The 144,179-nt window shown below is 39.0% G+C and overlaps 2 protein-coding genes across 6 annotated transcripts; one reads left to right on the forward strand and one right to left on the reverse strand.

Annotated features, from left to right (window-relative positions):
- Positions 1–5,089: 5,089 nt before the first annotated feature.
- APOB (apolipoprotein B) lies at positions 5,090–59,413 on the reverse strand. Its single transcript, XM_089477639.1, is given in 30 exon segments — positions 5,090–5,486; positions 5,488–7,073; positions 8,752–8,935; positions 10,818–10,932; positions 11,630–19,102; positions 21,238–21,611; positions 22,646–22,785; positions 23,913–24,100; positions 25,378–25,553; positions 26,597–26,807; positions 27,642–27,763; positions 28,937–29,119; positions 29,933–30,144; positions 31,704–31,871; positions 33,249–33,440; positions 34,147–34,323; positions 35,348–35,588; positions 37,055–37,266; positions 37,678–37,821; positions 38,041–38,158; positions 41,894–42,121; positions 43,525–43,747; positions 44,917–44,999; positions 45,116–45,240; positions 46,497–46,658; positions 46,855–47,008; positions 47,563–47,708; positions 49,321–49,436; positions 56,735–56,773; positions 59,324–59,413. Coding segments are annotated over 30 exon segments (13,725 nt in total). The 5' UTR covers positions 59,379–59,413; the 3' UTR covers positions 5,090–5,308.
- Positions 59,414–87,457: 28,044 nt separating this feature from the next.
- On the forward strand, positions 87,458–122,716 carry TDRD15 (tudor domain containing 15). 5 transcript variants are annotated; one of them, XM_089477907.1, is made up of 3 exons: positions 87,458–87,578; positions 113,696–119,880; positions 121,075–122,716. In XM_089477907.1, the coding sequence occupies exon 2, from the start codon at positions 113,701–113,703 to the stop codon at positions 119,866–119,868; it is 6,168 nt and encodes a 2,055-aa protein (XP_089334033.1). In that variant the 5' UTR covers positions 87,458–87,578; positions 113,696–113,700; the 3' UTR covers positions 119,869–119,880; positions 121,075–122,716. The 5 variants fall into 5 exon arrangements, with proteins under 5 accessions (XP_089334033.1, XP_089334038.1, XP_089334037.1 ...); XM_089477912.1 differs by lacking the exon at positions 121,075–122,716 and having other exon boundaries at positions 113,696–119,122; positions 119,256–119,466; XM_089477908.1 differs by lacking the exon at positions 87,458–87,578 and adding an exon at positions 109,460–109,541.
- The last annotated feature ends 21,463 nt before the right edge of the window (positions 122,717–144,179 follow it).

Consider the following 144,179-nt stretch of genomic DNA (forward strand, 5'->3'; position numbering starts at 1 on the left):
GGGCTTATATGGGAGGAGGCAGTTTTCAGATATCTTGGCCCCCAAATCATTTATAGCTTTGTATGTCAACACCAGTACTGTGTATTGAACTCAGAAATAAATTGGAAGCCAGTGCAGTTCTTGCAGGATTGGTGTTACATAGTTTCTGACATGAACATCTGACACCCATCTGGCTTCACACAGGGGACATTATTGACCCTTTGGAACTTCACAATGGCAAAAGACCAAACAGTCCCTCAGCACCACCCTTGACGATTCAGCCAAGAAAGCCTGGAACTATTGCAAGGTAATCCCCACTCCACCCACTGTTAAGATCCATATCAGCCAAACAACTCAGAAAGATACCATGGGCAATGGCATCAAATGCTTCTGAAAGATCCAGAAGGACCAACAGGGACCAACACATGCCCAATTTTTAGTAGAGGTCATCCACCAAGGTGACCAAGCTTAGTTTTTTGTGGGTTTTTTGGGCTATGTGGCCATGTTCTAGAAGAGTTTCTTCCTGACGTTTCGCCAGCATCTGTGGCTGGCATCTTCAGAGAATGCTTTCCTGAAAAGGAGTTGGGTGTATATATATGTACTGTGTGACCTGCAGGAGTGATTTGCATGTGTACTGTTCTGTTGCTAATGGCAGGCCTCAGGATAGGAGGGTCTACAAAAGAGGACTAGTGTCTGCTTGATTTGTGCTCATTGTCTGCTGGAGAAACCCCTGACCCTGGGAGATTTCTCATTTGCATTTGTTGAGTCTTGATCTTGCTATCTTTCAGGAGTGGTAGCCAAACCTTGTTTACTTTAAGGGTTTCCTCTTTCCTGTTGAAATTGTCCAGGTGCTTGTGGATTTCAATGGCTTTCCTGTGCATCTTGACATGGTAGTTGTTGGCATGGTTCAGAACTTCAGTGTTTGTTAATAAGTGCAAACCACTACTTTTCAGCTGAACTAGAATAGGTTGCATGCCTGTTACTCAGTATTGCTTATGTGTGCTGACTTAGTTTGAGCAATGGGAGGAGGGAAAGGATAAGGTTCACATGACTTTTGATCTAGCTGGGAAGGTTTGCTTTGTGGTGTAATCTGTGAGACTAGCACAAATTGGGAAAAAGTCCTTCTGAGAATGGAAGCACTCTGCCATGACCAGAAGGGTGTCTTTGGATCTGAGGAATGACATGGAAAAGCAGACTTATTTCATTATTTGTGATTGATTTTGTTGGGACCATGTGTATAAAATACCATTTATTACAAATATAATTTAATGATCTTACATAGCTCTTAATTCCATATCTGAAGCTTGTATAATGTTTGGATAAAAATACAAATTAACATTCTTTTAAAAATGGTTACATTTTGTCATGCAGAAGGGTACTATTCTGGTTCCCTGATCATTATACTTGCTTCCCATTCTCATCTTACTAAAAACAAAATGAGAGGGTTAATAAATTAAAGGATTCAGAATGATAAAAATTCAGTGTGAAGTTGAAAGCTTTCATGTCCGGCATCCATAGTTTTTTGTGGGTTTTTCAGGCTATATGGCCATGTTCTAGAAGAGTTTATTGCTGACGTTTTGCCTGCATTTGTGGCTGGCATCTTCAGAGAATGCTGGCATGGAAGAGAGTGGGGTATATATATACTGTGTGACCCTGGGTAGGGAGGAGTGATCTCCATGTTAATCTGTGTATTGTTCTGTTGTTGATGGCCAGGCCTCAAGGTGGGAGGATATGCAAAGAGGATTAGTGTCTATTTAATTAGTGATCATTATCAGCTGGGACTCTGGGTGCATTAAAAGCTTATCCAGCATGAGACTCAGCACATGGGTCTTCTAGAACATGGCCACGTAGCCCGAAAAACCCACAAAAATAAATAAGAATTCAGATGCTTCTATGGTGCTTTAACTTCTGGATCCAATAATCATGCACTGAAATAGCATGCAATGTTTTGAAAGCCTGGCTTGCTGTTGCACTTTTAAGCACAGCAAGACCAGCACTAGAAGCAATAATATCTAGGAGGCTTGAGGAAAAAGTCTTCATGGGTATCATCTCTTATTTGCTTCTATGAGTGCCTCTTTGGAAATTTGTTTAAAGACCTCCAAGGAGTGTAGTGGAGTCTCCTTCCTTGGAGGTCTTTAAACAGGCTGGATGGCCACCTGTCAGGGATACTTTGATTGAGATTTCCTGCATGGCAGGAAGTTGGACTGGATGGCCCTTGTGATCTCTTCCAACTCTATGATTCTAGAGAAGGAAGTCTGGACAGGGTGACCAGATGTCCTCCTTTTCCATGACATGTCCGTCATTTCAACCTTCTGTCCGGGGGAATATCAGAATGTTCTCCATTTTGACCATGACTAAGAAGCATGGATTTACATTTATATGAGTGTTTTGAGCTTTTATTTTGTAATGTCCTACATTTTCTGATGTTTTGACTTCTTTTGTGGTTAGAACATCTGGTCACTCTGAATCTGCAAAAAGAATCTAGCCAGATAAGAAGACCTCAACCTGAAAGATCCCAGACTGTAATTAGAAACTAGCTGTTATGACCTTCAATGCACTGCAAGAATAGAGGTATAACTGCTCCTTTCATTAATGGAAAAACGCCTTCCGTTTCTGGAAGGGAACGAGGTCTAGTAGGTTCCTACAGGACAAAGTGGGTATAGAGGACATTTTTTCTTTTTCTTTGATTCCTCCTTCCCATCCAGCCCTCTGGCTGTCCTGTTTCCCCAGTTATTCTGGGGCAGCATCAGAGCAATGTTTACAGAGGATAGGAGAAATCAGACAAAAATAACTTCCCTTCTATTTTCCAATGGGAGCATTCTCATAGCAGAATTTGTTTTGAGTAGAACTCGGGATCTATTTCTCAAAAACAGAGTTAAGAAGTGCTAATCTGTTTGGATGTTGTTGGGCTTCTTTTGGCTATTCTGACAAACTTTTCGCTGTAATCAAATATTTTCCAAAAATTGAGTCATTTGTGATCCAATGGGACCCAAGAATCCAGTCTGTAGGCAAATACCAATTCCTTTAAAAAGGGTCTCAGAAAAGACCAAAATGGATTGATTTACAGATAGCTGCAATGGAGAACAATAATATTGCCTCACTTCAGTTATATGCTAACATGGCTTTGTTTGGGCTAACTTAGAAAAAAAAAACACGTATTAGGGAGTTTCCTCCAGGAAAACAAGATGACACAGTGAAGCTTACACTTAGCATATTTAGTTCTTCTATTACTCATATGTATGGAGTTTTTCTGATAGTAAGGAATGATAAATGGGTTGTTTACATAGAAGCCCAGTTTAGACACCCAATCTGGAAAGATAACCAAAACATCTGCTAAAAATTTTGGTTGGGTGGAAAGTTACTTCAACACATGAGTGTTGTATGAGTGACCTGGCAAATTTTAAATTTTAATGAGTATATGAGTGCTAATCTCAGGGCTACCATTCTGTTCAGATTCTGGCCCATAAGGGTATGGGACAAAAATGCATTTCTTTCAATAAAGTTGGATCCTTGATTCGTCAGCACTACTTTCTAATTTTTTCCCCCTAAAGTTACTGAGGGAAGCAATTTCCCTTCACAGCCCTTAGTGTTACTTGTATGTATAGTATCATCATGAAGTTCTGGGTTTGAGCTTCTCCCCGTACTTTGTGGATAGGAGGAGAAAGGAGAATTTAATTTCATTTTAGCAGATTTTTGGCATGCCCTTACATGCAGTCCAGAAATAGTATTTTAAAAGATGTTTTAACTAATTGCTAAACAAACCAGTCTAAGATCTTGTATTGCTTGTTTGGGTTTGTTCAGCAAAGCACAATTCTTAGTTCATACATAGTCCTAAATAAGAATCAGTAAAGTGAATGATGTGTGTGTGTGTGTGTGTGTGTGTGTGTGTGTGTGTGTGTAGATTTATCTTGTTGTAAGCTTATTTTGGAAGAAAGGTGGGATATAAATAAAATAAAGAAATAAATTGTGGTTTACTTCTTCTCCTGGTAGCATGCTAGGAGAACATAGTAGTGGGAATATATAGTTTACACACATGCAGACCAGCCCCCCAGAAAGATTAGGGGGAACATTTTTTAAAAGAGAAAAATTACAAACTCTCACCATTTAATTAAAAGACGCATACAATGTTTCTACTAACAGTGCAAAAATGAGTTTATTCTGATAGAAGCAAGAAGGGAAGGGGAAAGGGAGGGAAACCCATTACTTTGAGCTCTATTATATACACAGTAGTCTAACAGCAAAATATAATACCACACAAATGATTTTGTCCAGATGCTTTGCTTGCAGAATATTGACATTTCTATCTTAGAAATAATTTTGATGGGGCCTCCTGCAGGGCTGCTCAAAGAGGGCTCCTGACTCTTAAAAAGCTGAGCAGCAGAAGGTACTCAACTCCTGAAATACTGCATTGGTTAAATCTTTTCTTAGCTGTGTAGCATTGTCATTGTAAAGAACAGCCAGTAAAATATGCCCCAGAACAAGGAACAGCCAAGTCTGGATTAATCTGAAGCATGGCTGAACAACAGCTGACCTTGACTTGAATCAAAAATGAAATATTTCACAACCAGAAATATAAAAACAATACCTACAAAGTGCAGAAAATAGTAACATATTTGATAAGGAAAAAAGAAATTGTTTTTACAGCTATATTGGTTGGCAAAAGGGATATTTAGGGCAGAAAAAAACAAGGACTATTTTACTTGCAGACAGATTGATTTGACCATACCTTCTTGCATAATCTCAATATCCTCTCTTTACTTTTTTCTGTTTTGTGCAGAATGTACAGATTCTAACCCAAAACATACCACCTAGCCTATTTTACCTCCTGCTTCCTTGTATAAGTATGTACACCTATGCTGGTTTGTCTTGCCAGTTAAAAGTTATTTATAATTTATGTTCTCTAGCTTATTCTGACCATCACCATATAAGATGTTTCTCATTCCATAGTTTGGCATGTTAATTCGTTTAGGTCATTTGCAAACTGTATTGCACCATGTGGAGGTGGCCCTATAATCTTTTAAGCAAAGCCACCGTCAGGACTTCCACTGACAAAAACTGGATTGTAAACTATATCCCACAAGGAAACTGGTTTTAATAAAGGACACTGACATGTCATAAAGAATTCATTTATTGGCTTTTGCAGAGCATTAAACTAACTTGCAGATTATTCATTTTTCTTTTTCTTTTCTTTTTCACAAATACCAAATTCAAATGAATAACCTCCTGATATCCCCAAAACAATAGCTGCTGGATTGCTGGCTTTAAATAGGGTGCTTGCTTGCTTGTTTTTTTAAAAAAATTGTTCAAATCTTTCCTTCTGCTTGCCCATTCAAGATTGTACAGGGTTCTGTACATCTTGTTTGATCTGTTGCAAGGTCAGTTGCCCAGAATGAATCTGCAGATCAATGAAACTCAGGCACTCTTCCCATTTTTTTGTGTGTGAGTTTGGATCAATGCCTTGCTGAATCAGTTCATTTCTTGTGGAGATCATCCTCTCTAAACTGGGGAGGCTGATAAAGGAAGTTAACAGAGGGCAAGTCAAATGGTTTTGGTATGTCTATTCTGAGCTCTCCTTGGCGAACAATTATATAAGGCCTCAGGGTATCAGCTGCTGCTTCCTCAAACTGATTCAGAACTTGCTGGAAATATTGGAAGAATGCAACATAATTTTCTATTGCCAGGTCAATCAATCTTTTGGTCGCAGTTATGAGCCTCTCATAGGAATCAGAAAGGTGTTCATATGCCTCCTGCAGCTTTTCCTTGACTTGCTTGTTTTGTTCAGCAGCACTCTTCTTTGCAGTTTCAGACCAATACAGGATATTTTCATGAGCAGACTTAGAGAGCTCAGTGATCTGTCCATGGTTATCTACAAATGCTTTTGCTTGATCGGCCAGACGTGCAATCATGTCAGCTGAATCACTAACATATTTTGTGTGCCACTCTATCACAGCATTGATAAAACTTTTCAGCCAAGCCAATACTTTCTCTTCCACTTCATAATATTTAACAGACCATCCGACTATGCTTGGGTCAAAATATTCCTCCCGCAGGTCTTTCATACTTTGCAGAAGTTCTTCTCCCTTACTGAAACAAGGCTGCACAACATTTTGGATGAAGTTTTCAACACGAGGAGCCAAATACTTTCCATCTTCTGCTAAGCTTTTCACTCCTTGTAGAACCTTTGTGAACAGTTGTTTTATCTGGACATTTACATATTCATAGTTTTGTGCTTGTAGATTTCTAATTAGTTCTTCCATTTTTTGGAAGACTTGCTGAACTACCTCTTTTAGATCTCTTAGATGTTGTGCAAAGTCAATCTCTTGGAGCCCTACAAATAACTGACTGACTTTCTTTTGCACATGTGTTAAAAATTCTCTGATTTCATCAAGTATAAAACTACCTTTAATGATCTGGCTAGAAGCTGGAATTTTAACCTCCAGCTCATTGACAAATGCAATGAAAGCATCAAAATATTCTTGTATTCTTGTAATACAGACATCTACAGCTTCTCTTAACTTTTCAGTGGCCATCACAAAAAGTTCTTCACCAGTATGCTTCTCAGCCACTCCCGGTACTTGGAATCTTGTTACCTTCAAGAATTCAATGGCAGAGTCAATAAGATGCTTTACTCTTTTATTGTATTCTGCTACTGTCTCCATTGTAGCATCAAAAATTCTGGCTCTGATTTGTTCGTAGTCCATCTGGTGGGCTTGATCTGCAGCATCATAATATAACTTTTTGGCTCTTTTCCTCATAATTTCATATTTCCCTGTGGCCTGGTTAGTTGCTAGATGAAGCTGTTGCTCCAGTTCATTGATGCCATTAAAAGTGTTTTTATAAGCTGTATCTACATTATGTCTCATGTTGTCCTTGAGCTTTAAGGCTGCAGCACGGATCTCCATTCCTGTATGCTCCTGGTGGTACTTGTCAACAGCAAGGTACAAAGCATTGGCCATTTTAGGGACTCTCTCTTTCAAACCTTGGAGCAAGTCATTCACACCATCCTCCTTCCAGTTGGCCTTGATTTGGATCAGTTCAGGATTTTTGAATGATATCTCACTTTTTAAGATATCAATGTCGTTCTTGGGGTTTGACTATAAATGGAAAGCACATTTTTAAAAAGAGTCATTTTCTATTTTGTTATAAAAACAAGACACTCATTTACTATTACACTACATTATTTGCCCTGATTTCTCAGTCTGCCAGAAGACCACGGCATTAAAAAGTAGTGTTAATTAAGGTGCAGGGATGGTATGGCCTAGGCACTCTTCTCCCAGCAATTGTTTGTACAATATTGTGGACTGTTTTTACTACTGTTATTTCATTGTTTTACAAATGACATTAAGCACTAGGCAGAGGTGATACTGATGAGTATCAAAACTGTAGCAGATGGAGAGGAGGAATTTAACCTGTTCTCCTCCTGCTGAGATCCTACAAAAATTAATTGAAAATCTAGAGTAGGGATGGAGTGATCAGTTTAAATTTGCTCCATAAGATTGAAAATAGATCAAACAATTTAACAAGTTACAGCAACAGTTTAAAACCAGTTAAAATCGATTAGGAAAAACTGTATCAGCTAAATCCATTTGTTGACTCCCCAATAGAGTAGGCCCATTGAATCTACAGAGCTTACATAAACATTGATTTGACAAGTCTGACTAATTCAGTAGGGCTATAATTGGGATGAACAATCAGAGTTCAACCTACACATATACATACTCTTAAACAGTGTATACAGGTTTGCCTCAGTTAACAAAGCCCCTGATAAAGAAGCGCCTGTTTTTCAAAATGTTTTTATACCACCAGCCCCTGTTTTTCCTCCTTTTCCTTTGTCTAGCTGGAAGTGTTTTTAGCAGCATTGGCTTTGAGAGGATGGTAAAGGAAGGCTGGAGACACACAGACTTTCTGTGTCAGTTTGTGAGAGTGTGTCCACAGTAAACAATACAATGCATGAGTTGGGAAGAATGGGATTCTGCTCTAGCCAGTCTCACTGTTTCTGTTTATGCCTATGCACAACAGGAAAAATAAACAGCAGGTGTTTCAGAATCCTTTACTGTGTGAACAGCAAAACAGAGAGAAAAGGAGAAAACAGATAAGCAGCTTCATTAAATAAACATAGCTCTGTAAATGTGGAAATCATTATGAAATTTTAGACATCACTCTTAGATGCATTTTGGAAGAAGCTTTCATTTCAAGTGGATTCTAGAAGGGTCAAAATGTTTTTGTTTACTTTTGCAAGGATTACCTAATTAGGCTGTTCATTTCATCTGTACATATTGCTAGTTGGAAGGAAAACTTTGCCAAAACAAGTTAAAGTGCCCTTCTTTTTTGTGATGTAAAAACATGTGACTGTTCCTTCTGTGTTGTTTATGCCTTAGGTATCATATTTTCGGTTAAAGAAATAATGCTCAGGAACACATCTACTTTGTTAACTGAGGTTTACCTATATTTGCTTCTTCGCATCCAGCTAAACTTTTTGAATAGAGTATGTATTTCAAATAATTCATTAACTGACTGAATATGTGGGAGTTGCTTTATGTTGTTGTTGTTTGCCTTTAAGTCATTTCCAACTTTTAGCAACCCTAAAGCAAGGTTTTCATGGAGTTTTCTTGGCAAGATTTGTTCAGAGGGGGTTTGCCTTTGCCTTCCTCTGGGGCTGAGAGAGTGTGACTTGCCAGGGTAACTCAATGGATTTCCACAGCTGATCTGATTTCCACACATGATAACACATGATAATTTAAGCAAAGGGGCACAGATTTGAGCCTCACTTACCTGAGATTGATAGAAAATCTTGCTCCTTAGAATATCGCTGTCCTGATCAATAAGGAGGCCAAGGGTGCCAGCTGATGAAGAAGATACTGATGTAGCAATTTTTGATTCACCTCCCTGGTAACGCACTTGAAGATCAGTGAATGTTGGACTGGTGATATCCAGAGATGCTTTGTGTTCTAGGATTCTAAAGAAGTCACAGATTGATCAGATTATAGATATGTATGATGAAAGCCTTAATGAAACAAATTTTCTTTGGAAAGCCCTCAGTAATGATGGCATGGACTTTTATGTCATTTTGGCAATAAAAAGACATTTTTATTTACCCAGGACATTTCACTGCCGATTTAATATCATTTAAATTTGTGTGTATAAGTTGCTGGTTTTACTCTGTTGCTTTAACATTCAGTGGATGTCCTGGCATTTTTAATATTCTTGGGATGTACCCAATAATGACTTTGCATTAGTGAGAAGGAATTCCACTCACACTATTTGGAGTACCAAATTTTCACTAATTCCTTCTACCAAGTGCAACCTCCTGTGGCAAATCTTGTATACTCCCAACATCCAAGAGTGGCTTTTCAGGGAGCACAGCAATTTCAGTAGGAAGACTAGATGGGTAAAAACTGGGTGTCTGTTGTTTGCCTTTACCTTTTTTGTTTAATTCCAGTTAATTTGCTTTAATTATTATTGTTAGTTGTATGGGGAAATGTTCTGGAAGAAGAGCAGGATGGAAAACCTCTGAAGGCCAAATAAAATTTCAGATTTTATTTCTTAGGGATCCCATTCCAGCATTAGAAGGGTAAAAGGCAAAAAAGTGGAATTAAAAATACCACCATATTTTTGTATAAAAGCTAGACCACGCCTGTAAATAAGCTGGGAAAACACTAAACACTACTGTCATGAGAGGGGATATGGCCATAAAGCTGCAGTGGGACCCAGGATGTTCTCCCCAGTAATCTCTGCCTCTGTTCTAAGTGATGTATACATTTATAAACAAACAGGGGGGATACTTTTCACAAACATTAAATGGAAGACTGAAGCAAATATCTTCCCATTGATTTGGAGTTGTGAAAAAAGAACGGAAACAAACATTCTGCATTTAATCAGAAATAATGATGAATAATGAAACATTATAATTAACTAATATGAACTGGAACTAATATGAATCTCACTAATGTTTCCTTTCTGCAGCAAGAGGCATGGGCTGTTCCCAGGCAATTCTGCAGCTTTTATTCATGCAGTGCTTGAACTTTAAGCACTCCATGAGTAAAAGTATTTTATATATTTTATATATTTATTCTATTTATTATTAGATTTATAACTCACTTTGTCACTGAAGTCTCTAATGAACTCTCGACAAAGATATCTTTGCTACATTAACTTTTGAAGTTTAACATTTAAAATGAAGTCAATGTGAGGAAAAAGTCTGCACAGGAAATAAGTCCCCCCCCCCCCCAAGTATATTGACCTACAATCAAAATGCTTTTTCAGAAAAAAAAAATTTGGACAGTTAGCATAGACAAATGCCACCCCAGTCCACCTTGATACCAGAAACCGGCTTGGTCCAGAGGCCCATTCAGCTTCCAACTGGGGTGAAAGGAAGATGATGTTTCCACTCCCCTTCTGGTAGCAAGTGAGCCTGCCACAATCAGAATCAGGACCTCTATTGAAAGTCTTTGTTGCAGCCTCACTCACTGGTAGGAGGATGGTGGAAATGTCATCCTTCTTACATCCCTATTAGAAGTTGAACAGACTTCCTTTGTGTAACCCTTGTTCTTTACATTAGCTGGGTTGGGGTTGGTCTGAGGGAGGGTTATGTAGATGTAACTATGATGCTGGTAATGGAACCCACATATTGGCCTCATTTATGTCTCAAAGTACAGAGAGGAAGAAGACACCCCTCCCCTTATGCTCATTTGTTTTGTGTCGGCTATTAGGAATACATTAGGTGGCTGAGCAAAACTGAGCACTCACTTCATAGCATAGTTAGTTAAACAGGGTTCCCTGTATGTAGCACATAGCTTGTCATCAGATGTGTACTTATGCTGACAAAAGAAAATATTTACCTGTATCCTTTTGCAATTAGCACTTCGTTATATTCTGCACTCAGATCACGATGAGCAAAGGTGCTTTTAGTATTTCCTTTAAAGATATTTCCTTTATAGAAGCAGGTAAACAAAACTAGAAAGGGAAGATTTCACACAGGTGGCATTAGAAAATAAGGAAATACTGTCTTTCTCTAACAAAAATCTACTGATGTTCTTCCTTTGTACTATGCTGTATGGATCAAATCTTGCCATAGGTTTCTCAAATTTTAAAACATCTGCAGCTGCTGCTACAATGACTACTACTATTAATAATAGAGGGATAGTGTAATGTAAAGACCAAAGTGTAAACCAGCAGATTCCAGTTCAAATTTCATAGACTAATAAGCTGCTTGCTTTTTCATCCTTGACCCTTTTCTTTTTGTAATATAACTATTTTTTCTCATTGGTATACTATGTTCCATTGGTTTGATATCCTGTATTCCATTTTATTATAGTACAGTGGTATGGATCCTTAGGTGAATAAATGGAAGAAAGTTCATAGAAAGAAAATACCCCATCTCCTACTTTCTTATAACTGCCTGTATTCTCTTGAGAGTTGTGAAGGAGATATTGAACAATCTGTGATTTGATGTAAGAATAATCGCAGAAGAAGAAAAAATATATGAATTAGGCAGAAACAACTTCATTTCATGGGAAAGAGTTAGGAAGTGGCTGTCAGGAGGGAGGAACTGAAGGCATGAACTTCCTTCCATTAATTTACTTTAGGATCCAAGCTATAATTCAACATCAAAATAACATAATAAAATTGAGGGAACAAATAATGATCTTACCATCTAGATCATACTCCAGAAATTGCAGTGGTGAATTTGCAGTAAAATCAACGGAATGTTCAAAAGAGTTCTTTTGGTTCTTGAAATCCATTTTCCAGGCAGTACTGTATAATGGAGACGCAAGCTCCAAAGAGCCAGCTAAAGCTCCAAATTTGGGGATGTAAATTCCAGCAGGCAAAGCGACTTTGAAGGATGGGATTTCAATCTGCTGCTCAGGAATTGTAATTGTAGGCAGGTCAAAGTCAGCTATCTTATTGGCTACAGCATTAAGGTCCACAGTGATATCGCCAAAGGACAATGACTTTGGAAGAGTAGATTGGGACACTTTCAATAAGTACTCTGGTACATTTAACTCAAAGTAGGGAATTTTATAATCTTCTAAGTTAACATAGTTTGTTATGATATCTAATTGAGGAAACTGTATTTTTGGCAGAGAAGGTAATCTGATGTCAAATGGCATGGTGAACAGTGTTTCGGGGACTTCAATTTTACGTAGGTCAATGGTGTAAGATGGAATTTGCAGAGTTGGCAATTGGTTCACATTTATGGGGATAAAATACCCATCTTCATTTTTTGTATATACTACAGCTGTTGATACATTGAGGTACTGCCTACCTTCAGCACTAGTGGTGAGGTCTAATTTCAAGATGTGCCATAAGCTTCTGTCATAAACTGGCAACATAATGTGTTTGAGGAAATCCATGTGTCCTCCCAAAGACCCTGATGTGGTGAATTGGGCAACTGTGTTGTTATTTGTTAACTGTAAGTCATGCCCAAGGAACAGAGAGTGGAATTGGTTTTCACTTGTCCAGCTAATCCTCTGATTTCCATTATTGAGGGTCATCAAAAAGGCTTGATTAGCTGAAGTTGCACCAAATAAATCATTTGGTTGGGCAGCTTGTATCTGAACAACTGCTGACACACCTGCTGAACCTAATTCAAAAGTTACTTTGCAATTCTGATTTCCTTTAGTTGAAAAAAATGGATGGTAGCGTAGATTATTTTCTCCATTGTGGTCCCATAATGCATAAAGACGATGGTTAGATGCTTCAATGGCAACATTTTCTCTCATATCAAAATTCCACATTCCATCAACTTTAGAATTAGTCTCAAACCTGACTGAGGATCGAACAGCTTTAGCATTTAGGTAGGCATTTGCCTCATGAACCAGGTTTCCAGAAAATGGAGTCCCTGTATAAAATGCTCCATTGATGAAGCCATTGGTTGAAGTATCCACAGATATGTAAGATATAATACTTTCTAGAGTGACCTTGTGGACAACTGCTCCTTTAGCACTGGCACCAACAGTATCAAAATCATAATTTAAATTAATAGCTGATGTAACTATTGGTTTTGATTTAGCGTTTCCCTTAAGTTCCTGTCCAAAATTTACTTTTAAGCCAGGCATATCAATTTTTGCTGTGGTTATCACTGATGCTTCTATGTTTCTCTTTGTGAGGCTGATGGTGCTGTCATGGTTGCCTTCTATGAATTTATGATTCAGGGATAATGCAGTCGCTAGCTTCAACCCTCTCTTCCTTGTAAGACTGGTTGTTCCATCCAATTTATACTGCAGGGCATCAATTACAGAGGTAGAAGATGAGCTCAAGCGAGCAACAATATCGGATTGGTTAAAAAACCCTGCATTTGTGTTCAGGGTAATCACACTAGATTTAAATGAAAATTCGTAAGTAATATTTCCTAAGGCTGGAATGTAGATCCTGTTGGATGGTGTGTGTGTTCGATAGCTGGGAAGCTTAAGTGTCTTCAGACCTTGGGGAACACGAAGGACTGGCAGCTCCAATGATGGAAGGACTAATGTATATGATGGCACTGAAAAGCCAACAAGTGGGACAGTGAAACTTGGGGTGCTCATTTCTTTGGGGATCACATAGCCAAAGGCTGGGAGCTCAGCTGTGAAAGGAGAGACCTCAATATTGACTACTGGAATAGTATACCCTGGAATCCTGAAGATCTGTGGGACTTGACTCACTGAATTATCCACTTTGTATTTGTCAAACTTGGTCTTGGCTTGGTTATATGATTCTGTCAGGAAAGATAAGGTGTTGTCCCGACCGCTCTCAAAATGCTTGTTGAAGATCACAATGTAGTCGTTGATAGCTCTATGCACTCCATCTAAAGGAATTTGAAATGAGTGTGTATCTTTGTTTTTCTTGTACTGAGCTTTTACATTTAAGTCAAATGATTGTTTTGTGGTTTTCAGTAAATTCTTCAGCCCTGTTTCCTCCCACAGAGAATATTCTTGCACTTGAGGTGTTCGGATGCCAACATAGGGGACAGATTGTTCAGGAAATGAGATGGGAATTTTTAGGAATTCCAAGTTAGCATCACCATTCATAGACAGAAAAGCTCCAATGATATCTTCATTGTTGTTAGCAGACATGTTGTGGGCATACCTGTATTGGTTAAATCTGCCCTCAGCTATCCAGCTGACTTGTTGAGTGGAGGGACTCAGCATCAAGCCATAGTTATTCAGAAACTCAATCTTGCCAACAATTTTCAGTGGGAAACTAACTTTTACATTTGCATCATTATTTGTTGATGCACTCATTTCAAAGGGCTTTACCAGGAAAGCCACATCATTATTCAGAGTCCCGGAGATGTATCCATTCATCTTAGCATTGTGTGTGCCAGTTACTTCCATTTTCATATCTGCAAGATTCCCTGTGCCTTGTATGTTTAGGGCACTACGTCCGACTTGTGGAGATTCCACTGCAGACTCAACCTGCAACCTCACAGAACTAGGTAAATTATATTCATATTCCAGTCTTTGCTTTGCTTTCAAGTACTTATCATTTATCCTGCTTTCTGCCACTAATGCTGCTACAGATCCCCCTACTGTGAAACTGACACTTGATTCATGAGTTCCTTCATCGGAATAATCATAAGTAGCCCATTTCCAGTTTCCTTCACCAATGGAAGTAAGTGATATGCGACCTGCTTCCAAGGCTGTTTTTATCTCGTTGCTTAATTCAGCTTGGCTGGTGAACAGGATATGTGGGAAATTTAGTCTGTGTGTGTATGTTGTCTTGCTCTCCATGGAAATTTTCTTCTGCACATTGAGTGTCAACTTGTTGTGAAGAACTACAGCATTTCGTGCACTGCGGAGGTTTGCTGTTGTTTCGGCATTACCATCCACAGAAGTTCCTGAAAATATTATTTCACCTGTATGATCAGCTTTAAGGTAGACGTGGGAGAATTTGAAATTGTCTCTTAGGATTAACCGCTGCATTTCAGGAGCCAAGAGGTGTGTATCTGCAGTTATGGTGAAAGCAAGGGAGTTGATTTTGGATGTTGCTATCGCTGAGACAGAAGCCACAAATTCTGGGCTGTGGTCAAAAGCTGTTACATTCTGGAAAGCAGCATTAGTGGTCAACGTGAATAAAGGAGAAGCAATTCTGAAGGCACCAGATAGTTTTCCAAAAGTAGGAGCAGTCACAGAGTGTGGAATACGTGGCAACTGGAATTCTGGAATCTGCACATCTGGAAATTGGAATTCATTCAAATTCAGCTTTGGGATCACAAATTCAGGTATCTGCAGCTCAGGCAAATTCATCTCTGGGAAAGAAAAGTCAGAAAAATACATATCTTGCATCTTCAGATCATGGAAATATACATCAATTGGTGGCAGCCGAAAGTCACTTGTTATTATTTGGTCTATTGTCTTCACAAGCTTCAGTTTGAGTTCATTCAAATCAACTGTATAGGAGGGAATCATAAAAGTATTTAGAATGGTAAATTCAGGGGTTTTAAATCTTGTTGGAATTCTGATTTCCTTTAATTTCTTGAGGTTTATATGATAAGAAGGAACACGTAGGTCAGTTAATGGAATAATAAAATCTGGAGTTTGAAATGTTGCTTCTCGTAGGGCACGAAGGCTGACTTCAAAAGCAGGTATGTTGATTACACCTGTCCTGATTTCAGGAACTTTAAAACCAGTTTCAACAAATTGGTTCAGACTGTCAGCCATATTTTTGATATTGTACTGCTCAGCTAAATGAGTAATCTTCTTTGAGGCAGTATGCCACTGATCAGCTAGGTAGGTAATTATGGTATTGTACAACTGACTTGCTTTTTCAAGGTATCTCTGACATTCCATTGCAATGTCCATTTGATAAATTCGGTCACGTGCATCTTTCAGATAATCACAGACCTTAATCCTCAGTTCATTTATTACAGTAGAGCTAAGGAGATTGTTGAACCAGTTAACAATTACAGAAAGTCTAGTCTCTTTTAATTCTTCAATATACTGAGAAACCATAGCACTGACCTCTCTAACGTAGCGTTTTGTAGCTTCCATTTTCTGTGGTAACTCTAACGCCCTGATTTCATCATTTATTTTCTGGGATGCTTCTCGTATTTTAATGTTTGCTTCATCAACAAATCTATTGTAGTCAAAGACCCTCAGCTTATTTATGAGAACCTCAAGACGATTGTTGATATCATTTAATAGAAAATCGTAATTATATGTTTGGAGCTGCTTAACTATGCCATCAATGAATTTCAGTACTTGACTGAAGATGGATTTAATGTCTATTTTTCTCAGTGAGAGGGTTAATTTCTGGATGGTTTCTTTGATTTTCTGTTGGTTAGAGAAATCAATAAACTTCTCCATTAAAGCTTTCAATCGTTGATCAACTTTGTAATTTACCATAAGTTCATGCATTTTGGCTCGAATGACATTTATCTTCTCAGACACTTCATAATCCTCCAAAAAATTAAGAATCATATCTTTGATTTGTTCAAGAACATCATTAATTCTTTCAAGTGGCAAGGACACTTTCAGCTTCTCTACAAGGTTTCTGATGTCAATTGCCTCCACCTGTTGCTTCAAACTTTCTGCAATACTTTGGGCATCTATACTTTGAATCTGTCTTTTCAGTTGGTTTAGTATCTCCTGCAGTTGAGCTTTGATCTCGTACTCAGTGTCTATATTTTGAATCCAAGCTGCAGCACTGCTTCCTATTTGACTAGGGTCATACTGAGAGAGAGCAGATTGTAGTTGTTGAATAGTGTCAATTATTTGTGTGCTGATTTGGTATTGTTGGTCTATAACTTTCATTTTTTCAATAATTTGTTCAATAAGTTGTACAATAGCTGCCTTTAAGTCATAATTCTCCATAATATAGTTGTCAACTTTTGTCAGAAATGTTTGCAACTGAGACAAAGCTTCCTGAAGACTCCTTTTAGCACTTTCCAAAGCCAGTTGAAGGTCATCTACTGTTATGCTATAATCCTTTGTGAAAGCATCCAATTTCTCTTGTAGGTTATTCACTGTGCTTTCCAAATTTACATTATTCACATAGTCATTCACTTGCTGGGAAAGCTTATCTAATGTTGCTCTGTATTTTCTCATGTACTGGTCCATATTTATGTTTCTCAGGTTCATATTAATGGATTTCAGTGCAGCTAGGATGGCATTCCTCCACTGTTCATAATAAGCTGGCAAATTTTCCAAGAAGGGTAGACTGATGACATGGACATTCTTATCATACTTCACAGAAAGAGAGAGGCCAAATTCTTGAGGCTGTGCTATATTTTCTCTTAAATCAAAAACGTCAATCAGGTTGATTCCTTCATTAGCTGTGAATAGTGTATTTATAGGGAAGTCCAGTACAGAGAGGTCTGCTAAAGTTTGTCCACTCAATTCCACCCCAATTTTTTCAGCATTGTTAAAAGCATTAAGTTCTTGGGTGTACACGTTATTGTTCAGCTGGCTCTTCATTGTCCAAGAGCTACTTTGCTCTGATGGTGTAAAAAGGACAACAACTTTGTTATCAAGTAATGTGTTGTATCTCTTCCCAGAACCTAAGTTGTGGTCAGTGGATCCTTTATAAAAGTGGGAAAAGGTGAAAGCAAGAGGTTCTGCTTTTAGTAGGAATTTGCTGTACAGCTGCCCTGACTGCTCACCAAAGACCAAGAGTCTTCCATCCCCATTAGTATGTATGTCAACAGTGATAGTAAACGGAGCCACAACAGATCGCATTTCATTAGAAAATGTTAAGAATTTTGAATTACAGTTACTATTGACAGTAATTGAAGAGGAGAGTCCTGCAACATCTACATTAACTCTGTGCATAAGAGCTGCCCCTTGAATGTTTGCTACTGTGTCAGTCTTCAGATGCGATGCCAAATCTGCATAGGTGAAGGTGTAGGAATGTTTCACTTCATCACCACCATAACCAGCTTTCACATTGCCATCCAGATTTACCTTTAGAGGCTCAAGTTGCAGACGGGCTTTGTTGTTTGCATTAGCACCACCATATTTCAGGTCATTGTTCAGATTGGCTGTGATAGAAAAGGGCTGAAGCTGCACATCCAAATGGTGTTTGTGGGACTTGTCTGGGCTGATGGTATGGTCTAAATTTGAAGTGTAAGTCAAAGTCAAGCCCACAATGTTTAGGTCATGGGTGTGTTCAAGCTTCATTTCTTTGTAAGATCCTATCAAGTTATTTGAGAACTTCAGCCCTCCTTTATTCACTCTGAAGTTAAAAGTATTCTTGCTGTCTGCATCTGAAATGCTGCCCTGGCAGACACTTACAATCCCTATTTCTGTGAGAGATGCTTTTCCATCCAAATCAAATTTTGCATGGTGTTTCCCAAAGCGTCCATTAGTATTGATCTTCATGGTGGCCCCAGAGGTGGCAATACGGGCATTCATTTCATTCTCTAGTATCAGTGGGCTAAACTGCAGTGTTGTTGTTGCGCTGCTGGCTAGTCCATCTTGGTTGATACTCAATGTAGACTTGTGCTCTGCTTTGTTTCTTTCCCCTCTTGCCAACATGTGGCTTATCAATTCAGCTCCTCGGTTATTAACAGAGCCAGAAATCAGAGCATAGCCTTGGCCTTGTGTACAACCAGCTCGATACTCAGAGCTTAGTGCAATCCCCTGCTTCTGTAGAGTCAAGTCAAATTTATTGAAAGCTGTATAGTCCCTGTGTTTTCCTGCTGTCTCAGATGACAACATCAACTGGCTGTTTTGATACTTTAAGGAAGCAGTGTTAGTCAAAAACCCATTCTGTATATTAGAGACTGAGGTCATTGTCCACTCATCTTCAGTATATCTCCCAGTCATCTGATTAGTAGCCTGAAGGAATGAAGAATCAAACTTGAGGCTGTATTCCCCTGCTGCCACATGGCTATTTACATCATAGGTCATTGACTCTGTGTAGCTGGCTTTTGCAAAGGCTGAACCAACATTCAGTTGGCTTTCCAGGTTTCCTTCTCCAGTAAGCAACATGTTGTTGTATTTGATATCTGCATTGTAAGACGTAGAAAACTGAGCACCAAGTGGGCTGGAAGCCCTAAATGCAATGATATATTTGGAAGAGGGACTGAGTCCATTTTTGTCTGTTTTGCTGAATTTAAAATTTGAATTGAGGAGTCTGTGTTCCAATAGGTTTTCATAATCACAGGTGAACAAATCCTTGTCATATATGACTTCTCCCTGACCTGAAATAAAAAGAATAAGAGAAGAAACATTAGAACATTTTTGTGTGGGGGAAAAAGTTAGATAATTGGAGCAGCTGTTTCTTTGGGATAACTATCCACACATTCCTTTAGTTTCAGATGCAGTAAGCCAAAGGGTTTGGATTTCAAGAAACATACAGTTCGAATCTCTGTGCAGTTTCATGAAACTTGGTCTCATTTGGAACTTTCTCCCAAATAAGCACCCATAAGATGGACTTGAATGGGACTGAAAGCTCACTGCATCTAGACGCCAAGGGTTCAAATTTTAGAGAACTGAGACTGAAGTCAATAAAACTACCTGAGGAGTGAAACAGATGGGTGGGAAGTGGTAGCCTGAAGCTGCTCCTGGCCTGATCACGCTGGGCTGTGGCAACCACATGCCATAGCCCAAGGGCACCTGTTATGGTCCCAAATGGACCGTGGCAAGAAGCGGAAAAGATCTCTGCCTTTTGGGGCCATCTTAGGCGGCCCCGGTGCAGCTTCAGGGTGGCTTCTATGTTGGTTGGGGCATGCATCATGTAATTGCCATGTCCCTGAACTGTGCAGAAGCCAGCTTTTTAAGACCATCTGTTTTGGGCCAATGTCTCATTGAACATAATGGAGTTTATGGTTGAGGAAATCTAGTGGATTTCACTAGAAACCCCTTGAAGCCTAAAAAGTACAATTACTACACCAGTTAAAAATTAACCATAATGTAACTCAGTGTACACTCAACTCTGTCACCTTGTTTCAAACTGTAGCAAGATCCTTGCAAGATCAGAGTTCTTGTTTTAATAATGGACGGCGCTTTCAGATCTAGGTTATACATGATTGTGGAACAGACATGCTTATGCCATTTACATGAAGCATTGTCATGGGAATATTTGTTATGAAGGTGTTTTATCATAAAGAAAGAAGGAAACAATCAAAAGCATGATGGACAGCAGGAGTGAGGGGACAGTAGGAGTACATTTCATTTGGAGAACCTAACCTCTGATGTACAGTGGATAATGAAGAGGAGGTGAATCCTGCTGCTGATTCTATTTGGTCCTTCAAAACGCTCCTGCCGAACCCAAATTGGGTCTGTGGCAAACACACGCCATGGCTCCAATTTGCCTTGAAGATGGCCAAAAAAGGAGCAGCAAAGATCCGCTCCTTTTTTGGCTGGCTTTTACAGCCCTGTAGCAGCAAGGTATTCCAGTGGTGTGCAGTGTAAAAATGCCACACCGCCCGAGCAATTTCAAGCTGCCTATATCTAAATAGTTGAGTGGCTTCAAGATGTCTTGGGGTCTGTGGCATGTAAATGCCAAACCCCCACGCTTCCCAGAAGGCAGCTTTACTGGACCATTTTTTTAGCTGTTAGTTAATCATTAATACACTTTAGAAATGTAACTCAACTGCATTTACATTAGAAGGTAAAAAAATAACTATTAGGTTTCTGTTATTTTGCCATTTAAATTTATATTAAATGTATGCAATAAAACCCTTAACAGATTGCAGCTGAGATATTCCACCTATTATTTTATTCACTCCCTCCTCCCCATCCTTGTTTTAAGCTTGGGAGACTATAAATGAAAAATACAACAACAATGAAGTTGTTATGTAAATATTACAATTGTTGTTCAATGGTCTGTACACTAAAAGGAACAAGTCTGTGGATATGTGAGAATATGACCAGGTTGCCACAATATCTTGCATAAAATGAGAACACATTCTGAGCAAGTTCCTAGAATAATATACTCACATGGGGTTCTGTAATTATGGATGCATCTACACTGTAGAAATTAGCTGCCATGTCTCCATCCTATAGAATCCTGGGATTTGTAGTTTTGTGAGGCATCAGAACTCATTGGCAGAGAAGGCTAAAGACCTTGTAAAACTACAAATCCCAGGATTAACGTAGTGCCAAACTGCACTACTTCTACAGCGTAAATGCACCCTATTACCAAAGTCAAGGAAAGCTGTGCAAGATTAGATTTTGGGCAAACATGAAATCATGTAAACTTTCTTACATAATTTGACGGATAAAGGGAAGAGATTGTAAGCAACATTTTTCTAAATTAAAACACTGAATAGATAGCATTTAGTTACATAATATACTCTGACATGACTGGTTTCCCAATCAATCACTTTCTTACCATGTGTATTATATGAAAGTAGATCCATGAGAGAATCAGTTCTCATGAAGTAGTTTGTTTTCAGGCTATAGACATCCTTTGTGGTGTTAGCCAAAGAGTAGGAGCCTGACCAGTTGTAGTAATTGCTGTACACATTAGAAGAGATCTCAAAAGTGCCTAGTAAAGGGACCCGCATTGTGTAGTATTCTGGGATGGTGAATGGTGGAACCCTGTACTCTTGTGAAGGCATCTTCATTCCCAATGATTCCATCACCAATGGAGGTGTTCTTACAGTCTGGGGCATTCTTAGGTCATAGGATGATCGGCCACCAAAAGGCACTGGGATGGTGAAAACAGCACTTTCCTTGTTCCAAGTGTACTTAATCTGGCCATCACTGCAAGACAAAGTAAACCAGAGTGAGAATATAATGTAAGAAATTGTGCACGTCGCTTGAGAAGCAGATGTATAACAATTCAGATTATTTATATTATTTTATTTATTTATTTCAAGGATTTATATCCCTCGTTTCTCCCACAATGGGATTCAAGGCAGGATTCAAGGGATTCAGGTTCATTCATTTAGCCCAGACTGGTTTATTCAAGGTGGGAAAGTTTAAAGGATTAGGTATAACTACTCTCTAGGATCTCTGTCAGAGAAGGGTGTTTCCCATCAGTGGTTATACAAAATCCTTTAAACTGTACTACAGACTGACACAGATTGGGCTTTAGTTATGTTTTTAACTTTTGTATATTTTATGTGAATTTAAATTGTGTGTAGATGTTTTTGTTTTGAACTTACTAAGATTTTAAGTGTTTTGTCTGTGAGCCACCTTGGGTCCCTTTGGAGAGAAAGGCGGCATACAAATGAAATAAATAAATAAATAAATGAACAAACAAACTTGGGACCTTATGTCAAGTTTGCTGTTGTTATGTGCCTTCAAGTCATTTCTGTTTTACAACAACTCTAAGGTATCAGTCATATCATAGAGTTTAGCAGCATGCATTTCTTTCCCTCTAACAATACACCATGCTCCAGAAAACTCTTTATTGTGGTATTTGTCTCATTAAGGCAGGTTTATGTTGTGAATTTGTAGTCTTCCTTCATTTTCCCATTAGTTCTTCTGTCCCTTTTCCTATTACACACACACACACATGCTCTCTCTCTCTCTCTCTCTCTCGCACACACACACACACACACACACACCTGTTAAGGAGGAGAAAATAGAATAATTCCACAATGTCTTTTTTTGTACTGCTAAGACTCATATGTCTTGAAGCACATGTGATTAAGAACCAGCTGGTTTCCACTTCTATTAAATTAAAATTTGCACCAGTACAATGAGTAGTGCCATTTACCTCCAAGAAAACAAAAGGCTCCCAGAAACATTGAATAAAATATATTATAAAGACTTCTCATATTTTCCTTTACCTTCTCCAGAAAAGTTGTTCAGGAATGCTGATGATGTCCATGTTCTGAAGATTTAGCTCCTGAAGTCCACTTAATTTATTCTTTAAATGTTGGGCATAAGGGACATCTCTGGATGCTTGATGTAGCCAAGTATTAGTTGCCTACAAGTGCAGAGTAAGGTATCACAGTACAAGAAGTTTATGATTTATGGTTTACACACATGCACACAGATGCCATGCCATCTGTGTAGAGTAAACCTCTAAAGAAGATAGGAAGTAGGCCTAATCAATTTAATTCATATTCACCCATTTTTGGCTCAGTGGCCTTGTTAAGTAGAATAGCATTAACCCCCATCCCTCCCCACACAAGGGCCATTTCAGAAACCTCAGACTATATGTAGGAGGACCCTTCATTGCAGATCTCCCCACACAGGAATTTTTAGAAAAGAGAGTTTCTATTAGTGTGGGAAAGGGCAACAGCATGGTCTCCTCACTGCATGGATTGTGACTTCTTGTTACTCTGGCAGCTTATTAAAGAATCATGTTGCACTAGCTCCTACATTGCTGGTTATGCGTCTGGCATTACTAGGCTTTTGCCTTCTCACTTTAATGAATCCACAACCATCACCATCATAGAGGATGATCATCCTAACTCATGACAGATGCTTATCTATCTTATTTTATGTCAACACTATATCAGATACACAAGCACATTGCATTTTAGGTAACATGTAAAGTGATTGACAAGTACATCTTAAAAACCTAGCTGCATAACATTCCCTACTTATTAGGTATTAGGGTGTTTTTGTTTTGATGTAGTTCCATCTTTCTTTGAAAAATATAATTAGATTGGATTGTTTTAATAGAAATACCCCAACTCCTCAGACAATAAAAGCTGTAAGTAGTGCTGACTAGTGTCATTCACTAGTAATCTGTTTGCACAGTGCTATCTCTTCCTCCTGCATCTACAGTGATGACTTCTAATTTAAAAAAAATAATTAATTAAATTAGGCCTTTCTTCTCATTAAACATGGCTAATTTTTGCTGGAAGTTTATTTCTCTCTGCCATATTTCACCAGTTCTTCCTGGGTTTTATGGGCATTATTTATTTATTTATTTATTTATTTATTTATTTATTTATTTATTTCTATAGCACTGTAAATGTAAATGTACACATTTTACTCATACTTGCTAATTCTTATTATACTTAATATTTATAAGAATCATGAGTATTCCTTATAAGGAGAATTTGACAAAGTATGGTGGATATGGCAAATATGCCCACTTACTGTTATAAAATGTGAAATAATATGTCGGAGTGTCATGTCTGTATTGGCAACTTTGTGGTCCAGCAGTTCACTGGCTTGCTTCTGCAAAGTCTTGGAATAGGCATCTAAGTCTATAGGCAGTTTGCCAGACATTTTCTTCAGGGCAGCATTCGTGCCGGAATTCCACTGTACTTCAAGTTTTTCATCATCTAAAATTCATTTTAAAAATCCAGTCAGTATTAGTATCCACACAGTCTGTTTGACAAATCCAAAAAGCATATATATGCCTTATACAGATGCTCAAACTGAGAGAGAAGAAGGTAACTGGGAAGACTGGGATAAGGCAAAGGCATGCAGAGAACAATTTTGTTTTTGGTAGTGGTGGTGTTTTGCTTAAACCACCAAGGCCTGTTACAGACAGCCAAAATAAAGCTGCTTCGAGTCACAGTGGAGGTATGGTGTTTCAATGATGCATGCGTCCTAAGAGTCCAGAAGCCACACCAAAGCCACACTCCAGTCCTTAGGGCTGGAGCATGGCTTTGGTGCGACTTCTGGACTCTTAGGATGCATGCATCATTGAAACACCAAACCTCCACTGTGACTCGAAGCAGCTTTATTTTGGCTGTCTGTAACAGGCCCAAGATTCATGCAATAGATCCTGCTTCCAAAGATGTGCACTTTAAATGACACACTGCTGGGCCCATGAGTTTGATTTTCACAGCCAGTTTGGTGTAGTAGTTTGAGTATTTGAACTCTGGAGACCAGAGTTCAAATCCACACTGTGCCATGGAAGCCCACTAGGTGACCTTGGGCAAGTTACAGTTTCTCAGCCTTAGATAAAGGCAGAAGCAAACCTCTTCTGAATAAATCTTGGCAAGGACACCCCGTGATGGGTTTGATTTAGAGTCACCATAAGTAAAAAAAAAGACTTGAAGACATACAACAACAACCTGAATAAAATAAAGCTTATAATCCTTTCACACAAAAATCAACTCTTGACTATAAAAAAAAATCAATTTCTGCAGAGAAATTGGTGCACAAACATCTTGTTGCTGGTGTGGCTGAAGAACTAAGAATCAGAGCAAATTCCTCAGGGATCTAGCAATCAATCAAGATTTGTCTTTTGCTTACTCCTGGTTTACCCTGATTGGGATTCCATACAGTCACTGACAAGACTGGAGCTGAGACTTTTTACAATTTTCAGTTCCAAAGTCAGTTTTACAAACAACAGCTCTATCACTGATCTGTGGTCCTCAATAAGTAAGACTGTTATCTGTACTCTCTGATTTTGTGGTATACTGGTTGTATCATTTACACTTGCATTCTTTGTGTTCTGCATATGTCAACTGCTATGCAATGGTGAGATCTAATGGTTAGATAATAAAGGGGTCCAGGGTTGTGGTGTGAAATGATCCTCACAATTCTGATCCTTCATAGTACATTGGATCAAATGTCTATGGTCTTTCACATTGAGGAAATAGCTTACCGTATCTCAAAACAATTCTCTCTGAAACTGAAGAGCCATGAGCTGTGGCTGAAGAGTCAATCTGAAACATCACTCCATTAGACTGTTGCAGCAGTGATACATCTGTTTTAGCTTGAGTCTGCAAGCGAGGAATAGAGATTGAAGCTTCCATCGATGACTCTCTCCCAGCATGATATCTAGAAAAAATAATAATAAAGAAAAACACAAACATGACTATCGTTTCTTTTCTTTTACTGCTTTTAGGGCTTTACTTTACATATTAGTAATGGCTGAAATGTGTGTGTGTGACAGAAAGAGTAATTTCAAGTTCATATATGTCAAGTTGGTCATTATTAATGTATGTGAATTGTTGCTATCTGTTGTTATTAACTTTTGGAACAGCTAAAAATTATATTAGCTGGAAATAGTAAATTAAGATAATTAAGGTTAAGCTAGCCTTCCTCACCTTCTTTGGTTAGGCTGGCCTGAGTTGTCTTTTGAAGGAAAGGTAGGATATAAAAGTTATTCCAGCTTGGGTCTTTTCACTCTTTGAGCCTTTTTAGTTTTCTATGCAGAAATTTGTATGGCATATTTTTCTAAGTAGATAATTTTTTGTTCACATTCACACTGACTACAGTATGCTTGTGCACATGCTTTTCAAATATATGCATCCATATGCATATTTCAGATGCATTTTTTCTAACACATTTTGTTTTGGTTCATTTTGTGAATCACATCACAATTTCTGAAATGTATAGATTTCCAAACAATGATTTCTGCTTCCAGTCCTGGGAACCGAGAACTGAATAACCTCACATTAATACTTGTGCATTAATAACTACTGCCCACACCCACCAGCATTAGTTTCAGCTCCACAATCAAAACAGTCAAAATATTTCCAGTCCTTGTCTAGGCACATATAGTACAATGCTAGTCATCATGTCACTGTTGAGCTTGGCAGAGAGACATCTGTGCCAAGTATATTGGCATTTCAGAAAGGTCATTCCAAGCCGTAAAATTTGCATCCCTTACAATAATGTCTTAAGATATTAGGATGTTCCTCCAAGTACAGACCTGAGGAGCAAGGTCTCTAGTGGCTCAAGGACCCAATGGGTCCCTCTCTTATTTTGGCAAAAACAACCCTGGATTCAAAAGGGCAGGGTGTTTCACCAAATGTGGAATAGGTAGAAGAGTTTTGACAGTGATATCTGCAAAAAGTAGGGAAAGGTTGTGACATTACCCTACACGTCCTGTAAGAGTAACTTCAGGAATCTTCTTGTTGTTGATGTCTAAGATAAAAGCATATGCTTTCCTCCGCTCAGTGGAAGAATCGGTAATTCTGAAATTGGTACCAAAATCAATGTCAAAACTGGGAATCTGAAGGTCACTGGTAAGGATCTGTTTGCCTCGGTTGTATCTGAAGGTCAAAGTAGCTTCACTTCTCTTTACACCTGAAAATACAATGGAAATGAATGGTTTGCAGGCAGCATTAGTATAATTAACTAATAAAGTTATATAAATGTGATGGACTGCAACTACTATACCACAGCTAAAACACGCTAACACATCTGAAGAATACCAGTTTCGGAAAGGCTGGTATAGTTTGCCATATATATAGTAAATAAAAATAATTGTTCAAAGAACTAAAGGAAACATAGAAAAGTAAATTACTTGAAGGGGGGTTGTTTGTTTGTTTTGGGTCTTGGCTCTAAAAAGCTCACCTTTTAACCTATTTCTGGAATCACACATGCTTGTACATCAGGGAAAAGCATTGTTGCCAAGCCAAATTTGAGAGGTATTATTATTATTATCATTATCATCATCATTATTATGCTTTATTTATATAGCGCTGTAGATTTACACAGCACTGTACATACAAACAATAAAATACATAAAAGTAAACTTGTCCATGGCGTACAATCTAAGAAATAATAGCATAATACATATAAATAATACTTAACAATACAGGAAAGGGTTCAATAAAGTAAGGCAGGCAACAAATTAAAAACGTGTTATACCTAAAATTGGTTATACAGTCCTGACGGGATAAGCATGCATGCATGAGCCAATTCTCTGGCTCAAATACCCCTTGTTTAATGTGTGAAGAGCTGAATTTTCTAGTGATTTATATCATGACCTTTCAAGGATGCTGCAGCAAGGGACTGAAACAGAATTTTTTTTGGGGGGGGGGATTGGTTTCTATTCTTATGCAGATTGGTTTCTATTCTTATGCAGATCTTAACTCTGCAGCTTTTACCTCTGAAAATAATAACGCAGTATCTTACCTTCAGCTTGAGCAATGAATTTTATGGTGTCTACCAAGTCTTCCTCCTCTTTCTTTAGTTCATAGTTAGCACTTGCAGTATATTCCTTTACTTCTCCTGTTGGGTGGAGTTCCACATCATATCTAATGACATCAAAATGGAAGGTGAATGTGTCACTGTGAATAACTAAATACACAATTTATATGCAAATATCCTTTAATAATCAGCTATCAGGAAAAACCAGTAGAACCTGGGGCATTCATTTTGAAAGTCTAAAGAAGTATTTAACAATGGCTAAAAATGAAATTGTAATTTTGTTGGTAGTACCAGGCGGGATCAGGGCGTATAATGATCTCTTGACAATAATTTCTGTTGTGCCTCACAAACCCTTGACAAATACACATGTGCTTCTTCCAGGGGCTGGAAAATCAGTCTATTTCCCATTCGTAGTACATCTACATGTGAAATGTCTCTCTGCTCACCCTGCTCCATGCCTCTACAAACTAAACTATAACATATTTGTCATCAGAGATGCATATGCACTGTCTACTTTCATTGTGCATAATTTGATACAGGTCAAATAATTTTTGCTTCTGATGGACGAAGGTGTGATTGTCCACCGTGCTTCTAAAATGTCATTGAGGTATGACACTTCTCTGCAGACACTTCATCAACAGGAGAGATATGTGATGCCTCAATCACATTTTAGAAGTGCGACAATCACACCTTCGTGCTTCAGAAGCACTTCAGGAATGTTTTGCCGATGGTAAGGGCCCATGTGATAAGGTCCATAAGACCATTTCATACAGGCCAAAGAATCTGACTTTGTGAGGTTTGGTTTCCAGTTTTTAACAATGATTTTTCTATTGTGATGAAGAGGAACTTTGAAGTGTGAGTATGATCATCACAGACCTTAGGATGTATTAGTACTAGAGAATATGGGTGAGGGGGATTTTAACAGTTTCTGATAAGAATTTGTCAGAATTCACCAGGTGTCTTCATATTTGAGATGGAAACAACTCAAGGTTGTTGCTGATGTTGTTGTTTTAATTAAAGCATGAGAATATAAAAGTGACAGATTTTCTCCATTCCTTTTCCTCTGACTGGAAGCAACATTTGAAAGGAAATGACAGAAATAAAATAAGTTTTGCATGTAATAAAGGAAAACAAGAATTTATGTGGATATTTGCATACTCTACATGGATGCAGAATCCATCTTTTAACAGTACAGAATTTTTGTTAGATTGAGGCAATGGAGAAGCCAATACAGAAAATGTAGGCTATTTATGTAGAGAAAGCCACAAGAGCAAACTCACCTGGTTTCCCCAGTGAGTGGATAATAAGGTGCTGCTTCTATGGAACTTGCATTGGAATATTCTACCCTGATACACATGTCAAGACCAGTGAAGTAATGTGCACAAGATGTCCGGGACTCTCTGTTCTCGATCAGAGGAGGAATCACTTCAGTCCGGGTTGGAGTGACCAAGTGCAAGACATTGCTGAGGTAAAAGGTAGTGAGAATGGGGAAAAAATTGTTATTTTCTCCTCTACTTATAAGATTAGCCTTTCTCAATTTAGTGTTCTCCAGATGGTTTTGGACAACAAATAGAAATATCCCAGCCTTGATTTAAACAGAAATCTGTAGCATTGCATATAGACAAACTGGCACATTTAAAAAAATGTTTTATACATTTCATCCTAGGACCTTGCAAGTTTAGCAGTGCTGATTAGGGGTAAAAATTGAAAAACTGTAAAACTGCAGCCTGCAGAGTAGCCCAATTATTTGATTCCTCTTCCAAAGATATTCAACTGGCTAGAATGGGGTGGAAAACCATAATTTTAGGTTGTTTCACTAAGCACATTACATCTCAGGAATAACCTTAGATGAAGAAAGAAAGTCTAAATATAAATCAGCACCATGGGCTACATAACACACTTTGACACCACTTGAACTGCCATGGCTCAATGGGTATGAAATCCTGGTATTTGTAGTTTGTTGTGACACCAGGCGTCACAAGGCTTAATATATCACAAAACTACAAATCCCAGATTTCCATAGCATTGAACCATGGCAGTTAAAGTGGTGTCAAACTGCATTATTTCTGCCATGAGGATGCAGCAAAGTTATAGCCAGGAGGAAATTTTGCAGGAAAAAAAAGACAATGGCAACTGAAGAAATGGTTGTTTAATGTCTCCATAATGAGCTTAAGCATGTTATGTTGTTCGGTATGAATATGGAAAAGACAGAATAGATTTTGCAAATCAGAAACTAACAAAAATAACTTGCAACACTCATGTTCTCAAACAAATACCTGAGGCTGAAGAGCTTGGTTGGAGTTTTTGGTGCAGGAATAGTGAATTTAAGCTGTCCAGCTCTCAACCCAATATGAGTTTCAATTCCAGACTCATGGTACATGTTGGTGTTCATTTCTACACCACTTCTAGCAAACTCAGGGATGTTCACTCCTAGATGAGTTACAAACTCAACTGCCATAGATGGCTTAGCAATAAGTTCTGCTTGCATCTATGGGACAGATATGAAACACAAACATTTATTGATTTAGTTCCATTGATTTAATCAGACTAGTCTAGGAGTAACTAGATTTGTAAATAACCCACTATAAGTTGTGCCTTTGTGGATGTCATTGGACTGGAGCTCCTATCAACCCTAGCTAGCAGAAGTTAGTTCTGAAAGATGATGGGACTTGTGATTCAATAATATCTGGAAGGCCACACATTGCTGCTATCCTATCTGAATTGATTTGGTAAGCCAACACGTGTTGTTGAGTAGGTGGAAAGAAGGCTCCTTGGTCCCAGAACTCATTCTGCATATTCCTACCTTTGGACAGTCTTATGCTGTTTCATTATGCAGGCAGAGGGTGCATTTCTTCATAGGCGGATGGATTTCCCCTCCATGTCAGTGAGGTAGATAATGTTTTGGACCAGAATATAAAATAGCCTCAGAATATGATCTTTCAAAGATCATTAAAGAAGAAAAAAAAATTCACAGTGGTTCAAAACCTGAGCCATCACAAAAGTTCAGGCTGAGATACTGAGATCTCTTGTAGTCCAGCAAACTCTGTATTTAATGGTGTGAAAGCACTAGTTGCATCAAATTGTTGGATCAAGTTGTGGAGTTAAATAACCATTGTGTGATACTGCTGAGAACTAAGCTGTTGAAGCAAAAGAACAACAGCCCAGCCAATAATTTCTTGGGCACTTTAATTGTAGAAATTTGATTCCAACATAATTTAACTATTATTAATTTTGTTATTGCATATCTCTGTTTATCTACTAATCATACACATTAGTTTCAGTACATCTTGGGACTACTATTCTTCTCATTAAGCCAGCATTTACCAACACTGGCCCAAGGATTTTAGCTCCTCTAGACTTCCTAGACTACTCTTCCTCTGGCCCATAAGGGGGAAAAAAAGTGAATTGTCTCTGTGGACACCTGTAGAAGGAGTGAATCTTCCTTTAAACAGGTTGTGGAGCCTTCCTGCGTCAGAAATGGACTTCCATCCACTCTTGGTGTTTTTTCTCTCTTTTTAATGGCATTGTGTGCTACACATAGAGTGATTCAGGAGCAGAAATGTTTTTCTGAAATCTCCAGTCATGTCTTCCATGGACTCAGAATATCCAAAAATATTTGTAAATGGCCAAAAAGCATGTTTTTCAAATAGTGAGAAACACTAACGAAAAGAATCCTGGACTGATGAGATGCTTCCCATACTTATTCAGCACCAATTTATATGTGGCTCTTTTGTGCAGGAAATATTTCTGCATAGAAATACAACTTTCCCTTCAGAAAAACTGTTTCTCTGCAGAAAAGTCTGTTTCCTGCTGTTTCTGTGCAAAACAACCACATGTGAATTTTGGTCAAAATAAGTCCTGAATTGTGAATGGTTTTCAGAAACTGTGATTTTCAAAGATTTTCTAACAGTGGGATGAAATTTACTAAAATTACTCATTTCTTCATTTCAGAAGAAACTTAAGTAGAATTATATCCCTGTTCATCACTCCATCAATTCCTTGCTTGTACAATAATATTTAGAATCAGAAGACATCAAAATGACTCACATTCCTCTGTGAAAGTTTCACTCCGGCCTTCATTCCTGGAGTGGCTACTCCAGACAGAGCAAACTGTAGCTGCAATCCTGCCCCAGTTGGCAACTCAAATTCATTGTCCATGAAGATGTAGTGTGCAAAGAGATCATTCTCTGTCCCCTTCGACACTATCTGGACAATCTGCAGGAACACAGAAAAACAAATACAATTCATACAAATGTACCAAGCACTGTCTTTCTTCCCCTAGAAATGGAGCATAGCTTTTTTCAGCCTTTCTGCATCTCATGACAGTTGTGCAAGTACAATTGGCTCTCCATATCCACAGACTGCTTATCCACAGATTCAGCCATCCACAGCTTGAAAATATTTTTTAAAATTTTAAATTTTAAAAAAGGAAACCTTGATTTTACCATATTATATAAGGAACACCATTTTACTGCCCCACTGTATTTAATGGGATAAGCACATGGGGAGTCCTGGAACCAAACTGTAGAAGACACTAAGGGCCCACTGTGGATACTTTGTTGGAGAGTTTAGAAATATTATGTTAAAATCAAAGGTGTTGCTGTTCTTCTATAAGAACACAGTTAATCAGACTTATTCACTATTACTTGCTGTTTCAAAAGAATTGGACTACATTATTGATTACCAATGTAATACTAATGTTTTATGTCTTTTGTTTGTTCTTAGAATATAATTTTACTTCCTAAAAAAAACCTTTTAAAGGGGTGTGGGGGTTGAGTAAATATTACATGTTTGAGTAAATTCTACATGTTGCTCAAGAAAATTGCAACCTTAATACTGTTGGCATTAGAATGGGCGAATACATGTTGACTGTCCTTTCTCTAAAAAGTAATGGGCAACAATTGTTACATTTAATGTTATACTTAAGCTCGATCTTATTATAAGCATTTTATTTTAAAAAGTATTTATTTATTTGTTGTTGTTTTGGTTTTGAATTTTTGTTGTTAACTTTTCCTCCAGTGAGCAAAAGGCAGTGTATTTGGTTCTTTTTCCCATTGGGTTTTCCTTTCCTAACCTTGTTAGGTAGTTCAGCCTGAGAAAATCATTGACCTAAAGTCATCCATTGAGTTTCATGGCTTAATTAGCTAGTTATAGCTCCAAGCCACCACTACCTTTCATTGCCATTATAGTTTTTAAAACTTAATAAAAAATACTCTATCCTTTCTTGCTATTCAAATGAAATTAAAGCAAATACCTTTTAGGGCTTTAAAAAAAAGAAGATACACACATTGGAATGCTAACAGCCCCGGGACTGTAATACTATTAGGCTATTTCTGAGGTTGTTCCCTTTAACAATAAATAACTTAAAATAGTTGTAGTTATACCACAAAAGAAGCAGAACTCAATTATTACTGCAAAAATAAATGCATTACAAGTAATACATTGTTTTAAACCAGTTCCTTCCAGGTTCTGCCAAATCTGATCTTTGAGCTTGTTGGCAAATGGATGTATCTGTTTGCAGACAGAGGAGAAAGGAGAATGTTTGGTAAAATCCACTTCGTGGTCATGTCCACTGTCATTTTGAAGACTTACCTTCTCAGGCACAGTCTGCAGAGTTTTAAGGCTTTTCAGAATCAGATTTCCCAGTAGCTTAATGTCACTGAGTTTCAAGTAGCCCAGCTCTTCTCCAAGGATTTGGAGATAGGCTTTAGCTTCAGGTGATTCTTTGGTGGTGATTTCCTTGACCAGTTTCTCAAAATTAAGCATGATTCCTTTCATAACATCCTGAGAATGTTAAAAAGAAAGAAAGAAAGAAAGAAAGAAAGAAAGAAAGAAAGAAAAAAGGGAGCAATGTCAGAAATAATACACCATTGTTGCTAAAGAGGGCAGGAGCATTTATACTTTTAATTTGCCAGTTTTGTTTTATTTCTTTATGTATGATGCTTATATATATATATCTGTAAAAAAACATGAGGGTATATTTGGGATATTTGTAAATGGACTGAAAGTGATGTAGAAATATTAAATTAAATTGCTCAAGATAAATATACCACAATATCAATATACCACAATAATAAATATACCACAATATCCAGCCATCCCTTTTACAGCCAGATCAGGGCCACATCAACCACACACCGTGGCCCCAATCTGGCCTTTCCAAAAGCAGCTCCTTTTTGCACTCTGGAATGGCACCATGGCTTTACAGCGCTTCTTTGGTGCTATGTTGTGCAGACGCAGCACCAGAGGAACGCCGTGACATTGCGCACCTGCAGTGCAGTGCGTGGCATCATGCTGCCCCCGGGGGTGGAGCCGGGACATGCACTGTGTAGACACTATGCCCCAACTCCACCCCCAACCTGGCCCAAACTTCCTGTCTGCAGACAGCCTTAGTCTCAAAGGTGCTCCAAGATCTCTCTACATACAGACATTCTCATACTGGTTTTGAAAAAATCAAGAGTACAGTATCATCTAGAAAATGGCAGCATACCTGGTCTTGTTTTCCATCCTTGGTGTATTCAAAATATTTAGCGAGCACTTGGGAAACTTGCTCAGGTACTTTGCCATCAACCCAGTACAAAGCTTTGGTCGCACTGTCAGGAAAGAACCCTTTTGGTCCAAACATGGCTTCCAATGTAGGTTCAAAGTTTTTCCCATCCAAACCAATCTAATATGAGGAGGTGCAAGAAGAAGAGGTGAGCGTAGAAGTTTTTTCAACTGAGATCCCACATTAACTAAAGGAGGCAATTATACACATACACTACAAACAGAAAAGGCTCTTCACCATCAGAACCAAAAGACTTCAGTGCTGGTAATACCCTACAGCCTCAAAATTTTTAAAATTAGATGTTACTCACTATTTTTAAAAAGTAACATCTTGTTTGTCACTGTAAGAGTAAAAGGGTGTTATTAAATGTGTTACTTTTTCTAAATAACTTTTAAAGATGCAGTTAAACTATACAAAATGTCAGCCTACTTCAAGGGACATATCAGAATAATTCCATAACCCATATTATGGTAATACTATAATATTTTTTTTGTATTCAATACTATTATATACTAAATATAATAAAGGTATTATTTGCTACTGTATAGATCTTGGAATTTATCTTACAATCAGAATGATGCCCCTTACAATAGTGTATGATGGTTTGTTGTTGTCTGCCTTCCAGTCATTTTGGACCTATGGAGACCCTAAGGGTTTGCTTGGCAGAATTTGTTTAGAGGGGATATGACTTTGCCTTCCTTTGAGTATGAGAAAGCATGACATGCCCAAAGTCCTATCTATATATCCTATACTATGGGAAATATGTCACAGAGTTCAACTGGGCTTATCCCAGGTAAATACAGAAACACACTGAAGTCCCTGTTTGTGCTGCTGCCTCCAACTGTATAGAGAAATTTCAAATGTGAAAGTAACGAGTCACAGCTCTTAAGCTTGGCCACTATATGGATGGAGCTTCTGGTAGGATAAGAACATACCCCAATTTAGCAGTTTTACCTCTAGTCCATTGGGTGGCTAACTTTTGCTAATGGACATGCTATCAGCATACACTTGGGGGGGGGGGGATTTATTATATTGTTTTTATTTTGTATTTTCTGCATGACTCCAAGGGCAAAAAAATGCATGATATCAACTGCATAACATACATAGAAGAAAGGTAGTAAAACTGAGAAAGGATCTTTTGTACCTCAAACAGATCCACAGGACTCACTCCAAAAGCCCCTAGAGTTGTTTTTAGCATGGATTCCCTAGGTAAATAGCTATTTGGCTCAAAAACCAGATTTCCCACCAATTTTCCTGAAATAGGTTCATGGGACCAAGGCATCGACAGACTCTTGAATACTTGGTAGTTTCGTGAAAATTTTCGGAAGTCTCTGGCTGTTGGAAGCTGTTCCCTGTTGATAGCTTCTTGAATGTTGTTTCTGAGCCTGATGATGTGGAAACAGAGTGTCAAAGTTAGCAATGTTTCTTTTGAAAATATTTAAGAGAGATTTTTGGATCTGCCTAAAACAAGGGTGGGTGACTGTTGTGGGTTTGGAGATCAAAATGGCCTCTCCAAGCGATCTCAAAGGTCCACATCCCTTGGAAAAAAATACTAGGTTTTGCCCCCAAAGGCCCCAAACACTTTTCAGGGGGCATGAAGGTAATTTGTCCTAAAGCACACTGAGGTCAACTTCTAGATCACTTCTTGTGTGAGAAAATTCTCCTGGTCTTGAAATGGGCTTGGGGCACAAAAGAAGCAATGTTCCCTGCACCTTCCACATCTTTCAGGAGGTGGAGAACATTTAAAAAAAAATCAAAGAAATTTTGATCCTGGGGCCCACAAAAAGACACTGAGGCCTGCACACAGTCCATGGCCTGCACTTTCTCCAACCCTGGTTTAATACACCATTCTTGGGGTCTCACGAGAGACATCTTTATTTAGTGGCTTAGATGCATGTTGGCTAAACTCAGAAAAAGGCAACAGGACTAGCAGGAAATACATAAATGCAAGCCTCTCTGGGTGGGGATGTTACCTGCCACCTCTAAGAATGCCTTTTCCAAGGTAGCCACCCACTTCACTTCATGGTGAGGATGTGCTCACAACCCTGTGTCCAGTTCTGGACACCTCGGTTCAAAAAGGATGTAGACAAGCCGGAGTGTGTCCAAAGGAGGGAAACTAAAATGGTGAAAGGTACGGAAACCATGCCTTATGAGGAGAGACTTAGGGAGCTGGGCATGTTTAGCCTGGAGAAGAGAAGGTTAAGAAGTGATATGATAGCTTTGTTTAAATATTTGAAAGGATGTCATGTTGAGGACGGAGCAAGCTTGTTTTCTGCTGCTCCAGAGAATAGGGCCCAGAGCAATGGATGAAAGCTACAGGAAAAGATATTCCATCTAAACTTTAGGAAGAACATCCTGACAGTAAGAGCTGTTTGACAGTGGAATACACTCCCATGGAGGGTGGTCTCCTTCTTTGGAATCTTTAAACAGAGGCTGGATGGCCATCTGTTGGGGGTGCTTTGATTATGAGTTCCTGCATGGTGGGGGTTGGACTGGATGGCCCTTGTGGTCTCTTCCAACTTAATGATTCTATTATTCCTTGCAGTTGCCTACCTGATTTAGAGATCCCTGATACATCTCTCATTTGGTAGGGAATGGGCACCTGTCAGGTGTGCTTTTAATGTACATGCTACAATGTTGTGTCATGGTTGATTATATCTCTATCCTAAATCCCTACACAGTCGGAATAGGCATGTTACCCTAGCTGAAGAAGGACTGGGACACAGTGAACCCTATGGATTCTGGCTTTAGAAAGAAGCCTTCAAAATATTTACTAACACACTGGTTTGAGTTTCAACGGAAGGTACAAATCTGAAGGCACACCAGTAGATTCTGTAACAACTTTACTTACAGCTCAGTATGTGGGTCTTCAGAATCTAAGATGTTAGCAATGTGGGAGGCTATGAAGCTTTTCACTTGTTCATTCTTGTCCCTCTGGAGAGTTTTAAGGACTTTGGAAATGTCTGAGGAGGAAGGATTCCTCATCAACATCAGATAAGCTGCCAGCCGTTTATCAACTGGAGAGGAGGCTTCCTGGAAAACCTTAACCAGAAGTGCTTGGTCCTATAACAATAGGAAGAGTGGGATGTTACAGTATGAAAATAGTCAACAATTAATGAACATTGCTATTCAAATAAATATTTACTGTAACTCTCTACATATGAAGCCTAAGATATTTTAATCCCAAGTGATATTCTTTTAATTTAGTCCTTATTGTAAATGAAATATGCTGGAGATCCATCTACAGCACCAATGTGATTAGGCCACATTTCTGGTTTTGTGTTTTTAATCTAAAAGTGTTTGAATTTGTTTATATTGTAAGCTGCACTGAGATCCCACAATAAAGGTAGAGAGAGACAGAGAGTTATTATTAAATAACATTAAATATTATATATGAACATGTAGTTTTATTTTATAGGAAGAAGAAACAAACAAACAAACATGACAGTAAAGTCAAAACATATTCTGTTTTACCTCCTCGGTAATACTCATTTTTCTCAGTGCCTGAATAGCTGCTTTCTGAACTTCAGGAGATGCAACGTTACTTCTAATACATGTTTTTAGATAATGTTTCACATTGGTGTCCTCATTCAGTGCTTTTCCCATATTGCCAATAGCCTGTTGATCACATACAAAAGGTACAAATCAGTTCTTTCCAACAAAGAATAATAACAGATAACCAAAGCCTGGAAATGTTGCTTTTGGGTTCCTGACACTCCAAGGTTCCCTAGCCAGCATGGCCACCCCACCCCCAAATAATGTTTCTGAAGACTCGTGTAAACAGGAACAAATAATGCATAAGTTCTTCTTCTTATTATTTTTTTTTAAAAAAATTACCTTCAGGGCCAAGTAAGTGAGTTCATCATCCTTGGAACATTCATTGCCAATCAGTGATATCATAAAATTTCCAACATCATTTATTTCTTTTGTCTGAGGGCCTACTTCATAGTAGAATCTGGAAGGTAGGAAGAATGTATCACAGGTCTACGGAAACTTTCAGGGACTATGCACAGGAAAGAAGGAACAAGTGGTATATCCAAAGGCCATAGCCAGCTTGCATAGACATTTTGCCTCAGCTATGAGAACTAGTGATTTGAGAAACCCATGTTTTTCTTCTCGTTCATTGAGAACTTGAGGAGAATTTTTTTAAAAAAAATATTCGTTCCAGAAGTCCCCCTTTCAAAGGGTGATTTCTTCTCTCCCTTTCAGCAACTAGCGAAATATTTTTCACAGATTTCTCGAATGACAAGACAAGTCGAATAATTACGCTAATTACTTTGCATTTCAAACTCAATTACCATCTCAAAAGGAAGTTTGGCAGAGGTTTAAAGAACATTCCTATGCTTAAAAAAACCTGAAGACATACACACAAAAGGGGGGAAAAAGCCCAGTCTCAACAAATAAACTGTGATTGAAGCCCCAACAAGAAATGCTAGAGTTGAGGGGACCCTCAAGGACCATCCAGTCCAACCCCCTTCTGCTACATAGGAATACATGGGATCCTAGAGGACATGTAGTCTGACCCCTGTTCAACATCAGGATGGCACTGGAAGATTGGACAAACCAAGGGTTTTCTTGGCATAAAGAGGAGTTTTGTCATGGGCTGCCCCTGACGCTGAGACAGTGTGACCCTCACAGATGAGAAGGGGTGGGTGGTGTGTCAAATGGCAATGCTCTTCTGCCAAGCAGGAATCCTCAAAAAGGAGCGGAGTGGGGTGCAATGGCAGGAATTCTGCCATGGATAAAACCTAGCATTCAAAGGGATTGCCAGGGGTCATCCAATCCCCCCCTTCTACCATGAAGGAATACCTAGGAGTTGGAGTTGAAGCTGAGAGCCTGTGACTTGACCAAGGTCAGCCAGTGAATTTCTATGGTGAACTGGGAGGCTAGAGCGTAATCCCAGCTCAGCCATCTAACTCCACAGGATGACATTGGGTAAGTCACACTCTCTCATTCATGGATATTCTGCACTTTCCTTGCCAATTATTATTATTATTATTATTATTATTGCATGATCTTAGCATCACCATGGGAGAGGTGCAGAGAGAGAGAGTTGGTCATTCCCTGCCTCTGAGGCTGAGAGAGTGTGACCCTCACAAAAGAGAAGAAGGGGCAGGGTGGGGTGCAATGGCAGGAATTCTGCCATGATGGATAAAACCTAGCATTCGAAGGGATTCCAAGAGGTCATCCAACCACCACCCCTCTTCTACCATGAAGGAATACCTAGGAGTTGGAGTTGAAGCTGAGAGCATGTGACTTGTCCAAGGTCAGCCAGTGAATTTCTATGGTGAACTGGGAGGCTAGAGTCCTGATCCCAGCTCAGCCATGTAAATGCTTATGGTTCTGCCCTTTGGTTTTGTTTCATTTCAAGAAAGCCTCTTTAAATAATAAAGTTACAATTTATTTATTTATTCTATGATTGGTTTGCTTTTGGGCAAGGATGGTTAAGAATGTCCCTGAGGCTGAGACAATATGACTTACCCAGGGTCACCTCTGGATTTACGTGGCTGAGCTGGGATTAGCACTCTTCAGCCAAAAGGCTATCAGAGCAGCTTACAAATTGTTAGACATTTCTCTGCCCTCTCTCTCTCTGCACCTCTCCCATGGTGATGCTAAGGTCATGCAATAATAATAATAATAATAATTGGCAAGGAGAGTGCACATTCTCTCAGCCTCAGAGGCAGGGCATGACAAACCTCTCTTTCCAGCTCTCTCATGGTGATGCTAAGGCAAACCTACTTTTATTTTGCATTATATATATGGCAAGGAGAGTTCAAAATATCCAAGAATAAGAGAATGTGATGTATCCAAAAATGGGGTTGGTTGAGATGATCCAATGCTAAGATTTCACCCTTCTTCTCTTCTGTGAGAATTTGAATGGCAGAGCATGGCATAAAGGGCAGAAGGCCTCCCCTGTTGTTCTCTTTTGTTTTTCAAAGCAAAGCTGTAAGTGAGCAAAGTTGGGGGGGAATCACCCTAACAAAGGAAATAGCCTCTGGTAAAACCCAGGATGAATGGTAGCTTTTCTTACGCAAAATACCCAAATCCTTCCATCCAATTGTCAGCTGAAAATTTCTTCTCTTCTCTTCATTTGGAAATGATTAAAAATCAAAATTCTTACTCATGATCGAGAAGTGATCAGAATTTCTTCTCTATAAAATGCTTTCGAAATTTTCGAATTAGACATATTTCTACTAATTTTACTACTAATTTCTACTAATTTTCGAATTTTGGAGAATATTCTTTACATCCCTAATGGGAAGTTATAATCGAGATATGGTAGAGTAGAAATTCCTCATAGGCTACATCTGCATTGTAGAAATAATGCAGTTTGACACAGCTTTAACGGCTATGGAGTCATCCCATGTAACCCTGGGATTTGTAATTTGTTCTGGCATCAGAGTTCTTTGACAGAGAAGGCTGACTATCTCATGAAACTACAAATCCCAGAATTCCATAGCATTGAGCCATGGCAGTTAAAGTGGTATCAAATTGGATTATTTCTACAGTGCAGATTAACCCATAGACTCTTACAGAAAATTGTTTCCATAAGCTGTGTGATAAAAAAATGTCCACTGTTTAATATTAATATTTGTAGCATCACAGTCATACTTAAGTGCTTGTGCGCCACAGTTGAGAAACTACCACTATTCAGTCATTTTAACTCTATCACAAAGCTTGGCCCTCCATAAAGGCATTATGCTACATAGCAAAACACACTGTCATTCCTAACTTCTTTGTGTCCATTATTGTAGAAAAGGAACAACAAATTATAGTGCTCTAAATATTCAGTTCAACTGCCCAGATCTAGGACCTTTTTTATTGCTGAAAAGTACAGTGCTCCCTCCATTCTCACAGTCTTTGGATCCGCATCCCTCGCTTATGCATGAGGGACAAACGGAAGGAGAATAAATGGGGCACATGCTCGCAGCACACGCCCTCACACCTATATTCAAGCCAACGGGGTTTGAGCATAGGCAAAACTCGGTTTTCACGAGGGAGTCCGGAATGGATCCCCGATGAAAAAGGAGGGATGACTGCATTTATTTGTCCACTTAGATTGGGAGGCAGGTGGGGTGCATCTTTTGTCACGTCGCTATCTCTTCTGGCTTTCTGTGATTATTTTAGGTCCAGGAGTGGCCTTTTTTAACAACAAGAAATGAGCAGAAGTTGCTTCTTGTTCCCATCATTGTAACTGTTGAATTCATTCAATCTGCATAAAATTGCACGCCGATAAAGGAATAGCATGGATGAGGAAACAAGACTTTTTCTTTTTCTTGTGAAACGGGGCACATATGTATAAATCTCAGCGAGAACATCTTAAAAGAGGCAGAATCTATAAAGTATCACCCAGCCTCACCATATATTCCACATCTTTGTCCTCCACATGAAATCTAAATCTTTTTAAAAAACCAATGACTAACCCCCACCCCCACCCCCTCTAGTAGATCTGTGAAGGGGGAAATTTGTGAAATTTTTCATAGGACATGGACTGTTTTAGGCTGAGAGTAGAGATTTTTCCAAAACCAGAAATTACTTTGAGTTACTTCCTGATTGGAAAAGGTCTCCCCTGAACCTAAAATGCCCATCCCACCTGCCAAACATGGCAAAATTGCTTCCCACAGATTGTGCCCAAAAGCATGACAACCACAGCCTTTTCCTATCAAAAAGGCACCGACTGGTGACGTACCTATTCACCGCATGGCTCAAAGCGTAAAAAGTTGCTCGACTTTGGCGATACTGGGCCATGTTAAGGAGTTCCTGTAACCTCTTGTTAGATGGAGGAGACAGTAGTCCCAAGCTGTATGTGATGGCATCTGTTATAAGTGGATCAACGTTGCCAGTCCTCAGTATCTGGAGGATAGCTCCAAAGCATTCAGGGGTACCACACTGAGTCAGAGCCTGCATTGTGATGGAACTAAAGAGAAAACACACAGAGAACAACTTTGATTTGAAGGCATACTCATGGGGGCACTTCCCTTGTATCATCAATATGGAATCCACTTTACAAGCATTCCTTTATTTATTAATTTCTGCTCATGGTTATGATTTCTGATACTTCTCTTTTTAAAAAATCAAATCAACTTAGTTACAGTCAGCTCACTATTTGGATAATAGCACTGAAGATGCAAAAGAAAATTATAAAAAGTAGAAGTATACAGATTTGGAAATCACATTCAGTACTTCCTAAAATAACTTAACAAGAAATTATTGGCTGTGTCCTTCTGATAGAGTAGCATTTAGAAATTGTGCAAGTGTTCTGCATGAAAAAAACCCAATTCTAAATATCAAAACTAAATAATAATAATAATAATAATAATAAACAATGAGCTCTCGTTGGATAGGCCTAGGAACAATTCTGAGGGAGTCTAAGTTGTATGTGTCTTAATACCCTAATAAAAATTACAATTAAAAATGAACAGGAGATATACATTTAACTTTGAGGAGATAAAGGGGTAATCTATATTGTATTACAGATTCCTTGGAAATCTATTAACCAAGAGTTATGGACATGGGGAATAAAACCGAACCTTTTGCTCTTGTTGTTAGCATTTATATGTGAGCTGCCTTGGGTCCCTTTCTGAGAAAAAAGGCAGCATAGAAATAAAATAAAATAAAAATATTTATTTGTTTCTGGAAAGTTTATCAACCTTCTTTCCAGTTGCAATGTTCCAATATCCCAGTAAGATGGGACCCAAACAAGACTTTCTTTGATCATTGTGAGAATCCATGGAGATTCATTCTAATTAATAATCCACAAAAGAAAGTTCAAGCAGCTCTCTACAGCTTCAACACAGGCATAGGTGTACTGTAGTAGCTTAGAGCAGAGCTGGGAAAAGTTACTTTTTTTAGACTACAAACTCTAGAATCCCACAGCCAGAATAGGCAAGCTCTGGCTAAAAACAAATTAGCTTTGGCCAAGAGGCTGAGTAACAAATCCCTGATCTGAACATTTGAACTTAGTCCTGAACATGGAACATGGTCTGAATTTCAGTACTAATGGGAGTACATTTAGCAATAAATAGATAGTTTCCATCTTAGCAGATAGTAAATAGATGAGTTTATCTGATGGAGGTTAAAGAGTTTTTGATAAGGTAAAAAGAAATATTTCATTATTGCCTATGATCTATTCAAGGAAAACCCTTCTGTTTCATGCTGTTCCCTCTAATGCAAACTTGCATCGTATGACTTTCTGTTGCAACACCCCAGCTGCTGGTTTGTATGTTAAAGAGCTGATCATCCTGTGTGCAGTTTATTTGCTTTGGATTCATTTGCCAGTGGATTCTACCATATTTACACAACCCCTTATTGATACATTACCTGGAAGTTTCCATCAACTTTGGCACCAGGGGACCTAGAGTTTCATTGTGCAAGGCCCTCAGTCCTGTTACAAATCTGTAGAAGAGGCTGGCTCTTTTCTGGTTTTCCTGGGTGACTGACAGTTTCTGCAGTTCCTGGAGGACTTTCAGAACAGCATCACCATGCTTGGAGGACTTGGTCTCAACAACCTCCAAGGATAAACTTCTGTGTATTAGGCCACTGACTGTAAAGCAAAACATCTTCTTAGAATGATACATTTATACCTCTGGATGTTCCACCCCAACAAATCCATCTCTTCTGAAATATAATTGAAAGGCGTGTAGTCATTCTATTGTACCAAGGTGTACAATATGATACTGCCACCTTGGGGTATGGTTGGGGGCAGGAAGAGTTGTGGATGTAGGACCTTTATTTATTATTTATTTATGGTATTTATGCCCCGCCCTTCAGCCCTAAAGGCTCTCAGAGTGGCTTATAATTATTATTTTAGTTAGACGGTTCCCTGCCCTCAGGCTTACAATCTCTATGTTGTCTCCCTCCCTGCCCACTGCCACATCCCTACTAACCTCTTTGTTCCACCTTAACACACCTTAACTGGAATTCCAGTTTTATAGAGGGAGTCACTGAGGAAGTTTCTCTTTGGTTGCTAGGGTTGAAAATGCCAATATTATATTTCCCACTCTGAGGTTTGTCCAAGACAGGTTTGGACAAAGTACTTCCCATCAGGCCACACATAGACACCAGCACTTGTGATCACCCCTTCGTTTTGATTTTAGAGGGCCCTTGCACACTCTAGGTGGCACATTTCAACCATGTTTTTAATCCCTCTGGCCTGTTTTAGCCCCAGAGAAGCTTGCTCCCTGTCAAAACTGGAAATAATATATGAATTTTATGTTTCTAAGGACAAACTAAAAATCTGTAAACATGATCAAAAATACAAACCATCTTGCAGCAAGTAACCATTTTAATGGGGCATTTCTGCAAAATACACTTATCTGTCTAAAAATGTTTTTGTAGCAATGGTTTTGGTTTTGGTTTTTTTGAACAAAAAAATTCTTTAAAATACTAAAATAAAAAAATGATTTAAAATTAATCTAATCTCTTGTAATCTCACCCAATGGGGAGATAAATTTTGAAATTCATTGCTCAATAATGCATTAAATTCAATTCAGCAGTGAAGGTTTACATTCTGATTCCCAGTTAGAATGCTCCTTCCTTCATAGTGGATCCATGGTCTCATCTCCAGTGCATGTCTTATCAAATATTGAGTCCCTGCTAAGGGTTGTTCTAGATAGTCAACTAGGTACATACTCAATTATATAAGATGCCTTTATATAAGATGCCTAAATTCCTTTTTAAATATAGGAGCTATAAGAAATCTTCAAGCCTTACCATCCATATCTCTGTTGTTGATTCTCGGGGTGTCTTCAATTCTCAGAATCTGTTTCACTGTGGCCATCATGCCATACTTATTCCTAGTTAGAAAAAATCAAGCAAATATATTCAAACTGTAACTGTGTAGTGCTAATTTCAGCCATAGCTGTCACCCCCAATATTAGAAATGGCATAGATATGATAACATGCAACCTACTTGTATGAAGAAGGCAGGAACAAGTGTTTCTCAGTGCAGACTGCTGCAGAGACATGCCTTTTCTTTGGGTCAATTGTATATTGACAATGCTGCTTGCTACTTATCAGGGTGGATAATGGTGCATTCTGTAAACACAGTTGTGGCTGAGTTAATTTTACAGTCAGCAATAGTGAAACAAAATACACTGCAGCCCAGCCTTGGAAAGAAACTCAGACTGTGAAAATCTGTTCCTTTTTATTTCTCTTGCATTCAGATTGGTGTAAAAAAGAAGAAGCTTAAAGCGCTTTCCATCTCATATATAAAGAGAAACGCTTTTTTTTCAAATTCATAAAAAATGAGCTGAAATTATTCACCAAAAATTCGTAGGAACAGCTGTTCCCAGCATGCAGAGGACCATGCAGATGAACACTTCTGGGGGGGGGGGGGGGAAGGATAGCAACCTTAATTCAACACCAGAAACATGTTTGAAGAGGCAAAGGTTCTATCTGTTCTGTTATTAGCAATATCCTTTTTTCCTTTAAATTTCAAATTTTATTCAAAATTTGAAGATGTTATTAATTTGGGTATTCTTTTTGAATGAACCGAATCCAAATTCTCACTGAGTCTTTTTTTCTTCCTTCAACCCACATATTCACTTGCAGGCTGCTTCTTTTGCATATGGCTACCAGCTAAATTTGTAAATAAAAGTTAGTGATAACCATTTATTAAGTGAGTCTTCTGTACTAGCCTGTCTAATGGGGAGATAAATGTTTACCTTATCAGTTCCCCCCATTTCTCATTGGGCACACAAATGTGTCTAAATTCTTCTCATTGCTTGTCAGGCAGTAAAGGTTACTGGAACACAGTAGCACATTAACCCTTGGTAAAGTATTATTTATTGTTAACAAGTATTTTTTTTAGTAAAAAAAAAAAATCCAGAATATCAATCCAGAGATGCAATAGCAGTCAGATAATAGCTGGATTTTGTATTTTTTGGTACGGAGATTTTATCCCTTTTTTCACTACACCTAAAATTCTCTGCACAAGGTACAAATGTCACCTGATAAGTTTGAGGGGGACCTTTTTCCATTATCATCCTAAGAATGAAACAAGCTACAATATACCTTCTATCAGTGTTGCTTTTGTTTTAAAAGTATCACTCTTCAAAGACCTGAGGAGGAGTTATGTGTAACTTCAATGCTTGCATATCACATTGTGAGTCTTGTTTAATCATCATAATAAAGTTATTGTTTTACCATTCTGGAGAGAATACTTATCAGAGTATATTGAAAAGTCAGCAGTCAAGCTTTACCTTTAGTGATGAATCTACTGGGAAATGGAGGGCATTAGAATTACACAATACACACAGTATATTTCTCATGCAATGTTCTTATCTACTTACCAAGCCTTTAATTAGGGCAATGGGACTAACATAATCTCTGATGGGCATAAAGTTATCACAGGATTTCAGGTCTCTCCTGATTTCAATTTCTCCTGCAGTGATAGAACCACTCTTTCTGTTTTTGGCTTCAACTTCACTCTGACATTTTCCATACACAGTATCCTAAAAAGAGGAAAATATAAGTGACTGTTTGTGTCCTTAAAATCATTGGGCATCTTGATAAAAGGGTTCCCTGATGACCTTGAGCTTAGCTTTCTCACTGGGAACAAGCACTTTTACTTGATCACTCAAGTACTACTGGCCTTCACTACAACAATGAAGGAGGGGGGGAATGATGACTACACTGCTCACTGCTTACCATAGTTAATATCTGGGCATCCACTTCTGTCTCTGTTGGCACTATAAGAGCAGAGATGATGCCTCTTTTGATGTTGAGGATGTGTGTAGGTTCATCATCTTCAGGATACAGTTGGACTTCATTCCCATCCTTAAGACTGAATTTCAGCTCATATCTGCCCCAAACAAAGAAAGATGAGATTTACAGAAAGAAAAAAAATATGTATCTTAGATTTGATAGCTGTGAACTATAGCTCCCCACCATGTTCTTTCCCCTTAACTTTCAGGGAAGTTGAGGAAAGGCCACTTTGAGCACAAAGCAAATTATTTTTCCTTTCCAAAATTACATTTGGACTTCAATAATTACTGTGAGAAACATAGTATGTTTTTTCATTGTGAGAACCAAGGGAGAAATATTTCAACAATATACATAAAGCTATGAGCAAACTAAGCAGTTGTATGCATCACATAAAAGGATGATTTGTGTTGGCAAATTTTATATAGAAAAGTGAAATAAATGCACCTGCTCTGAATGTAGCATATACTCCATGGGTGTGGGCGGGGAAATCCATAAGAACACTAAGGAATTAACATTTAGAATATCTTTGGAAACCACTATTTAGTATCTTTTACCATTATTATCACTATCTGTAGGTGGCATGAATTATGAAGTCGTCCAACTAACAACAAAGATCTCGAGGAAAATTGAGTTTGGATTAGTTTTCCTTACTTGGACATGGCCATGGCAAAGTCATCTGAGCTCCGTGATTTCTTCAGTAAGGTTTCTCCCTCAGGATTTATCCCAGACACCTCTCGGAGGGTACAGTGGCTTGTCTTTAGGTTGAAATTGCATAGCTGAGGGACTTCCAACTCAACCTGAAACAAATAGACAAATGTTAATTGACACATCAGTGTCCAGTCCTTGGATTTCTTACTATAAATGAAATTAAATCTGAAGCTGAGTCAGGGGGACATATTAACCATTGGTTAAAACATAATATTCTCAGTCTCATAACCCTGTTGTTGTTGTTATTGCTGCTGTCATTGTTATTATATTTATTTATACCCCACTCTTTCCTCAAAAACAAAGATGGCTCACCAGTCTCAGCACACAAACATTAAAAATATAATTGATTTCTCAATTAAAGTAAAACCACTTAAAAACATAACTATATAAAAAAAGCAAATTACAGCACATTATGCAAAGCCTTTCCCATTGAACAATCCATCTTTGAAGGTCTTCAAAACAGAGACCAGAAGATACTGAAGTTCACCAAAAGATTTTTCTTGAGTCCTATATGGGAGAAACAGGCATCTCTTCTTTTTCATTTTAGAGTAATCATTAGGGGACTGTCTAATGTGTATTAGCTGGGCCTTGGGAAGCATGGCTCAGACAAATGGAGCCCATGACAAATTAATTAGCAAATAAACCAGAATCTTGCAATTCTGAAAGCGTGGGCTGGACATTCCACTTACACATTACCCCCCAAAAGTATATGCAACACCCCAAAGTAGAAAATACTGCACTATACTGGGGAAGGTTATGATCAGATACTGTGCACCTGTTTAGTCTGTTATATAGGGGACAATTGCTGATGGGCAACTCCAAGGCTCCTGCTCATTCTCCCTAAGGTGTTTTTTTTTTTTTATCTTTGAACTGGATTTGGACTGGACCAACTAAAGGTTTGTTTTCTATAGAATAGAACAGATGGTATTCTTACACATATGAGAGAGAAAGGATGCTAAAGCTAGTCTGGGGACAGACACAGAGAAGGAAATAAGTTGCCACTGGTAAATGATGTGAAACACAGCTTGGCCAGGGAACTAAATGATGTAAAGAAATTTACATGCTAAATAAAGATTTAATAGAGATTCACAAGTGTTTTCTAGCTTGTCCACAAAAGATACAGCAGGGTCCACAACTTTAAAGTGGAAATACTTTTACTGTTTATTTGTTAATCAAAAGCCTACCAGACCCTAGAACTAACTGAAGTCATCTAGTGGTGGATAATACCTTCCACATTGGTAGCAGGGTAAATCTACTTATAGTTTCAGCCTGAATTTTAAAGCAACTTGCCAAGGTTCTGAATCCTATCCCCGAAATAGCTTTAGTATCTTGGTCAGTTCTTTAAAATGTATATTAAAACCTGGCTATGAAAGCCAGCAGCCCCACTTGTGCAGGGGGATTCATCAACTGCAAGGCAGTCAACTATCTAAAATAGTATGCGCATATATATATATATATATATATATATATATATATATATATATGGCACTTCTTCCCATACTTCTCAAGGATGCAGATGAACCAGACTCAGATTTTAACTCCCTATTCACTAAAGTATTATTTGCATATATTTTACAACAATGATGTAGCTATAGAACAGAGACAAACGAAATATGGTAGTATAATAAGGAATTGTCCATGTGCCTTTGTTCAGGTAGTCACTTGATATTCAATATGGCTTCGTTCCTTCCCTTTTCTTACCTTGCAGACAATTTTGGAGCCAGTGCGTGTATCTGCTGTTCCTGTCACCCCACTTGTGGTTTCTGCTTCATAGTGATAGACATATTTTCTGAGATGCTTAAACCTGGCTGTGTCTCCTACAAGATATAAACAAGGAAATATATTTGAATGTACACAGAATGTATCTCCTATAAGATATAAACAAGAAAATATCTTTGAATGTTAATTTTTTAAAACATAATTTTGTTTGAGTTTTAGACACTGTAATATTAGAGGGAAACCTTGTGTACTATAGTTATTTATAAATTCAAAGATATTTTTATTTGGGACGGGCAGCTATTTCCCTTGCATGAATTCCCTTGAATGTGAAAATAATGTATCACCCAGAATCATGACTGAATGCAGAGTTTTACCGTAATTATTTTTATTCATAAAAAAAAAATCATGTCCCATCCTATATCCAAAGGCCTTTGTTGTTGTTCTGACCCTTCAAGTTGTTTCTGGCCTGTGGCAATTCTAAGGCAAACCTATCATGGGGTTTCTGGGGCTGAGAGTGTGTGACTCACCCAAGGCCACCCAGTGGGTTCTCATGGGTGAGCGGGCAATAGAACCCTGATCTTTAGGGTTGTAGTTCAATGCTCAAACCACTACACCACACTGATTCTCTCAAAGATCTTAGGGCAGTATATAATAACAATCACTTATAACTATTTAAAAGGATTTAAACTTTCAAACAATAAACATGATTTACAGTTTAAAACATATTAAACAACAGAATGAGTCAAAATAAGTTCAAACAGTTCAAAATGGGTAAACCCATTAGACTTTAAAGGTTTTAATATAAAGCCATTTTTAAATTTGAAACTGAAATGAAGTCAACATCAACAACAAGCAACTCTCCAAAGGGAGATGATTCCACAAGTAGAGTACCACAACACAGAAAACTCTTCCCTACATCCTCACATTTGTGTTGGCTCCATTGGTGGGACCCAGAGGGATGCCCACAAGTAGATCTCTGTTTTTGGGGCAGGTGGTCTGAGGCAGACTTTGCCTATTAGTATGTGTACATATATTTTTAATGGACTTGATAAGTCTCTACATGTAAATATCTAGTTGGTAGTCGTCTTAACACTCAAGGCAGACAGAAATCTGAACAAGAAAATGATGATCCCCCCCCCCCCCTTCTAGATTGTGTCTCTTTCAAAATTATGTTTGTTTGCAGGATATTTCATGCTACCAATCATATCCCTCCAGACTATGTTAGCTTGCAGGTCCCAGCACTTCTGTGTGGGCTAGGAGTGCTCAGATTTGCAGTCCATATGATTTGCACCCTGAATTAGTTCAATACTAACCCTAGAGTTCTAACCCAGATACTAGGTAATGGCATAATAATATATTTAAATGTATGATAGTCTTGATGATCTTTGAACTTATTCAGCCCTATATGTTTTGCACCTCCCAGAAAAACTGAAAGGAAGTCTAGATTAAGCATGATCAGATTAAGCATGACCAGAAATATATGAATTACCGAAATTGCAGTGTTGAAATTCAACTATTCTAAACTACATCATGCTTGTAATCCCACAAACTTTTTTCCAGGGTCCATTTACACTACATAATTATAGTGCTAATTCAACTGCCATGGCTACAGCCCACACAATCATGGGGTTTGTAGTTTGGTGAGGCACTAGAGGAGTTCTCTAGCTGAGAATTCTACAAACCCCTTCCTAAATCCCAGAATTTTGTAGTAGGGAACCATGAAAGTTGGAGTGAAATAACAGCACTATGTTTTTGTAGTATGAATGGCTCCCTGATCTTTGCCATCAGTGCCAAAAGCAAAAGAAGACTGGAATAAATGTCAAAGAATTTTTAAAGAAAAGAATTATAAGAGTACCAATTGGAATGTCATTCTTTGCAGACTGTTTATTTACATGCATATTAGACCTAAACCACCCCTCTTTGTGCATTATCAATACAACTACAACCATAAACTGTAAAGTAAATCCAGAGTAAAATAGTGAAATTAAAACATCACTTGAATTGCATATTTCATAGAAAAAGGAAAATCACACCGAGAGTAATATTTAATGTTAAATGTGGGAGATTATCAGAAGGTGGTTGTGGTGGTGGGGAGAGCCAAGAGTAAAAGGCATACTTCCAGCAAAGTCATGCAATCGTGCTGAAGATTTCAGACACATCGTGCTTATCCAAGACATGAAGATCCACGAATGCTCAAGCAACAAACCATTCGCAGGGAAGTCCCAGGAATAGTTTGTTGCTGGAGCATTCCTGGATCTTCATGGGTTAAGTCCTGGATAAGCGTGATGTCTGTAAATCTTCAGCACAATCACACAACTTTGCTGGGAATATGCCTTTTTTCTTCCTTGACTTTCCCCCGACTGATAATCTCCATAGTGATTAAAAGGATAGAGAATTAACTTGCATTTGATTGTGATTTCCTTTACTGCATTTTTTGTTGTGAGGGTTAAGATTTTTAATTTGCATGTCGCAGTTTACTTCACTTTTTAAATATGATGTTTCTGTCTCTGTTATATCTATAGATTTCTTATTCTATTCCCTAGAGTGGTGGCCCATCTATACAAGATATTCAGAGAAGAATCCTAATACACTCATCCCTCCATATTTGTGGATTTGATATTTGCAGATTTGATTATTCACGGATTCGATTAATATGTTCTCTCTGGGAATATCTAGGTCCTCCAGTGCAACTCTATGGTCAACTTTAACTAAAAGTTGCACCGAAAGACCTAGAGATTCCTAGAGAGACCATTCCACTAGGCCTTTGTAGCTCCTCCAGTGCAGTTCTATAGTCAGTGTCTGCTGGACATTGACCACAGAGTTGTGCTGGAGGACCTAGAGATGCCTAGAGAGGTGTCCACTCAGGTCAAAACATGGTGTTTTTGTTGTTTGTGGTTTTTCCATTTTCACGGGGGGCTTGTGCCCCTAACCCTAGCCAATATAGAGGGACAAGTGTAATTGCTCCCTAATGCCAAGGTAGCAACCCAAACAAGGCTTAGTTACAGCTAAGAACTTCATTTAACACAAACATATCTATAGCCAGAGAGTGCAGAAACAAAGCTGGTATTCCATTTTTGTCTTAATGTCATGGGGTCTGCAAGCTGTCAAACACAACCCCACTGTCCTCAACATAGTGAATGGAATGTTTTTTTAACAGGGAGACCTCTTGCTGTTTTACAATTTAATATGCCGGAGTTTTATGAACATTAACAATCTGCTAGCTAGTTTTCAAATTGTGTCCTTGTATTTTGGTTGTACATAAATTTGACTTTGTAGTAAAAAAAATAATCATATTTTATAAAGCAAAGTACCCATAGCAGTAGTAGCCTATTTTACTGTTCTTGGTCTAAAGCCAATGTTATACTAACACACAGCTGTTACTGTGATAAAACACCTCCCTCCCTGTCCCAGCCTTCCATATGATCAAACTGTGGCTCTGAAGGTTTTCCCAGATCTCTGAAGCAAATTTTGAGGACTGTATGTTGATGCAGTGGTTTGAGTGTTGGACTACAACTCTGAAGAGAAGGGATTCAAATCCTTCTTTAGCCATGAAACTCATTGGGTGACCTTGGGCAAATCACACTCTCTCAGCCTCATAGGATGTCAATGTTAAATCCTCTCTGAAGAAATTTGCCAAGAAAACCCCATGATAAGGTCACCTTAGGGTCGCCATAAGTCGGAAAAGACTTGAAGCCACACAACAAAAACAACAACAAATGGTGGCTACACTACAGTACAACAAAATTATCCTTACTGGACATTGGTCCTTGATTTCTTGATTTTTTTTTTTTTTGACCTCACAACAACTCTTTCATCTATATTATAGATGAAGCAGGAAGACAGCAACAAGGGAATCTGTTGTCTTCTGGATGATGTACATCAATTCCCATCAGCCCCATTCAGCATGGCCTACAGTGCAGGATGCTGGGAGCTGTTCTTTACCAACTTCTGCAGGGCCAGTTTTCACCTCTCTAGATGTAGAGGCTAATATGTTGGACCAGATTTGTTAGATCCAGATACCACTCAACTATGAAAATCACTGGCTCATCTTGGACCAGTGAACATTTCTGCCTAATCTACCCCACAGTGTTGCTGTAATGATAAAATTAGGAGAGAAACAAAGGGGTAGTCCTCAGAAAAGGCATAGGGTACATATTAAAATACATTTCATGGGGTAACCATTTTTCTTTGTTATGCTCATGAAATAATACATAGATGGGAAATAAATAGTGAATACATGCTGGAATGCACCAAACAATTGCAGCCCTATCCTGCAGCTCCTGGGTGTACTCCTTCCCATACATATCAAATGTTAGATTTTCTCTTCACATTTTATGTGATTTGTTCATGGCCAATCTCAACTTCTGGTAAGATGTGAGTTGGTCCTGAGTGAGGATTTGAACTTGGATCCTATCAGTGGCGGCTGGTGGCTTCCACATCAATGGGTGATAAATCTGTTTCAGATCAATCTGAAGGAGTTATCAAAAGTGATAACCCTATTTTGGTGATGGGCTTTAGCATCCTGGCATAGAGGGCTCCACTCACTTCTGGATCCACTCACAGCCATATATTACAACAATCACACAAGCACACAGGGTTTTTTATTTGCTCATTGCCTCGGGAGCCCTTATGGTCTGGAAGGAGATACAGAAATGCTTAAATAAATAAAATAAGTTACTAAGGGCCCCACATCGGAGATGGTTGATCTTTAAGCTTCTTAGTCCATATCTAAACCTACATGAACCAAACCCATTTACTAGCATTAGTTTAAGCCAAATTGGTGCTTAAACATATCCAGTCAATAGAGGTCCATAGGATCTGTGTGAATCTTATCGGATAATGTTTGTTTCCAGAAGATGACAACACATGATTCTTTGTACATGTAAACAACAATGCAGCTTTTCCTATATTCATCAGTCCATTACTTTTCCCACAACTGTTATCTACCAAATTTATTCCTCTGACTGATTAAATCTGGATTTCACACTTGAGTGGTTACAAAGACAAATATGCACGAAATATAAGATAAAACTGAGGATGTCAGCAAAATGGTAAGGGCTTCGAGCTGGGTTTTTTTAAAAAGCGACATAGTCAGGTTTGTCTGCAGATGGTGCTAAAGCTCTGTATTCAGGGCAATATTGTTTATCAGGGGACAGAGAGCAAAACACCAACTCACTGGATACTTTGACCCTCCTTATGAACATTCCTGATTGCTCAGGTGGATACATGAACATCATGTATCCAGCTGAGCAATCAGGAACAAACAAACCATTTTGCAAAGATTGCTCAAAAACACTTCCTAATCCTTTTCTCTGCCATGTTAATAGGTCATCACACCTGTATTTTATTTTCAAGGCAATTCTGTATTTACATATATTAATGATTTCCAGAGGAGACCCAAACCATTCCAGACTCTTGCAGCAAAACCAGCGATTAATCCTGTGGCACTTTAAAGGTGTGTGTGTGTCAGAAAGTTAGGGAGAAGGGGGAGAGTGTGCAAAGGGACGTATTACTGCAAATACTGGTTTGCTTGGTAGTAAGGAAGAGAGGTAGGGAGAGATTCTGACTTTTTGTATGCATAGGCTGCATCCACACTGCAGAGATAATCCAGTTTGATACCATAGCTCTCTGGCAGCAGAGATGATTAAATGCCTCATAGAACTACAAATCCCAGAATTCCATAGCATTGAGCCATGACAGTTAAAATGATGTCAAACTGGATTATTTCTGCAGTGTGAATGCAACCATAGAAGTCAAAGCTGACAATTAAATTAATGACTTTAAAGTACTGGATTGGCCGTTTAATGCTTTTTTGAAGTTTTGGACCACACAATAGCAATAGCAAGTACATTTTTATACTGCTTATCAGTGCACTTAAGCATTCCCTAATAATAATAATAATAATAATAATAATGTATTAGCTATTTTGTTTTAGCTTGTATTATAGATCACTTTGAGTTGCATTTTGGGAGAAAGGTAGGATAGCAAATGAATAAATAAATAAGATAAAAATTGTAAGAAAATCAGAGTTCTGACTGCTTTTGCAATCATTTAAAAAATTGGTCCGATACTGACAGCATTCGCATGAGAGTGTCAACAACAAATGAGTTTCATACATGAGTCATCCAGACCCATGCTTTATGTAAAAGCTACTCACTATTTTTTCTGATCCTCAATGGCAAAGGGTGCCTGGGTGTATGAAGGCACCCCATTTCAAAAATATCACCCATTGTGAGATTTTTTTCACATTTGGGGACTTAAAATGAAAAATAAATTTGTGTAAAAGACACTGTTGAGTGGGATATTTTTTGTTGTTATTCTAAACCAACATTTTAATGCAGAACATGGCAAGTTCTGCCCCTCAGATTTTTTTTAAACAGATATACTTTTCAATTACAAAAATAATCCTTTCCAGAGGGAAGCAACTTTGAAAATGTAGAACATTAAAAAGTAACACAAGACAATGAACCAGAATACCAGAACACCAACGTGTATACCAGAACCAGAATCATTCTACTTAACAACCATGTATGAAGCTTCAGTTCATCTTGTAGTTCATAAACATAAAACATTTTTGCTTGAGTTAGAATTCCAGAATATATCCCATCATTTTTCATCATATCTTAGAAGAAGGGATCTGGAGTTCATACAGATACATATACAGGGTTGTTTTCCCCCCACTCAGCAGCCTGGGGGAAATGAACTCCATAGCACACACCAGCTTCACAATGCATTTAGGATACCAAGTAGCTTGGTGATTAAAAATCCTGCTTGAGAATCAGTGCTGACCCTCTTCATGGTGATCATCCAGTTCTTCATTGTTAAATCCAAATGCATACATATACTCATAGACAATAGGCCTTTGGGAGATAAAACAGCTTTGTTGTTGTGTGCCTTCAAGTCACTTCTGACTTATGGCGACCCTAAGACAACTCTATCAAGGGGTTTCCTTGGCAAGATTGGTTCAGAGGAGGTTTGCCTTCCCCTGAGGCATGTGACTTGCCCAAGTGGGTTTCATGGCTGAGCAGGGAATGACCACGTTGGCTCTCTAAGGAAATCAAATGATAAATACAAAATTTGTTGTCTCCTGCCATTAAAAAACAAAAACAAAACAAGGTTCTTCAACCTTGAAATACTGATGGGGGGAGGAATGATCATTTGGTCTAATATCACTAGTTTCCAGCCAATTAACCCCTTACAAAGGTAACTTCTTTTTCAACACAATCTCTCCAGGTTTGATCACAAGCAAAATGCAATGGGTGTGCTTCCACAGTGGATTGATTATACAGTGATGGGCATCTGTAAGGACACATTGAAATCTGGCACCATGAAGTCATTGACAAGATGGTTTAAGGAATTGTTATGAGTGAAAAAGAAAACACATGGAAAGACTTACTTGAACAAAGTGGATTTGTATTTTCAGCACCATCATCTTCTGTAAAATAAAATTGAAATGGAATTAGTTTCACATTTTCTAGCATGTCTATAAACAAATGCTATTTAGAAAGAATTAGAGAACATATTTAGAAACAACATCACCATAAACATGGTTATGGCAATACTATGTTTTGGACTTAAGACAGATTTTGAGAATGCACCACAGTAACATATGGGCATTTACAGCTTCTTTTTTTATACTGCCAGATGACAGAGAAGAATGATCATATGTGATAGATGTCTTCCCAAACTGGGCTACACTGGAATAACAAGAAAATACTCCCAGAGGGTAAATTGTGCATAATCAAACATCCAATAAATAAGCCTTTTGATGTAGTTGTACAGTTACAATTTATTTTCTATGCTAGCTAAATAAACAGTAGCCCTTTTGTTAATGCACAGTTTATTAGACTTTAGAATCCTACTGCAACGACCCATTTGAGTGGGAATGTTAGTTTACATAATTTGTGTGTTGAGATAAGGCTGCTTTGGACTCTGTTTTTTGGGTTTTTTTAACAACTGGAGAATCTCTTGTGCTTGTGAATGATAACACTTAACACAGAGAGGCACAGACAAACAAGAAGAGCAACTTCATACATGACTGGTAAATGAATTTATTACAGAGAATCTTAGCCAATATCTGTACTCCTTCAAAGGCACAGCATTCTGCTTCAGGCTAGTTAAAACCATTGCCTATAAAGGATGAGAGGGTTGCTAAAATATTTGTCTTTGGGGGAATGTTGCTCTAATAAGTAGTTGTATGTAATTCACCATATGCTTCTCTGATTAAATTATTAAAGGTATCTATTTGTGCAGTACTATATAAATAACATATATATACATGCATATGTATATGTATTTATACAGTCAGTCCACGCTATACACGGGGTTCCTTTATGCAGCTTTCAGCTTACACTGAAGCCATTGTACAATTAAATGAATGGCCGTGCCACATGCATGCACCCTATTGTTTTCAATGGGGCGCGAGCATACGTGGTTTTCCCCTTATGCGGGGGGAGGGCCCGGAATGGATCCCCCACATAAGGGGAGAGCTGACTGTATATAGGAACTGCACAAGGCCATTTGATTTGTAATTGGATTAGTGCTAGGAGTTGTGCATTGGAAGCAGCTTATGTCAATTAACCATCATCAAGTATAAAAGGACACTGAAGTCAGAAGCAACTAAACTAAACCTATTTTGTTCCAAACAATACACTTGCATCCCGATACTAACAAAATAATCCTTACATTTATGCTCAGAAGTAAACAGCACTAAATATTTTGGGTAAATTCTCATAGTATGAAAATCCTCCTTGGGTAGGTCACACTCTCTCAACCTTGGAGAAAGGCAAAGACAAACCCCCTCTGAACAAATCTTGCCAAGCAACTCTGTAATAGGTTTGCTTTATGGTCAACATAAGTCACAAATGACTGAAAGGCACACAACAATCAATATGGGGAGTTAGAGTATTCTGAACCCCAATAAAATTTGCTTGAAATCACTGACTTAAACTGAACTGACTCTGATTCTACAAATTTCATGCACCTTTTACTATGCTTTGACTGTGGTGGGATTCAACTCTGTAATTGGCACCATTTTTTTTTTAATTTATTTTTTTTTGCCCAGTACTGACTCTGGAATTAAACTCATTGGCCTGTTACAGACAGCCAAAATAAAGCTGCTTCGAGTCACAGTGGAGGTATGGTGTTTCAATGATGCATGCATCCTAAGAGTCCAGAAGTCGCACCAAAGCCACGCTTCAGCCCTAAGGACTGGAGCGTGGCTTTGGTGTGGCTTCTGGACCCTTAGGACGCATGCATCATTGAAACACCATACCTCCACTGTGACTCGAAGCAGCTTTATTTTGGCTGTCTGTAACAGGCCATTGACTGCAAAAGGCTGTAAGTGTCCACAAGACAGGATAGCTTCATGCTATAAGAAATGTTCTAGTCAATACATACAGTGAAGTCTTAGGTTTTAAAATGTTTTATGGACCTATCATTCAAAAGAAAATGCATACCACAAATAGCAATTGAAACTCCAAGGTTTGAAAAAATATACACAACAAGAAGTGTGTGTGTGCTCTTCAACAAACAACTCATCAAACACTATCTGAAAAACTGCTATCTCGCAGCTGATCAAACCTCATCACAGCTGACCACTTAAGTCCTTTAACCTCAGTCTTCCAATTCAAGATGCAGCTACCCTCCAGGTAGACAAAGGACACAGAGAGGATGTGAAGCACATGATTAAGCACACAGAGGATGTGAAATAGATTAACCATGAAGTGGTGCAGTGTATGTGTGTGTATGAGCTGAGTAGATCCATTCTCGACTGAATAGGTAACACAGATCCTCATGGCAACCACTACCACCATTGTCACCCATTGAAACACTTCTATTAGCCATACTCTTCCCTCTATAACTGATTTAGATTGAACAATGTAATATACTATACTAGAGACTTTACTCATGTAATGAGGGGTGGGATTCCTATGGACCTTCTCCCTGCATCCCAAAGCATGCACCAAGGTGAGTCGCAACTTACGTGTCCAGGCACCACTACTCAGCAGCAGGAGCAGCCAAAGCTGCGAGGGGCCCATGTTGAGCAAAGGGACCCTTTGCCTGCTCTGCCCTCTCCTCCTTTCCTCATCCAATGTCAAAGAGAGACTGAGTGTTCTTACTTGGACGTGCCTTTAAATAGTCCCTGAGAAAGCAGCTGAGCCAAACGGTTTAGAAAGTTCAGAGCAAATTACAAAAAGTCCAAAGGTTAGAGTCCTCTAGGATCCTCCTCACTGCAATAGCCACAGAATTCTTGCCGGGGCTAGTTCAAGTGGCAGAGGAGTGAGGACGGCATGAAGAGGCAAAACATTCCTCTGAGATTTGTGCTTCTTTTTGATATTCAAGATTTGATGTCACAGCCTTTCACATATATGCATATACAATAGTATTATCTGTACCAAAAGACCTTATACTTTAGTGAGAAAGCCTATGCTGTATGTCAGGAACCTCACTGGATCAAACTCAGAATTGGATTTTATACTACTATCCTAAATTGATAGACTCCTCCTAGTTCCATGCATTTTTCTGTTTTACAGAAAAAGGTAACTTTGCACCAACATAGCCTGCCCTTGACAAAGCTTGAACAACATGGGATCAGTTCAAATTAGTGCCCAATAACATTCAGAGATGCTGCTGTGCCTTAACAAATGCAAGAGAAGCTCTACATTATTTGGCATCCTTTTGGGGTTGTCAGTTTATTTGGGTTGTTTGAAGGCCTTGGTCCTTGTTATGTTTCTCTTTCCTGGTCCCTCCCCTTGCCCCTCCTTCCCTATGGGAACCTTACACTGGAGTTACAGGCTGGTGTATTGTGACAGAGATAGCAACATACTTATTATGTGACATAACATATAACACACACACACACACACACACACTGTTCAGATGTTTGCCTGAGCATAAAAGAGCTCTAGAGGCGTAGAGAGAAGGGCCGTGGAGTTTGGTCCTATGTTCCTACCCTGACATCCCCACTTTCCCTGGACTCAGAGGAAGGTGTGAAAGGGTGTTATATATTTGTGCATGGGAATGACTGAGAACTCTCATATTAACACAAATATTATGTAATAGTATCATCTGTACCAAAACTCTTTATAATTTAGTGGGAAAGTACACAGGGGATGGGGCCAGTGTTCGGAGTCCTGCCCCTTCTTGCCTCACATTTTCAATCAAACAGTGGAACAGGGCTACTGTCTGAGATGTGAAATACAATTCTAAAACATTGGAAGCATGGAAGCAACTAATTTGTAGATTTTTACCCTGTAAGGTCATAAATTCACACCCAGAATTAAACCCTACAGAATTCCAAACACACTCATGAAAACAGCTTTTTTAAAAACATGCAGAGAGAGAAATGGGGGTGGTGGAAGAAAATGACATTTTGGCTGCCTAGGCTCATTGTACTCACCTCTTTTTTATTTTAAGTTTAATTTCTCAGAAGTTGGAAAGTTACTTTTGAGAAGAATGAATATATGCACTGAAGACATCCTAACATGACAGGTGCTAGGATTTTTTTCTTACTACAGGTTAGACAAACCAAACCAACAGCAAAACATATGTTTGGCAGAAGCTTTAGCCACTTTCTAACTCCCCCCTCCCCAAAATAATAACCATGATGTAAAAGGTGGGGAAATAACTGGTGTTAACTTTATTATTTGTTCTTATTGTGTACCTTCAAGTCTTATACTGAGTGTTATATTTGATTTGCGTCAGGTGTAAGTGATGAGCTTAAAAAACAGCTAATAAACCACCAAAACAACTGACCTGATCAACAATCTGAAGATATGTTTTTGAGCAATTTGTGTGAGTGATAATTCCATACAGAAAAGCCATAAAGATACATTTAAAATGTGTTAAATCCTTGGAGCTATTTGTTTCTTAACGGAATGTCCAGCCCTTATAACAAGCTCTTGGGATTCATTAAATTTAGGCTCCTTATGCATTGCAGAAATAATGCAGTTTGACACCCCTTTAACTGTCATGGCACCATCCTGTGATTTGTAGTTTCTTGCAGCACCAAAGCTCTCTGACAGAGAAGGCTATCTCAAGAAACTACAAATCCCAGAATCTCATAGCATTGTGCTATGACACTTAAAGTGGTGCCAAACTGAATGAATTTTGCCAGGCAGATGCAGCCCTAGAGATACAACTAGTAGTCATTCTACTTTAATCTGATCTACTTCACAGGGTAGGTATAAGGAAGAGAGGAAAGGAGGAGACCCATGTCTGTTGGCTATAAATGCAGCAGGCAAATAAACAAGGGGTCAGATAGATGCAAGGAACTGAGCATTTATAACACCTGAATCTGGGCTGAATTTTTCTTTTCCCCTACCCCTAGAAAAGGAACAACCTATCATATTGTTTGAGAAGGGGATTTCCTCATACACACACCTCAGCCATACTCCTGTTCTGTCCTGAACAAAGGAATCACTATGAGGCATTTGTTGCTAAATAAAGACAATTTTTGCAACTTTGATCTTTTGGTAAATATTGCATCGTCACTGGGTAATAAGTAATGGAGTAAATTTCCTCCATAGTCCCAGTTGTTTTTAAGCATTGGCCATACTTGGCATAAAAAGGGACCTATATAAAATTTTGCTTGGGGAGGAGAAAAATATTTAAAAAACATAAATCCTTAAAGATATATTTAAAATGTATTATTAAAAAATAATAATAAAGCACAATCCAGTTATATAGCAAGAGGAGAACAACAGATATTTCCTGTGTGTACAGACATAAAAGATTCACATGTTTTTAAAACTGCATATCAACATTTGGGTTGAATTAATGAGGCCCAAGGTCTTGATGAACAGCCAAGTTTTAACTTGGCCCCTAAATGAACTGAGTGCCAGCTGGGTCTCTATGGGGAGGGCATTCCACAGTTGGGATGCCACAGCTGAGAAGGCCTTCTCCCAAGTCCCAAAACAGTGTATTGATCTCAGTGGTAGGACACCAAAGAGCCCCTACCAACTGCAGACCTTAATCCTTGGGCAGGCAGATAGGGGGTAAGGCACTCTTTCAAGCATCAAGATACCAAGCTGTTTACCAAGCTGTATTCAGACTGGAAGCATAATGATAGCCAGTGCTGTCTATATAGAACTCCAGTCATCCGTTAAGCTGCTGCGTTTAGCACAAGAGGAAGCTTCCAAGATTTCTCCCAAGGGCAGCCTTACACAGAGTACATTATAAAAGTCTAGTTGGGAGGTTCCCAGTGCATGAACTATTGTGGGTAGGTTATCTTTGTCTGGGAAAGGCCATAGCTGATGTAAGTCTAAGCTGGCACCAAGCATTCTGACTCACAGAGTGCACTTGGGCTTCCAGTGACAGGGATAGATCTAAGAATACTGTCAAGTTCCTATACATGGTCCTATAGGGAGAGTGCAATCCCATGCAAGTCAGGCTGTTTACCCAGTTTCTGGACTCTGGAACCACCAATTTAGAGAGCCTCCTTCTTATCAGTATTCAGCTTCACTTTATTGGCCCTCATCCAGCCCATCACAGCATCCAGGCACTGGCCCAGCACCTGCACAGCCCCAGCTGACTCAATGATATGGAGATATAGAGCTGTGTGTATCCATCATACTACAGGCACCCCCTCCAAACCCCTTTATGATTGAACCCATCACCTTTATGTAAACATTGAACAGTATGGGGATAAGACCCCACAGCTTAATCACATAATACCATGGGACTGAACAAGAATCATAGAGTTGGAAGAGACCACGGGGGCCATCCAGTCCAACCTCTGCCATGCTGGAAATCACAATCAAAGCACCCCTGACAATGACCTTCCAGCCTCTGTGTAAAAACCTCCAAAGAAGGAGACTCCACCATCCTTTGAGGGAGTGTGTTCCACTGTCGAACAGCTCTCACTGTCAGGAAGTTCCTTCTAATGTTGAGGCAGAATCTCCTTTCCTGTAGCTTTCATCCATTGCTCTGGATTATTTATGAGTAACTTTAAGGCCCTTGTTCGCTTTTTTAATGGTTCTCTCTTTCAATTGATTTAGACTGGGAAGGTGCTGTTTCTGTTTCTTCCACTTTGTTTTCTGCAATATTTTATTCTTAATTGCAGAGCTTTTTCAGTGGTGCCTTTCAGGTGTAACTATTTTGGAAACGTTCTACTCAAGAACAAATTAGTTGTGGCATCAGAGATACAATAATGCACTTCAGAATGGGACACTGCGGACCAAGGCCATGACCCAGAGGAAAAGTCAACCCCCCCCCATGTTTAACAGAAACTTAAGGGGGAAAGATACACTCTCTCTTCATCCAGAATTGCTGATTCAGATCTTCCTCCTTTCCAGCTATTTTTTTGGGATGGAAAGGATATAAGCAAGTCTTTTATACATCAACATCAACTCTCTTCACCTGTTCTATAAGTATGTTGAACCAAAATGTGGTGTGCAAATGAATGTGAGAGCTTCTCTGACATCTCTGGTTCCATCTCTTTGTTTATGGCCTGGTCACTGCCTATGTGACAGAAATAAAAAAATCAAAACTATAGCTCAAATATTCTCAAAATATGTTGATATTCCCCACAAGTAGGGGAAGTGCTCCTATGCAGATTTATTACTCCCCATGTAAGGAAAGAGACAGAACTGCGGATGGAGTGCCCAGGGCTAAAACCCTGGGTTTCTTTATGTTTCAACATGTTTCCACAGGGAGTAAATAGGATTATTATTACTATTTTCACCTTAGGACTTTATAACACAAGGCTAATAAAGCACAATTATAGTATCTTTGGCAGGTACTTATCACTCGGTCTCTCCCTCTTGCTACTTCGCATTTTAATCATCTTTGGAGACGTTCCCTGGCAGTGAAAAGGTACGCTCCACCAAGATCAAGATGGGATCTGGTGGCTTTAGAGTATTTAGACAAAATAGGCTCATTATCATCACTATTATTGTTGTAGCTTTAAGATTATTATTATTAAGATGTTTCCAGTTTATGGTGACCCTACGGTGAATCAATGAAAAGATGCTCTCCACTGATGATTGAAATGCAAAGCAACAAAAGCAGTAACACAACCTCATGTGAAAGTACTTATCAAAGACATTGTTAGCCTACTATAATTGTGATTTATTTCCCTTGTGTGATAAACTCCCTAAATTTCTTGCTTCATCTTTTTAGCTACCTGCCAAAACATTCCAGATGGCATTTTCAGCTGGTTTGTTTAATACATTTTTATTCCACATTTCAAGCCTCAATGGTTCCCAGAGCGACTGACAAATCAGCAAGTTAAAATAACAGTTTATCATTACATATTCTTTATTTTTTTTAAATGTTTTCCTTGTTTTTATAGTTTTTAAAGGGCTGTCTTTATTACATATGTTCTTAAATGCCATTATTAGTTATTTTCATTTTGTTATGTCATATGGTTACATGTCGTTAGGCTTTCATTGTGATTTTTTGGTATTTAATTTAATATTGTGCACAACCCTCAGCAGTTTTTTTAAAAAGAAAAAAATAACTCTCTGTATCAATACCTCTTTATACTTGTAGAATATGAAGAAGAAAAAAATACAAAATATGTGCACAAAAGAAAGATTGATATACTGTTTGGTACCAGTAAAATTTTAAAAGAGAAGTCAACACATAGTTAAGACATTTAAAATAAAATACCAGATTTTCATACTCATTCCTGAAGTCTTAATAAAAATGAATCTACAATTGTAAAACAGTAGGCTTTTTTATTTTAACATTTGACCATAATGTTTGATTTATAAAGATAGCCTTCTGTCTAGCTAGCATAATTTGCAAGTGATGCTGAAGAAAAGATGCAGATACTCCTTAAACAGTATGTGAAAACATGTACGTTAGATTCTAGGGCTGGTTTTTTGAAAATAGATCATGAGAAGACCATTTTAAACAGAAAAGCATTTGTATGTACGCTTGTGTGCACATATTTGTATATAGAGTTCCTCTTCATTCTTCCCCAACTTGAACTTCTCATTTGCTTTTGTAAGCCTGCATTTCTAAATGTATTTAGTACTACTGAACTCAGAAAATCTTATTAGTAAATGTACCTATGATTGTGCGACATATTTCATAATATAAAGGCTCTACTGTTTACTGTTAAGTTCTATAGTAATTTATGGTATGTTTTTAATGCTGTGCCATGGGGTAGTGAACCTGAAATCTAAACTTGAAACAGGTTCATGTCTTCAGGGTGGGGTACTTTGGCATAGAAAAGTCTCAATGTCCCTATCTTCCAGTTGCTTTTCTGAAACACAAAAGAGCATTGTCAGTCTAGACAAGTCATTCCCAACCTTTGGTCCTCCAGATGCTTTGGACATCCATTCTGATAATTCCTAACTGTTGGCCAAGTTGGCTGGGGCTTCTGGGATCTGAAGTCCAAAACAAATGGAGGAGCAAAGGTTGGGAACCACTGTGCTATACAAAATAATACACACATTTAGGCATAAAATGTGGATAGCCTCTTGGCTCATGTTTTAAAGATGAACTGTGTGATATACTATTGTCTACATCGTGACTTCTTAAGCTATCTGATATGGAGGACTGTCAGGGATTTCTTCCCAATATGCCAAGGACTAGCACCATATTTGCCACTACCATTGACTTACTATTGTTTCTTTCTTTTTAAGAAACATGCTGCAGAGCAGTAACCAATAATTCATGGACTGACAGCAATTCACAGACTGCCACTTGGAGTACACTGGTTCACATAGTGGCAGCTAGTGGGGCAGTGAATCTGCTCTGGGTTTTACTTTGCCCTTAAGCTATCCAAAGTTCTATAGTCTACAACCAAACTAGGTACAGGACCTTGGATGCTTCCTTTAAACGTCAGAGTGCCTGGATCTACACAGGGAATCTTGTTGCCGTTCTTTCTGGGTTTGTACTAAACCTCTTTTATTGTTTAGACAAACCTCACTCTTTAAAGTTGAGTTAGAGATTAGGTTTTGATAACAACAATGTCAGGGAAGTAAGTGGATCAGATGTTGTTTAGCAACAGGAGGAAATCTTCTAAAAGTTAACATTTTCCTGTTTTATTTTTAAAAGGAGCTTAATGGAAGTAAATAAAATATTTGCGCTGTTCAGCAGACAGCACTTACCTGGAATTGCTTTGGTAAAGTTCAGCATTTATCTTCTAGAAGATTAATAGGTCATCAGAAGGAGATAATAGCCAATGTGGTGTTATGATGGTGCTAGATAAAAAAACTGGAGGGACTCAACTTCAAATGCTCATGAGGCTCACTGAGTGATCTTGGGACAATTATTTTCTCTCAGTGTAACCTATCTTGCAGGATTGTTGTGAGAACAGATCTGAAGAAGAATGAGGTACCTCGCTAAAGTCCTCATTTAGAAGGGAGATATATGAAACATGGCTAACATGTTTTACATGGTAAAACAAACCTCATAAGGGCTGGACCACCTTGTGTTCCTGTTTTAGGATATATCTTCTGAACTGTTTAGGATTAGTTTGAATCAAGATGAGATACTTTCTGATCTGAGGAAATCAGGCCAGATTTCTTGCTTTTGGGGAGTAGACTGAAATAATCCAAGACAATCTGATTTGATCCTGTTGGAGCTCAGCCAACATCATGGACTCCTGATGCCTGTTATCATCAAGGGAAAGTGATGGCCCTTCAACATTAACCTTCAAAGATAGTATTGCAAATACTGTGCAAACCTATATTCTGAAACTCCTGAAGAAAATACAACTGGGGAAAAATATTGGAAGTAACAACAGTCAGAGAGAGGTCTAAACTCATTTTCCTACCCTCAGTCCCACACTTCTAAAATAAAGGTACCAGTTTTATTTAGCTGGCACACAATTACATGGCTTAACATGGACTGTTTTGTGCAGTTAAAACAGATCCTAAAACAAATGAGGGGATAATGAAGGTCCAAATTGGAATCCAATTGAAAGATGGTACCTCCACAGAAATAACTTACTCAAATCCCCTGAAGAAGCATGCCAACAACCAAAACATGTTGGATAATGTTATTGTTTTATTATAATACAGTCAGCCCTCCATATCCATGGATTCTTTATCTATTGAGTCAAGCATGTATGTATGCTTGTGTGCACATATTTGTACATAGTGTTCCTCTTCGTTCTTCTCTAACTTGAACTTCTTGTTTGCTTTCATAAGCCTGCATTTCTAAATGTATTTAGTACTACTGAGCTCAGAAAGTCTTATTAGTAAACATACCTATGACTGTGTTACATATTTCATATTATAAAGGCTTTACTGTTTAATGTTAGAAAATGTTAGAAAAAAATATAAATTCAAAAAAGGAAACCTTGATTTTGCCATTTTATATAAGGGAGACCATGTTACTGTTACATCTTATTTAATGGGACCTGAGCATCCACAGATTTTGGAATCTCAGCAGATACCAAGGGCCCACTGACTATTATTATTTGATAAAATAATGTTTTCCCCCAATACCATTTTGAAGTATGGCTTCATTTGCTTCAACTGTTTCAACAGGTTCAGGTAGCATTTGCTATGAGGTACAGTACTATTTTGTATTTTGTGGGTGAAGAATCAGTTCCTTTGTTTGTGTATATCACACTAGGCAGGATGATGTGTCTTCCTCAGGTGGTAGAACATGAGAGGTAACTATTCACACAGCTGTCCATCTCCACTTGGAGGTCCCCAGAAATTCCACAAAACCCTCTTAACTACAAAGTAGTCTGTACATTTAATTGGTAAATTGGAAGACAATAGGAAAAGAGGAAGGCCACATTACAGATGTACTGATCTGATAAAGGAAACCTTAGGCCACAGTTTGCAAGACTTGAGCAAGACTGTTGATGACTGAAGAGTCCTGGAGGACTCTCACTCATAGTTGCCAGACACTTCATCTCTGTATTAGACAATCACTGTACAAATTACGGTTACTTTACATCATTATTTGAACTGAAACTGAAAATATCAGTGTCAGTCCCAAACATGCAGCAACAAAGTCAGACCCCAAGTGTTTTACAAAATCCTGTATTTCAATTTCCATATGCTCATTGAAACAACATTCCTATAATATTTATCTAAGAACAAAGTGCAACTGAACTCTATGGCTCACCTCTGAGTAAACCCACAAACAGGACTAGACTAGGAGTCCCTTGTAATAAAGTAATTATCGAGTTGGGTGCTGTGCATAAGAATATTTTCCAGATTTATCCAGCATACTTTTGCTTGACTAATACAAGGAAGTTTTTTCTCACGTAGGAATAAAAGTACTTTGAGTCTATTAACAATTTTGCTTCAGATAATGTAGAACTGAAACTGATGAAGATTGAAATGAGTCATATGAAGACATCTTCAGCCATTTATAATCTAGAAAAAGTCTAACCAGCAGAAGCTCTTCAAAGTCTCAGATGGAGAGGTCCTTCCCATCCCACTTTCTACAATCTTTGAACTGGAGGTGACAAAGGAGAGATAGCTCAATGACATGTTTTTTGCATTTTTAATACACACACACACACACACACACACACACACACACACACACTTATATTTGTTTTATGCTGATCCCAGATCTGGGAGAAAGATGGGGTAATAACAACAACAATTGCTATTCTTTCTTTTGTTGTTGTTGTTGTTGGAATACCCCCTGCAGATAATGTAGAAATTGTCTCTGTGATACTTTTCTAATGGCAATTTTTCAAGATCATCTTCTTACCTGAAGTGTTCTATTTTACATTTTCTGAGGGAAAATATTCTTGTTAAGATAAAAATGAAGAGCATGGGCAAATATAGAGCTATTTGCCCCAACTGGAAATGTGTTTCTACTTATTGTGCCATTTACCTATTCCCCCCAGAAGAGGAAGTGCATAATCCCAAAACGAACAGATTTGATTTGCATACCATGTACATGAGCACCTTTAGAAAAAAAGTAGTAGTATTCAAATGGTAATATTAAATAAGAATACAATAGTTTTTCCTAGGCTAGGGACAACTGTGGTTAGTGAACTGTGCCTCTTCAGGCTGCAGGCCAGGTGGTAAATGCTAATGGACAACATCAAGCATCCTGATCTTTTTTCTTATACTTTTTCCTATTTAATTCAGCCTTAAACTGGGCAAACCAAGTGAGGATGAGTTCAAATAATGGACTGCCTTCTAACAGCCCTTGAAACAAAGGATTATCCTCTGTAAAGTGGGACCCTTCCCCACCACACTGGTCCTCTGTGTTTTGCACATTGCCTTTCATTTGTCTTTCTAAAAGCACCCTAAATACTCTTTTTTATATAAAGACTAATAGAACCAAAGCAGCATGCTTCTGTTGTATGACACACCAGAGATATCTCATAGGGATGTCAGCACTTGATATTTTTGCCCATCCTTTATGCCCGGTCCTTGAACTTCTACTGATAACCAGCCTTGATAAATTTTCGAAAAGCCTTAGTTAGTCCATATGTACCTTCTCCTTTGAAAAACAAAGGGTGTTCCTGTGATACGGTGCTGAAAGCTAGGATAAGTAATTTGTGTTAGATCTGAACAGATAGGCCTGAAAGGCCAGCCAAAAGGCAAGATCTCAGTTCTGCTGAGTGTTCTTGATGCTCATAGGTGATGCTCCACCTCCCTCCCTCCTTCCCTTTCACCTTGCCTTACCTCCTCTCATATGATAACAGTGTAGGAAATCTGAGTGAAGTGTCAATACCGCTATGAAACAAAGTGAAGTGACTTGCTTCAGGTAGAATCATAGAGAGCAAGAATTTATATCTGAATATGCTGTGGCAGTATCTTCAAGTAAACCCCCAATAACTGAACCTATACCATTTACCTGTAATTTGTTATTGTGTTTGCATGGGGTTGGAGTTGTATACTTAATCCCCCCCCCCCCCCAGTTTCCGTCCCATGAATGAAAAAGCCAGTTCAGTGGACCCTTGTTATCCACTGGGGTTTGGTTCCAAGATCCCCCATGTGTAACAAAATCCGTAGATGCTCAAGTCCCATTAAATATAATGACATAACAAAATGGTGTCCCTTATAAAAAATGGAAAAACAAGGTTTGATATTTAAAATTTATACTTTTTTTAACATTTTCAAACCATGCATGCTTGAATCCATGTATAAAAAATTCGTGTATAACGGCCAACTGTACATTGTGGCAGCACAACTTGTTGCTGTCACCTATGAAGCCAAGCAGTGTCCACTCATTACCGTATAAATTTGACTATAAGTCAATGTCATTTAAAAGTTGAGGGCAGATTTTGGGGCCAAAATGATGGATTTTGATATGATCCATGGATAGGTCAAGGGTAAAATGTAGGGCCATGTAGCAAAGGATGTAAAGAATGAAGCAAAGGAAAACAATGCCAAAGAACAAAATTCTAGCAGATAAAACTGTTTGTGCTCATATTAAAGGCAGGATGGATGAGAGAGTAGTGTGGGGTCAGCGCTTCCAAGACAGATTACACTCTTGCCTTCCCCCAGGAGATGGTTTCCTCTTTTTCAAATAAGAGTTAAAGTATAATATTTACATTGACCCATGGATAAGTCAACTCAGGTTTTTTGGGTCAATTTTTAACCTAAATTTCTAGACTTATACATGAATCTATACAGTTATTAATTCATTGTTTAAAAATGCCACATCTGAGGATGTTCTTAAGGACAACTCTATTATCTGTTCCCTTGCAGGATGGTGAAGCCTTCATTAACACGGTCCCACTAAGTGATTTGCTATTTTTTCCTCCAACCCCCCCTCCAAAGAAAACAAACCACCTACTATTTCTCATAATGATGGCCATTTGCTAGTCATTACTAAAAATATTTTATATAAAAATACATAAAATTTAAGGAGCTCTGTAGCATAGGTTTTGCTTTCCAGCAAATTTCAGTTGAGATATGAGGATCCATTAAGAGCAAAGGTATGAAAATAAGGGCACTGTAAAACAATTGCAATGGTATCTTCAGCTATGCAGATGATGGGGACATAAAGCTGTTATCTTTAATTCTAATAAACCAATGAATCAAAATGTATTATTCAAACAAAATTATCTCCTTGAAAACGACTTGAGTCATCAAAGATGCTTCTCTCCCTTGATAAAAATGGTGTTTCCAATTATTGTTCTATTTTTAATGGCTTTTCCTTTCATGAATTGAAGTTACGTGATGTTTCCAATGTGGACAAAATTTTGGACGAGCAATGAGCCCTGTGGTTGCAATTCTAAACACATTGAGGAGAAAGGCCTAAGTCCAGTTCTTATTCTGAACTAGAGTAGGCACACTGAATCAGTGATTGAACACTTATAGAAATCCCAATGATTTATATTGTTTATCCTAGTTGGGATTATATCTGCTTTAATGCCCATACTTTAAAGATCCTGTCCAGAGTACTGAACTTTACTCCAATACGTTTGGATACTTTTGGATATTCCTCCAAAAATTGGATTAAAACCCAGGGCAGATTGGCTACCCAATTGCTATAGGAGCCATCAGCCTCCACTGAGCACTAGTGCATGTCATATGTATACAGGTATGAGAATGCATGAGAATATGAAATCATGATTCCATGGTTTACAGGAAGAAAAATATCAGCTATCTGAGAAATGACATCGTTTAACCGCGCTTCAGCTTTTCTTTGCTTCATTTCTTGTAAACCAGAATAATATAAATCTCTTCTATCCTTTTTAAGACACCTGTATGTATGAAATTATATTTGGGTACACATTTGGCCTCCTTGATCCTTTAATGAAGTGAATTTATACAAGATTAAATGTCATTTAATTCAATGAAATCTGTGTAAGATATACAAAATTGATATAGATATATATGAGGAAGAATGCAACGTAAAAATTATTTTTTTCTTCAGCTGGAGGTACAAATTAATTAAGAGATTCCAAATGATGCTGATATTAGAGGCAAAATATGCAAGGATATCCTAAGTAGTCTTTCAATTTTTTAAAAACTGAATTACAAAGAGTATTAGAAGAGAACATTCATATATATATATATATATATATATATATATATATAAAATTTTAGTAAAAATTAAACTTCTGGTAGCAAACAAGTAAACTCCCATTGTGAATGACTATAAAGATTCCAGGACCTGACTATGATGGCTAAAATCACAATGGCTGTGTATTAAAGAAGGTCTGATAATTACGAATTCATTTATATCAAATGTTTCATGGTTTGCTGCTTACTAATTAGCTCGACTTTTCCATTTGATCAACTTCAAATCTTTCATCTTGAACAAATAGTGTTAGCAATTATTACATCAGAAGAATTACAGAGGTTTTTCAGTCCCTCCTGCAATGAAGCTGTGCCAACCTCCAGCTAAGGACATTGACCCATAAGCTGCCATTGAGTAAGAAGTCATTATAATCATGTAATGAACAAATTAACAGAGAGAGCTGTCTGATACAAGGCCATTTGTCCCACCAGCTCAGTATTATCTGTGCTTGAATGGCAGCAGCTCTCCACCTCTCCTGTGGAAGTCTTTCCCATCATTTGCTACCTGATATTCTCAAATGGGGATGTCAGGGATTGCATCTTTAGGGAAGGAAGAGCAGAGCAAGGTGCACCTGGCATACAAAACTGGTATTGCATTTTGCTCTGCCCTGAGTTAAACTTGGAGGGAAATTTCATTTGGTTCACATTAAGCCAAACATTATTCACTCTTCTCAGACTAATACACAGGCCAGAATACTGTTATCTTTTGGACTTCATGCTTTTTGCAAGGAACATCTCAGCTCAAAAAATGTATATATTAGAGGGACACAAATAAAAATTATAACAATACATGCTAGAGTCAGCATGATATAGTATTTTGAGTGTTGTATTATGACACTGGAGACCAGGGTTCAAATCCCTGCTCAGTCATAAGACACACTCTCTCAGCCTCTTCTGAAAAAATATTGGGAAGATAGGTGTGATAGGTGCACCTTAGAGTTGCTATAAGTCAAAAATAACTTGAAGGCACACAACAAGAACAACAAAGTGCTAAACTGTTGACCATTTTTTAAAAAAATCGGACTGATGTTAACAACAAGATTGAACAGAAATATACAAAATGACATAACATATGCAAACATATGCAATACAGAGGCCACAAACACTTTTTTACGTACCAAATGTCAAGTCAGAAAGAAATTAATCAAGCCAGTCAAAGATCAAGGATTGAAGCAAGATTTGAGATTATGATCCTTGAATTAATTAACATTGTCAGTCAAAGTGTTCACTAAATGGACTTATCAACCATAAAAGGAGAACTGTTGAATAAGAACTGTATTCATTGCATGTTACACCTATCCAGGTCTAGGGAAGGTCTGCACTATTTTGATTCCATATACTTGTCAACCATGTACTTGGAAATGTGTTTGTGTGAATGAGTGATATGTGCCTTCAAGTCATTTCTGTCTTATGGTGACCTTAAGGCAAACCTATCATGGGGTCTTCTTGACAAGATTTGTTCAGAGGGGGTTTGCCATTGCCTTCCTCTGAAAATTGCAAACTCTCGTTTTTTAAAGCTGCTGGATAAGCAAGGCTGGGGTCCAGGCTGCAGACAGTTTACATTCGCCCATGGCCGAGTGCAGTAACACCCACTTTTAAATTTAAGTGCGGCTTTATACTGTCGGGGATAAGTCGGTTTAAATAGAATGTGATAATCTCCTATCCATATGGAATGTGGTCTTCCTCTTTTGTTTTTCTTTTCTTTTTTGTTAGTGAGTAATGTCTTCTTATGATATGGCCAAAGTACGACAATCTTGGTTTATCTTGGTCTTTTTAGATGTCCACAGATGTCCTCCAGCACCACATTCCAAATGAGTTAATTTTGTCCTGTCAGCTTTCTTCCCTGTCTGTCTTTCACAATTGTACATATAAACGGAAATATGATGGCATGGACCATCCTAACTTTATATTTAATGATATATTTATGCTTCAGCATTATATCTAATCCCTTCACCACTGCTCCTTTTAAGTCTTGGTCTTTCAATTTCTTGACTATAGTCTCCATTCTGATTGATGACTGAACTATAGATAATCTTGAACTATTTCAATATCTCCATTGTCTGCTTTAAAGTTATGTTAATCATCTGTGGTTTACAGGACAGAATTTTTGTTTTCTTAAGGTTCAGCTGCAAATCTGCCTTTGTACAGTACTTTCTTCCTTGATTTGCTTCAATAATTGCTATTTTCTGCTAGTCGCATGGTGTCATCTGCATACCTACATTGTTGATGTGCCTTCCTCCAATTTTCATGCCTCCTTCCTCCAAATCTAATTAAAAATAATAATTGTAAGCCACTCTGATAGCCTTTAGGGCTGAAGAGCAGGGTATAAGTACTCTAATAAAAAAAATAAAAAAAATAATTCTGCTTTACATGGCAGTGTTTTACAGTAGAATTTTTAAAACACATGACAGAGATATTGCAGCAAAAGATATTTCAGTTTGCAGGAAAAGATACTGTTGTGCATTTTTAAACTTCTCTCTCATGTGACATGAGTGTCAAATACTACTCATGGGGGGGGGGGGCTCCTCAATGGATGCTCCCAGACTTTGCACCTCCTTTCCTAAACAGGCTAGGATGGCCCCATTCTCTCCTTCTATTAGGAGGTTAAAACATGTTTATGCCATAAAGCTTTTAGGAACTGACTGGAATGGGCTTTTACTGCAGTGTGGTGCTGTTTTAATGCTTGTGTGTAGTCTTTTGATGAATTTTAATATTTTCAATATTTAATTTTTTTATTTTGTAAATTATTTAATTAAAGTAACTTCTATACTTAACACTTTTATTGCATAGTTCTATTCTGTATTGTTCTTAATATGCTGTTAGGCATCCTGAGTCTCATTATTAAGAGAAAAGTCGATATGGATGAGTCATCATCATCCATCATGTGCTTCAAGATTAAGAAAACTGCAACCAGCATGTATAAAATAATATACAGTAGAAGATACATGCTGTGTTGTATGTACCAGCCACTGTGCTAAAGACAGGGAAGGTTTCCTGAGAGCTCATCAGATCAACTCAGCTACTTTTAAGACCAAATTTGAAGTATTGGCTTACAGATGTTTTAAGAGTAATCACACTTATGGCATCTTGGCAAAGTCACAGCAGAATGTGCATATCCAGGTCTAAATGCACAGTAAAACAGTATATACAACCAACTGTACTTAACAATGGCTCAAATTGTGTCAAAGTGACCGATGATGATAATGATAAGAATGAGGTGAATTTTGCACTTGCCCTTGAGTTCCAGGACAAAAGCAACAAGGAAGATAATAAAGCAGCAGATAAACCTTCGATTTACCACCACAGTTGAGACACAGCCTCAACCAGATGGCAATGCAAAACATGCAAATGCTGATTTATAACTTTGGCAAAAATTCTAGTCATGGACCTTTCAAGAAACACTTTCATTTGTTAGTTGGGAAAGACATCAGCAGACATTCTTGAGCACTGGGGTGTGTATTTAAAGTATTTCAAACAAAATGATGTGGAATACCACATGTGATGCTGTGAAGCAGCTATCGGTTCCTGACTAGGGATGTAATTCTTTACTAAGGGTGCTGCCACACTGTAGAATTAATATAGTTTTATAACACTTTAACTGCCATGGCTCAGTGCTATGGGATTTATAGTTTAGGGGGGAACCAGATTTCTGTGTCAGGGAAGGGTAAATATCTCACAAAACTAAAATCCCAGGATTCCATAGTATTGAGCCATGGCAGTTAGAGCGGTATCAAACTGCATTAATTCTTCAGTGTAGATTCAGGTTACATTTCTTCTTAAAAAAAGCCATGAGTAATTTTAGCAATTTTCCTCCTGCTGTGAGAGTCTTCAAAAACTATTCATTTTCAAAGACTATCTGCAATTTGGATTTTATTCCATGAAAAATGTACACATTTTGTCAACAACAACAACAAAAGCATTTTTCTGCACAGGAAACAGACTGTTCTTGAAAATGCTATTTCTTGCACAGAAAATGTTGTTTTCTATTCAAATCATCCACAATTTTTTTGCAAAATAAGGCCCTAAATACAGTTTTTTTGTTTGTGAAGGAATCAGGTTTTTTTTGGGGGGGGGGGCAGGAAAGAATCTTTCTGCTTAGAAATACATTTCTTTCTTTGCAGAATATGTTTTCTGCATAAAACAACCAAGTACAAATTCTGTACAGATTAAATCCTGACCTGCACATCCCATCAGTCCAGAATTCTTCTTGTCATGGTTTCTTGACACTAGAAAAACATGTTTTTTAAAAAAATATTTGAACTATTTAAAATATTTTTCCATCCCCACTCCTGATTATTGTCCTGCAAAAAAAGTGAATGGCTTAATGGCAGGCTACTGCTCCTTGGGCAGGATCTCAGAATCTAGTAGTTGGTAAGACAGGAGTACACAGAGTGCATAGGATCATTATTCTTTTCCCTGGATGTCCTTTGCAAGTAAGAGGATGGCAAATGTGCATTTTCTAGAAAACATATGCTGTAAGCTAAACCTGAACCATATAAATTCTCTATTTCATTTTTGAAGAGTATGTGTGAAACAATAAAAAAGAAACAATTTGAACTTCTGTGGGAGGATAAAAACCTTCTGATAGCTTGCTTCCATCTTCACTTCAAAGTGGGCTGTTTGCAGCCATATCAAGACATCTAGATAGACAGGTTAAATTTCAAAATAAGAGGACCACTTCAAGTGGGTCATTGGAGCAGGGCAAGCATGGATGCAGGTAATACAGTGTTCTGTTTTCTTCTCAATAGTGGCCCATCCAACTGTAGCATCCAAATGTAACCCCTTTTCTTCTTGAAAGCCTTTAGGCTCGTAGCTGTCATTGCTACAAGCACGGTATAATGCATTCTAGACTCAAACATTCCATTAAGTGACATCTTTGCCGCCTCTTTTCCTAATGCCTATTCACCCTTTCTCTCCTAGGTCTATGAGAAAAGCCTTGTTGAGGCCTGAATTAAAAAAGTATCAGCAGTACTTCAGACAGGCATAATGATGGCTCTTTAGATCAGAAGGTCCAATCCCATGGGGCAAAAGATTAGCTTTAGCCAAACATTTATCTTATAATTTCATGCACAAGTTTCAATAGAAATTTGTTCTGACTCTAAGATTATACTGGCCATATAGCTTGGATCACCCATGACAGTTCTTAGAAATTTAGTTTGGACTACCTCAGAAGGGGCATCTTTGTTATAAACATGTTTTGGGGAGCCATATAACTCCTGGGCTACAACCTTTCCTGCAAATACCTGCTATGTTGACCCCTTATTGGTGTGAACAAACAACAGCTCACTGCAGTGTTCTTGTATTTCTCTGTCCACTACCTGCGGCATGTAATATTTGACTTCTCCAGTTGAACAATAATTGAAAAATTATACCCGAGTATCTATAAGTTGTGACCTGATCTATAATATGCTCATTGATTTCCCATCTGTGTTTGATCCTCATTCAAGTACAAATTATGATCTTGGACTTTTCATAGTTGATAGTCAACAACTCATTTTTACAAAAGAGTCATGGGTCCTAAAATAGGGACAGCTGTTCTGCAGAGGAACTCTGCTAGATGGGGTTACCCTTTCCCTGAAATCTGAACCTTGCAGCTTGGGTGTTCTCCTGGATTCAACTCTGAGCCTAAATGCCCAGGTTTCAGCAGTGGCCAGGAATGCATTTGTATAGTTAAATCTAGTGTGCCAGCTGTGTCCCCATCCTTGGGATGTCAGATCTGGCTATGCCTTGATTACATCCTGTTTGGGCTCTTGTAACACTTTACATGGGGTTGACTTTGGAAATGGGTCAGATTTCAGTGGTTACCAAATGCTGTGGCCAAACTGCTGACCTGGGCCAGTTATAGGGAGTATATAACTCCCTTGTTAAAATAGCTTCACTGGTTACCGATTTATTTCCAGGCACAATTCAAAGTGCTGGTTATGACCTAAAAGCCTTATATGACTTAGGTCCAGACTATCTGAAAGACCCTGTCTTTCCATATAAACCTGCCAGAACTCTTAAGATCTATAAGGGGAGGTGTTCTTTTGGTCCCACCACCATCACTGGCTCACTTGTTGAGGACATGAGAGAAACCCTTTTCAGTGGCTGCTCCCACCCTCTGGAAGTCCCTTCCATGGGAAGCTAGGCTGCTCTCCTCCCTGCTGGCCTTTTACTGGCAAGCAAAAATCTTTTTTTAAGCAGGCTTTTCATGTGTAAGCATGGAAGTTTCTTATTGGGGTGCTTTACTGATCTTTTTAAACCTTTGTATGTCTTCTAAGTGATTTTATATTGTTTTGTGTAGAATTTTAAATTGTTTTAAAATTTTTATTCTGAAGCTTTTTTAATTGACTGTCTGGAAGCTGCCTTGCATCCCACTCTGGGAGAAAGGAAGCAGACAAATGAAACTGCTACTACTACTACTAATAAAAAGGCGCCTTAGACCAGTGCTTAGATCAGAGCATCATCAGCATACAGACTGATATGGGTTTATTTGTCAGTTCTGAAGGATGAGTCGTTCAGAAGATGGATGAAGGAAAAATAAGCTTTTCCAAAACTGAAGTATCTATTTCTACCGAGGTCAAAAGAGGGGCTGGGGACAGAGGAATGTTTCACCTGTAGTGCTATAAACATTTTAGGTCAGTAATGTGTCATAAATGTAAATGTTAAGATAAAATTAATGTAGATGTAATAAATGTCCTCTTTTCAATATAAATGTAATTAATGTTAATGTAAAAGTTTTTACTGTTTTTAAAAAAGCTTTTTAGTGTAAACATAATGTAGCAATGAGTGGCGTAGTGGTTTGAGTGCACTGCACATTTGCTTACTATCTTTATATCACTAAAACAGGATTTGTATTACAGAGTTTTCACAGCTACATAAAGCACAAAGCTGTACTCAAGTATGTATGTATCTTTAAATATTCAAATATTTCTATCCCACCCCATATCAAAAGAACACAGGGCAGCATATGCGTAAAATCACCATAAACAAGTTAAACCAATTTAAACCAATAACAATAAAAAGATGAAAACATATTAAATACAATTAACCAGCTAAACCTTTTGAACAAGGTTCAAAAGATTAAACCCATTCTAAAACCATGTGCATTAGCATTTTAAGATAAATCAATGAGGCCCAAAGGTTTTATGAAACAGACATGTTTTTTTCTTGTCTTAAATGAAGCCCTCATTGGCATCAGTTAGACCTCCAAGGGAAGATCATTCCACAGTTGGGGTGCCATAGCTAAGAAGGTCCTCTGCCACATTGACACAGTGCACTGACTTCACAGGTGGGACACAGAAAAGCCCCCTACAGCAGACTTCGGTCTTTGGGGAGGCATGTATAGAGGTGCTTCCTTGTGTATTGCGGTCCAAATCCATTTAACTGTCATCAGAAGCACCTGGAATTTAGCCTAGTAGCATATTGGTACCAGTATTATTCCTTTCAGAATGGCATTATGATGTCTATATGGTATCCCAGTCAACAACTGAGCTACTGCATTTTGCATAAACTGTAGCTTGTGAATCACCATCAAGTGCAACTCCATGTAGAGAACATCACAGTACTTTAATTGGAAGTTACCAGTGCATGAACTACTGTAGCAAGATTATCCAGAAGTCAGTGGGGATAACAGTTCATGTGGTTCATTGGATTATGTAGAGAACCTTGGACCAGAGTAGCTGAGCCTGTTGTTCCCAATGCATGTAGCTTCACAGATATTTTTCTTCTTATCTGCTTTACCACTGAAAATGTTTCCTTCTCTGCATATAACTCATGGCCTTCATTTTATGCTTCTGCAAATTTCAAGGATTAAACAAATAGCTGGGTATATTTCATCCAGACTCTCTGTGAAGGCATTTCATTCATGAATGTTGCGATCTGGCCTCCCTACCATCACACCCCAAATATTATCAGGGAGCAATGGCATTCTGTAGGAAATTGTCATGAGTTTCCATTTAGTACTCCAAGAGTCAAAGAATGCTGGGAAGACCTCTGTGCACATTTTGTTGTCCTGGAAATTCTGTGAAGAGAACCAAGTACAAATTTATTTTAGTTGAACATTAATTCAGCAGACACTGTTTGCACACCGGAGATCTGCTCTCATCCTTAACCATTTGTTTTCCTGAATCTGGAATGGTGGGGTCTGCAAAACTCTGCAATAACAAGTGAAAATATGGGTTCAAACCACTGTATGGTCTGCCATAGCATCTGTGGAAAAAATCAGGAGAGCTCTCACATTTAGGTTTCAAGGGCTAAATTCAATTGTTAATGTCAACTACAGGGTTTTGGTTTTTAGTTTTGTTATATGCCATCAAGTCAAATTTGACTTCTGGAAACCCTATGAATGAGAGATCACCAAGAGTCATGGACATCAGCTATCTGCTCGGGTCTCACAAACTCCAGACATCAGTTTCTTCCTTGATTGGATCAATTCACTAGTAGTACAGTTTTTCTCTTTTCCTACTGTCTTCCACTTTACAAATCATCATTGCCTTTTCTAACCCAAATAGTGTAAAGTCCCTGAATCAATCGGATCTTGGTAATTCAACACCAATACAAATTCCATTGTGTGATGGATTTACTCTAATTGGGACTGACTATTGGATTTACTCTAACTCGAATTGACTATTGCATTTAACATATGATGGCTAATGGGGTGCTCCAAGAAATTTGAGATATGGTGCTGGAGAAGAGTGCTGAGGATACAGTGGACAGCAAAAAGAACAAATAAATGGGTCCTAGAACAGATCAAGCCTAAAATTTCCTTGGAGGCAAAGATGACTAAACTGAGCCTGTCATACTTTGGTCACATCATGAAAAGGCATAAATAATTAGAAAAGAGAAAGGTGGAGGGAAATAGAATGAAAGCAAGACCACATGCTAGATAGCTGGACTCAATTAAGGAGGTCACAGGTATGAAACTGAGAGAACTTAGAAGAATAGTGGAGGATAGGGAGTCTTGGAGATGTCTCATCCACAGGTTTGCCATGAATTGAGATCGACTTGAGGGTGGTTAATGACAACAACAAATTGGATTTAAACCAAAGGGCATGTCCACATAGGCCATTTACACCATTTACACCCTGCGCATTTGATGCAGAGCTAAAGTTCCAATTCAACTGCAGACTTTCTTCATAAGGGGAGAGCAGTTCCTTATTGAATCTGGACCATCCCCCCCTTAAACCAGATTAAAAAAATAAAACTGATCTTCCAAGAAAATCCAGAGCACTCTGGAGCACTCTGGGTGTCTATCTACACATATGTTTACACTCTGCTGCCGAGCATGGCCACCTCTGTCACAGGTCATCTCTCTGAGTTCACAAGAAGGCACCCAGCCATGTGACTGGTGCTTGGCACCTCATTTTTGATCCCAGAAGGAGCAATTCATGTCAGCAGCACTGTGTAGTACAGTAAAATGCACATGTAGACAGTGCCCAGTGTTACTCTGGAGTGCCCCGGTAATGGGGTGAATTCAGGAAAGCTTTAGGACCATAATACTTTGGAAGCATCCTGAAGTATTCTGGCCAGTTTGTTCCACACCCAATTTTCACACATCAAAATATATTTAGTGTAACTTACATTGGCCCCATACAGACAGGCCAAAATAAAGCTGCTTCGGGTCACTTTGGAGGTATGCTGTTTCAATGATGCACACGTCCTAAGAGTCTGGAAGCTGCGCCAAAGCTGTGTTCTAGTTCTTAGGACTGGATCATGGCTTTGGCATGGCTTCCGGTCTCTTAATATGCATGCATTATTGAAACAGCATACCTCCAAAGTGACCTGAAGCAGCTTTATTTTGGCCTGTCTGTATGGGACCATTGTTACTGTTTTCTGATTTGTGTCAGTTCCCAAATTATGCAAGAAGCAGGGTGCTCCCATAATCACATTCCCATTTCTATCTGACAGCTAACAAAAAAGAAGAACAAAGCATACTCTGTATCTTATACAGTAGCCTTACCTCATTGGTCACCATACAGTAAGAGGAAAGAGGAGATGTACAGTCTAAACACTCAATGAGATGTATCAGGGAGATGTGACTCATCATATCCTAACACATATCAGTTCTATGTTTCAAGCTGTACCTCTCTTCATCATCATACCCAAGTATTGATATCAAATGTTTATAGTCTGCTATAGCTGTCACCTAAACCAAGAAGCAGGCGTAGAAGCTCCATGATTATGAAATATACTGGTTTCTTGTCTTCAGCATCTCTTGGAACTCATCCTAGTTTCTTATAAAATTCCAGTACAACCTACATTAAGTCAAGGTTTTTGTAGAATTTGTAGCAACCTCATACTATATATCCATCACAAAAATTATATTGATACAACAAAATGTATGGTCAGAGGTCCAAACAAAACTACTTAGAAGTCAGTGGGACTTCATTAAGAGGAAACATATTTGTGCCTGTAGCATAAGAAAATGTATATCCCAGCTGCTCACTGTTTTCAGACCTATAGCTTGATCCTTCATTGTTTAATCTATGAAATTAATGAAAAACAGTGAAAACAACCATATTATTTATCTGCACTTGAAGTAAAAAGTAACAATTATCTATAAGCACATGCTCTGTAGTTTGGAACACAATTTTTCCATGTTTAAATAACTCAGCAAACAGAGGTTAGATACAGAAAAGTGTGCCCCCTCTGAAATTTAACACAGACTACTTCATGATAAATCAGACACTCACTCACCTTTCCTTTTTTATTATCAGATCCTTGAATAGTAACGGAAAGGTTATCAAAGTGGCCTGGCCTTTCCATGTGCTGCAAGCGTATGACATTGTCAGTTTTATGTTGAACGTAAAGGATCAAGAGTATGTTAAAAGACTAGAATCAGAAAATGGAACAAAGCCATTCTGCTCTGCCTCATGTAACAAAAACTTCTAGTTGCATCATAGCCACTGAATGATTGGGCAGCCCATTGCTTGAGGAAGAGGGAACTTTCATATATAAATTCAAATACCAGAGGGGTTTTTCATTTAAAATCAAAAAATTCAAATGCATCCACCCCCTCCACTCACAATCCCAAGATCATGTTCATTGAAAGTAATATATGATGCAGCACTGGATAAAAGTTAAAATTTGGTAATGATAAAATACTTTTTAAACCAGTTTGCTCTAGAGATTTACTACTTTTGACACCAAATGGAAGACACATATCTGGCATAGTGGGAGCTTTATTGTGATTACTTCAATTGGATGAAAATCCATACAAACATTTGATTCCACAAAAGTCTTTGAGAGGCAAAAAATCCCCAATGAAGATCCCATCTGGAGGAGTTAAGACTGCAACCCTGAGCATGCTTAATGGAAGACAAATTCTTCTAAAGTAAGATGGATTTTCTCCTAAGTATGACTAGGCTTGACCTGAACAGCTTAGACACTTACCATGGCTCTTTACCATGGCAAGGCTAATAGGGCAGGGATAGATAATGATTCATTGTGGCATCACTGCCCAGGGTTGTGCACATTCATCTAAGGCCCAATTACTTGATGTGCTTAACATGAAGCTTTATATGCTTTACATGAAGCAATGACATCTCCCTCATTCTTTCTCTACTTTTCCTTTTCCTTTCCTTTTCATACTTTCTTTACAGGTGGGAGGTCTAATTCTTAGTGAGATTCATCTGCATGGGATGGAGAGGCTTAATACAGTTGGCCCTCCATATTCACAGATTCTTTACCCATGGATGCAGTCATCTACAGCTTGAAAATATTCCAAAAAGTTATAAATTCCCAAAAGCAAATCTTGTTGTTTCCCATTTTATACTTTACATTTGTCAGATAGATCTTTTGCAGTGGTCAGACTTCATCCTCTGTTCCCCTATCTGTTGGAGTTCTCCAGGGCTCTGTTTTAGGTCCCCTACTGTTCATCTCTCTACTCATTGTCCATAGGAAAACTTACTGGTTCTTTTGGTTTTTCCTATCATTTGTATGCCGATGACACTCAGCTGTATCTTTGCACCCTTGACCTTTCTCCAGGGCTTGAACAGCAAGTTTCATTTTGTCTCACAGCTGTCTCTCTATGGATGCGACATTGGCGTTTGAAGCTCAACGTATCCAAGATGGAGCTTCTTGTCCTTCCATCTAAGTCCTCCCTTCAATATTCCTTTTATGTTTCTGTCAGCAACACCTTTATTCGACCGGTCCAGGAAGCCCGCAGTCTTGGTTTCACTTTTGATTCCTCTCTGTCTTTTATCCCTCAGATCCAGGCCACAGCCAAAGCCTGCAGATTCTTTCTTTACAACATTGCCAAAATCCGTCCATTTCTCTTGGCCTCTACTGTCCATGCTCTGGTTGTCTCCTGACTAGATTACTGTAACTTCCTTCTGGCAGGGCTTCCTCTTTCTCATCTTTGCCCTTTAATTTCCGTCCAGCATTCAGTGGCACACATCATTACATCTGCTCGCTGCTTTGACCATGTTTCTCCTTTATTATCACCCCTTCACTGGCTCCCCATTCCCTTCCGTATTTAGTATAAGCTTCTGTTGTTAACTCTTAAAACCCTACATGGGCTGGCCCCTCTTTATTTCTTTCTCCTCATATTCCCACTCGTACCTTCCGTTCTAATAGTCAAGGTCTGCTGTCCCAGCCTAGGATCTCCACTGCCCCATCCAAGATTCGTCCCTTTTCACTTGCTGCCCCTCATTCCTGGAACCTTCTTCCCCCACGAATACAGATCATCACTTCTTTGACCACCTATAAATCTGAGTTGAAGAGCACCCTGTTCAGGGAAGCATTCCCAGGCACTGTGTGAATATTTATCTGATATTTATTAGATAATAGATGTTGATGTTTTAATTGTTGCCTGTTTTTTAACGAATTCTATTTTATATTACTACCTACTGTTGATATGTATTTAGTAGATTGTACGCCATTGGCAGGTTTTATATTTTTATTGACTTAATTATCTGCATGTATAGCGCTGTGTACATTTACAGTGCTATAGAAATAAATAAATAAATAAATAAATAAATAAATAATATACAGTCCACCCTCCCCATATGTAGAGGATCTGTTTTGGACCCCCTCCAGCATATGGGAAAAAGAGTGTATGCTCAAGCCCCATAGAAAATAATGGGGTGTGTGCTTGCATTGGTGCGTAACGCAGGTATGCGCCCCATTACTTCTGCCAGGGCTTGCCTTCCGCTTAAGCTCAAAGCTGCGGAAGGCAGGCCTGTCTATGGAGTGGGCCAACTGTATATGGGACACCATTTTACTGTGCCATTGTATATAATAGGTCTTCAGCATCCATGGATTTTGGTATCCATGTGGGGTCCTGGAACCAAACCCCAGCAGATACCAAGATATCTCAGTGCCAGTTTTTACCAGCAATTGCCCAATGGTTAAAAAATGGGACTTAGAAAAAAGGTATCATGGTACCAGGGAACCATGACTTGCCCAGTAAATCAGGTGTAGGATCTGAAATATCTCCTTGCCTCTCCTCTCTCTCTTTTGAAGTCTCACCATGCTCTATGAAGATTTTCATACCTGGCTGCATCGCTGCTAAAATGTCCCCAAAGCATCCCTAAAATGTGGAGGAAATGCCCATGTCTGAAAGCCAGGCATGCTTCCTGAATCGCCATGGAAACATGGCTCCCTCTAGCGCCCCTGAATCCTCTCACGGGGAGCAGATTTCCTATGAACGCAAACTTCGTGTTCAGAGGAATTCCACTCCCCAGGAATGATTCAGGGATGGTAAGAGCGAGCCACGTTTCCATGGCTATCCAGAAAGCGTGCCTGGCTTTCAGATACGGGAATTTCCTCCACCTTTTAGGGATACCTGGGGGACATTTTAGCAGCGATGCAGCCAGGTATGAAAATCTTCTACGATAAACTGGTTTGGGGACTGTTTTGAAAAGCTCCGATGTATTTGCAGGGGAAGGTGAGACGTCGCAAGAAGGAGACACCAGGACACACAGCTGGAAGGAAAAAAGCCACAGCTTTATTGAGTACAGCTGACAGGTAAGTAGGGTTGGCCCGAATGCATGGGTCTGGATTTGGCATTGACCAAACCGCCTGTTGCTCAATGAATCACGTTGCCCGGTCATGGCAGGGCATGACAGAAGAGGTAACTGACTGATCACATATCCATTTCTTTGCCCCTTTGTTACCGGGGGATGCTGATCAGGAGTTGCCCCTGCAATGGCAACACCTCATCACTCCCAGCAGCCCCGGGTCCCCATGGGACTCTCGATCTGGTGCTCCACAGCACAGGAGATCCAATGGTATAGATTATTGATTACTGATTATTTTAAACCCAGAATTTTAATCAGAAACCAGCAGGGAGACCAAGGAGTCGATTAAAAAAACATTGTTATTATTTAGCTGCAGCTGTTCCCAGTAGGCAATTCATCCAAATTACTGGGACCTCGAATTCAAAGTGAACCCAGATTTTATAGTATTTTGAGCAAAGGAAACTAGAAATCACATTATATTGGTTATATTGAATTAAACATTTACACCACTGTATTTTCATTGGATATCCTTGCATACGTCTCTAATCCTTGTGGGTTAGCCATCAATCAATCTTTTATCAATATTTTCTGTTTCACTGTCCTCAAACTGTTTATGCAGTACTCCCTTTTATTTGGGTTAGAATTATAAGTTAGGAGCCATTTCTCAAATGGTTTACATTCCAAAACAGATAATTTTATATGACCTGGGATATCAACCTTTGTCAGCACTATAATCTTAATACTTTGTGCCATCTGAAGCACACCAGGCATATGTGTCCCAACAGGGCTTATAGGGCATGAGCCGGAACCACAATACCCTCCAGAGGTGGCTGGATTGTAAGTCCCATCTCCATAGCCAGCATAGCCAAAGGCGAGGTGTGCTGGGATCTGGAGTCCAACAACATGTGCAAAGCTATGTCAGCACTACAATCTTCAGCTCCTAAGCATTAGTAAAAGTATGAATTTTAACCAGTCTACCACACCAAGGCCCATGCTACTAAAGGTTGTAGCACACCCTGACTCTTAAGCACTAAATAGAGGGTGGGGAAGACCAGACTGGGATGGCATCCAGCGCTCCAGCCACGTGGATTTAAATAGGCCAAGGAACCAATCATAATGGAGGAGAGGTGGAAGTCCCGCCTCCATCAAGGAGGCTGTTGGTCAAGGCAACAGGCAGGCTTCCGGCAACAAAGCCTGCTGGGACCTGTAGTCCTGAGAATCCGTTGGACGTTCCATCAGCCAGAGTTCCATAGAGCCAATCTGGGCAGGATAACAAACAGCTCCTGATACACTCTGGGAGCAAACTACCATCCCTGCTGGGCAAAGAAGCCACCGAGGTCCCGGCGCCTCCCTCCCTAGCAACTGGGCCGGGAGGGTAAGTCTGGTGGCCACATTTAAAAAGTCATGACTATGGGATGGAAGAAACATTTCTGTACACCAAGACCTCAGTTATACCCATTTTCAGTTTAAAATGTGTCTGTCTCCAGGCTAGCTCTTAACACAAGAGAAAAAAAAAGGTCAAAGCTGCCCTTTTTCAAACGGAGGTTGGTTGAATCTGTGGATAAAGGAACCGTGGATATGGAGGGCTGACTGTATGTTTGTTTAACTTCGGTTTAATTTTGTGTTATTTCACGTTAACAGTGACGTCGTGTGATAAATTTCAGGTTTTTCCCTCTAATTTAACTCTACTTTAAATCCCTTTTTCCCGCAGGATCTCGCTAGTGTGATAAACTCAACAAAGTAGCAGCGTACTATGTTGTTGCTAACCAAACTACAGGCTTCCCTTTCCCCCTTTCCTTCTTCTCCTTCTGGATTTATATAATCAGAATTCTCAGCATTTTGCAATCCCAGTACGTTTACTTTGCTGTGTTGGTTCTGGACATTGAGGATGGCGTTGCGAAACAGAAAGTTTGTATTGGCTGTTTCTCACTGGAATGAAACAGATTAATCATTAGTTTTTAGAATGGCACTTTTAACTTGAGTGTCTTTAGAAGACTAGGGCTTTAGATTTCAATAAACAACAAAGGTGTGCTTCAGTCAAAGTTAAGCGCTTTAAAATCCCATTAAACTAGAAAGAGTTAAGTTCTGATAGTCAAATGCCTGTTCAGCCCAGATATGATATAATATGCATATGTATGCAAAAGGCCTCTGAATTCAACAGGGCTTAGGGTATAAGTGGGAACCACAATGCCCTCCAGAGGTGGCTGGACTGTAAGTCCCATCTCCATAGCCAGCATTGCCAAAGGCGAGGTATGCTGGGATCTGGAGTCCAACAACATGTGTGAAGCTACATGTTTCCTACACTTGGTTTATTATCATGAAATGAAATGAGAGAGATTTGGTCTTAGTGCAGATTAGTCCGCTGCATTTGGAGAAATGTCAATTTTCTTGGCTTTATCCTATAGCTTCTAACATTTCATGCATGGAAACTGGGACACATATGCATGGTGTGCTTCAGATGGCACAAAGTACTAAGTATTAATAAGTATATATGAGGAAGAACAGGAAAGTGTCCGGTGTCACCACCAGACAGGTCTGTGAGGGTGGCAGGATGGAGAGAAAGTTCTTTCTCCAAAATCAAAAGACTCAGGCAGGCTCATATGGGGAGATATGGGCTTTGAGACCATCTGGACCCAAATTGTATAGGGCTTTACAATTTACAACCAGCACTTTAGATTGTGCCCAGAGATCAGTGGCGTCACTGCAGAGGTGCAGGGGGTACGAACCACACCAGGTAATGACATTTTTTTTACAGAAGATATGTATATTAACATTTAGGTGATTAATATGCTTAATATGATATCATCCTATATTAAAATTATCACTCATTCTACTTAATATTCATAATTCATGAAGAAAATAATTAACTAGGACGAGCTTTCCTTTGGGTTAGTTGCATTCATTTGTTTTTAAAAAAATAACCCAAATGGTTACACACTGTAGATTACTTTAATATTAGGTAAATAACCAAGATAGCTATATAGATATTATCATTAACTGAGTTCCAAAGACTTTGCACATGGCACCTCGACCCATTGCCCAATGTTTGAAAAGTTACAAAAGTACTCATAATTTTCCAGATCAAGACAGACTAACCCAGAACAAAATATTATCAGGACAGTAGCTGCCTGTCAGGTGGCTGTTAACAAACAGATCCAGCTTTAATGTCTTTTTACTGTAGCTCTACTAGAACAAGTCAAACTTTATTTCCCCCCATAGTGCCTGAACGTACTTGAGGCTATGTGGAATCTGCATCATTTTATTGAGTGTGTGTATGTGTGTGTACCTTCAAGTTGACTGTTTACTTACAGTGACCCTAAGACTTTCATAGGGTTTTCTTAGTACAGTCGGCCATTCTTATATACGGATTTTTATACACGGATTCAAGCATCCACGGTTTGAAAATGTTCAAAAAAAGTATAAATTTCAAATATCAAACCTTGATTTTTCCATTTTTTTTATAGGGGACACCATTTTGCTATGTCATTATATTTAATAGGACTTGAGCATCCACGGATTTTGTTATCCACGGGGGAATCTTGGAACCAAACTCCAGCGTATAACAAGGGTCCACTGTATGTATTAAATGGAGAGTTATAATAATATTATTCTAAGGATAAGGTACATTGAGGGGCTAGTTTCTCTGTACAGCCAATTACTTTTTAGAGATTTCACTACTAAACCCAGAGTGATCTGAATTTGATATTTATTCAGCAAGAATCTCCCAGAGGGAAATGACTACAGCCTTAACCATTTCATTTCAGGATACATGCCTACTGTGTGGAATTGAATCTAGATTCGTGGGGGCTGCTATCAATTGCAAATCGTACATAAAGCTGAAGATATATTTTCTGTTGAGATATATCTATCAGAATGTGCATTGTTAGCTGTAAAGGAAGAATGGCATACACATTCACACACACACACACACACACACACACAAAACCAGGAAGGCAGTGATACACTTTTATGGGATATGGAACATATTCTTAGAGGCTTAACTAATAAGCAGCAAGGATGGAATAGCAATAGAAGAGAAAAAATAATCTGACTATACTAGTGTTTTGTATGTAGGATTTATAAGTGCACATGGCTGGAAGATAAATGGGGATGCACTGTGGAATGAGAGGAAAGAACAAGAGATTGGAAATGTTTGGCTTTTCCGAGGAAGTTTAGCCATGCCCTTCTGAAACATTAATTGTGTGACATAAAGGACATTATGGTATGGTAGTCGATTACCTTGTCCGGTGTATGTTATCCTTATTATGCAGACCCTATAGTATTACCTTAGTAAAACTGATTAGTGAAACTGAAGTAAATAGTAAAATGGAGGTGTCGTTTCATGACATGCAAACGCCCCTCATTTTAAAACTATTATCCACTCTGTAGTAGATAATACTATTCATCTTCACATTATACATAGCTAACAAAGGTTCCAGGGAAATAGTTAAGGGAACTAGTACCAGGGACAGCTTCTTTCTTATTTACTGGATCACTTGATGCCGTTACAGGTGTCAACCCAATTCTATTTTTATACACAACTCAGGTGGATGGGTGAATACAACCCACCTCTAGAAGAAAGTGAGCCTGTTTCTCTGCCCTATCAGGATTTTTCATGCAAACTCAAGTCTCAAATCACAGAAAAGATTGTTTTCTGCCATGCCAAAGCATCTTTCTTCCATGACTGATTACAAAACGGTCTTTGTTCCCTTGCTAACTTGATGAAGTCACTGCCACGCAGCAAACATATTTATTGCACCGTGCAAAGGTTGCAGCCAACAAATATGCTGGTACAAAGTCTGGGATCCTGAATCTTTATAATAAACTTAAGGCAAAGTATTTCTTGCTGCCTTGCCATAATCTACAGACTTCAGATAAAGAAGCTTCTTTATAACTTTTGTGATAAGGACTGAGAAAAACAGGCAAGCAGGACAGATGCTGGGTTCAGTCTCAGTTTGGCTCAGTCCTGACACCAGTTTTAACTCACATTTCTAAAGCTGATAAATAATGGCTGAGTCAGCATAGCTAAGGCCTTTATAAATCTTGGACTCCTGAACAGGGCAGACTTCTTCCAGATGGATATGTGTTAGAAATCTTTCTTGAAACCCAATATTAGAAGCCTAATGCCTGGATTCAATATAAAAATGTTCTAGTAAATCTTTAGACAAATGCTCCCCTCAACAGTGGTATCTTTCTGAAGTCAATAGGGAAAAAACTCATCATCATGATCTTAACAGGTTTTCATTTGAGCCTTCTGATTCATCCCTGCCTGCACCAGACATATTTGTGTAGATTTTTCTCCAATATTTTTTCGCCTCGGTGCAAGTCCACCATAGATGGGGGAAAATTCTCTTTTCTTTTTCGCATTTCCAACAACAGTTTTTCCCTGTTCCGTATATTTTACTTAATCTATCCGGAGGGCAATGCATCTGTATATAATTTTATAATAATTTTCTTTGATGTCTTGGCTTGCTGAATATTTTAATCTAACATTCCAATATTCCACTGACCCTCAATATTCCACTGACCCTCTTTTTTTAAACCCATAAATTAACCTCTGGACATGTTTAGCTGTTTTGTTTGGTTTGCATTTTTGGCAGCCCATGCACCTTCCCCCACCGGTGGCAACTAGGGTCAGAAAAGTAATCCCCAGACCCACCAAAGTTGCCCAATCCTGCTTTGAAGGCATCTCACTCTATAAAATCAATCCCTTTCTCCTGTAATACTGCTTGCTTTGTCTCACTGTCTGGAGACCAAGAAATACAAAGCAGTTTTCTAAGATTTTGCCGGTTCCTGGGGACTTGAAAACTGTATCCATTTGTGATTCTTTTATTTTTCTAGGCACAATTCCTATCACAGTTCTCTTCAAAAGAACATGCCATCTAAAAATTAATAAACCCTAGGCTCATCACTCCCTGACCAACATGCTTTTAGATGTTTTCCCCTTGAAAATTATTGATTTACCTTCATATCATAAGGAGCAGAGTTGTTTACTATGATAACTTCCGTAGGTCATTAGTTTAGCTCTTAGGCATTTAATTGCTCTTGAAGTTTAACCTTAGGCTATGGAACAACAAACAAAGCTAAGATGGTTTGAGGCAGATTTTTCTTTGCACTGTTTTCAGTGCTGAATAATTTGAAATGTTCAACAAAATAATTGTTTGCTTGATTGGTAGCCCACCTTTCCAACAAATGGTGTTCAGGGTATCTAACCACAATAACACAAAAACAGTAAGACATAAGACAATGCAATAAAGAGCAGTAAAATACAAAAGTTTAAGAAAGATAAAACCATGGTAGATGAAACATGGTAAAAATAATGTTTCAAAAAGCAAGTTAAAATCAATTACAAGACACTTTCAAGTCAGCTTACGTACAAAGCCCCGAGTAAACAAAAATGCATTTGCTAACAGAAGTTAATTGGAGGTAGAACAAGCCAGAGCTCCCTTGACAAAGACATTCAAGATCTGTTTGCCAAATGTACTTCAGATATTGGCAGAACAGACAGGAAAGCCTCCTGCAATGATCTTAAAAGCCTAACCAGTTGATGTGGGAGAACTGAGTCATGTAATTTGCTCACTGTTTTCAAACCACATTTACCAAACCATGTTGAAAACTATTAGCCTGTATTTTTCTATTTCTTTTCTTTTTAAATATATTTTTATTTAAACACACACACACACAGAGAGACACATATATATGTAGTTTAAGTTAGTTGGTTTTATGTGGGTTCTTTTATGTATTTAATATGTCATATATTATATTTGACAAAAATACATAAATAGGATATCTCTTTCCTTTCTAGAAGGAAAAGGAAGAAACAGGAATCCCAAAATTGGGTCACCCTGTTTTCTAAGTGGCAGACAAAAATGCTGATAATATTGGACCTGATAGCAAGGATGCATGGTAGCAAACATGACCTAGAAAACCACTGCAAATGCAAATGCATGTAGTCCATGGACTGTGTGTTGCCCACCCCAATCGATAATGCCTGGCTGCACATCTCCACAGTTTTAGATGGAAGTCTTTCCTAGGATGACTTTGGCAAACCAGTTGAACTTGAATGTTTTTCATAGACCCCTTCAGTTCTAAGAAGCTGTTGATTCCTTTGCTTTAGCAAGAAATGTAAAAGTGGTCAAGTGGTTATAAATAATGCAGTTTATCATTCATAACTAGATCAGAAATTATGCACAAGTGGCTGCTAAATAAGAGAAACAACATAGCGTGATGGTTGGATTGAACTAGGATTCTAGGAAACCAGGGTCGAAGCCCCACTCAGCCACGGAAACCCACTGGGTAACCATGGGCAAGTAACCCTGTCTCAGCCTCAGAGGAAGGCAACAACAAAGCTCTCGGAACAAATCTTGCTGAGAAAAACTTGTGATAAGTATGCCTGAGGGTTATCATCAGCTAGAAAAGACTTGAATGCATACAGCAACTACAACAAATATTTAAGTACTGTATATGTATAAGTATGACTCATATTTGTTGAGACATTTTAGCCAAAAATTGACTCCAAAAGACTTGGTTGATTTATTCATGGGTCAAAAAAAGGAACCACTCCCTTTCTCTAAGTAGAGTTGTGAAAGGCCAGAGCTTGGTCCATACCAGGAGCATGTAAAAGAAGCACCTATTCTCTCTACTTTCTCTGCTGTGGCTTCACTTCTGACCTTTTTGAATGCCTGGGTTGGAAAAGCACAAACAGTTATGCCTGACAGCATTTTGTTAAGTTCTTTGGCACTGTTTTCCTTTGCTTCATCCTTTACATCCTTTGTTACATGCCTCTAAGTTTTATCCTCGACTTTTCCATGCGTTATATCAAAATCCATAACTTTGGCCCTAACACCTGCCCTTGACTTATCCATGATTTATCGTGGAGTATACAGTATATGGTAATTACAGTTCAAAAGTTTTGACATCCTGTTATTTTTACTTGATTTCTGAGGGCAGAAGAGCATAGATATAAGAGATGAACTTACTGGGAAATCAAGGAATAAACCTTTTCGGCCTGTTTAAAAAATCTTTTCTGGGACCACTTTCCACATTCAAGTTGGAACAAATTTCCAAGAACTCCACAAGCATAATCACAAAGGTGACTCTCTTAGGAAACCAGTATGTTTTAAATAACAGTGGTCCAATTAATGTTTGAGGCAGTAATGAAAAGTACCGTATATACTTGACTATAAGTCAACCTCATCTCTAAGTGAGAGCAGGTTTTGGGCCAAATTTATGGATTTTGATATGACCCTTGGATAAGTCGAGGGTAAAACTTAAGGACATGCAACAAAGGATATAAATGATGAAGCAAAGGGGAAAAAATGCCAAAAAACCTAAAAAAATCTGGCAGGCATAATGGTTTTGGCTCACACTAAATGCTGGATGGAAGATAAGAGCAGAGGGAGGTCAGTGCTTCCAGGACAGATTGCACTCTTGCCTTTCACCAGAGGATGGTTCCCTTTTTAATAAGAGTTAAAGTATAGTATTTACATTGACCCATGGATAAGTCGACCTAGGTTTTTGGAGTCAATTTTTTGACTAAAATTTCTAGACTTATATACATGAATATATACAGTAGATGAAAAAAACTCCATCATATATATGTATATGTGTATGTATGTATGTATGTATGTATGTATTCTTCCTTTCTGCACTTCTGTCTAATGTGCAAAGGAAGGGGAAGAATGACAAATATCACCTAAGGCAAGATATATATGGAGTGAGACTTTTCAACAGTGTATACATTTGTTGTATTTTGTTTGCTTTAATGTGACAATCTGTTTAATTGTGTTTTATTGTTTTAAATTACTGTGGTTTTAGTAGAGCCCCTGTCTGGCAGAGAGTGCTCCACTCCAAAGCATACTGACCTATTCAGCAAAAAGACCAGCTTGACAAGGTCACATGAAGAACAAAGCAAAACAACATGTCCTATTTGACCCTGTAGCTAATCTGCAAAAGGACGCAGAACTGTCAGATGAACTGCCAACAAATAATGAAGTTTGAAAGTTAAAACTTCCCTTCATGGGGATGGGGAAGTGTAACCTTTTAATACGAGAAAGCAAAGTCGTTAAGCAGCTCCTCAGCTGTAATGCTAAATATGCCTACTTCCAGCCAAATATACATAGGCTTATTTAGGTCTCGTATATAAATAAGCAAAAATGGCATTTATTTCAGTGGGGAAGACTGCAGCAGATGCTTAACGTTTTCAGGTCATTAAATAAGATTTAAAAGTAACCTTGTTAAGCCCTTTCATTAGTTTTGCCTTTGTCAAAAATTAACTGTGCGTTTGATCTTCAGCTGAGCATCCTGGGCTGCATCTGCACAGCAGAAATAATCCATTTTGACACCACTTTAACTGCCATGACTTAATGCTATGGAATTCTGGGAACTGTAGTGTGTTGTGGTACCAGAACTCTGACAGGGATTTGCTAAATGTCTCACAAAAAAACTACAGTTCCCAGAATTTCCTAGCATTGAGCCATGGCAGTTAAAGTAGTGTCAAACTGGATTATTTCTGCAGTGCGGATGCAGCCTCTATTGCACCAGAATGGATGCTTTACTAAAGGAGGGAAGTGCAAGGAGATCTGATCATATTCTTTGAAATGTTTGGCTAAAGTAATCATTCAATTTTGGAAGTTCATCTTTTGGCTCAATGGTAGTGAATACTATGGGAGAAAGGTAGCCTGTCTTCTGCCAAGTGCAGGGAAGCACTCTTTATTTGTGATGGGAGAGAATTGAAAGGCATGTAAACCTTAAACATCTTGCTCTTTAAATCCCGTTACATAGGCATTTACAGAGCAGAGCAAATTAGTCAAACCAGTCCAAGAAGGAAGTGTGAGAGCCAGAGTGTTTCTTTTTTAAAAATCTGATCCTGTAACTTAATTCTGAGTAGACATTTATAGATCTGAGCTGTAATTTCTATGTTTGAAGTTTGTTATCGATGGACTTACTTCTGAGTAGACATTAGAATTGTGCTGTGCTTGTCTGCCTGAAGCATGTTGTGTGCTAGGTCTTACGCTTGGGGCATAGTATATAAACCTACATGGGAGTAAGGCCAATAATTTCTGATTTAACATAAGTGGAGTTGCATTGCAACTCATTTTATGGGGTTGTCATTTTTAATTAAGTTGCCCCTTGTAGATGAGTACCTCATGGTACACCTTATGACTTCTATTATTAGCTTGTATTGACTCATTTGATAGGTATCTACATAATCTCTAAGGGAATTCTGGCTGCTACAGTACAACTCATGCCTATAAATACACCAGAGAATAATAATTCAGCAAAGAATTATGAGAGAGAGGATTTTGTAAAAGGGCCCAATTCAATGGATTTAAATCACAGTACAAAAGATTGTGAACAAACTTTAGGAAGAACCTCCTCATGGAAAAAGCTGTTTGACAGTGGAATTGTTGTTGTTGTTCTTGTTGTATGACTTCAAGTAATTTCCAAATTATGGTGACCTAACCCTATCATAGAGTTTTCAGTGGCCAAGAGTGTGTGACTTGCCGAAGGTCACCCAGTGGGTTTCCATGGCTGAGTGGGGAATCAGACCTTGATCTTTAGTTAAAACTGGTTTTAACTATGTGTTTTTAATTTATGTTTTAATATTTATAATATTTAATTGTTTTTTTTAACTTTTGTAAACAACGTTTTTACTTCTGTCTTTTTAAATCGTTGTAACCCACCTTGAATCCCATTGTGGGAGAATATATATTATACAATATAAATCCTTGAAATAAATAAAACAGAGGCATAGTCCTACGCTCAAACTATGCTGGCCAATGGTAATGGAATTCACTGTCTGAAAAGGTTGTGGACCTCCATTGGATTTTAAAGCAGAACTTATATGTTCACCTCTCAGAAGGACTTTAGCAGTGGATTCAGGCACTGGCAAAAAGCTGGATTAGATGGTCCTTGGGGTGTCTTCCAATGCTATGATTCTATAGGAGTATTTCTATGTTTATCTAAACAATGTTGCATGGTATCCCCTACCCCCCACTTTTACCATTTAAGAGGATACAATCCTACAATTCAAGTCTAAGACAGGTCAGCAAACTGCAGCTAATAGAACAGCCTGAGCCAAGTATCACCTCATATTTTTGACCATAAAGCCACAGTACTTATTTTCAGATTTATTGTCATCTAACAACGTAGCTAAAGTTCGCTGGGGATAAATGAAAAAGGAATGCTAACTCCAAAAACACTATAATCTGTTCCATTATTAAATACTGAGTTTACCCTTGCAGTCAAAGACCTGATCTAAAAATTCCATGACCACATATAAGGAATTCATATGTAAGAAAAGATTGCTTAAGGATACTTTAACATTTACTTAGGACCTTCCTAAACAAGTGTGGAGCACAAGGTTACATACAACAATATAATAAATAAAAATAGATAGCAACAATAACACTAAAAAGGGCCACTTCAAAAATCAAACAAGAATCTAGTTTTTCTGGTGGTAAAATGGCATGATTATTAGAAATAAGGCTGACACTATGGAGATTATCACATGGGGAAAGGTATGCCTTTTCGCCATGCTTTTCCCATCCTTTTGTCTGATTGTGCCACCAAACTGGAAATCATAGGAAAAGAGGAAATTGGTGAAAGCAATTAAAATAATCTTTGGATGCATTTTGGAAGATGTTTTCAATGTCAGATGACATTGCACTAATGTGGTCATTATCCCTTTGGTGAAGTGTAATTGTCCGTGATTGTGCAAAAAGCTATCATATGAATTCATGTTTATTTATTTATTTTATTTTTCTCCTGCCTTTCTCCCAAGTTGGGACTCAAGGCAGCTCACAATATAATATAATATCATATCATATCATATCATACAGACACACACACACATTAAAACAACACTATAAAACAATTAATCCAATTAAAACAGTACAAAGTTTTTAAAAATAGGACATACAAAATGTAAAACATACAAGGTTAAAAATAGACTAAACCAGCCACACACACACAATAAAACCAGGCCTGCATGACCATTATCCTGTCAGAGAAGTGGAATTATCCTGTCATTTTTCATTAACGGAAGTTTCCATTATTCAAAAGTGACAGGACAATTCCACTTCATTGACAGGATAATGACAGGGTAAGTGTGACATGTGTGTAAGTCTTTAACACGATCATGCGATAAGGACACGATAAGGATGGGAGTGATTCCCTTCTCCCCTGTCCTTTGTCCTCACTCCATCTGATAATCTCCCATCTATCTTTGATTAAATCACATTGAACTTGGTGAGACTTATTTATGAATAACTATGTATACCACTGAGCTGTAGAACAGTGTTTCCAGAGTTTTACAAAGTTACTTCTTAGACTACAAATCCCAGAATCCCCCAGCCAGCATGGCCAATGTCCATAGAACTGTATTGCAACTACTACACCACATTGAGTCTTTTTATTCTGTACCCCTTCTGATTTCATTTTTTCTCTCTCTTGTAAAGTGTTAACAAGAGATTAACACTTTCTTATGCACTGCAGAATGCACTCTCTTATATGGTGAGATGAAACTCAGCTCATGGAGCTCTTTTCCTTTAAATTTAGTTGATAAAATGGGGTTTTCAGAAAAATAGGTGAGGAGTGTCACTTTCTGCCCTGCCAAACTCTCACTTAAACCAGGGCTGATTGATTTGATGGTACAGACAAATTTAGGATTATTCCATGCCATGAGATCAGATAATCTTTCTTAACAGGTTGTCCCCCTTGCTCTCTCTCAGTGTATTGATATTACAAATCTGGATTACAGAAAAGCCTCCACAAAGCCTCATTTGAACATATTTTCCCAGGATAAAATAGAAAGGCACTTTATTGGGGCTCTATGTAAAGAAAGTGTTTGTGTTCATGACCAAAACTTTTGAAGACCTAGCATGTGTGTTAACTTTGGTGTCCTATATTTTTGTTTGCATGGGAAAGACTTTTGCAGTCCATTTTAGAAAAACTTCCAGGAAAAAGAGATCAGGACAAAATATTTATGCAACTGTCAGATAACAAATAATACCAGATCAGATACCATAGAACCAGCATGATGTAGTATTTTGAACTTTGGACTAGAAATCTGGAAGACTAGTTTTTGATTCGTCATTCAGCCATGGAAACCCACAGACCTTGGACCACAGCGGAAGGTAATAGAAATCCCCTATGAACAAATCTGGCCAAGAAAACACCTTAGTTTTGCCATTAGTTGAAAATGATTTGAAGGCATACAACAACAACATTTTCAGAAAAAGATAAAGGTGTCACATTCTGAATGGCAAGTTTTACCACTCTGGTTGTTAAATCTAAGTTAAAGTTAAAAGCTAAAGTGATGTCGAAGGCTTTCATGGCCGGCATCCATAGTTTTTTGTGGGGTTTTCAGGCTATGTGGCCATGTTCTAGAAGAGTTTATTCCTGATGTTTTGCCGGCATCTGTGGCTGGCATCTTCAGAGTATGCTGACCTGGAAGATGCCAGCCACAGATGCTGGCGAAATGTCAGGAATAAACTCTTCTAGAACATGGCCGCATAGCCCGAAAAACCCACATAAAACCATAAAACCTAAAGTGTCTACAACAATCAACATTGACAAATCAGACACTTCACTTGAGGTTTTCTTTTATTAGATACTGATTTATTAATTTCCCAAACATGTTTACATTCTGGTGTCTTTTTGATATATTGCTTCAGTATACTTTATAGAGATATGCTGTATTTTAACTTACCAAAGAAATTTGAATCATGTTTTATTGTATGATTATTATTAACCTCACATTTTCTCAAAATGGTGAACTCAAAGTAGATTACAATTCAAATATATTACAATTTGTATTGTAATATTTTGTTGCTTGGATGCAGAATAATAATGATGAACAGCATAATGTGTATTGTCTATTGAAACTCCAAAGGAATCAGTAACAACAGTATATTTTCCTTTACCTACCCTAAAACAGGGAACCTTTTCCCATTTTGATTCTTTATAAGTCAAACCATGCAGGGCAGTGTGTTAATCATTGTCTTGTTAAACATTTTATATTCACCATCTATTTACAAACAGAATAGATGACCTAGAACTGCCTCTTTTCTGACATTTTCTATTGGTCAAGAGCATTAAACATGAAATTGCCGGGTAAACAAAAAAAAAAATGTGATCGTATGATGTTTGTCTGGCTTTCCTAGTTTCCTAGAAGTGGAAATGTACAAATATGTAGAATTTTTAGAAGTACTGGGCCCTCCTTTGTTAATTGAATAGGGATGAACAATTCATTTATTCAAGACTCTGTTAAGCACAATCAATATGTGCTGTCTAAAAGCCCGACTGGTGAAACACCATCCAAAATACTCAAAACATGGCACTTGTTCTAATAACTTCTCATCCATTTATCCTTTGCTAAAACCTCTAATTTTGATTTTTCCCATAATTAACACTGAGCAGAGTTTGCTTACAATAATCACTAAACTCTTCCAGTAATCTCCCAAGGACTGTTTGGATGTACAATATTTGCACTGTATTATTTGCACAGAGCAATATTGAAATAGCTTTACTCCTTTTGGGGGGGAAAACTGGAGGCCTGAATATAAAATCCATCATATCATGTATATATAGACTGAAAAGCAATGGAGCCAAGGAACAGCCTTGGAGAATTTTTATATTTATTATTACAATTTAAAAATACTTCCATCCTGGGTTCCATCTCTTCATTGCATATTATTATGTACGAAGCCAGCACTTAGGCTAGAGGTATGCAGATAAAGCACTTTGTTGGCGTGTGCCTTCAAGTTGTTTCCAACCTATGACAACCTTATCACTGGGTTTTCTTGGCAAGATCTGTTCAGAGGGGGTTTGCCTTTGCCTCCCTTTGAGGCTGAGACAGTGTGGCTTACCCAAGGTCAACCAGCGGATTTCCATGGCTGAGCAAGGATTCAAACCCTGGTCTCCAGAATCATAGTCCAGCACTCAAACCACCATGCCACAGTCGCCCATAGGTAACACATTTCTGCAATGCCAACACAGACTTCTTGCTTAATTATCTCTGGCTGGCTATGAATTCCTTGGGGATCTGGCATAACCCCTTTCCTCTCTTATGAAATGGGGCTACCAGTTGCTGGTGCTAGATTGGTTTTGACCCTTCCCACCTTCTTGGACCCCTTGTAGGCCATTTTGAAATCACTGTGAAAATGTAATTGGTCTGTAGGTAGGGAGAATGATCTACAAGTCAGTCAAAATTAACGTCCAAACAAAATGATGATGATGATGATGATGATGATGATGATGATGATGATGATTTTCTTTCCCACCTCTCCTCAAGGCCCAAGGTGTGGTACAGTTATTAAAATACAAAACATAATTAAAAAGAAAACACATAAAACCAACAGTTAAAATACAGTACTATAAAACCATTAAAGTACACTCATATGAGTACATTCTTCAAAATATACAAATTTAAAAGATGCGTTTACATTTAGATTTCCCTAAAAATGTTTAGCATGTGTGATGAAGTGTACAAGGTTTATTCAACATTAAAAAGCGGAGATATTCCCAAAGGATTGTCTTTTATGAAACACTGGATGATCACGTAGGAAGGATTGCAATAAACAGACCCAATGAAAAGGGCAAATTTCATGGTGGGGGCCAATATGAAAGAAATTGAAAACAAAACCACTAATATCAAATTACCTATTCTAGTTAATTTTAAAAAGGACACTGTAAAGCTAGAAAGAATGCAGAAATGGACAACGAAAACAATCAAGGGGACTGGAACAATTCCCCTATGAGGCATAGTTATAATGTTTAGGACTTTAGTTATGAAAAATACAAGCATACCTTAGAAAAATAAAAATCTTCTGACAAAGAAGATCCTCTTTTAATCTTTTTATAGCCTCAGACCCTTTTCTTCCTTGTCCTCTGATTAGCTGGAAATTTTAAGAGCACCAGCATTGGGAGAATGGTGAAGACAGGCTGAAAAAACAGAGGCTTGGTGTTGGGTTGCAGAAGAGTGTCTGCAGTCCATGCAATATTGCTTGAGCTGTGAGTAATCAGAATTCTGCTTAGCTAATTTTATTTTATGCAGGGGTGCTTGCCTACCACAGGCAAGGTAAATAACAGCTGCCTCCAGAATCTCTTACTGAGCATTCATGAACAGCAAAACAGAGAGAAAAAGGGAAAACAGACTAGGCTGCCCATGCATGAATCTGTACATTTGGCCACCAAACTGGAAATCATAGGAAAAGTGGAACTTGGTGAAAGCAATTAAAATCATCCTTGGATGCATTTTGGAAGATGTTTTCAAGTGTTCCCCAGAAAGTTCACAATTTTTTTTGTTCAGTTATGCAAGACTCACCAGATCTATTAGTTTCATTTCACATGTGCATACTGGTTGCATCTGCACGGCAGAAATAATGCAGTTTTCACAGCTTCAACTGCCATGGCTCAATGCTAAGGACTACTGGGATTTGTAGTTTTGTGAGACAGTTAGCCTTCTCTGTCAGAGAGCACTGACAAACTACAAACTGCAAACTACAAACCCCAGGATTCCATAGCATTGAGCAATGGCAGTAAAAGTGGTGTGAAAGTGCATTATTTATTTCTGCAATGCAGATGCATCCATTGTTAGTTTTGGATAAATAGTTTGCTGAAACATGTTTATCTACTTTTATTTTTTGTGATATAGGAAGCTATCCCTATTCTTTCCATGTTATTTTTGCCTCTGATACCAGATTCTCTGTTAAAGATGTAATAGCCACATAATGAACACATCTACGTCTGTATGGATGTATGAGTGACATGATGGAGGTCACGTGAAGTGAAGAAAATATTTTCTACTTTTCTCATAATACAAGAACCCAGGGCCATCCAATGAAACTTGATGGAATATTCAAAACAGATGAAAGGAATGCCACTGCAGACTGTTAAACTGTGGAACCTTATACCACAAAATGCAGTAAGAGCCACCATTTTAGCACCTGTGGAAGCAGATTAGACAAATTCATACAGCATATAACTACTAGTCATGGCGATGCATCAGGCACAATGTGACCCAAGTTGCAGAGGTGATTACAATCATGTTCTGCTTGTGTGTTTCTTATAGGCATCTGCTTGGCCACTGTGGATATTGACTGCTGGATTAGATAGGCTTTTGGTGTGATCCAGCAGCAGCACTCTTCTTATATTTTGAAATCTCCACTCAGACATAAAGTCACTGGGTGACCTCAGGCTTGTGATTTTGTCTTCATCACACAGCTTTTGAGGATAAACCTGGGAGAGAGGGATCCACTCTCAGCAGGTCATTCCACAGTCTACGGTCTTAAATTGTGTTGCTAAAACTGCCAAGAGTTGCAGGCCAACAGCTTCTGGAAGGCTCCATGTTGCCTAATCCTGGACTGAGGCAACAAGTGACTTTGTAGCCGAGCTGAATTTTGAATCTGGGTCTTTCCAGTTTAGAGCTTAGGCTACATACAGTGGGCCCTTGGTATCCGTCGGGGTTTGGTTCCAGGGCCTTCCGTGGATACCAAAAGCCATGGATGCTCAAGTCTCATTAAGTACAATGGCACAATAAGATGGTGTCCCTTGTAAAAAATGGCAAAATTAAATTTGGCTTTTTGGAGTTTATGCATTTTTAAATTATTTTCAAACCATGGATGCTTGAATCCATAGATTAAAAAATCCATGTATATGGAGGGCTGACTGTACTGTTATTTAAAATTTCTGGAGACAGACGTTCATCTATGTGTACAGATATGTAAGCGACAATTTTTTTCATATGATTTGGGGAGCAGAGGAGTAGAAAGCATTATAACAGTCATTATTAAAATCTTCTAGAATGGAGTAAAGAATGGAGTCTCTGGTTAACTTCCCAGAAGTGGGGGAACCGTTCTCAGATATTCAGTGAAAGGGAAATGCAAGCACTTTCTCGCTGCAGGGTGGTAATGAGCATTGGTAATGTGGTGCACAGTTGTAACAGCTTTCTTTCGTTTCATTTCACAGCAGTTGTTCTCAATATTGTCTAATATGAAAACATCATGCAGATTTCTCTGTGTGGAATATATCACCCCTTTGGGTGGGAGAAGTTCAGCACTGATCCTTGGACACTCATTCGATATTGGTTTGGGTGACAGTGCAACTGATACTGTTTGCTTCATATGGTGCTATTGTTGTTATTGTGTGCCTTCAAGTCAGCTCCGGCTTACGTTGATCCTAAGGTGACCATAATGGGTTTTTCTTGGTAAGATTTATTCAGAGGTTTGCCAATGTCTTCCCCTAAGGCTGAGAGAGTATGACTTGCCCAAGCTCATCTGGTGGATTTCCATGGCCAAGTGGGAATTGACCCTGGTCTCCAGAGTCGAAGTCCCACACTCTAACAACTACACCACAATAGTTCCCTTGATCTGGTGTAATGATATGGAATGCTCTTTAAACATGGTATGCCAAAAACCTCTTTAATTCTCCATTGGGCTTTCTAAATATTTGCCTGCCATCTAGTGGCTTGAGTTCATAAATGAAGATGTAAAGAAAAATAGCTGTTTCATTATTATTGTTATTTTGTCCCCAATGAAATGCAGATTTCTTCCAATGCTGAACACAATAATTCCCTCAGTAAATTAAAAGGAAAAACAAACAAACAAAAATGTTTTTTAAAATTTGCTAAGAAAAATTTATAACTGTGCAAATTTATGACAATAGAGGACCAAATAACAATCTTGGGTTTTAATAATATAATTTATGTGTGGTGAATTGTCATTATATGGGCCAAATGTGTTGAAACTATGCATTCAACTTTGTAACACCATTGTTTGTATTTTTCTATTTTGTTGTGAGAACAAACCTTGTTTGTTGTGGGTGTGGAATATATTGTATCAATCTGTGGCAGAGCTCCAACTGATATAACAAAAAGCAGGGTCTGGATAAGAGGGTTGGTGAACCCAACATTATTGTGTTCATACACACAACATTTACTGTTTCGAAATGCTTCTTGACATTTCTTTTCTCTTTTCTTTTTTTCTTCTCTTCCTTTCTTTTGTCAGATTCTTTATGCCAAGAATCAAAAGATGATGATGACCATCAGCGTACATTATAGCTTCAATAGGGCTATGACCACTTTGAGAAATCTTTTCCTGCAGTCTCACTCGTTGTTGTTGTACACCTTCAAGTAGGGTTGCCATATCCTGGATTTAGGCGGGACATTCCCAGTTTTTTAGCCTTGGGAATGTCCCGTACTGCTTTAGAAAGCTGTCCTGGACTCCCAGTTCTTGCCTCAGCTCAATTTCCTGTCATCCCAAGGCTCTATCTTCCTTTCCCAACAGGTATCCCAGCAGCCATGCTTGTGGGAGACTGAGGGGTTGTTCCCACTACAGTTTAAACCAGATCTTGATCTGGTTTAAATCACGATGGTGCCTACTTAATTTGAATCCCTGAAGCGATTCAGAAAGGGAGGGGGCTATGGTTTTTACCTATTTTTATCAATTTAACCCATATCAAAAAGATGCTGGTAAAATGGGGTGTTTTTTGAGGCTGAATTGATTTATTTGGAAATAAATCAATTCAGTCCAAGTGGGAACTAGGCAGAGTCAAATCGGATTCGAATCTGCCTTGGTTCCCACTGGCAGCGGCTTTCCTGGCTATACCTCCATGCTCAGTCCTCTGTCCTCTCGCCTTCCACCACAGCCTCTCCTCCACCCCTGGTATGGCCAGGAAGGATGGAGGGAGACATGGCGGGGAAGCCGCAGCTGTCGCTTCCTGCACCGATTCTTGAAACCGGTGCAAACATAGTGGGAACCACACTGTTTGCTGAACCGGTTTCAGGAAGCGGTGCAGGAAGCAAATCAAGAGGGAATGAGGCCTGAGGCTACATAAAGCCAGTGGGAAAGCTTCCAGCTCCTCCGTCCCCGTTGTCTAGGCCCAGAGGAAGAGGAGCTTTCATCTGAGTGAGAGCTGCAGTGTAGCAGCGACAAAGTCCTAGAAGGCCCGGGACAGAGGCATCGGCCTCGCTGGGCCTGGATGGGGAGTTGGGGCTGGGCTTGTCACTGTCACCGCCACTTCCGTATGGCTGGAGGTTCGCACCACAGTAGTTATCAAGGAGGCCCAGTAGGCCTGGTATGTCTCTATGGGGTTGGGGATGGGATGGGGCCGCCACCGCCATTCGGCAAGGTTTCTGGGCAGCAGTGGCCCTATCCTTCCCCCAGAGAGGTCTACCAGGCCTAGGCCACCCGTTGCTGCCCCCACACCTTGCCAAATGGCATTGGTGGCCCCCTCCCACCCCCCACCAACTCCCAGCGAGGTCTACCAGACCTAGGCCACCATTCAGCAATGTTTCACTGCGGCAGCAGGTGGCCTAGACCTTCTATGCGTCTTTCTGCCTGGGGGAGCTGGAAGGGAAGGATGGGGCCGCTGCCACCATTTGCCCATTTTGGTGGTTGTCCTATGGTGTGACTTGCCCAAGGTTTTTCTTGGAATTTGTTCAGAGGTGTTTTGCCTTTGCCTTCCTCTGAGGCTGAGAGTGTGTGCCTGGCTCAAGGGTTTTCTTACGTTTGTTCAGCGAGAGTTTGCCTTCGCCTTCCCTTGAGGCTGAGAGAGTGTGACTAACCCAGTGGGTTTTCTTGGAAGGTCTGTTCAGAGGTGTTTTGTCTTTGCTTTCCTCTGAGGCTGAGAGAGTGTGACTTACCCAAAGGTTTTCTTGGAAGATTTGTTCAGAGGGAGGTTGCCTTCCCCTTACCTTGAGGATGAGAGAGTGTGACTAACCCAGTGGGTTTTTTAAATGCCCAAGCAAGGGATCGAAGCCTGGTCCTCCTCCACCACTGCCTCCTGCTGCGCTTCCTCACATGCATTTAGTCTCAGAGGTGCTCCAAAATCACTATGTCTTTGGATTCTATTATTATTATTAACTGAAAGAAAGAAGTTGGCAGCATGAGCATTCCTAAAATCTGCTTCCTCAGATGCATTATTCTCCGAGGTGCAACAAGCTCTCTATAATATAAGGGTTTATATTAATATTTTTTTTAAAAAAATAATGTTTTTTGGCTTTTAGTTGGTTGTGTCCTCCATTTTTTCATGAACGTCCTACATTTTGGCTTAAATTTTGTCCCACATTTGTCTTACATTTTGACCTAAATATTGTCCTATATTTTTCTACATTTTGTCCTGGTTTGGTAGTAGAGAATTATGGCAACCCTACCTTCAAGTCACTTCTGACTTATGGTGACCCTAAGGCCTTGGCAAGATTTGTTCAGAGGAGGTTTGCCGTTGCCTTCTACTGAGGCTGAGAGAGTGTCGGTTGCCCAAGGTCACCCAGTGGGTTTTCATAACAGAGCAGGGATTTGACCCCTGATCTCTAGAGCCACAGTCCAACATACAAATCACTACACCACACTGGCTCCCACTAGCAAGGCAGAGGATAAAGGCCTATGAGTAAGAGTAGCCTCTTCAATTTCTGAAATTAATGTTGCAATCCTATGTACATCCCCACAGAGACACACACTCTCCAGCCTCTTTGAGCTTTGGTTAAGCATGTTCAGGGAGTGATGTTGGTCTTCATGCAGTACTAGCATCAAAGGGCAATACTGGCTGACTCTCCGTCATCCAAAATACTTGGGGCCAGAAATGTTTTGGGTTCTGGAGTTTTTCAGAGTTTGGAATATTTGCATATACATGATGAGATCTCTTGGAGACAGGCCCCAAATTTATTTATGTTTTGTATTTACTTTTTGGAAGTGGGAAAGGGGTGTAGTGGTTTGAGCGTTGGACTATGACTGTGGAGAACAGGGCTGAGAGAGTGTGACTTTCCCAAGGTAACCCAGTAGGTTTCATGGTCCAGCAGGGAATCAAACCCTGGTCTTCCAGGGTCTTAGTCTATACCCCTCTGAACAAATCTTACTAAAAAAAACCAAACAACCCTCTGTGATAGGTTCGCCTTTGGCTGCTGCCACACTGCAAAATTAATGCAGTTTGACACCCCTTTAACTGCCATGGCTCCATCCTGGGATTTATAGTTTGCTGTAGGAGCACAGCTCTCTGACAGGAAAGGCTAAATATCACAGGAAATTACAAATCCCAGCATCTCATGGCAATGAGCCAGGGCAGTTAAAGCTGTGTCCAACTGCATTAAGGGCCCAAAACACACTTCAGAAATAATACAGTTTGAGACTGCTTTAACTGCTCTGGCTAAGTGCTAGGGAATTCTGGGAACTGTAGTTTGCCGTGGCACCAGATCTCTCAGACAGAGAAGGCTAAATATCTACAGTTCCCAGGATGTAGCTCTGAAAGCGGTCTCAGACTGGATTATTTCTGCATTGTGTTTTGGCCCTAATTCTGCAGGAGGTTGTAAAACTGCAGATCCCTGCAGGATGTAGTTGTAGGTGTAGCTCTGAGTTGGAAACAAAGAAAACACCACAGTGTCTGCATCCGCACTGCAGAAATAATCTGGTTTGACCCCACTTTAACTGCCATGGCTGCCATTGCTCAGTGCTATGGAATTCTGCAGTGTGTGTTTGGACCAAAGTCGAAGCCAAGATGACACCACAATAAAGGGTTACAATATAGCCATTAGGGCTGATGGGCGGGTTATAAATATCATAAATAAATAAATAAATAAATAAATAAATAAATATATTTTTAAAAAGACAGAGCTAAAACATTGATTACTATAATAATAATAATAATAATAATAATAATATACTACTAACACTAAAACATAAATTAAAAATAGCCTTCACTTCCATCACACACAATTCACACAATTCCCTAGCACTGAGCCATGGCACTTAAAACACACAAAACACACTGCAGAAATAATCCAGTCTGAGACTTCTTTAACTGTGCCAAGGCTCAGTGCTAGAGAATCCTGGGAACTGTAGTTCTGTGAGTCATTTAGCATTCTCTGTCAGAAAGAGCTCAGGTGCCTCAAAAACTCTCTCTCTCTCTCTCTCTATATATATATATATATATACACACACACACACACACACACAGACACACACACATCCCTCCATATTTGTGGATTTGATATTTGAGGATTTGATTATTCACGGATTTGGTTAATATGTTCTCTCTAGGAATCTCTAGGTCCCCCAATGCAACTCTATGGTCAATTTTAACTCAGACTTACACTGAAAGGCCTAGAGATTCCTAGAGTGGACACTCCACTAGGCCTTTGTAGCTCCTCCACCACAGTTCTATGGTCAGTGTCTGTTGGCAGTTGACCATAGAGTTGCACTGGAGGACCTAGAAATTCCTAGAGAGGACACTCCACTAGGCCTTTGTAGCTCCTCCAGCGCAGTTCTATGGTCAATGTCTGTTGGCAGTTGACCATAGAGTTTCACCAGCAGAGCTAGAGATTCCTAGAGAGGTGTCCTCTCAGGTAAAAACATGGTGTTTTTGTTATTTGCGGTTTTTCCATATTCAGAGAATGTGGAGGGACAAGCATATAGGTATATATTGGAGGACGTGTTCAAATCCCTATTCAGACCAAGTTGGACCAAATCATGCTCTCTTAGCCTAAGAGGACTCATAGGATCAAGCCATAGTGGAATGGCTTGAGGTTAGGACACTTATGTATGTATGTATTTATATATATATGTGTGTGTATGTGCGTGTATATATATGTATGTGTGTGTGTATATATATATATATATATGTATATATGTGTGTATATAAGTGTGTGTATATATATATATATATGTGTGTGTGTGTGTATATATGTATATGTGTGTGTATGTATATATGTGTGTGTATATATATAATGTACACCATATGTGTGTGTATATGTGTGTATATATATATATATGTATGTGTGTGTATGTATATATATATCATGTACGCCATATGTGTGTGTGTGTGTGTATGTGTATACACACACACACATATATATTATAGACCACTGTAAATGGCTCAATGCTATGGAATTCTGAGACTTTTTAAAAGCTTCGTGTGAGCCATTGAGCCTTCTCTGTCAGAGAGCCCTGGTGCCACAACAAACTACAAATCCCAGAGTCCCACAGCATGGATCCAGCTTGGCAGTTAAAGTGGGGTTATTGTTATTTCCTGCAGTGTGGATGGATGCAGTCCTAGCAACAACAACCAACCCCCTTCCTCCTGCTGCTGAAAGAAAAAGGAAAGCAGCAAACAGAACCTGGGAGAACTAAGGGTGGGGGGGTAATGCCCCCTCCCACAACACAAATGAAATGATGAAAGAGGCCTTGAGGTTCTTAAAATGTCTGAGGGGGAGGAGGAAGGGAAGGCCCTCCCAGGGCTGAAGGAGATAAAGGCAGCAGCAGCAGCAGTAGCAGCCATCCCCAAAAGAGATTGCTGCTGCAGTGCTTCCTTTCCCAGGCGCCCGGGATGGTTGAGGAGGAGGAGGAGGAGGAGTGCAGGAAGAAAGGAGGCAGCAGCAGGAACAGGCGCCATCCCAGAAGTAAGGGCCAGGGAGGGAGGCACGTGGTGCCTGCTCTTGTTGCCATTGCTGCTGCTGCTACTACTGCTGTTGCTACTATTCGTGTTGTGTTGCTTTCCGATTTATGGCCACCCTATCATTGGGTTTTCTTGGCAAGGTTTATTCAGAGGGAGGGTACAGAGACCACTGTGCCATTGCCTTCCCCTTGAAGAGGTTGAGAGCGTGTGACTTGGAGCAGGGAGTGGAACGCTGGGCTGGTCCCAAGTGTCCTAACCCAACCTTCAAGCCACTCACTCCACTGTGGTTTGCTCCTGTGAGTCCTCTGAGGCTGAGAGAGTGTGACTTGGCTCAACATCTGAGTATGGATTTCAGCTCTGGTCTCCAAAGTGTCCTAACCTCAAGCCACTCCACTGTGGTTTGATCCTTTGAGTCTTCTTAGGCTGAGAGAGTGTGACTTGGTCCAACTTGATTCTGTGAGCCCTTTTAGGCTGAAAGAGTGTGACTTGGGAGCAGGAATTCGAACCCTGGGCTCCAGGTGTCCTGATCCAACTCTCAAGCCATTCCACTATGGTTTGATTCTGAATCCTCTTAGGCTGAGAGAGTGTGACTTGGTCTGAGGAGGGATTTGATCCTGGTCTCCCAAGTCAAGTGTCATAACCTAACCCTCAAGCCACTCCACTATACTGACTCTCTTTAGCATTTACTCTCACTCATAATTTTCACTGGTGTGGTGCATGCAGTGCCACCCCAATAGAGACACTTTTTTTGGAACGGAGGTGTTCCTTGCCAAAAGCATGAAGTCCAAAGGGTAAGTGTATTGTGCCCTGCATAGTACGGTAGTCTGTGAAGAGTGAATAATGTTGGAGGCTGAGAGAGCATGACTTACCCAAGGTCACCCAGTAGGTTTCATGGCTGAGTAAGGATTTGAACCCTGGTCTCCAGAGTTGTAATCCAACATTCAAACCACTACACCATGCAGGCTCTTGGAGCCAAATGGTCCTCATTTTTCTGGAGTGGTGCCTTCTCTGCAAATACACCTTTTCCTTTCCTTTTCTTTCCACCAAGTAACTTCTTTCTGGCCCTTTCCAAAACTGGCTCCCCCCACACTTTTTCCTTGAATGTCCTGCATTTTGTGGTGCTTTGTCTTTTGCGGTTAGGATATTTAGTCACCCGTCCTTAGTGTGTCTACTCAGAAAAAAACACCATGGGGTTTAGTGGGACTTAATCCAAAGTAAGCATGTATGTATGAGATTTTGACCTAAAAACCTGACAACTCCTCCCAAACAATGCAACATTATGGCGACCCTATCACATGGTTTTCTTGGTCAGTTTTTTCAGAGGGGTTTGGCATTGCCATCCTCTGAGGCTGAGAGAGTGTGACTCGCCCAAGTTCACCCAGTGGGTTTCTGTGGCTGAGTTGGGATTTGAACCCTGTTGATAGTTTACCCCCCAATCTAATCCATCCTCATTCTCTATTGCTTGCCCCTCATGTTCACTCTTTGGACAACTTGAAAGTTTTGGCCTCTTTAACCTTCTTCACTTGATCTCCTCCGAGGTCCTTCACAATTTTTGCTCCCTGCTGACCTTCTCCATTTTTCGGTATACATTTATAGTGTCACCACAGTCAATAAATTCATACACTTGTTGTGTGCCTTTAAGTCGTTTCAGACTTAGGGTGACCCTAAGGCATACATATTGTTGGGTTGTCAGGGGCTGAGAGTGTGTTACTCTCTCAAGATCTCCCAGTGAGTTTCCTTTTTTCTTTTAAATATTTCTATTAAAATAATCAAACACACAAATATTGACACATAAATACAGTACACACTAATTTTCTATATGTAAAAAAAACCATACAAGGAAAAACCACATACGACTCACAACAAACAAAGTTGAAAATGCAAAACAAAATTGTACTACACACTGAATGGAAACAACGGCTTCCAGCATACCTGACTATGCTTCTTTTATATTACTTATCTAACTTTAGTTTATTCCAAAGTTAATATGATGATTATTATGTGGTTTAAAACCTACTATTATAGTGCAATTAAAAGTCCTCACCCAGGACCTAAGAAAAATATAAAACATTCCTTTTTCTAAAAACTTGAAAAAACCATAACAGAACCCTCTTATATTTCATGTATTTGTCAACTTATCAATTTGTACTAAGGCTGCATATGCACTGCAGAAGAAATTCAGTTTGACACTGCTTTAACTGCCATGGCTCAATGCTATGGAATTTTGGGATTTTTAGTTTAGCTTTCTCTGTCACAGAGTTTTGATGCCACAACAAACTGCAAATCCCAGGATTTCATCGTACTGAGCCATGGCAGTTAAAGCAGTGCCCAAACTAGATTATTTCTGCAGTGCGGATGCAGCCAAGGTCATACCATTTGAACAACCAATCTTCTCATCTCAGGACTGTTGACTCTTTCCATCTTTGTGCATAGGTCATTAGTGGGTTTCCATGGTCAAGCTGGAGAATCCAACCTAATCATAGCAGAGGCATGGCAGGGGGTTAGACTGGATGGCCCTTGTGGTCTCTTCCAACTCTATGATTCTATGATTGTCCAACATATGAGCCATTACAACACTCTTGCTCTCACTTGTGTGTGGAGATAAATATGCAAAATTTAGTGACTTGGTTTTGCTCCTCCCTGCATTCTTCATCCCATTCTTTGAGGTTTGTTGTGCTTTTTCCTGTCATGCAGTATGGGGTGGTTCAGCAGGGATTTTCCCTTGTGTACTATATGAGGGAATGCAATCTTTAATTTTTTTTTTATCATCAGAAGTGGAAAAGAAAAGTCTTCTAGATTTTCCGACTTTCCCCCCACCCCCACTCCCACCATCACAGCAGGAAAACATTCAAAATGATTCTTGAGCTATTCAGAACCCATAGAACAGCTTGTCCAATATAGACAAGACTCACTAGAGATCTTATAGGACAGGGAGGAAAGATTTTGCAGGGTATCTTAACATTAATATGAGTCTGTGGAAGCGCTGTTAATGCTATTCAGATTGGACAGATCTGAGCTACATGGAGAAATGATCTGACTCTGTATGAGGTGGCATCTTGACTTTTTAAAAACATGATTGCTTATGTTACATTTTGTTTTTTCCAGGTGGGATGGATTCGTCTTTATTAACAAGGTTTCTGGAAGTACACTTGAAGTTGACTGATGTATACTACCATCCAAAAGAAATTCTTGTGAAATTTCAAGGCCAGTATTACACAGAATGTGAGTTTGACTACCACATACTACAGAGTGAAATACAGCAGGTGTCAAAGGTAAAAGAGAGCCTTGGCGATGGTGAAGTTTGTTTAGTAGAAGATCCGGATTGTGGAGAATGGTACAGGGGAAGAATAGTACAAAAGAAGAACCAAAGCTATGAAGTATTTCTTATAGACAGTGGGAAAGTATTGACAGTTCATGAAACCCACATTGCTTCTGCCACTGATGAGCTGTTCCAACTGCCCCCAAAGATGGTTTTTGGGATTTTTGCAAATATACTACCAGTGGATGAAAAATGGACTCTAAAAGCTTTGAATTACTTTTCAGCCTTAAGGAACTTGCAGATTAAAGGCCAAATACAAGCCATTCTACCACATCAAACATTTCTCCTTGATGTGCCAAAAATAACTAGCGATTTGGTTGACTTGAAATTGGGAAAACTTGTTGACGGAGATACATTCTGTCTAATTGTAGAAATGTTGACTAAATTTCCAAAAGAGTCTCTTTGTAAACAAATGCCAGATCTTTTGCAGCAGAAATACACAAGGTCAGACTCTGTATTATTCAGTGCTGGAACGGAACCAGAACAAATTCTGAAAAACCTTCAGCCACCCTTACCTGTTGGTAAGGTAGAGAAAGTGAAAATATCCGTGGCAGTCAGTCCAAGTAAATTTTACTGCCAGTTGCTAAGACAGGAGATGGATCTGGATATGTTGACGGCACACATGTCCTCCCTTTATGAAACTATGAGTGGAGAAAATATTCTGTCCTTTGAGAATCTTGGAGTTCTTTGTGCAGCAAAACGGAAAAGTGGTCAGTGGCACAGAGGAGTGATTCAGCAGCTGCTTTCTGATAACAAAGTGAAGGTTTGGTTTATGGATTTTGGCGGTTGCGAAGTTGTGCCTTCCAGTTATGTTTTGAAGCTTCAACCAGAATTCATTTCAGTGCCTGGGTTTTCATTTGCTTGTGCACTATCATGTCTTAATGATGAGGAGGAAACTGTAAGACAAAAGCAACTAGAAATATTTAAGGAGGCCCTGTTAAGACAAAGCACGGTTTTTGTCCAGATTGATCTTTTCAGTGCTGATGAATACGTGTATTATGTTACATTGCACAAATATTCTGCAGAAAATGCTGAACATCTCCCTCAAGGAAATAATGTGGTTCCACAGTGCTGTCCTTCCTTTAACAAGGAAGTTTCTTGTACATTGGGGGACACAACCTCTGGTGCAAGTCTTACACTTTCTGAATGTAATTATAGGGATACTCTACAATCAGAACATTCTTCAGATAAAAAGGACTCTCCTTCAATGTGCTGCCCTTTAAAAATGCCTTGCCAAACAGCAGAAATGAAAATAGATTCTATCTGTCTTGCTGTTACAGTGTATATCTTGAATCCATCAAACTTCTGGGTTCAAACTAAAGATTATCTAGATAAGTTTGAAGATTTGATGGAAAAAATAGCAGATGTATATGATATAGCTGAAACTGATAATATTTTAGAAAATCCAGAACCTGGAAAGCTGTGTTGTGCCCTATATGGCAAAGATAAGAATTTCTACAGAGCTGTTATAATGAAAGTGGAAGGCAGTACTGCTACTGTTAGCTTTTTGGATTTTGGGAATACTGCAATAGTGTCTCTTTTTGACGTGAGAATTTTGCTTCCTGAATTTCTAGAATTACCAGCCTTAGCCATATATTGTTCACTTGCTAATGCACATTCAATTCAGGATGAATGGATTAAGAAAGAAACTGACTTTTTTAAAACAATTGTGGAAGGCAAACAACTCATAATCCATCCCATTGCAAAAAAGAAAGATGTGTACATTGTCAATGTACAGTGTATGAATGGCACAGAGCAAGGTGATGTTCTCAAGCTTATGATTCAGGCTGGATATGCAGAATATTGGGAAGTAAAGAAAGATCCACTTCCCGAAGTTACCACAGATTCTCAAGAAGATTGCTCAAAACTTGAATGTAAAAGGGCAAAAATTAAATCTCATACTCAGAAGAATAAAATTGTGAGCTTTAACTGTGCTGGTCAGAATAAGAAATTACTGAATATTTGTCCTCCTGTGAAAAAAACTGGCTTTGCTTCCATACAATGGGAAAGCTTACTTTCCAAAAAATATAGAAAAGCCTTTGGGGAAACTAACAACCAGAAACCTTATAAAGAGTACACATTTAAACCAGGAACTATACTTGATGTGTTATGTTGTCACAGTATTTCACTAGGTCACTTTTCATGTCAGATGCAGAATAAACTAATGGAGCTAAACAACTTGATGGAGCAAATTCAACTTCATTACAACACGCACACAAACCCATATGAGAATGGGCAGGTTGCCTGTGTTGTCAAACATTCTAAGGATGGAAAGTGGTACAGAGCTGCAGTACTGGAACGGCTTTCCAGAACTGAAGTTGATGTATTATTTGTGGACTATGGCAACTGTGAAAGAGTTTTGCTGAAAGATCTTCAAGCTATTCTCCCAGATTTTCTGACACTGGAAAGTCAAGTATTCAGATGTTGTCTTTTCAAACTTACTGAATCCTTAATATTTGATCCATGTAATTGGACTGAAGAGGCATATAGTGATTTCCAGGATTTTCTCTCATCTTCCCATGGGAAACTGACTTGTACAATCTTTGCCCTAATTGTTAAGAGTCCCAATTCTCTCTATAATGTGGTTGACCTGCGGAGTCCGTTTGGTAGTTTACATCAGTTTCTCCTAGAACGTGGTCATGCACAGTTTGGCTCTTTTGAATTTTCAAGATCCATTATGCCATCATTCTCGCTGTACAGTTTTTACTATTCATCTTTTAATATAAAAATTGGAAATGAAGAGAAGGTTTGTGTAACTCATATATACAGCGCTAAAAAATTCTATTGCCAGCTAAATAGAAATGCAAAGGATATAGACACGCTGTTGAAAAAGATTGCAGAGATTAGTCAAATGACAAATGGTATAGACCAAATAAAGACTAACAGATTATGCTTAGCCCAATATTTTGAAGATGGCCTCTTCTATAGAGCTTTAGCATTTCCCAGCGAATCATCGGATTACTGCCAAGTAAACTTTGTGGACTTTGGGAATAAACAGTTGGTAGCAAAAAATAAATTGATTTCTATTCCAGATCATGCTTCAGAATTATTCTTCACCCCTATGCAAGCCATCAAGTGTTATCTGGCAGATTTTAAAGATGCTGAAATCCCTGTTGAAATAAATAAATGGTTTGAAACAAATTACTTGGGGAAAGATCTGAAAGCAGTGATAGTAGCTAAAGAATCGGATGGGCAGCTTGGTGTGGAATTGTATGATAACAATCTACAAATAAATAGGAAGATCAGAGAATTATTAAAACAAAGTAAATGTAACAAGGACCCAGAAATTATAGACAGAAGTAGAGAAGAGTCTTATAGAAAGAAGGAAATGGTATCCAAAGTGAAGTTTGATGCAGATAAAACAGAAGTAAAAAAAAAAGTGGTTAGATGGAATAATGGAATAGGAAACAAACCAAATCTTGGCAAGTTAAATGCTGAGTGTGGAAAAGGAACCTTTGATCTTAAGAAACAGCATGTAAAGCTCCCAACAGAAAATACAGGAATGTTGGTGCAAAGTGTTGACCACCCTAGTCAAGATGTGCTTGAAAATAAGATGACTGAATTGCATTTGATGAAATTAAGCCCTTTTGAACAAGAAAGGAATGGTACTAGTAGGAAAAAATATACCAGTCTTAAGCAACATAATATTCAGCCAAATACCAAAATTTTGGGTTACATTTCCTGGGTAACTAGCCCGTCAAGTTTCTATATTCATTGTGCAGAGGATGAGGATACAATTGTGCAACTTGCTGAGAAACTGAACGGAGGCATGCTGGCTTTCAAGCCAGAGACACATGTTGAACTTGAGGAAGGGGATGTTGTTTTAGCAGAGTATGAACTTGATGATTGCATATATAGAGCTGTTGTTAAAGAAATTAAATCAGAAGAGTATTTTGAAATAGAATTTATTGATTATGGTAATACAACAATAGTGAGTGCATCAAAAATCTTCAAGATGGAAAAGGATTTCTTAAATTTCCCAAGACTTAGCATACACTGTTTTCTTAGCAAAGCAAAGTGTGCTTTTCCATATAAAGACTGGAGTAGTGATGTTGCTGCCTACTTTGTCACTAAAGTAAAAGATCAGCTACTCACGTTTGAATTTTTACAACAGCATGGTCAACAGTGGGAGATTGATATATTCTTTAATGGAGTGTCTATAATAAGTGAGTTGATGCAGAGAGAAATCAGTATAGGTTTACCGAAAAAACTTGTGTCAAATCTTGATCACATCACAAAACAGCTTTTAATAGCAGATGCAGATTTTTGCAATCATTATCAAACTAAAAAACCAGAAAGCAAAAATATGTGGGAAGGTCTGCCTAAGGTTGCCTACCAAAAAATAAAACCTGGACAGAGAGAAATAGGTGAAATAGGTCATGTTTCCAGAAATGGTGATTTCTTTGTGAAATTGAATAAGGATGCCCAAATGCTGCTTGATTTAAATGTGATGGCTGCTGAAGAAGCTGAGAAGAACTCCTTCCCTGCAGTGGAAAATATTAAAGAAGGGTTGGAATGCCTGACAAAATCTCAGACAACCTTGAAATGGTATCGCTCTGAAATTATAAGGAAATATGCAGATGAGGAGTATATGTTGGTATTTTTCATGGATTTGGGGAAATTTGAAGTAGTGTCAATTCATGATGTGAGGACTCTGGGTGGCAAGATCCGAAGTATTCCCAGGAAAGCAGTGCCTTGCAAATGGGTTTGGATTGGAAATCTAGGCAATCTGTCTTTTCAGAATGTGGTAACAGTTATAAAACATCATGTCATAAAGTTCCTGTTCCTCAGATACCTAGAATCTATTTCTGTTTGGGAAGTAGACATTTTAATAGACGAGAGTCTCCTTTTGGAATATTGGAATCGCCTCATTTTCATTAGATCTTTAACTAATATATCAGGAAATATATTAATGGATAAAACGGTGCCAGAGTTATCGTTCAGACCTAATTCAGTTTCATGGACATCATTCCAGACCGATAGGCAGTATGCTGGATTTGTCACATCGGTCACTGACCCTTCAGATTTCTGCATCCAGTTAGAAGATTCATTTAAAACTCTGAAAGCATTGTTTACGCTACTGTCTGACCTTCCTGAAAATCTGCCATCTGTGCCACAGAATTTCATTGTTCCTGGTGCCTGCTGCTTATTAAAGGCTGAGGATAATGAAAAGTGGAACAGAGTTGAAGTTTCTGAAGTCTTAAGAGTTTCCAGTATGTTAATACTTACTTTTATTGATGATGGGTTATCAGCTTCCTTTCCTATCTCTGATATCCACAAATTGAAAGTTATCCCAGAAGAGCTTGTCAAATGCCCACGATTAACTTACCCTTCTTGTTTGTTTAGAGTGTCACCTGCTGACGGGAATCAGTGGAATGATGAAGCAAAACTTAAAGTTCAAGAATTTTTTGGAAGACAAGGTCTCACATTCCGATTCAGACAGAACCGCCATGGACTGAAACTAGAGGTAGATGTTTTCTGTGAGCAGAAGAACGCAGCAGACATGTTGGTTGCTGCAGGTTGTGCAGTGTATACTAAAACTACAGCGTCGTTTGGTTCAATTAATTGTGCAAACACTGGTTTGTTGAACTCACAAAATCTTTGTGAGCCATCTCAAATGTGCAATCAAAAGAACTCTGATGCCATAATTGTGTTGTCAGATAGGGAAGAAGATCCACAAAAAACAGGTTTGCATTTCAGATGTGGCAAAATTTCAAGACAGAATCACACCAAAAAATTATGTTCTAAGAAAAAAGCTTGGAAGGCATTGATATGCAGTAGCAGAAGAAATAACGAAAGTCATCTTAACCTGTTTAACCAAGCTGGTGACAGAAAAGTCAAACAAACTCACTCTACAGGCCTCCTGTCAAAAGCAACACACAAGATCCCTGCTGTTTCGGAACTGACTGCCAAGATTGATGGGATGCAGGTTCATGAAGAGAGTCAAGCACATGAATAGTTCATGGGAGAGGTTAGTTTCAAATGATTCCTTAAATAGATTTATTCATTTGTATGGAGAAAATAATTATTTTAGATCCAGTTTTGAATCCAGATGAGGCTGGAATGTAAAGAATTATATCTTCAGTTTATCATACTGAGAGGCCTGGATTGATTAAATAGCTGCCTTAACCACTAGAATAGGGGCAGTGCAGGGTGACACAACATGCCAGTTGGCATACTAATATGTGGATTGTACCAACTCCCTACAAGAAAGCTAGGAAAGTGTGTGTGTATGTAAAAAAAAAAGAGAGAGAGAGAGAGAGAGAATTTAAAGCCAGCATAGATGGGTAGGTATAACTGAACCCAACATGCACAATTGCTTTTCTTGAAATTATTTCTAATATTTTTGACAAGTCCTCCCAGGACTTACTTTAAACAATGTAGGCTAGAGATGGGCCGAAGGTAGATTAGAATTTAGTTTGGTAAGATATCTTTCTAATTTGTAATACCAGAGATTTATTACCTGCAATTAAAAGATTTGGGGAAATCCAAGAGTGGACTTCTGTGTTGAAGGACTGAGCTCAGTTCTCTTTTGAACTGCGAATGACTTTCTGGGCTTAGAGGAACCTTTTTAATTCTGAGAGTATCAATCCAGTTCTAGTTGGTGAATCTCGTAAAAAACAACAACAACAACCCCAAACCCAAGCCTGCCCCTAGGAGGAAAACAGCTTTTTAAACCTGTGGCTTGAGGAAAAACATTAATTCAGAAGTATTGAGCTTGTCCCCTTAACTTTCACGCATGCAATTTTTTAAATCTCTCTTTTCCACTTTGTAACAATTTAACCATGAGTCCACCAACAGATCACCTGCCACCATGATTAGTTTGACCACAGTAATCTAGTCATTTGGCTATGACTCCACACATTTCCGATAAAGCCTAGTTAAAGCTTCATGCATTTCTAGAAGTTCTTACACACGGACACTACCTTAGAAACTAAGCATAAACTATTTCAGATACATTTAAGAATGAAAAACAAAACAGCAACACTTTGTTTAGAAACATGCTAAGATCCTAGGTAAAGCATATTCAGAAATTAGTTCCTAATATTTACTGAAGCCATGTTTATGTATTCTGATTCCCCCCCACCAAAAAAAAAATAAACCCAAGTAAATAAATGCAGTTTATGCTATTGTTTATATGTTCTTAATCTGATTTCTTTTTCAGGTAAAAACCTGATAAAATGAATCTCTACACTTGGATACAAGTAATAAATTTGGACACTAGTCAATTGCTCAAGGCCTCTGCAGAAAAATACAGACCATAGGTTAAAATTTTAAATTGCCAGTGTTTGCGATGGAATTATTCTACCATACTCTTACAATTCTAAAACAAACATCCATGAACTTGAAAATTTGCAACAGCCTTTAGTGTCCATACAGTTTTGGCACCACTGTATTTGTTTCTTCCAGGCAATTGTGCTTTTTATCAGTTCTTTGTATCTTGATTTGTCTTTGAAATAATAATGAAAAGAATTGTGTTTATTATATCAGTCTTCTTGCAGCATTGGTATCCTTGTGGACCAAGGCCTAATCATTTTTTTTAAACACTACTTTTTTCTGTATTGCTGAAACCACTAGTAAAGTCTAACAATGTTTTGCAATTTTGTTTGTGGTTTTAAAAAAAAGTAACAATCAACTAGTTTCTGAAACACTGCAGTACAATGTATTCTATGGATGGTTCCACGTATTAAACTATAGCAGGCTGTTCAGCTGAAATTACTTACACAACAGGCTATATAAGGAATGCAGAATGGTGAGAAGCAGCAACTTGTTGTGCATTTGATCCCTGAGTTTTGTGGATTTCAGCTTTAAGCACACTTGTAGTATGCTTTAAGTACACTTCTGCTTTAAACGCACTGTGCCAAGCCTGCCAAAGCCTCTTGGTGTAATGCTTTTACTATCCGAAAGAAATTGATCTGGCACAGATCTAATAGAATGTCAAAATCTTTTGACTCCAGCAAAACATATTGGCAAGTATCTTTATTATTATAAAATGCAGGTCAGTATTCCCTGTGAATTCTCACACGTTCTGGCAATTCCAATGGTATATTTGAACGATCCCCTACTCAGTTGCACATGACTGAGAATACTCACGTATTAACTGAGTTCAGATATTGAAGTCTGGCTACAGACAGTAATATGTGCTAAGGATATGTATATATCAGGATACATACCAATAAGAAATTGGTATTATTGACAATGATTTGAAGGCACGCAACAACAACATAATGTTTTGTTTACCAGAAGGAAGTATCTAAATTGTGCAGCATATTTTATTATATATGTGCTATATAGAGTGTATATATTTATTTGGTTCTAAAGGAACTCAGCACTAAATGTTGATAAATAATTTTTATCTGCTCACAGGAACTGTAATTTTGTAGTTTTAGACATGCATTTATTTGCTTGCACTTTGCTTTTATTTGCGTGAGGAGCTGCATTTGAAAGGGGAAGCTCCACTTAAGGCTTGATAGATTTCTCTTTAAAATCCATCCTTCCCAACTCATTATAACTGTTTCACAGAAGTGGTTTAAACAGTGCCTCCAAATGATGAAAGGAACTGTTGCATCTAAGTACTGTGGTCCATCTGTAGAGCTGATGCATCCTCTTTCACTGAGGGGTTCTTCTAACACCAGAGAAGAATATGCTTCTTTGTTCAGACAATCCATATGAAGCCAAACTATGTACTTACACAATCTCATGATACAACTTCAGAAATTCTGATGTTAACTGGATGTTAATAAAGAACTTGTTTATTAGGACATTAATTAACTTATGAGGGAACTAGCACATAGTATTAAAATATTTATGTTCAGTCTTTATGTACATAGAGTGTGCTGCTGTGTTTAAGTAAAAACATCCTCTGATTTCAGTGATCTGAGCTTCTTAATGCAGTAGCAATAAAGCTAGAATAAACATTAAGGTTGTCTTTTGGTTTTCATTATAACACCGTCTCTCCACTTCTTCAAAGCTTTCTTGATGGTAGAAATAAATACATTAAAATAAGTGTGCAGAAATCAAGAAACTTGGTGTTGTAACCTCAGTGAGATTGTGTGTGTGTGTGTGTGTTTTCTGTGTCTGTATGTGTTTTCCTTTCATATGGTCCAGAATATAGAATAAGCAACCATAGACACTTTTGTTATTGCAGTTGTTGGTGCCATTTCAGCACTAAAAACAGAATGCTGTTGGTCATGGCTGTTTCGCCAGTGATGCGTATTGCTTTGCTGTATGAATCTCTGTAGAAATTCAAGGACCAACAGCCATTGTGTGTCTGCACTAGATAGGATAAAGTGCAAGGCATGCTTATAAAAACAATTTGTATCCCATTTTGTCTTTACAAAAGTGGGTCACAATATAAAAATAAAGCATTCCCAGGATCAGCAAATACAAAACTGCATCAGGAAACAAGACAGTTACAATTCCTTCCAAACAAACCAATGCACAGCAGTAAACTGCAGTTGCGCGTAGTTCAGAGATTAACAGAAATGACACGAGTATTAGCCAAAGGTTTTTTGAAAGTCATGTTTTGTTTCTCTGAAGAAGACATTCTGTAGAGGTAGTACATCTAACAAAAAGCTATTGCTCCTGATTCCCATTGACTTTAATTTGGCAGAAGCATGGGAAGCAAAGCCTCAGCTGTTGAATTAAATGTACTTGGAGCAGATGTGGAACATGCTTTATAAGACACATCAGAAAACAATGCCAGAATATGTATTGGCTTTGGCACATAAGTTTTAAGCGCATAGATTGGGGATAGTAAATTCTTAAATTAGGGAATAGTTCCTTGCTCACATGTACAGAAGACTCTTTTAATGGCTTCCTACATTTATAGGGGAAGGAACTGGGGTGCTAAGATACGAAATGTCTTCTGTTCTGAGATAGAAATGGGAAAAGTTCTTCCTTTCACTGTTTGGATTTTAAGCGCATAGATTGGGGATAGTAAATTCTTAAATTAGGGAATAGTTCCTTGCTCACATGTACAGAAGACTCTTTTAATGGCTTCCTACATTTATAGGGGAAGGAACTGGGGTGCTAAGATACGAAATGTCTTCTGTTCTGAGATAGAAATGGAAAAAGTTCTTCCTTTCACTGTTTGGATCTGGTTTGCTGCAGCTTGGGGTTTGACTGCATTGTATGTGGTTGGGCTAAGCAGACACTCTCTTAAAATGTCTGCTTCTGAAGAATGAGTGTTTATCTCAAACCTTTTTTTTTTAATTATTAAAAGGGGTGGTTATTATTTCTAGTTTTGGGTTTTTTAGTTCTAGTTTTTTCATTTTGGTTTTGTTTTGTTTTGTTTTTAAATACAGTGTATAGTGGGCCCTTGGTATCTGCTGGGGTTTGGCTCCAGGACTCCCTGTGTGTATAACAAAATCTATGAGTGCTCACATCCTATTAAATACAATGGAGTAGTAAAATAGCATTCCTTGTATAATCCAGCCATTAACACTGTAGCTGTGTGAGTTTATTGGAATGGATGGAAGTTGCTGTTACCTACAAAGCCTTCGTCTATGCCTGACTTGCTTAACTTCACTCACTGTAGGGTTACTCTTTTGCAGAAGATTCTTCCCAGCTTGCTTTTCTAGAAATTGAGTCTTTAAATGTGAAGTAAGGCAGTTACAGCCTTAGAGGAACTAATTTGAACTACCCACTGCTAATACAGTCTTTCTTCTATATAGCAGGTACTTTTTCTTTCTAAACTGCTATGATAGATTCCCCCCCCCCTTTTTTTTTTTTTTACTAGTGGGGACATTGTATATATGAGATACTCCCAGCAAGAGTCTTTGTATGTGCAGATGAAGAAGGACCAGTTCAACCTCCGCATGGTAACAGCCTTTATCATTCCTGTCTGGAGGAAACATACTTGAGGGGGGGCGGGAGAAGAAGAACAGGACTTCACACAATAGATTTTTATCACTTGACAACATTTTGATTCTAGAGTGGATTACAAGTCTTTTGCTAGAACTATATTTTTAATTGTGTCGGATAGTACAGTGTGCTTGCGTCAGGCGCGAGCGCGCTTTATGCGGCTTTCAGCATACGCTGAAAGCCACGCTTGGAGAAGGGGCGGTGCATCTCATAAGGAATAATGGGGAGCACTGCCGTGCTGTCACACCACCGTGTGCACAAGCCCCATTCATTTAAATAGGGCTCGAGCATAGCTGGAATTCCCTTTATGTGGGGGAGTCCAGAACAGATCCCTCACGTAAAGGAAGGGCAGACTGTAGTAATCGAAGGACAATGCCACTTTTAAAAGCCTTAAAAACAACAACCAGTAGTCATTAATGGTTTTAAGATGAGCTATGTTGTAATAACTACATGAGAATGCTGATATCTTTTAATCATTTTAGACCAAGATGTGTGGATTTCCAGGCCTGTCCTTTGTTCACCAAACACAAATGGCTGGATATTTAGTGGGACAAGGTAATAGAGAAAGGTAATTCAGAATCTACCTGCATATTTCTTAACATTTCTCCTCCTAGTGCTTGATTATTATTCTGGGCTTACTCCAGGAGAGCCAGCATAGTGTAGTGGTTTGAGCATTGGGCTATGACTGGAGAGTTGGGTTCGAAAACTTGCTTTGCTGTAGAAACCCACTGAGTGAGCTTGGGCAAGTCACATTCTCTCAGCCTCAGAGAATTGCAATAGCAAACCCCCTCTGAAGAAACTTGCCAAGAAAACCCGTGACAGATTCACCTTAGAGGTGCCATAGGTCTGTAACAGAACAACAACAATCTCCTGTTTCCAGGTGTAGAGCTTTCTTTCTTTTGTTACATTGTTTCAGGGGTATTTCAGAAAGTGAGAGATGGTGCTAAAGGACTTTCTGTTGAAGTCGCACTGATCCTGACATTAACCTGGCATTGACCCAACCTTTAAATGACATTGGCCAGCATTTTGTATTAATGGTGGTTTACGTCAGTACACTGCTGCTTTAATGATGGGTTGATGGCAGTTAATGACAGAATCAGTGCAATGATCTGAAACCTTACCATGCCATCAGGGTTAAGGATATGATAAGGATAGGGAAGCGATCCCATCCTTATCCCGTCCCTCTGTGATAATCTCTCCAATCTAGGAGAAAGATTGTACAATGAGGAGGAGGACGAAAAGGAAGAGAAAGAGGAGGATGCATTTGTTGTAAGGCACTTTCTTATTTATATTAATCCACATGAAGCAGAATGGAGTGGATGGTAAACATGTTTGCCCAGCCCCATTAAAAGGGATTGCTACTGAAACTGACAAAATAGGCAGATTGTCAGTACAGTCAGCCCTTCTTATCCATGGATTCAAGCATCCATGGCTTGAAAATATTTTCTGAAACTATAAATTCTAAGAAGCAAACCTTGATTTTGCCATTTTATAAAAGGGGCACCATTTTACTGTGCCATTGTATTAATTAGGATTTGATCATTCACGAATTTTGATATCCACAGGGAGTCCTGGAACCAAACCACAGTGGATACCAAAGGTGCAATAGGAGGAGCAACAGCAATCTTACTATTTCCATGTAATCTTCTCAATCACTTTACTGTTGTATATATAACAGGGCCAAGAGAGTCAGCATGATGTAGTGGTTTGAGCATTGGACAGTGACTGAAGACCAGAGTTTGAATCCCAGCTCAGCAGTGAAACCCACTGGGTGACCTTGGGCAAGTTATATTCTCTCAGCCTCAGAGGATGGCAAGGACAAGCCCTCTCTGAAGAAACTTGCCAAGAAAACTCCATAATAGGTTTGCCTTAGGGTCGACATAAGTCAGAAATGACGAAGGCACACAACACTCACAACAGGATGATGGTATCACACCATATGGGGAGAAATGAAAGCCTCATCTTTGCAAACTTAGACAAAGTACGTTAAAGAATTTTGAACTGACTTTCAATGATAAAGAAGATAAATAGCGCCTCAATCCCCTATCTAGCTCAAAACAGGGTCTTTCATATATTCAACCTTCTTACCATGGGTGTAGCTGTAGGTGGGGGAACACAGGACTTATGTTTCCCCAAATGAAATTTTCCTTCAGTTCTCAAATTCCTAGCATTACAGAGGGTGAGACATTGAAAATGGTTTACACTTAGAATTCCTGGTCACTTTTCCTTTTCTTTGGGTGGCTAGGGGTGTAGCCATACTGCAGAATAAAAGCAGTTTGACACCAATTTAAGTGCTGTGACTTATCCTACAGAATTGTGGCATTCAGCCTGGTCTGTCAGAGAGATCTGATACTTCACCAAACTACAAATCCTAGGATTCTGTAGAATAAATCACAGCAGCTAAAGTGGTGTCAAACTAGTTCTGCAGTGTAGTTATACCCTATACTGTATTTTAAGTGCTCAACAAAAGTTTGAACATACTGAAATGCTTGAAATTTGGGAATGGAAAGAACTTCGTTGAGGAAACAGAATTCTTATTTTTAGGGGGCAGACTGATTTCAATCTCTCTAGCCGCCCTGTAACTACACTCCTACTGCTTAGTGTTGTAAGGATTTGGGCCATATTTCTGGAGGGAAAGAGCACTGAAAGAGTATCAGCTGAAAGGACTGCAACATGCCACTTTATCCTGATTAAAGTGGGGTTGTAAACTGCCTCATGCATCTATTAAGTTAAAAGCTGGGCATTAAGGGAGTCATCAACCAAACTGCTGGGAAGGTGATGAAGACTGGTATTGAAGGGGTTTGCAGCTGAGGAGGAGATGGCCAGCCACCCTCTATGAGCAAGAATCAAGACTATGGGCCCATAAGACAGGCCAAAATATAGCTGCTTTGGGTCACTTTGGAAGTATGCTGCTTAAATGATGCATGCATCCTAAGAGTCTAAAAGCTGTGCCAAAGCTGTGGTCCAGTCCTTAGGACTGGAATGTGGCTTTGGCACACCAAAGCCACATTCCAGTCCTAAGGACTGGACCACAGCTTCTGGCCTCTTAGCATACATGCATAATTTAAACAGCATACTTCCAAAGTGACCCGAAGCAGCTATATTTTGGCCTGTCTGTACGGGCCCTGAGTCTTCTTGGTGGCTGCTCCCATCCTCTGAGATGCCCTTCTAAAGAGTATTTGTGAATCGCCTTGTGTCCCTTTATTTATTTAATTGCTATTTGTGAATAGCCTTGTGTCCCTTTATTTATTTAATTGCTATGCTACCTTTGTCCCAGAAAACCCTTTAAAAACTTATTACAATAAAACATCACATAAAAACAATATAAAATTATAAACATTAAAACCACAATAAAACACGATAACCACCCTGTATATCAAAGACCCCATATAAAAAAGCCATCCCATGGTTACACATTAAATACTTGCCTACATAAGACTGTTTTTGCTTGCCAACGGAAGGCGGCATCCTGTGGAAGGGCATCTCAGAGGGTGGGAGCAGCCACCAAGAAGGCTCTCTCTCATGTCTTCACCAGGTGAGCCTATGATGGTGGTGGGACCAAGTGAAAGTCTTCTGAAGATCTTAGGGCTCTAGCAGGCTCCTGTGAGGAGATAAAGTCTCTCAACTAATCTGGACCTAAGCAGTGTAGGACATTATAGGTCATGACCAGCACTTTGAATTGTATCTAGAATGAACTGGTAGCCAGTTTCAACAAGGGAGTTATGTGCTCCTTATAACTGCCCCTAGTCAGCATTCTCGCTGTGGTGTTTTACATGCGCTGAAGTTTCTGAACAGTTTCCAAAGGTAGCCCCAAGTAGAGTGCATTACAGTGTCCAAACAGGATGTAATCAAAACATGTTTTGCCACAGCAGATTTGATGTCTCAAGGAATGGGTGCAGCTGGCACAGTAGTTTTCACTGTGAATGGACTCCTGGCCACTGCTGAAACCTGGGCATCCAGTTTCAGAGTTGAGTCCAGGAGCACACCATAAAATAGATGGACTGGTGGTAACTTTCCCAGACTTGAAGTGGTGGAGCATATGGGGGAAAGGTTTGAAGCGAAAAGAAGGAAAGGGTGATCCAATGCATCCGTGAGAGGAAACAAATTAATCTAGAACAAAGGAATGCATTGGGAATGCATGAATTATTAGAGCAACAAATGGCTACTGAGCAGCAGCAGAGATGTAGCAAAAACTAAAGGATATATTGTAAAGTCAGAGCAAATTGTGTCAATTAGGCTTTATGGAAAACCTATAAATAGCACAATCCAAACATATGTGCCAATGATTAAAGGCAGAGGAAGAAATTGAGAGATTCTATGAAGGAGTCCAATCACATATGAAGAGAGAAATTCCAGAGGTGCAAGTGAAGTTCAGGAAAGGGGAGGCACTAGGGATCACATTGCAAACCTATGATGGCTACTGAAGCACACCAAGAAATTCTAAAACATCAGCATGAGCTTTATGGACTACATCAAAGTCTTTAACACTCTTAAAGACAAGAGAGTACTGCTACATAGGAAGAAAGTCAACTATTTGAGATGTGGTACTGAAGATGCGTGCTGAGGATACAGTGGACAGCCAAAAGGACAAACAGATGATCCTAGAATAGATCAAGCCTTGGCTTCCCTGGAAGCAAAATGATCAAAGTGGGGCAATCATACTTTGGCGACATCAAGGGAAGGCAAGACTCACCATAGAAGACAATAAAGGCTAGGGAAGGTAGAGGGAAGCAGAAGAAGACCACATGCCAGATGGAAAAATTCAGTTTAGGAGATCACAGGGCTGAATTTACAGGACCTGAGCAGAGCAGTTGAGGACAGGGAGTCTTGGAGATGCCTTGTCCACAGGATCACCATGAGTCATGGTTGATTCAAGGTCAGTTGACAGCAAGAACCCCCCCCCCTCATCTTTATGAGTGTATACATTCATTAATGAAGCAAACTAAAGCTACATCCATTTCATTGACCACGGTATCCTTCTGGAATGCCTGAGGAAGTTGGGAATCGGGGGCACTGCACTCCAGTGGTTCCATTCCTACCTCTCGGGCAGATTCCAGATGGTGCAGCTGGGGGACGTGTGCTCCGACAAGAGGGCACTTAAATCTGGTGTCCCTCAGGGAGCCATTCTGTCCCCCATGCTATTTAACATTTACATGAAACCGCTGGGAGAGATTATCCGGAGACACGGGGCGCGGTGTTATCAGTACGCAGATGACACCCAAATATATTTCTCTGTGTCTCCGACTGATGCAGTGACCAGGGATGGCATCTCTCCTCTTGATGCCTGCCTAGACTCGGTAATGGGCTGGATGAGGGAAAACAGACTCAGTTTGAATCCAGAGAAAATGGAAGTGCTCGTGATAGGTTCCCCCGGTCCGGGATTGGAGGTTTGTCCACCTGTCCTGAACGGGGTCACGCTTCCCTTGAAGGACTCTGTTCGCAGCTTGGGGGTGCTCCTGGACTCGTTGCTCCACCTTACATCTCAGGTGGATGCGACGGTCCAGAGCACCTATTATCAGCTTCGGTTGATATGCCAGCTGTGACCCTTCCTGGGCCGGAGGGACCTTGAAACGGTGGTACATGCTCTGGTAACCTCTCGTTTGCATTTCTGTAACGCGCTCTACATGGGGCAACCCTTGTACCATACTCAGAAGCTACAGTTAGTTCAAAACATGGCAGCTAGGTTGGTCACTGGCTCTTCCAGGGCCACCCACATAACACCAGTATTAAAAGATCTACATTGGCTGCCTATTTGCTTCCGAGCGCAATACAAGGTGTTGGTTATTACCTATAACGCCCTAAATGGCTTGGGCCCAGGGTACTTGGAGAACCGCCTCTCCCCATATAATCCGCCCCGCGCTCTCAGATCAGCCGGGAAGCATTTGCTAAGAGTTCCAGACTCGAAATATGCCACAACATCACGTAGGGCCTTTACCATCTTGGCCCCCCAGCTCTGGAACTCGCTTCCCGGTGAGGTCCGCTCGGCCACCTCCCTTGATCGGTTTAGGAAGGAATTAAAAACCTTCCTGTTCCAACAAGCCTTCCCCTAACTGTTCCCTGTCAGTTTCCCTCTTCCCCCTCACTGTTACTGTTGTTGTACATGCTAAGCTAGCTGGATATTGTTATGTTGTTGTTTGCATTGATTGTATTGGTGATTGCTATTTTAATGTATACTTACTGTGTTTTTATTGTACTTTTATCTTGTAATGGCACTTCTTGTAACCCACCTTGATCTGAGGAAAGGCGGGCTATAAATAAATAATTTATTCATTATTATTTATTATTATGCTATTTTAATTGTTATGATTAAAACCCAGAGGATCTTTTATATTGTTTGGCCACTGTTGATCATGGTTCTTTTAAATAAAGCAGCTGTTCATGCAATTTGGTAGTTTGGAATCATGGTAGAGTTTCCTTCATGTCAGGATTTCATTATTTCCTAAAAAAATATTATACATGTTTTAGAGCAGTGATTTCTAAATCAGGGCAATGGGGGGGGGGCAGCAGGGGAGCACTGAAAGGAAAAGGAGGCAGCAGGGCTTTCAGTCAAAGTATTGGTGTACAAGAAAGACAAGGGGAACCAGTGGCCTCTAGGACTGTGGTGGGGATGAAGGTTGCATAAAACTTTTCAGGGTCCCTTAAAACCACCACACAGCCACACTGGTTGCCTTGTGTGGTAGTGTTTCTCACTCTTCACCTCTCCACATGAGCTCACTCCCTTAGCTATATCTTTCTCTAGGTGTGGTGGTTGGGAAATTAGTAGTACGGGCAGTTGGAGAGAAGTGGAGGCAAAAAAGGAGCTTCCAAATTTGGGGCCCTGCTTAAGCTTTGTGAGTTTGGCCAGGACATAGCTGGCAGGTCAGATTTGTACTCCAGTTTCATTGAACAGGCTGAGAGAAGAGGTAGCTGAAGAAACAATGTTTGTGGGGTGGGTGGGACACTTGAAGCTGTGTGGGGCAGTCATGATGCTAGAGGAATATCTGGGGTCAATTGCTGGAAAGAGTCCTCAGCCCTGGAGCAACTCCAGTAGTTAAAATCTCTCCCTTGCCCTGTCCTTGCCAGTTTCCAGTCCAGAGCATCTGGCCTCTGTAACCCCCCCTACACACACACCTGCTGCACCCCTCTTTGCACCAACATTGAGAGTCCTTCCTTGCGAGGAAGAAGCTTCTCCCTTTGCACCTAGTGACTGGGAGTTGCAACTGAGCAGTAACCAAGAGGCATTTTGCCTGAACTGGCCTTTGCCGCAAGGCTGTAGTGTCACTACGATTGGGATCACTGGGTGCAATAATTCATAGCGTCACACCCGCCTCCACTGGCCCTCACCCCTACCAGACCAAAGAGAATCATTAGTAATGTTTTTTGTACTAATGTTACACCTTAATAATTCCACATATCTCTGAATGCAATGCCAATAGTTGTGACCTAAACAACTCCTAAACTATGGAGATTTTCACATGACATCATTATATTGTTCCTTTATCATCCCAAAGTGTAGTGGAATCATCATAACAGATAAACGATTCCAAAAGATTTTCACAACTGTTTTGAAATCGTTTTGTAATTATTTATTGCTGAATTCTGATATATCAAAGTTTTAAGAACACTAACAGCCTCATGTGAAAATCTTTTGGAATCGTCTATCTGTTATGATGATTCCACTACACTTTGGGACGATAAAGGAACGCTATAATGATGTCGTGTGAAAATCTTCAATGTCTTTGTCATGCTAAAATTTAGAGTAAATATAAAACTTGGTTTATTTTATCCCTACGTTCAAAAATAAAGTATTTTGCATGTTTTATCTCCACTGTGTGAGATTACATGACTTTTTGCACATTTTTGATAGTCTTTTAAATTTCAGAACTTTTTGAGAGAGAGAAATATCTGTTTGCGTAAAGATAGTTTTTTCTCTCTCACTGACTTTGTGTGTGTGTGTGTTTTCTTCAGAAATGGATTTTCTCAAAATGTCCTGAAATTTGAAAAATATCACAGAAAACCTTTTTGTTTGCTTGCTTTTTGATGAGGAAGACATTCTTTGTCACGGAAAATGTGAAAATTTGCTTGGGAGGCTGTGTCTTGTATGGATGGCCACCAGGTGGAGACTTTGTATTAATTTTCAAAAAGGGAGTGAGCAAAAAAAGAACCACTTTCAACAGAAAACAAGCATGAAAATATTTGGCATTTCTTGTAATGGAGAATTTATGCAGAAAAGATGTTCATATAGTTTCCATGTGTGTTCTGATTTATACATACGTGGGCGTTAAATATTCAAAAATGGCTAGCTTGTTTATTTGTTTTCCCCCCCTTCAGTGTACCATGACAGCATTTTCCCCCCAGGCAGTTAGTTGGTGGCACAGCAAATGTACATTGTTGACTCTTCTATTGTATGGAGATCCAGACTTCTCCTGCAAATTGGTGCTCCTGTAGAGGGATAATATGAATGTTCAGCAGTAAAACAGCAGTATTTTCAGCCATTTCACATAATACCTAACTCCTGGGATTTGGTCCAGCTGTGGATGGAATGGAGCAGCTTTTATATTAGCTGTTTAGACTGGAATGAACTTCACTTTATTCTTCTGTCCATTTATTTTTTTTTTATTTGATCCAGTTCCTCGAAATGAGACTCAACACAGCTCAGAGAAATGTTCAACAAAAGAAAGCTACAATTAAAAGAAAAGAAGGATAGGCTATTATAGCAAGTAAATTAAAAGTACAATTTTAAGCAGAGAAAAGCACGATTTAAAAACATATCATTAAGAGAAATACAGCAGCCTGTGTTTAACTGGCCCTGTCTTCAACAATCAATCTATTGCTAGATGTCTGATTCTTCAAAAGGCTTTGACTACCAGCAGAACAACAGGGAGGAGGTTGGCCTAGTAGGGAATTGCAGTGCCTGAGTATGGCAAGAGACAGTCCTGGCTTCCTCTTCACATACACACACACACACACACAATACATCACATTTGCTGTTTCTTACATTATAGTATACTTTCCCTGTTGTCTTTTTTATTTTATATAATTCCTAATGATGTTGTTGTCGAAAAGTGTAATTGCAATACCTAATCTCTCAAGCCTCTACACCATGTTGGCCCCTCTACTTGGAGGCACACAATAACAACAACAACTCCTGATCGTTATGGCCTGACAAAGTATTCATTAAACATTTCATGTCTATTGTTCCATTAATTAGTTGCTTCCTCCTTGTCTTCATTTGTTACAGTAAATGGTGAACTTGCTGCTTTCTGTTCACTCATCATGGCTCCAGAATGCCTTTTTAAGCTGCATCCACACTGCAGAAATAATCCAGGTTGATACCACTTTAACTGCTATGGCTCCATCCTATGGGATTCTGGGATTTGTAGTTTGTTATGGCACCAGAGCTGTCTGACAGAGAAAGCTAAATGTCTCACAAAACTATAATTTCCATAATTTTTTATCACTGAGCCATGGCGGTTAAAGTGGTATTCGCTTCTCTATCTCTTTAATCTCTCTCTCTTTCTCTCTACGGGTTCTTTCCCTTTGGTCTTTAAACATGCTTTAGTCTCTCCTATTCTGAAAAACCTTCTCTTGACTCCTCTTCTTTGTTTAGCTATCATCCGATTTCTCTTCTTTCTTTTCTTTCTAAAGTTTTGGAACGGGTCGTTTCTTCTTGCTGTCTTGAGTTTCTTGAAGCCAACTCCATTCTCGATCCTGTTCAATCAGGTTTCCACCCACCACATTCTACAGAGATGGCTCTCATTAAGATCTCGGATGATCTTTTACAGGCCAAGGCTAATGGCCTTTACTCTGTTCTCATTCTTCTCGATTTGTCTGCGGCCTTTGACACCGTTGATCACAGACGTCCAGTTGATAAACTTTCTGACCTTGGGATCTAAGACTCTGTTCTTGACTGGTTTAGATCTTATTTGTCAGATATATCTTTTGCAGTGGTCACAGGTGGTCAGGCTTCGTCTTCTGTTCCATTATCTGTTGGAGTTCCCCAGGGCTCATTTCTGGGTTCCCTTTTGTTTTCTCTCTACACATCTTCCCTAGGAAAACTCATTAGTTCTTTTGGCTTTTCCTATCATTTGTATGCCAATGACACTCAGCTGTATCTTTCCACCCCTGACCTTTCCCCGGATCTTGATCAGAAAGTTTCATCTTGTCTTACAGCTGTCTCTCAGTGGATGCGGTATCGATGCTTGAAGCTCAATATGTCCAAAATGGAGCTTCTCATTTTTCTACCTAAGTCTACTCTTCAATACTCCTTTTCTGTTTCTGTTGATGACATTTCTATTCAATCAGTCCAGCAAGCCCGTAGTTTGGTTTTATTTTTGATTCTTCTCTGTCGTGTATCCCCCAGATCCAGGCCACAGCTAAGGCATGTAGATTCTTTTTATACAATATTGCCAAAATCCAACCATATCTCTCTGCCTCTACTGCCAAGATTTTGGTCCATGCCCTAGTGGTCTCACGACTTGATTACTGTAACATCCTTCTGGCTGGGCTTCCTCTTTCTCACCTCCATCCTTTAATTTCTGTCCAGCATTCAGCTGCACACATTATTACCTCTACTTGGGCACGGCTTCTGGCCTCATAGGATACATGCATCATTTAATCAGCATAGCTCCAAAGTGACCCAAAGCAGCTTTATTTTGGCCTGTCTGTTTGGGCTCAAAGTCAGACTGTTCTTTCCTCTTTTGACTTGGTCTTTCATCCTGAATTCTTGTGGTGCAGCAAAGGGAGACTTTTGAAAGAAAATGAGACCCCTCATTTATAGAATTTTACATGGTTGGGATGGAAGTCTTCCATTTCTAACATCCCTGGGGAAGCATTCCAACTGTGTCTTCTCTTTCTTTTTATTTTATTGTATTGTATTTGCAACACAAAAAAAATTGTAGAGGAAGAAAAGATGGAACATGATGAATATTTTTAATGGAAGCTTCAAATGATTCTGAAAGCATTTCTTTGATTCTGTTGATAATGTGAGAAATTAATCATGTACCGTTATGCAGAAACCATGCTTAATTTTTAATAGCTTGTTCTAATATTCAGTTTTAAAAGTGCACTTCTGTTTACTCTAAAGCAGTCCCGCTTAATTCAGTTGGCAAATTCTAGAATAAATTGCAAAAACATGATCTGAAACCAGCTGGATCTGAGTGTATTCATACAGAGATTAGACCCACTGAAATCATGGGATTTAAATTAGGATTAGATCAAGTCTCCTTGAGTTCAAGGGGACTACTCATTAGGATCATGCCTGGATCCAACCCAGTCACATCTGCTAAAATAAACTGCACAAAAAAGTACTCTATACCTTTTTTTAAAAAAAGATTTTTCCACAGACTTGAAGGACAATCTGTGACTGGTAATAATTTTGTGTCATGTTTGGACAATGAAGTTAAGCCAGAATACATTAAGTGTACAATAATAAGAAGTAATCCCACTGTTGTTATTTAAAACCAAATCTGAGATGTTCAAATTGGAATTATGCATCCAGTCATGGTTGTTTTTTTCCCTATTAGATGAATGCCTGGCCTGCCCTAAGCTGCTGAACTATTAATTCTGAGTGTTTCCACTATTGTTCTTATGCCTGTAGATACTGCTGCAAAGAAGATTAGAAGCTTTATTACTTAAACAGAAAACTCTGAAAAATTACAATGGGAAAAGATAAGTCTGTGTACAACAAAAGGCAAATTTGCATGGACTTATTTTATCCGAACATTTGACCCACAGTTAAACAATTAAAAAAAACAAACCCAAAACCACAATCCAAATCCAGGACATTTAATTGTTGGAAACAGAAATCTTAAAGTTAACATGGTGAAAACTACTTTTCCCCTCTTAGTTTAATTCCCAATTAGATTTTTTTAATTAAAGTCAATACTTCTAAGACTATGTTGGCCAACTGTCCATCCTTTTAAGAAGCAATAACACATTTTCTGATTAACAATGCAATCTGAAGATCTCGGAATGTTTTTACCGAGCTGGTCATTATTACATTCTTACACTGCCTCCTTATAAAGCACAGTAATAATTAACCTGTCCCATATATTCAGCATTTTCAATATACCTATCACTGCTTTCACTCAAGCTTTATTTATGAACTGCCACATACATTTTACCTACAGCAAATTTAGATGTCCTTTCTAGGGCAAACCTCCACCCCCATTCCCAAGAGAAAACATGTCTCTGAGATGCTGAAAGTCACAAAATATATTTTACAAGATGGTTATAAATGTATGCTAGGAAATGTTCCCTTGGAATAGGTTTATTCTGTGTATGTGTTTTTATGGAATAACCTTCACTTTAAATAATATAATCATGTGTAGAGGCCTAAGAAACATCCTTAAGATTACCATATCCAAGCTAACTGATGACAAAGATTTTCAGACCAGCACATACAGTGGGGTAAGCACTGGTAAAACACCACTATAACATTTAGGAAGCATGTGTGTCTGAAAGCCTGATGCACTTCCTAAACGTCAGTGAATTGTTCCCTCGCCTCCAGCGTCCCTGCTCCCCAAACGATTTCCTATGAGCGCATAGTTTCCATTCATAGGAAATTGCTGCTCCCCGAACAATTCAGGGATGCTGAAGGTGATGGGACAATTCCCTGATGTTTCGGAAGCATGTCAGGCTTTCAGACACATGCACTACCTAAACGTTTTAGTGGTGTTTAACCAGCTTTCCCCACGGTAAGTGTTGGTCTGAAAATCTTCAACCTCTAGAAGTCTGAGCCTTGTAAGAGATCTCTGGATTGGAAATTACACTTCTGTGTTTTCACTTGAAAATCAGCCAAAAATGTGACCTATGAGTATGACCAAGGCTGCATCTGCACTGCAGAAATAATGCAGTTAGACACCACTTTAATTGCCACAGCTTCATCCTACAGAATCTTGGGGTCTGTGGTTTTGTGAGGCACCAGCACTCTTTGGCACAGAAGGCTAAAGACTTATAAAACTACAGATGTCAGGATTCCATAGGATTGCAATACATCACTTAAAGTGGTGTCAAACTACGGCCTGATACAGATGGGCACTTAGTGTCGTGGCAGTGGCGATACTAGGGTTAGGGACTGTGCACTAACCACCTGGTCCCTAACCCTAGAATGGAGTGGCGGCATACTAATGGCAGCGTTCCATGTACACAGGTGCCATTATTGTGATGTAAGCGCTGCGCAGTGTCCACATGTTGCTTACGTCATGAGTGCACCATAGGCGCACTCGCGACATCACTCCGGTGCTGTAAAAAAACCCCGGAAATACTGAGGTTTTTTTACTCCAGAGGGAAGACGCATGGTTTGGCGGCTCCAGCTTCCCTCCTGAGGGAAATAGGCTGCTGGCAAGCCACCCCTTTGGGGCAGTCTGTACCATGCCTACATTACATCTACAGTGTAAACGCACCACCCTAGGACATCTGGTCCTAAGAAAGCCATATCCATAACATCTTTCTGGAATGTCTGTGTGATGCAAGTCCCATTTATGTTTAAGTACTGAAATAGAGACTTTTGTTACTGAATTACAGACATTTTTCACAGGTTCAACTAAACACTTGAAGAGAGATAGCACACTAGTCTCAGCCCTTCCATTGCTCTGCTGCACACATGTAGAGGGACAGTCTGAAGAGCATCCCCTTGACATGGGGATTCTCCTCATAAATTGGAAACCCTAGAAAAACAGATTTTCTGACGAACTGGAGAGGAAAACCTTCAGAAAACCTTCAGAAAATCTCACCTTCAGAAAATCATTTCCTATGTATACACAGCATGACAGAAGGGCAGGGTAGATCACCCATTTTATACATTCAGCTTCACTTCTAACATACACACAAGAAGAACTGCACTTGTTCACTTTCCTCTGGTGATTGGTCTTCACTACAGCTACTGTTGAGCTTTTGGGGCCTTTATTGTATTTTTTAAGCTGAGCGTGAAGGCTAAAATTGTTTGATTCTTCTTTATTGCCAACAACACGGGTAATCTGAAGCAGAGGAATCATACAGGTCCTAGAAGAAAATGTGTACCACAGAAGATTTGCCATGGGTGGAGATTGAAGGAGGCCATTTTTAGATAATGATCCTCACCCTGATCATATTTGCATTGTGTGTGTGTGTGTTTCTTACAAGACCATTTTTGAACCAACAATGAATCCACACTAGAAATATGGACAGAGTTGGCAGATTTAGGTTGTCATGAAAGGGCAGCAAATTGTTATTTTTTTTAATGTGTTAGGGTTGCTTTTTTACCACTGGGAAAGCAGATTTTCTGCCTCAAGTTCCAAACTAACTTGATTGGCCCAGGGAATCCCACACTGGTGCTCTGCCTCAGGCAGCACAAATTCTTCAATCAGCCCTGATTATGGAGTAGATTTCAAGAGGTACACACTGTGAAGAATATTTCAGAGACATATGAAAGAGATGTGTGATCAGTCCTTCCTATTTCTAAAAATCTTTGCTGAAGTATGCCTTGTAATCTGACAACTACAAAAGTTTTAAGGCTTTTTATTTGTAAGTTAAAAAGATTGCTCTTGAGACGTATGCCAAAATCTAATCACTATTCACATCAAGCAAAAGTCAGGCCCATCTGCACTTCTAACCCTTTTAGACTTTTTACAAAATAGCAGTAACATTAGGGCTACAATCCAAGAAACACACAAGTGAGTAAGCCAATTGAATTATTGGTACCTATCTCTCCATAGAACTGAGTAAACAAGCATACAACTAGCAGTGACCTAGAAATTATATACAGTGGCCCCTTGTTATACGTTGAGGTTTGGTTCCAAGATCCGTGGATGCTCAAGTCCCATTAAATATAATGACATAGCAAAATGGTATCCCTTATAAAAAATGGAAAACCAAGGTTTGATATTCAAAATTTATATTTTTTGGAACATTTTCAAACCATGGATGCTTAAATCCGTGTATAATAAAATCTCTGTATAAGAAGGGCTGACTGTACAAGTCTATGAAACTCTTAGTTGTTTCTGCTGGAATGGAGTAATACAGGACACACACACGTGGGGGAATATCCAGGGGCAGCCTTTGAAAAAACTGTTCTTCTCTCCACTGAAATTCTCATTAATCTCAGCAGATCACTTGATTTCATGGCATTCCACTCGCAAAGAAGGCAAGCACCTTTGTACAGTTTGTCAGTGGATCACTATAAAATGGCAGAGCTTTGTGTCAGAACTGTCTTGTTCCCAAACAGCAGATGCCCAGAGACAATTACGTTTCCACTCTGACAGCTTGATATCCCAGAATTTCTTTCTTTTACTCTCTCTTGGTCCCTGGAAGGAAATGAGAAGATTTCACAAAGTTGTTAAAGATGCCAATTTCCAGAAAAGCTGTGTTGTGTTAGCTTCATATTAAATTGGCCCAGTGTCACCACATGCTGGCTTGTGGCTCCTTAGTTGACAGTCAAAGGGAATATCTGCAGAACTGACTGCACAGTGACCTCAGGCTAAGAGCCTTGGAACAATGCCTCAGGGAAACTCCAGAGATTTATCATAATACTCTTTGTTTACAGCAACTTTCAGGTATAACAGAGACTGACAGATACCCTACTACAAAGGTTATACAGTTAAAAAATATATCTGTGCATGGCGATCTAAGAAGCTGAGAAGACCATTACATACACTTTCACTCTATACAAAATACTCTTAACTGAGTAATGTTTATTGTTCCCGAGAGCTATTGCTCTTGATAGGCTGGTGTACAGATAACACACTCCACTGACGCTTCTCAGTCTCTTACTTCTCTTACTCCATTAGTATTGTCAGGTAGCATAGAGAAATAATTTTACCTTCCTGATGAGACAGATTTCTATCTATACAAAGATTGCAGTGGATATGTAAGGCACAGTGTTAATATATTGTCTTCCTGGACAGGATTTTCAGCTGAGCACCCCACTAAATGAATTCCTAACACTTAGGAAACCACATCCTCAGGTTTTGGTGTCCTTTCAGAATTCCCTATGTTGTCTTGGAGGACATTCAGATACATCAGTGAATCCAGGAGAGCCACAGTTGATGTCATTTAGGCCTTCAAGATGCTTTATTCTTTGATCCCCCGCCAAGCTGTCTTTTCAATCACAGAATGATAGAGTTGGAAGGTGCCTCATGGCATCCTCAGCAGGTGGCTGTCCATCTTTTTGAAGATGTTTAGAGAAGGAGAGCCCACCACCTCTCTAGGCAATTGGCTCTATTGCCAGTAAGAGTGCCAATACACTCTTACTGTCATGAAGTTCCTTCTAATGCTCAATCAAAATCTACTCTTCTACTCCCCCGCATCACCAACTCATCAACTTAAAACTGTAACTTAAAACCATTAGACCTGGTTTTGCCCACTTTGGGCAGCAGTGAACAAGCCTGCCCCCTTCTCTCTGTGACAGCCCTGGAGGTATTTAAAAACAGCAATCATATCATCCCTCAGTCTTCTTTTTACCAATCTGAACATGTCTTTCAAGTTTACCTCATATATTTTGTTCTCCATACCTCTTATAATCCTTGTTGCCTTCCTTTGAACCTGCTCTGGGTTGTCTATATTCTTCTTAAAAGAACTGAGTGCAGTACTCCAGATGAGACCTGATGAGATCAGAATATAGTGAGACTATTACTTCCCCAAGTTTAGAAGCCATGCTTCTATTAATGCATGCTAAAATAACATTTCCCATCTTTGTTGCAGCTATTTCATGATCATCAAGAATCCCAAGGTACTTTTCACATCTAGCACTGATGAGACATGCATCCCTGTCCTATAAGTGTGCATTTGGTTTTTGTAGCCTAAATGTAGAATTTTCCATTTTTCTCTATTAGATTTCATTTTATTAATTTCTACCCAATTTTTTAATTTATCTAGAAAGAAATTCAGATTTTCGGAGCATTTTGGATTTTGAATTTTGGGATTAGAGATGCTCAACCTATAATAATAATTTATTCAGTTTATTAAATAATAAAAAGGAGCAATAAAACCACAGTAAATTATAATCATTAAAACACAATTAAACCAGTTATCATGATGCAACCCACATTCTGTATATACTCATGTATAAATCTAGAAATTTAGTCAAAAATTGATCCCCAAAAATCTGAGTCGCCTTATGCATGGGTCAATGTAAGAAGTGTACTTTTAACTATTATTTTTTTAAAAATAAAGGATCCATCTCCTTTCTGTGAGTAGAGTGACAAAAGGTGAGTGCTTAGTTCATCCTGGGAGCACCTAAAAGAAGCACTGACCCCCTCTACTCTCTCATCCATCCAGCCTTTAGGGTGAACACAAACAGTTATACCTGCTGGAATTTTGTAAGTTATTTGGCATCATTTTCGTTTGCTTCATTTTTAGACCCTTTGTTACATGCCCTATGTTTCACCCTTGACTTATGCATGGGTCATATCAAAATCCATAATTTTGTGCCGCAAACCTGCCCTCAACTTATACATGAGGTCAACTTATAGTTGAGTATATACAGTAATTCAAAAAGTTTAAAAACAAAACAAAACATAAAGAGTAACTATCAGCTTTACACAAATTGATGGTTACTGGAAGTCTAAACAGAAAACAGCACCAGACTGTGAAGATCTCAAACCCTGTGAGGAGATGAACTAGCACAGCTACTGCACCGGATGTTGACAGAAATCCAAAAAGCACAAGGGATAAACATAGCCCAGAAATAAAGGGGGAAAGGGCTGCAATGGTAAACAGTTCAGTGACTTTTTAAAAATGATTCCTGCCCCACCTGTCCACCTGGTTTATGAAAAAGAAAACAGTGGCACACAAGAAAATGTGGAAGTCTGAAAAATGTGCACTTCATAGTAAAGAAATAATAATAATAATAATAATAATAATAATAATAATAATAATAATACTCTTATTTGGCAGATTCTATCCTTGCGTGGGGGAGTAGTTTGAAGAAAAGATAATACAGTCCAAAGAGTGCCCATCATCTCAGGAAGAAAGAATGAAGGGTTTAGACATTGCAGTGAAAGGTGAAGGGGAGAAATATTAGTATGTTGTTTGCATCCGGCCACAAATAAAAGAGCAGTCTGTTGCGGGGAAGTTGATGCAACATTGCAATTACTAGAAGTCTTACCTGGACCACTGTAACTTACTGCACCCTTGATAACTTAGCAGTTGTGACTAAAGGCTAGAATCCAACTGAAAACCATGGATAGCTGTTTTTTGAGGCATACATTCTTTTGGTTGGCAATTGTTACAGATTGACTGTTTGGTTAAAGGCAAAATAGATTCCAAAGAAACACAGGTTCTGCTGTTCTTTATCCTACCATGTATCCAGTGTAACCACAAATTGCCCAGTGGTCAAAAATATGTTTCTTGTAATATTTTCTTCTGCTCACAGTTTCTGAACTGAGTGATTTCACTTATGCTCCTAACAGAGTGGAGGGAGCAAATGAAACAGACATTATGTTCAGACAGCAAATTCAGGGTGGAACATTTTTCTGCACAATCTTATGTAATCCTTTGCCATCCTATGTCATAATTTAGCCTCTTGTTAACTAGAGGTAGATTGGTTCATAGCCACTAGATCATGTATGACTGCTGCATGCTTTTGTGCACGTATTTTATCCTAAAGTACACATTTTATATGCATCCGAATGCTTATTTTGAGCCATAATTCTCTGAAACAAGGGAAGGCCCTATTCATACTGGTCTAAAAGACCTGGAAGGAACTGGGCTGATCCGGATGCCCCTCCCCCGAATCGCTCCGTTAGCAAGTGCCCACTACAAATTTGAAATCGAATGCATTTTGACCTGCAAATTAGAAATCGAATGCATTCTGTGTCTGCTGGCGAGGTGGCTGCTGCCAATCAAGCTATCGTCATGGTGACGTTTGCAGGGCATCGGGGAAAGTGTCCTCCCTTTTTAAAGAGCCAGGCACAGGGGTTTCAGCGGCTGAAGCAGGGAGAGAGATGCCTCTCTCTCTCTCTCTTTTTTTATAAACCTGTGGGCTTTGGGGTCAGATCTGCCCCTGTCCCAGGCAAAGGATGGGATTGCCATGCATTTTTTTTATGCTTTTAAAAGCAACATTAGCTTTCCCTTTGCTTCCCTTGCTGTATCTGCTCAAGAAGACAAACCATGCGCATATTCGCTCCAAAAAAATTGTTAAAAATGTAACATTGATTGTTTGCAACATTTGTAGCTTCCCCCTCTGCAGAAGGCAAGGAGATCCAAGGATATAAAGTGCAAGCCCAGCTCCATCTGCCTCTGGAATACAAACATAATGTATTCAATGCGCATATTTGCTCCAAAAAAATTGTTTTAATTTGAAAAGGGGGGGGGGGGGTTGCCTGACATGAGCTCCGTTCGTGACCTGAATTTTTAGCTCCTGCAAGGGAAAGAATGCCCAGTGACAGAGGGCTTTGGGCAGGGGATGCAGGGAAAAGAGGCTCCTAAAGAATGCCTTCCCTTGCT

This window comes from Sceloporus occidentalis, unplaced genomic scaffold, assembly GCF_023333645.1.
Source record: "Sceloporus occidentalis isolate IW3139 unplaced genomic scaffold, rSceOcc1.0.p SCAF_12, whole genome shotgun sequence".
NCBI classification, from domain to species: Eukaryota; Metazoa; Chordata; class Lepidosauria; order Squamata; family Phrynosomatidae; genus Sceloporus; species Sceloporus occidentalis.

Bases quoted from the DNA above. Each gene is read 5' to 3' on its own strand.
- TDRD15 (XM_089477907.1), top strand. From the start codon at position 113,701: ATGGATTCGTCTTTATTAACAAGGTTTCTGGAAGTACACTTGAAGTTG.